Source organism: Dipodomys spectabilis, unplaced genomic scaffold, assembly GCF_019054845.1.
Source record: "Dipodomys spectabilis isolate Male_0828 unplaced genomic scaffold, ASM1905484v1 ptg000108l, whole genome shotgun sequence".
In the NCBI taxonomy this organism is placed as follows: domain Eukaryota; kingdom Metazoa; phylum Chordata; class Mammalia; order Rodentia; family Heteromyidae; genus Dipodomys; species Dipodomys spectabilis.
The window spans coordinates 18,179,523-18,303,815 of NW_024870785.1; the positions used below are offsets into that span (position 1 = coordinate 18,179,523).

At 46.8% G+C, this 124,293-nt stretch overlaps 1 protein-coding gene across 1 annotated transcript; it reads right to left on the bottom strand.

The window, feature by feature from the left end:
- Positions 1–768: 768 nt before the first annotated feature.
- Dapk2 (death associated protein kinase 2) lies at positions 769–110,973 on the bottom strand. Its single transcript, XM_042687998.1, has 12 exons — positions 110,954–110,973; positions 106,317–106,413; positions 56,216–56,437; positions 42,712–42,850; positions 24,097–24,226; positions 21,244–21,292; positions 20,749–20,775; positions 18,697–18,849; positions 17,974–18,019; positions 4,822–4,911; positions 4,639–4,722; positions 769–1,440 (listed from the first exon to the last, which is right to left on the bottom strand). The coding sequence occupies exons 2-12, from the start codon at positions 106,406–106,408 to the stop codon at positions 1,360–1,362; spliced, it is 1,113 nt and encodes a 370-aa protein (XP_042543932.1). The 5' UTR covers positions 106,409–106,413; positions 110,954–110,973; the 3' UTR covers positions 769–1,359.
- Positions 110,974–124,293: the final 13,320 nt, after the last annotated feature.

Consider the following 124,293-nt stretch of genomic DNA (forward strand, 5'->3'; position numbering starts at 1 on the left):
CTTGCAAGCACACTGGCTAATGCTCTGGGGCAGGAACCCATCAGACCTTTTCAAAGAACTGTATTTTAACCAGGGATGGTTTTCATTCCTGGCAAAGCTCCATTTGGCCTCAAAGCACACGGTGGCCTTTCTTCACCTCCCTGTGTCAGCTGGCCATCATATCCTTCGTCAGAGCCAACAAAACACTTCTGGTTCCCCTGAGCTAGCCACACCCACATTCACACCTTGACGCCAGCTGCTAGCTCCTAGCAGAGACAGCACAAGGACTGGAGCCATGTCTGGGAGTGGCATGGATGCCTAGCTTCTGGCTCTCAAAGGCATCTGCCAAGGATGTGCATCCTCCAGGCCCCGTGTAGGCCCTTAGCCTGGCTCTGTGCTTCCCAAGAGATTCTGGGAAATGCAGCAGGTAGCACCTAGCACCAGAGAGCTGGGTTAAAGGGACTCAGCCAAAAGTGCTTTATAGAACCTGGGTAAGAAGATGAGGGGAGAAAACAAAACAAAACAAAACAAGACAAAAACAGGCGCTGGTGGCTTAGGTCTATAATCCTAGCTACTCAAGAGGTTGAGATCTGAGGATCTATTGTTCCAAGCCAGCACAAGCAGGAATGCCTATGGAGATATCTCCAATTAACTACAAAAAACAGCCAGAAGTGGAGCTGTGGCTCAAGTGGTAGAGCACAAGCAAAAAAGCTCAAGGACAGTACCCAGACCCTGAGTTCAAGCCCCAGGACCAGAAAAAAAAAAAAAAAAAGAAGAAGCCACCAAGCATTAGATAAACAAAGAAGTTTAATAAAAATGAGCAAAATCAGAACACAGTGGGATCGCACTGGACTTCATTAGCAGGTCTGATGTGGACGTCTAGATTCCATGTGGCTTTCTGGGAGGACATAGGATTGGTCCCTTATGCTCCAAGATTCTCTTCAGCCGGTCCTCCTGTTCCCGTGGGGGGCAGCTTCTGTCTTCTGGATGTTGATCGTTGACCAGGCTGCTTCTGAACTCCCTCATCCTGTAAGCTATGCTGCCCAAGTGTGGCCTTTGCCCCATAATGAAGATGATGTCCCTTACATCAAGTCCATGCCCCTCCCCCAGGTCCTGGGGTTGGCAGATAGACCAAAGCCAGTTTAGATGGAGGACTGAGAGGTTTGGGAATGCTGGCAGGTCTCCAGGCTCCCTGCAAAGTCTTCTGAATTCCGTGGGCCCCTCTCCCTCTCTCTTCCTCTCTCCCCCCCCCTCTCTCTTACAAAGTGCTCAGGAATGCAGAACTCCTGAATGCTAATGATGAGCATGGTCCACGAGCTTGGACAGAAAGGAGCTCCACTGGGCCTGGACCTCCCTGGCAGCCACTGTGGGCTGAGCCATTTAGGATGTACTGCTCCTCCTCCGCGGGTGGAGAGCTTTCCTCCTGGCGATGTCCTCCTCCGAGTCACTCTCGCAATTTCTCTGGTGGGGGCAGAATAAAAGAGCCCCCAGGGGCAGGGTATCATAGGATGCCAGGAATGGGGCTGTGCTGGACAGGGGTGTCTAAGCTAGGGAGATGATGTAGAAGCAAAGTCTATTACTCCATGCAGAGACCAGAGGCAGGAAAGGGGCAGGAGGGGAAGCTTGAAATGAGGCCAAACCAACTGCGTGGAGGCTGGAGGCAGGAAGCTGGCATTCAAAGGCATGGGGAAAGGCCAAATTATAGTAATGAAAATCACATCTGGTACTGTTTGTGGCTGCCACATAGTCATGGCCACCAGGATTGGAAGGTTGAGGGATCCTGGCTTTCCTGAGCTCAGCCTATAGAGAAGACACTGAATAGCCATAGGTTTCTCCCTCCAAGATCTGTCAGCTACCACAGCACCAGCTCTACCTTGACTTGCTTATATTGTATTGTCAGCTGAAGCTACACTGCTTTTCCAAGGAAATGATTTATGAGCTCCATTTTCATGAATGAGGAAGAAAGTATAAGTATAATCTATTGTTAGTCAATTTCAGTGTTCTCTAAACAAAAGGTTTTCTCTATCTCTTTTTTTCTTCTTTTCTCTTAAGGACAGTCCTTTTGGGAATCTGTAACTTAGGTCCCTTTGAGATCTAATCCTTTTCCATTTCTAGGGCGAGCCACTGAGATAATGGTATTGAGCCAGTAGAAAGAAGTCTATCCATGTGTGTTTGTGTGTGTGTGTATGTGTGTGTGTGTACATGTATATACTGGGGCTTGAACTCAGGGGCTGGTCATTGTCCTTGAGCTTTTGTACTCAAGGGAAGTATTCTACCCTTGAGCCACAGCTCTACTTCTTGCCTTTTGTTGGTTCACTGGAGATGAGAGGTACACAGACCTTCCTGCCCAGGCTGGTTTTGAACCACGATCCTCAGATCTCAGCTTCCTGAGTAGCTAGGATTATAGGCATAAACCACCAGCATCTGGCAGAGGTTAATCTTTAGATGTTGGCATAAGGTCAAAGTTAAGAAAGAAATTAACTTTCTTTTTAATTGCTCTCTGTTCTCCTGCTCCCCAGATTGCATCTGATCAAAGCAGTGGAACTAGAGGCTCAGCCTGGAAGGCAGGCCTGTTGGCAGTCTGTCCTGCACACAACAGGTGAACTTGGGTCAGCTGGAAATGCAAGGTCAAGATCAACATAAGCCAAATACATCCTGGACCAAGCTTGGCCATACCAATAAAAATAACTCAAGCTCTGCTGAATAGCAACCTTTTTAGCATGAGTCAGAGCAGAACAATAAAAAGTAAGCTGAGTAAAGTCAGTCTGTGATGCAAAAGGATTCTCAGAGGGAGAACAGTTTAGTCTTCTTTAGAAAAGATGAGAATAGCAGCCAGAAAAGGAACTCAGCTCAGCCAAAGCCCCACAGGTCCTGGCAGGAACAGGAAATACACAAGAGCTCAGGCTGAAGAAAAAGGACTCAAGGAAATGTGGAGAGCACAAGGCTGTGTACGTGTGTGTGTGTGTGTGTGTGTGTGTGTGTGTGGCAGAACTGGGCCTTGAATTCAGGGTCTTAAGCTTTCACTTGACTTTTTCTGCTCAAGGTTGGCATTCTCTCACTTGAGCCATACCTCTACCCTGGTTTTTTGTTGTTTTGGGTTTGTTTGTTTGTTTGTTTTTGCTAGTTAATTGGAGATAAAGAATCTCTCAGATTTTTCTTCCTGGGCTGACTTTGAATGAACTGTGATCCTCATATGTTAGCCTCTTGAGTGGATTATGGGCATCAGCCACGGTGCCTGGATATTTATTGTTTTTTTTTTTTTTTTGGGTCCAGTCATGGGGCCTGAACTCTGGGCCTGGGCGCTGTCCCTCGGCTCTTTTAGCTCAAGGCTAGCACTCTACCACTTGAGCCACAGCGCCACTTCCGGCTTTTTTCTTTTTGCTAATGTGGTGCTGGGGAATCGAACCCAGGGCCTCATGCATGCAAGGCAAGCACTCTACCACTGAGCCACCTCCCCAGCCCCTATTTATTGTTTTTGACACAGAGTCTTGTTATCAGGCTGGCGTACTGCTTCAACCTCTCAACCTCTGGGATTACAGGCATCCACCATCCATCTACAGGAGGATTTTAAACAATTACTAATATGTATTGAGCATGTATAAGGCAGGCTTTAAGAACAGATGATCATTTATCCCATGACCATCTAATGAGGCAGGAACTATTATTAACTCCATTTAACAAATGGTGACATTTTAGCACAGGGATGTTAAGTACTTTCCTTAAGGTCACACAGCTGATAGATAGCAGATCTAAATTCTGATAGTCTGGCTCTAGAGGTATTACCAGACTCTCACTTGAAACTATGACAGTATAAAGGTGTTTTCTAAATATTATTGTTAATCATGGTGATCCAAAGCAAAACAAATGGAAACATTGCAAAGAGAAGCTAAAGCTCCCACCCTAAAAGCAAACTGTGGATAATCAGGGATAAATTTTGGGCAAGGTGCTGGTGGATCACACCTATAATCTAGCTACTTAAGAAGCTGAGATCTGGATGGTCAAGGTTTGAAGCCAGTCCAGGTAGAAAAGTTGTGGAGATGCCAGCTCCAATTCACCAGTAAAAAGCTGGACTGCAATCAATGCTCAAATGGTAGAGAGAAAGCGGTGGGCAAGAAAGCCACTGAGTGAGCGGTAAGGCTCTGAGTTCCAAGTCCCAGCACTAGAAAAAAAATTAGGATGGTCTATGGCATTCATTCCTCAGAGCCCCCACAGACCCTGCAGGGCTGCAAGTCTTCAGAAGATTCCAGATCTTCCAAAAGCTCCTATTATTCCACGGCAGTACCCTCCCACTCTAACACCACTGAGAGGACCCTCAAACACACACACACACACACACACACACACACACACTTTGGAACACCCAATTCCTAAGTTGCTGCCCGAGTTGTAACCAAGAAAAGGGCTTTTGGTTGGGCGCTGGTGGCTCACACCTGTAATCCTAGCTCCTCGAGAGGCTGAGATCTGAGGATCACAGTTCAAAGCCAGCCCAGGCAGGAAAGTCCATGAGACTCTAATCCCCAATTAACCAGAAAAAAAAAAAAAGCTGGAAGTGGAGCTGTGGCTCAAGTAGCAGAGTGCTAACCTTCAGCACAAAAGCTGAGGGACAACAGCTAGGCTCTGAGTTCAAGCCCCAGGACCAGCACATCTGCACTTACTCACCAGGTCCGCAGCTGGCCTCAGGTGCACCTTCTTCATCAGGGAGCGTGTCAGATGGTTGCACAAGGAGACAATGCTAAAGGAGAGCTGAGGGGGAGGAACAAAGGATCCATAGGTAGAAGGCCCAGGAGCCCCACCTGCACCCATCCCCATCCCCACCCTCCCCTTCCCCAGATCCTGACCCACCTTCCACCTCCTGCGGACATATTGCTTCTTAAAATTCTCCAGGTTGACCACAGACTCCCTTCGCACCATGGCTTGCTGAGTGTCCACCGGCTGAGAAAGAAAGCACAGAATGGCAATGTCATTCACTGGACTTCAGATGGCAGCCAACCCACCTTCCTGCAGGACCACAGCCTGCCCCTGGCCCCTTCCCAATGGGGAAGGAAGTACAGTGGAAATCACAGTGAGAGCACCCGTATGGATGGCTCAGCTGCCATTGGAGATGCCCTGAGCTTTTATTATCACTGGCCAGGCTGGAGGCCCCGCCTCTCCTGAAGACAGAGGCATGAATTAGCATCACCTTGGGAAGAGGGTCATGGGACAGCATGACCCCGCCCAGTACACTGGGCTGACTCTCTCGGCTTGGCTCAGCAGAACGGATGTCTTGCTGGAAGTTGGTAATGTTCATTTACAAAATAAATAGAAGGAAATAGGGTCCTTGATGGGGGTCAGATAGAGACAGCTATATCTACTATACATGTAGTAGCCTTTCATGGCCTGGCAGTCCTAACCTGGCTTCTCTGAGCCTCAGTTTTCCCATTTGTAATAATTTCATTGCCATTGAGTTACTGAGGGTTAAATGAATGAGGATAATCTAATGGCAACTAAGCTGTTACCATTCCTGTCTTCTTTGTTTCCTCTTAAATGTCCTCTTGTTGTAAAACATGGTTATCCGAAACCAAGAGATAAGATTTGGGGAGTTCTATGGACCCCCCTGAAATGCTTTGCAGATTTTACTATGTGAACGTGTTACATGAATGGTCACACGCAGCATTGTCTCTATGACTAAAAAGTAGAATCAATCTAAGTGTATGTGATGATGGGGTCCAACAACCTTTGGTTTGCCCATACAACAGAAACAAGTGTCTTGTTGATGGATGCTGCTGTATAGAGTTACCTTGAAATCATTAAGTGGAAGAAGCCAGACATAAATGGCCCATATGATGTAACTCCATTTATACAAAATGCCCAGCCCAGGCAAAACTATAGATGGAAGTGGGTTTAAGTTTCTGGGGACTGAAAATAGGAGCATGTATGTGTACAGACATACATTTCTTCTAAGCAATCACTAGCTTCCAGTTTGGTGTTGGTACTTGAGCTTGAACTCAGAGCCTTACACTCTTGTTTGGCTTTTCCACTCAAGGCTGGAAATCTACCACCGCACACACCCCCAGTTCTGGCTTTTTACTGGTTACTTGGAGATAAGAGTCACAGGGGCTTTCCTGCCCTGGGTGGCTTTGAACTGTGATCCTCAGGCCTCAGTTTCCTGAGTAGCTAGGATTATAGTCATGAGACACTGTGCCCAGCTACCATTTATTTTTAAAGGACCCCTCTCAAGAACATGAAGGCCCAGGAGGATCCACTGGGTCCTGTGTGGCTTGATTTCCCTCTGCTCCTATTCTAAAACCACCATTCAGCATCGGTGAGCGCTTTGCTACGTGGGGCGTGTAGCTCTGCTCCTGCTGGTTTTTGTCATGGTACCAGGTACCCAGAGGATGCCAGTGTGTACTGCTAGCTCACCCCACTCTGGACCTGGCATCCACTTGAGATCCATTCCAGAACTGTTCCATCCCCCTGGAAGGTCTCAGTGTTTCAAAGCCCAATTCAAGTGGGACTTCCTGCAACAACTTACAAGAAATGTCTCTATCCCTGACATGGAATATAACCCAGGAATATTATTTATAAAAAAACAAGCCAGGCAGCAGTGGCTCAGGCCTGTAAGCCTAGCCACTCAGAAGGCTGAAATCTGAGGATCACAGTTCAAAGCCAGCTTAGGAAGGAAAGCCTGTGAGACCCTTTATCTCCAGATAACCACCCTCCAAAAAAACAAACCCTAAAGGAGCTGTGGCTCAGATGGTAGAACAAAATAAAATAAAAATAAAAGGCTCAGGGACTCAGGGACAGTGCCCAGCCCCGGGACCAGCATGCACACACATGCACACATGCGTGCGCGTACACACACACACACACACACACACACACAAGTAGAGGATTGGTATACCCCTGACCTGCCCATGGCACCTCCATGCTCATTTGCTATGCGCAGCACCTGTCTCTGCCAGCTTGGCAGTGAAGGCCTCTCACTGCAAGGCAGCAACTTGAAGCCACAAGGTCTTCCTTCCTGTCTCTGTTAATGCCCCAGGCTCCTCCTCTTCCCTCCCCTTGGACTAACAACTCTGGATGCTGGATAACTGCATGGTTGCTTTAGCAGTTTCTTCAGCTGCTGAAAGAGACAGACTGGAAGAAAACCTCAAGACCTAGGATGTGTTCTGTCTCACCAATGAGAGGCGGAAATCACTTGATCAGCCCAGTCACCACATACCGTGAAAGTGTGTCATGATGATCTCACCCCCCACAGCCCTGCCTGGAACTCAGCAGGAGAGCTCTAGGTGTGTGAGAGAATAGGAACAAAGTGAAGGCAATCTTCAAGTACTGGAGATAAGAGAAAGCCATAGGCTGTTCATCCTTGCAAACTGGAAACACAGGGCTGGGGATGTGGCTTAGTGGTAGAGTGCTTGCCTAGCATGCATGAAGCCCTGGGTTTGATTTCTCAGTACCAAACTGGAAACACAGAGGTTTGGGCCAAGGGTGCAGGAGAGAACAGAGGAAAAGGTAGCAGACAAGGAAAAGAGAAGAGAAACATATCCACCTCTCCTGACCCCTTCTGCAACTATTTATCACCCCTCTACATACTACATGTGCAAGCCCAGCCCTAAGGTAGGGTCCTCTTGGAAGGGAGGCTTTTCTGTTCCCATGGTTCCCCCAAGTCTCTCCATATACCCCCAATGAGCTCCAACAGACCCCCCAACCCCAGGTGATATGTCAGGTGGGGCTGTTCCCACAACCATTCACTCAAAGTGACACAATTACTTCTACAGCCCTGTCTATGTGCTGCACGCAACAGCCTGATCCCCAGGAGAAGGCCACTTGAGCACTGAATCTGTCAGCTGGGCCTTTGCTAATCAAAGGCCTCCTTAGATGCTAAGAGGCTCACCAAAGGCGGATACTCTGCTCAGCCTACCAAGTCAGATGGAAATGCTGCAGGGAAATCTGTTCCTGAAGCAAAAGAAGGGGTAGAAGGAGCTATACCTGACACCCATCACCTCCTGTATGCACATGGGAGGCTGTCTCTAGCCTTGTTGGTCCATGCATGCTGTCAGGGAGCTTAGGGAATTCTTTGGCTGGAGTCAGGTTATGTTTATGATGAGGTAAATGCCTCTGATACAGTGCAGTGCACAAGACAGGTCATCATCAACATCCCCAGAGCAAGGAGAGGAAGTAACAGCCGCCACCAAGGCCTGAGAAAAGAGCCCTGGCTTTCCAGAAGACTTTTTCTCTAAATACCAGACTTCCTGTAGAAACTGCAGACAGATGGCAGCTTTTCAGATCTCCATCTGTTCTGTAGCACCATGATTCTCCTCAGAAAGCCTGGAACACCCACTTTTCTTTCTGCCTGGAGCTGTCACTCTGCATTGCTCCCTCTCCTCTCCCTAAGCCAAGTCTCTCACCTGGCGGTAACTTGCATGGCTCCCTTTGCTGGCTGGGCCTGGCTCTGCTGCCCAGAGTACCTGTTTTTCTAGGAAGAGGCACAGGAATCTTGTGGGCTTCTGAGCCTCCGCCTCCTGCTAACAGGTGAGAAGATTCAGAAAGGCCAACGGGCTGAGGGCTGCCCTTGGACAAGGTAGAAATGGCTTTTTTCTGTGCCTGGCCTGGTTTTACTCTCCTGTTAAGATTCTGGCATGAATACATGGATGTGATCTTCACTTTTCGGAGCCATTTCTTGTCTCTGGGGAACAGTTTCCAAAGCTCTCCTTCCTGTATGGTTTCAAGGGACTTGAAAGACAACAACCAAATACCAGGCGATGTGTTCACCTGATGTGAACAAGCCAAGGGTCTGTAACAGGGCACCCTTGGGAGATGTGGGGATGTGAGTATGGAAAGGTTGTTCAGATGACATGGAAGAGGGGGAGATGGAAATCAATGCTAATTTTGTCAGGGATGAGATAACAAAGTCCTAAGTGGGTATGGTGGTGGCATATTCCTGTAATATCAGCAACTCAGGAGGCCAGAGAATCCATGAGATTAAAGATAGCCAGGACTACATCAAGTGAGACTATGTCATTGTGTCATTTTCTGTGCTTTGATGCAAGTTTTGAACATTGTTTTCTTTTCTTTTTTTTCTGGCTGGTTGTGAGGCTTGAACTCTGAGCCTGGGCACTGTCCCTCAGCTTTTCAGCTCAAGGCTAGCGCTCGAGCCTCAGTGCCACTTCCAGCTTTTTTTTTTCTGCCTATGTGGTGCTGAGGAATCAAACCCAGGGCCTCATGCACTTGAGGCAAGTGCTCTACCCCTGAGCCACCTTCCCAGCCCTGAACATTGTTTTCTATAATCAAGTTAAAAACAGTAACTTTTTTTTTTTTCTGGTCCTAGGGCTTGAACTCGGGGCCTGGGCTCTGTCCCTGGGCTTCTCTGTGCTCAAGGCTAGTGCTCTACCACTTGAGCCACAGCACCACTTCTAGCTTTTTCTGTTTATGTGGTACTGAGGAGTCAAACTCAGGCCTTCATGAATGCTAGGCGAGCACTCTACCACTGAGCCACATTCCCAGCCTGATCAAAACAGTAACTTTTTTTTTTTTTTGGTCAGTCATGGGGCCCAAATTCTGGGTCTGGGTGCTGTTCCTCAGCTCTTCAGCTCAAGGCTAGCACTATACCACTTCAGCCACAGCGCCACTTCTGGCTTTTTCTGCTTATCTGGTGCTGAGGAATCGAACCCAGGGCATGCAAGGCAAGCACTCTATCACTGAGCTATCTTCCCATCTCAGAAACAATAACTTTTTGAAAGGCTAGGTGCCAATGGTCAAGCCTGTGAGCTACTCAGGAGGCTGAGATTTGAGGATCACAGTTCCAAGCCCAGCCTGAGCAGGAAAAACCTGTTAGATTCTTATCTCTAATTAATCACCAAAAAAAGGCTGGGATTCAAGCTGTGGCTCAAGTGGTAGATCACCAGTCCTGAGCAAAAAAGCTAAAGGACAGTACCCAGGCCCTGAGTTCAAGCCCCAGTACCAACACACACACACACATACACACACACACACACACACACACACACTTTTAAATTTCTATAATCCTTTTCTTGTTACTCTCTATACAAGAGTATGAGTTTCTGACTCAATCTGGGTTCACTGCCATTCAAAATTCTTTTCAGTATCCTTCACAAAGATACAGCTGGGGCTTGGGGTTGTTGATGATGGAAAGAGCATATCAAGATTGCCTCAGGAGAGGTTGGAGGCATGATGCAGGTGGTAGAGCACCAGCCAAGGAAAGCATCAGCTAATGAGTTCTAGTCTTGGTCTCAGACCAAAAAAAAAAAAAAAAGATCGCCTCAGCTTCCTTGCCTGGCCCTAATCAGAATTCATCTCGCCTGCTGTTTTTAAAATCTAATTTACATATTAGATATCTGTATTTTATCACTCACAGCCTTTTCCACCACCCAAATTACGCAGGAGCCCATCTGCCTCAGATACCCAACCAGTCTTTTATTCAGGAGTTTTCTTGTCCTTATCTATCATTCCCCCCCCTTACCCACCCAGGAGTCAGCACACAATTAGTGTTTGTTCAGTCCTTCTGGGCTACTTGTACATGCCCACTGCTGGTTTTCCTTTCCAAGGCAAAGAATCTTCTCTGTGGGCCAAGAATTTCACAAAGGAGAAAAAGCATTTAGTGCCAGACATTTACAGAAGGTCCACAGTAGTGTGTGTGTGTGTGTGTGTGTGTGTGTGTGTGTGTGTGTGTGTGTGTGTGTGTGTGTGTGATAGTTGGGCCACCTCCAGTACTGACTGCTGTGGGATCAGTGAGAGGGAGAAGGAAATTACCATTGTTATTGTCATCAGTAGGGGATGAGGCTCATGCAGAAGGTTCTGGCTTCTCCTACCATGATTACTTGGTTTCATTCTCCTCCATTGCCAGCTTCTAGCATTTGCAAAATCATTCTCAACCAAACCATTACCACCCTTCCTGACAAACACAACTGTGAGGCTCTGCTTCTAACGGCCTACTTCCCAGATTCCTTGAGAATCTGCATACACAGCCCCTGCCTTCCCATTGGCCAGGATGGGGCTTGAACTCAGCATGGAAACTGACCTTTCATTCACAGTGTGGTGAATTAAACATTCTCCATGGTGGCAGAAGGAGCTATCCACAGAATGCCACCAACTGCCCCCTACTCCCTTGTGCAAAGCTCCTCCCTCCACCCCCAGGTCCCAATGAAACACTCCCCTGCCCACATTCCCATTGGCCATGGCAGTCCTATCCTGGACATGGTTGTCAAAATGGCATCCCTGACCATGTGGGAGGACAGAGGACACAGGTCTCACAGCTGTGCCTCACAGGCCTTCTTGGGCTTCCTTTGATGCTAAAGGAGAATGGAATTTTGACGGACAGGTGACCGGGAAAGGTCAGTCATGGTCTTCTCTGAGTTGTCTGCAAGAGTTGGAGGCATTCACTCCATTCCCTCTTGTCTTTGGATGCTCTTTATATGGAAACAGGTCTATTTAGAAAGCATCAGAAGGAGCTACGGTTTACCAGAGACTCACCATGAACACAGAGAGGACCATAAACACTGTTCTGAAGAAAGCTACTTAGAGCCGGGCACCTGTGGCTCACGCCTGTAATCCCAGCTATTCAGGAGGCTGAGCTCTGAGGATCACAGTTCAGAGCCAAGGCAGGAAAGTCCATGAGACTCTTATCTCTAAGTAACCACCAGAAAACTAGAAGTGGCACTGTGGTTCAAGTGGTAGAGTGCTAGCCTTGAGCTGAAGAGTGCAGGGACAGCGCCCAAGCCCAGAGTTCAAGCCCTATGACCAAACAGAGAGAGAGAGAGAGAGAGAGAGAGAGAGAGAGAGAGAGAGAGAGAGAGAGAGCTACTTAGGCCTAAGAGCCCAGCAGGTGGTAACTCCAGCCAAGCCTTGTTCTCTCTGACAGCTAGAAAATGAGGGTAGTTCATACTGGAGGATCACCTCACAGCTGATTCTACAAATCCAAGTTATGTCTCTTTTTCCTAATTCAAATCATCATCGCCATTTTACTTTCATTGCATTTATTTTGACCTTCACAGGAAAGATTACCCTGCACTACTCTCCACTGGTGACCTTCCTCTCCTTAAGAAACCTGGCTTTGAAGGTCAAGGCCTGTCATAGCCAAAGGGACTTTTGATATTTGCAGTCTATGCGTATGTATGTCCATTTGCAGGTCCTGGGACTTGAACTCAGAGCCTGTCCCTGAGATCAAGGGTGATGCTCTATCACTTAAGCCACAGCTCCTCTTCTGGTTTTTTTGTTTTTTGTTTTTGGTGGTTAATTGGAAATAAGAGTCTCACAGACTTTCTTGACCAGTCTGGCTTTGAACCACAACCATGAGATCTTAACCTCCTGAGTAGCTAGGATTAAAGGCATGAGTTGTATTTGAAAATATCTGATACCAAACAAGTCTATGATAAGACTTCTGAAAGATTGTTGAGGTCATCTATACCAATTTCCTGAGATGGGACACAAGAAATGGGACTTTGTCATCTTTCAGATCTCAGAAGTCAGGAGGTGTCATGGATCAATGGTGTTGAGTGCTATGAGGTTAAGTGTAGACAGGTCCTGAGAGAGGACTGCCCTGGTTTGGCCAGCCAGGTGGAGCCAACCAGGCTCCAGCTGTGAGCATGACAGTCTTTTCTTCATAGTTCTCAGTTAGCACACTGTGCAAACTCAGAGAGCAAAGCTGGCTGCCTTAGACTATGTTTCTTGGCTCTCCCTTTCTGCATGGTGACTTTGGTTCTCATTTCTCCTCTGCGACGGTTTCAGCCCTATGAAGGTGTATTTGCAGGTGTCTTCTTATAGGCTGTTCTTGCTAGGCTTTTTTCTTTCTGAATAGTACATATAATAATGATGTATCTTTTTTTTTTTGGTGGTAGTGGTACTGAGGTTTGAACTCAGGACCTTGTACTTGCCGAAAAGGTGTCTTACCACTTGAGCCACATCTCCAGTGATGTATTCAATACTCATTGTTTCTTATATTTGATGGCAAAAGTTCCTATTACAAATAGATGATATTTGAAACGATGCACTTTGCTAACATGAGAAAAGATAGGAAACCAAGAAAAGATTTCATGAGATCAAGATCTTACGTGTTAGCCTAACACTCTTCCTGTCTGTGCTGTTCATTGGGCATTCCCTTCCAGGAACGCTAGTTCAAGACCCACTAGTGACTTCCTACAACTCTGGGGAGAAAGGCAGTGTTCCTTCACATAGTCAAAACCCAGCTGGTCCTACCATATCTACATACTCCTGTTCTCTTCTCTCTGGCTTTCCTTCTGTCTTCTTATTACCAGCCTTCTGGTGAATGCCTTATTGAGAGCACTTCTCTCCCAAGTTTGATAGCTGATATGCAGCCCCTGCCCTATGGTCTGCTTCTCTTTGGTAGCATGTGATCTACCTGTAGGTTCTGTCTACTTGTGATTATTAATTAATTAATTTTTTATTTTGCTGGTCCTGGGGCTTGAACTCAGGGCCTGAGCGCTATCTCTGGGCTTTTCCCCCCACCCCCTCAAAGCTGGCATTCTATTACTTCAGCCACAGTCTCCACTTCCAGCTTTTGATGATTCATTGGAGATAAGAGAGTCACATGGACTTTCCTGCCCAAGCTGGCTTTGAACCATGATCTTCAGATCTCAGCTTCCTGAGTAGCTAGGATGATAGGTGTGAGCCACCGGTGTCCAGCTTGATTAATGTTGGAATCCTTCACTTCATATGACAGAAGGGCTCTACTTTGACTACTAATGATATGATCTGGAGGGGGAAAAAAAAATCACATTTTCCCTCTGTTTCCTCATTTCTAAACTGGGCATCACATCTAATACAATTATCTGGCAGGGCTGTTTTGTGAGGCCATGAAGAGCCTTTGAAACTATACTATACTCAGCCCAGGCTTCCAGCATGATTCTGGGCCTTTACCTGTGCAGTGCCTCTAGGGTTATATCAATTGACTTGTCCTCTGGGGAAGGAAGTTGAGATCATGCCATTTGCAGCAAAGGATGCTCAAAGCTTTGGGTCCTGAAGGGACCACTGGGCCATGGACTTCCCAATCTTTATATCCACCCTGTTCAAAAACTCATGTAATTTCTCAGGCCTTCAGGGTCTGGTATACAAGAAAGGAATCTCCCTGTTGAGAGCCTTTTGGTGTTCACTTTTAACACAATGTTGGCGTTCTGAGCTAAAAGTTGGGGGAAACGGGGGGGGGGGGGGGGGAAGGGGGAGATGCTTCCCCTTCCCTTTTACTTTGCAGCTTGAGCTTCAGACCTAAACAGGCCTGGGAAGGAACAATGATGGAACCTTCTAGGGCATAAGTCCTGGGACAATCACCTATATGTCACCCAAATCTGGCAAAATACATAGCATTAACTCCCTGACTTCTGAGATTTGAACTTTATTAGTAAGGTGAACTCACCTTAGTTTACAGTTAACCTCTCCACTTCCTCCCTTATACCTCATCTCAGAGCTGAGCACTCTGAGTTTCCATTTTATCTCTATCAACTATCTATGAGTGATCCTAAGTCAACTGCCCCTCTGAGTCACTGGTGAGAGGGAAAGGAAGAATACCTTCACCCATCTTCCTATGCAGAGTTGATCTCTGAGGCTCACCTGAAGTCCCAGGCATGAGGGCAAAAGGGAAAAGTCAATTCAAATAAAAGATAATACGTTATGCATTTTAAATCTCTGCATCTGGCTGGGCGCAGGTGGCTCACACCTATAATCCTAGCTCCTCAGGAGGCTGGGATCTAAGGATCATGGTTCAAAGCCCACCTGGGCAAGAAAGTCCATGAGATTCTTATCTCTAATCAACTACTAAAAAAGAAAAAGGAAGAGAAAAGAAACGCCAAAAATGGCGGTGTGGCTCAAGTGGTAAATTACTAGCCTCGAGCAAAATAGCTCAAGAACAGAGCCCACACTTCAGTTCAAGTCTTATTTGGCATGTACGTGCATGCGTGCGCGTGCATACACACACACACACACACACACACACACACATCTGTATCTGTCAGAGGAAAGTACCCTGCTGAGTTATCCTTATTATTATCCTGAGTTAACTTCATGCTTGCCCACAATCTGCGATCATAAGGGATGTAGGCAGGATGTGAGAGATGAACTAATCCATCATCACTAACCAATTATCAAGCAGTGCCCCAACGCCAGCCAACTTTCTCATGGAGAAGGTACCTCTGAAGGGGCTTTCACTTTTTTAATTGTTTCGACAGCTCAACTTGCCTGCCAGCTCTCTTGCAGAAAACCAGACTAAAATGAATAATCAGCTGAGTGTCAATGGTTCTTACCTACTGTCATCTTAACTATGCAGGAGGCCAAAATCTGAGGATCACAGTTCAAAGTCAGCCCAGGCAGAAATTTTGTGACACTCTTATTTCCAAGGAACCAACTAGAAGCCAGAATTGGAGGCATGGTTCAAATGCTACAGTGAAAAGCCAAGCAAGAGCGTCTAGGCCCTGAGTTTAAGCCCCATCACAAGGAACAAAACAAAACAACACCAAAAATAAACCTAACACCTCAGTGAGTGTGAATTTTCTGGAGGGGGCTGGTGCTATGCTACAGACACACATACACCCTGCAGGGTAATTGTCACTGGGTGCTTGCTCTGGCTGGACAGAAGACACAAGCTTCTGTACATCATCCTAGATGCACCACCGCTGGATCCCAGCATTCAGAGCTTCAAGCTAGCTAGGACTTCCTCAGTGCGTGATCTGTGGAGCAGCTCAGATAGGGATTCGCTGGCATCCGGACAGAACACGGAGCCCCGGCCATCTGTGTCCCCACTCTCCGGCTGGAAGCCTCCCACCAGTTCCTGCATCCATTGGAGGTCTGCTGACACCTCCCGCCTCAGAGCTTCAAACTGGGCCTGCAGATGGTCCAGCTTCCTAGCCACGCCTCCCAGGCTGGATCCTGCCACTTGGATGTCTTCTCGAAGGAGTCTCTTCAAGGACTTCACCTTCCGGAACTCGTACCTGAGCTGGGACAGGTCATGCCGGGCCTTCTCATTCTCTTCTCGGTACCAAGCCTCCTTCTCATTGTAGATGGAGACCAGGACCTCCACATCATCCTGGAGAGTGTCATGAGCCTCTGCCAGGTCACGACATCCCTGATCCACCCGAGCCACATCCTCTACCACGTGGGCAAAACGCTCAAAGTTGACATAGGAGTTGTTGTGGGGCATGCTTGAGTGGCATTTGAGGGTATACTCTCTCAGGCGTTTGGTCTTCAGCTGGGTGGGCTGTGTCTTCCGCTGTTCAGGAGCTCTGACCTCTCCTTTGGACTGGCAAGGTGTTCAGACAGAAGAACCAGAATATTAATGTGGGGGAGGTTCCAAAGGGCAGGCCAAGCTGCAGGCAGAAGGCACGTGCATGGCCTCTTGGCAGTCACGGCATGTATCAGGCAGTGGGGAGAGCCAGGGTGGGGCTGACACCCCCCACAGACCATCAGAAAGGTCAAGGAGTGTGGGGGTGCTGCCTGCATACTCACGCCAGAGCAGAGGGGTCCAACCCATTAGAGGGAGTCTTCCCAGATGCACAGCACTTAAGGGGCTTCATGCAGACAAGCAGGCTGCAGCAGGATTTTACACACACATCCACGCAAGGGCTGGAGCACATCAGGCCACAGCTGGCAGAGGGAGGCTGATGGGTGTCTCTCTTTCAGCGTTCCTTGGGCCTTGGAAACACTCAGCATGCTCATCAGGAAGGAGCCCAAGAGACTCCCTAGTGCTGGGATCTGAGTTCACCCCCCATCTAGAGAATCCTTGGCCTTTCCTTCTCTTCCAAGAGGAAGTGAATTTGACCTCCTCTCAGATTCTTCCAACCCTTCTTGTTTCCCATTACCCATAGGCCTCTGCCCTCTTTATTATCTGCATGGGATCATCTTCACTAGCCTTCTCATTGAACCATCAACTGCATCAGAAGTCTGGGGAGTGCTCAGACAACCCTAGTCTCAGAGTGTCAGCCTTCCAAGGTGATCTTTACTATACCAGATGGTGAGACCCTCTGAAAAACAGCAGCTGGAGCCTTGATTAAAAAGAAAGCAAGAGGCCAGGAGCTGCTGGCTCACACCTGTAATCCTAGCTGAGATCTGAGGATTGCAGTTCAAAACCAGCCCGGGCAAGAATGTCCATGAGACTCTTATCTCCAATTAACCACCGGAAGTGGTGCTGTGGCTCAAGTGGTAGACTACTAGCCTTGAGCTGAAGAGCTTAGGGACAGCGCCCAGGCCCAGAGTTCAAGCCCCACGACCAGAAAAAAAAAGAAGAAAAAGAAAAAAAGAAGCAAGGCAGAGATTCACTTTGTTGTCTCCACCATCCTAAGTGGGAACAGAATTGCCTCTCTCTGTCTCAAGGCCCAGTTCCTCAGTCCTTGTGGTGCCTGGAGAAAGCTATGTGATGGATTTGAATGTCATCTTCTATTCAGGATGCCAAAAGTCAGAAAGAAGGAGCTACATCAAGATTTGTTCATTACCACCCAAGCGTCCTGCTTTTTGCTTTGAGAAATGATGGTGACATGCCCCAAGGTCAAAGAACATTTTATAAGATGGTCTCAAAGGGAAAAAGTTCAACTGAGATTGTGTGTATGTGTGTGTGTGTGTGTGTGTGTGTGTGTGTGTGAATCCTGGGGTTTGAACTCAAGGCTTGGGTGCATTGTGCTTAAGGCTAGTACTCTTACCACCTGAGCCACAACTCCACTTCCACTTTGGTAGAAATAAGAGTCTCACATACTTTTGCCAAGGCTGGCTTTGACCCACAATTCTCAGATCTCAGCCTCCTGGATAGCAAAGATTACAAGGCATGAGCCTGAGAGTTATGAGGGTTTCATTTCATAAGCAAGGTGAACACATAAAATATAAACTTAAGGTAGCAGAACCCTATTTAAACAAGCTCAATCCTCTTGGGGGTCCCAGACTAGCTGTCATCTGTGCCCAAGAGCCAAGCAACACTCTTCCCATGGGTCCTCTGCATTTAGCTACCATGGCCAGTCTTGGTGACAGAACAGTCCTGATCACTGGAAATCACCACTGTGCCCTTACCGTGATCCAGGGGTGTCTTAGAGCCTCTTGGATGGTGAGCCGTTTCCTGCAACAAAGATTAGAAAGTGGTGACCATCCACGTGGGCAGGCCCTGGGAACAGCATTCTGAATCTGGAATTCGTTAACTAAGCCATCCAAACGGCATGGTGGGGGAAACCAAGATAGCCATGAAGCAGTTTGAATTTCCCACACTCCTGGAAGATCCTCAATAGAGAGATCTTCCCATCTAACCTTCACCTTCAGTTCCAAAGCCAAAAGGCCTAGCAGCAACTCTCATGGAGTGTTGTAAAATGCACGATTCTTTCAGAACCTCCCAAAAGCCAGTTCTCCATGGCTAAGCCCATACTCTCTGTCTTCCCTGTGCCCTTCACTGCTCTGTATGCAGGCAGAATCTGAACCATGTGAGGCTCTATCTGAGGTCCAGGTGCCTTTGGATCAGACTGCAGAAGCCCTGAGAACTATGGGTTGGCTTCCAAACACACATGCGCAGCAAGGAGGCGCAGACACACACAGATATATAATCTTGTTCTTTCAGCAGAGGGCAGAAAGACTTGAGCAAACAAGATGAAGGGCAGCCACAGCATCTGTCCGGTGTGAGAGTTCAGTGGCACAGGTATCAGCTGTGGGCCAGCGAGGTCAGCCTGACACAGTTCTGAGATGGGCAGAAGAGAATCAGTACCTGAGAAACTACTGATTTTTTTTTTTTCTCCTCTGTCTTCTTACCGGGTCTCTTTCACCAGAAGCTTCCGAATGAAGTCCTTGGCCAGCTCGCTAGTCTGGCTGAAGAATTCCTCATCAAAGTCGTAACTCACTGCTGTGATATTTGCCAGTGTTTCCTGCTTCGTGTCTCCCAGGAAAGGGGAGGCTCCACTTAGGCTGAGTACAACAGAGAAACAGCCACATGACTGTGGGAAACTGGATGGCAATGGGAGCAATAGACTCCCAGGAACCCTGTCCTGTACTGCGCATGGCAGTGTGGGAGGTGCCTGGCAGCCCAGCTTGCCCTCTCTGGGCAGCCAACCCTCAGACTTTGCAATGCAGTGCAGTTCAACACACCTTACATAGCTCCTGCTAAGGACCCAATGGAGAGAGACTTTGGCTTTTGAGTGCTTCAGAAGTTGAAGTGGCTCATGCCTTTAATCCTAGCTACTCAGGAGGGCTGAGAAGCCAAGGGTGTATAAGAAAAGCCTAAGTTTATGCCTTAGTACAGGCATTCCCCCCCCCGCAAAAAAAAGCTCTACCAAGTAGTCAGGGTTTGAACCCCCTTGCTACATACAGCTCAGGGGAGGAGAGCTCACCATATTGTTATACCAGCCCAGCCCATGTGCTGATTTATGGGGGTCTTTAGAAAATGATCCCTGTGGAACACTGGTGGCTATGGGCCCACATTAACCCTAGCATGCCATAAAAATACCATTTCCTAACCAGGCACATAATCCTAACTATTCAGGAGGCTGAAATCTGTGGACCGTGGTTCAAAGCCAGCCTAGGGAAAAAGTCGTTGAGACTCTTATCTCTAGATGACCACCAAGAAGCTGGAAATAGAACTGTGGCTCAAGTGGTAGAGGGTAACCTTAGGCAAAAGAAGCTCAGGGACAGGGCTGGAAAGGTGGCTCAGTGGTAGAATGCTTGCCTTGCACGCATGAGGCCCTGGGTTCGATTCCTCAGCACCACATAAGCAGAAAAAGCCCGAAGTGGTGCTGTGGCTCAAGTGGTAGAGTGCTAGCCTTGAGCTGAAGAGCAGAGGGACAGTGCCAGCCCAGAGTTCAGGCCAATGACCCACCAAAAAAAAAAAAAAGAAAGAAAAAGGAGCAGCAGCAGCAGCTCAGGGACATCCCCCAGTCCCTGAGTTCAAACCCGAGGAATGGCACACACACAAAAATAGTGTCTCCCACGTTTGCATGTTTTCTGTGAGGGGAAGGGCTGGAAGGCAGGTTGAATCCCCTCTACCTGCCAGGGACACCACAGCACAGGCCTAGGAGTATGTGCACACAGTACTTATCCACCCACTTCCTGCAGCAGGACATTTGGGACTCTTATTTTTCTGATTTAAGAAACAGGCCTAAAGGTAAATCTCCCATCAAAGGCCACCAGGCCAGAAAGTAAGAGCATGGGGTCTCCAGCTCCAGGTGAGGCCTGGTGAGCAAATAAGGCAGGAGATCTCTGCTTCAAGCAACTAGATACCCAGGACAGGAAAGAAAGAAACGGGGACTTGGGGAAAGGATGAGGGATAGGGAGGGAAAAAAAGAAGGAGCAGGGAGGAGCAGGCAAAGGCTGCTTCATGATTGTTCCAAAAGAGTGTATGTGTGTGTCTCTATCTCTCTTTCTCTGTCTTTCTGTGTCTCTGTCTATCTCTATCTGTGTCTGTCTGTCTGTTTCCCAACCACGGCTACTGGTCTACCACTGAGCCACACCTCCAGTCTTATCCTAAGGCTCCTGACTCCCGTGGCATTCCCACAGTGAACTGGAAGAGTCTGGACAGGGAGCCCTGGCATTCTCGGCAGAAATGCAGAGACACGACACGGGCTAAAGCAGGAGGGCAGATATACCTCTGGATCCCTGCTCGACTTCAGCCCCAGGGTAAAGTGAATGAAGGGTGAAAGGAATGGAGCTCAGAGCACTCAGCCTCAGGTTTGCTGGGTAGGTTTAATATACCTAGCTTATGATGGGTTCTCTGTAAATGTCAATCTATCTCTCTGCCTACCCTCTCCCATCCCCACCTGTCCCCATCCCGGTCTAAGCTGGATTGGAGCCCCAAGGATCCGAGATACTCACAGGATGTAGGTAATGACCCCAATGCTCCTGCAAACAAAGAAGAATTGAGTCAGGACTGCAGTCTTCCTCTTTCTCCAGGCACCGCCCCTCCACCATGCCATCCCCAGCCCACAATCTTCTCCATCCTACTCTTCAGAAGTGGTATAAGTCTATATACTGAATCTATGGACCCCATACTGGTAAGCGCTGGTATTCCAGCATGTCCCTTATCACCTCTGAGCCTCTTTTCCATAATCGAGGCTAATAAGAACCACCTTCATACGACTGCTGTCAGGATTGTAGAAAACCCAGGCACTCAGCCAACTATAAAGCAGCCATGCCATTTCCGTGCACAGAACTGATCTCTGCAGTGTTCCCAGACTGATGCAGCACCCACACAACTAGAGCAGCGGAAGCTCTAAAAGGTGAGCGTGGAGAAAGGGAATCTCACGGTCAAGGAGATGTCACACCTGGAGCAGGATCTAAGGGCTTCCACCCAGGGAAGGATCCCCTTACCACATGTCTGCCTCCAGTCCCAAGGGCTCGTAGTTCACGATCTCTGGAGCTGAAAAGAAGTCACATTCAGGAGTGGAGAAGAGGTAGAAAAACAGGAGGAGATGTTTAGAATGGACCTCTAGGGAATGCGGCACCACCAAATGTCTCCATCCTAAATCTCCAGTAAGGAAACCCAAGCAGCAGATGGAGGCAACCGAGATCTGTGAATTTTAAGGAAAGACGTTGCTACAGCCCAAGCTGGGTAGGGTACGGCCCACCCGTAATCCCAGCACTTGGAAGGTATTAGCGGGAAGGCTGCCAGTTTGAGATTAGCCTGATCTAGTTAGGGAAAGGAGAGAAGGGGAGGGAAAGGGCATGGGGGAAGAAGTTGTCATGGTTGAAATGTTTTGTTTCTGCAAGTGTTTCACATGTTGAACCCTAATCTCAAGTGCACTAGAATAAAGACGTAAAGGATTCAGGAGGTGACCAGGGCAGGAAAATAGACCCTGTAGGATTGGGACCAGTTCCCTATGTTATTCCTTGTGCCCCACGAGGCCATAGGTAGAAGGTGAGACACTGGTCTGCCTCTGCCTTGGGCTGCCAAGCCCCTAGAACTGTGAGTAACACGGTGTGTTGTTTATAAACTATCCTGTCTAAGGTATTTTGTTATGGCAACCTACACACACTCAGACATGCACTACCTGTTAACTTGGTTGAAGCCTATGGCCAACTTTCTAGTGAGGAGGAGGGGAATGTGTGGTACACAGAATCACCTGAATTGAAAGAGAAAGAAGAATAAGAAAGAAACAAAGGATAAGAAGGAAAAATGGAGCTCTAGTGACAAGAACTGTCCTTTTTTCTTTAATTCTTGCTGTTTCTTTGTACCATCCTGGGGCTTGAACTCAGGCCCTAAGTACTGTCCCTGAGCTTCCTTTACTCTTGTCTAAGTGCTCTATCATGTGAGTAACAGCTCCATGTCTGGCCTTTTGGTATTCTTTTGGAGGTAAGAGTTTCACAGACTTTCCTGCCCAGGTTGGCCTTGAACCATGATCCTCAGATCTCAGCTTCCTGAGTTGTTAGGATTACAGGGGTGAGGCCTCCAGCACTTAGCTTGACAAGATCAGTTTTGGAAATGTCCCATGGATACCAGCAGGCCAGTGCCGGAGGGAAATGAAAAAGCAAAGGAATAGCCTCTTCCTCTGAGTTTGGTCTGATTGAAGTACCTCCCTCCTGAGGGGCAGATTTCCTTCTTGGGATGGCTGTCATGAGATGATGACCTTGACAGGCAGCTAGAAGAAAGCTAGTGATAGGAGAGTGGGTCAGAGTCATCAGACTTGGAGTCACCGAGGCCCAGGTAGAAATAAGAGCTGAGCCAATTACATGGTAACCAGAAGAGTGCTCTGCCAAGGACAGAAGAGGAGCAGATGAAGCGTAGAGCACCAGAGAGCGAGGTGTGGTAAGCATGAAGAGTGTCCAGAGGAAGAAAACAGAAATCAAATTGTCCATGACCTCTCAAAGGGTTGGCAGGGAAATGAGTACAATGAGGAAGAACTCAGACTTCACGTGTCAACGGAAAGATTCCAGAGCAGGCTATGTGTAGTAGCTCATACCTGTAAACCCCCGCATTTGGGAGGGAGGAATACAAGGAGGATCGCAAGTTTTGAGGCCTACTCTACAAGGAGTTCTGAGCTACCCGAGAGACTGAGATTGGGAGGAAATTTAGTTCAAGGCTAGCCCAAGCAGAAAAGTTTGCAAGACTCTACTGGGGAAAAAAAAAAGAAAACAACAAATAAGCAAACAAAACAGCTAGGAACTCATTTGTTTCCTCTTTTAGGGATATTTCTTTGTGTTCCCCAACTTTTCTGGCCCAAGCCTTATAAGAGAGCATCAAGGGTTCAGGATAGGTGGGATTTGGACAAAAGGGGAGGGGCATAGAAGGAAGAGAGTGGCCAGGGCACTCTGGAGCTGGGCATTTCCAGGAATGAATACAGGTGGGCACCCAGGGGAGGTAGGTGGTAGACTGGGCATCTGGCAGATGATTGCTTTTTTCCTTTGCTAGAAACCAAAAGCTACTCCAGAGAAGGCTGAGTCTGTGGGAGGCTGAGGTGATTTTTTTTTTTTTTTTTTTTTGCCAGTCCTGGGGCTTGAACTCAGGGCCTGGGTACTGTCCCTGAGCTTCTTTTGTTCAAGGCTAGCAACTTGAGCCACAGCGCCACTTCCGGCTTTTTCTGTGCATATGGTACTGAGGAAATGAACCCAGGGCTTCATGCATGCTAGGGGAGCACTCTACCACTAGGCCACATTCCCAGCCAAGGCTGAGGGTGATTTTTAAATCCACATAATAAACTCATCTAAAGAGTCAGAAGTGGGTAAAGTCAGTTCTGGAAGTCTGAACTCTACAAAGCTTTCCAGCCCCGCCTTGTCCCATTGGACACTCAGACCCAATCCTGCTCGGACATTCCATTAGCAGATACTTTCTTCCTTCTTACCCATTAGGTACCATCTCTCATCATGAGTCCTGAGACCACAGCCCTAGGAGGCTTGTTTCTGGGATTTCTTTTTGTTCCCAATTTTTTTTTAGGTGTGTGTGAGGCTAATCCTGGGGCTTGAACTCAGGGCCTGGCATTGTCCCTGAACTTCTTTTACTCATTCTTCCACTTGAGCCACAGCTCCTACTTCCAGCTTTTTGTGGTTAGCTGGATATAAGAGTCTCATAAACTTTCCTGCCTGGGCTGGCTTCCAACCACGGTCCTCAGATCTCAGCCTCTTGAGTAGCTAAGATTCCAGATAGCTGTGAGCCACCAGAACCTGGCTGTTCTCAACTCTTTGGATGTCAGCTTCCCAGCTGAGAAAGTAACAGGCCTAAAAACTCACCAACAAATTCCGGCGTCCCAAAAATGTTCTTAAATTCAACTCCATCTTCTATTTCGTGAGCCAGGCCAAAGTCAATCAGCTTGATGTGTGGAATGGGAATATTCTTGTCTAACAACATAATATTTTCTGGCTGGAGAAGAAAACCAACAACAAAACAAAACAAAAAATAAAACAGGAAGGAAGAAAAGAAAAGGTGGTAATTAAAGCCCTGGCTTGTGTTTTTGCTTTGGGTTAGGGTGGAATTTGGTCTTCTATTTTTAGGAGACTGAAACAGCATAACTCCCTTGTTTTCGTATTTTCTCCTATGAACTCCAAACGAGGCAGAACACAAAAGCCAGGGCTTGGCTGATGCTGGCAGCAAACCTGGAGAATTTAGCCTTAGTTTCCTTTCTTTCTTTTTTTTTTTTTGTCAGTCATGGGGCTTGAACTCTGGGCCTGGGCGCTGTCCCTCAGCTCTTCAGCTCAAGGCGAGCGCTCTACCACTTGAGCCACAGCACCACTTCCGGTTTTCTAGTGATTTATTGGAGATATGAGTCTCACAGTCTTTCCTGCCCGGGCTGGCTTTGAACCGCGATCCTCAGATCTCAGCTTCCTGAGTAGTTAGGATTACAGGCATGAGCCACCGACGCCCAGCTACTTAGTTTCCTTCCTGTCCCTGAATGGCAGATGCCTTTAATGTAGTCATTAAAGATATGTCCTCATCTTTGAATGGGAACAGCAGCGAGATACTGGCAACATTGCCTATAAATAAAGTTTCAGCCGTGTGTGTGTGTGTGTGTGTGTGTGTGTGTGTGTGTGTGTGTGTGTGTGTGTGTGTGTGTATGGGGTGGACACCACAGATTAGCCCTGGTTCACCCTTGACTTGTGGGCCTTGGCAGTCCTGACCAAGTCTCTCCCTGGGCCAGCAACTTCTTGTTGTTGAAATTCCCTCCTCTAACCTAACATACAGTTTGTACTTCTCTGTGTGTTTAACTAACTTTGGCCCTCAGCAGGCCACAGGAAAATAAGATACTTGATTTGCAGGAACAATACCAGCTATTCTGACTCTTTTCTGCCTTGTAAAGAGCTGCCAGGCATGACACAGTGATGTTGGGGGGCAGGGAGGAGGGACAGGGGCAGGGAACAGTTCTACGTGGACCCTCACACATCCCTGCCTCTGAGTGAGGATGGATCAAAGTAGACAACATCCATCAACTGAGGAATGGACAGACAAGAATGTGATATGCCCACACCACATCCTAGTATTGATCTAGGAATACTATGCAACCAGAAAGAAAAAGAATGAAATCAAAGAATAGGACGAAAAGGAAAAAAATGGTATAGATGAGCCTTGAAATCAGTAAATGAAAGCAGCCAGACTCACAGGCTATGTATGCTTCTGTTTATAGGAAATGTCCAGAACAAGTCAGTCTAGAAACAGAAAGCAGATCAGTTACAGAATAGAGCTTGGGAATGGGGTTGACTGCTAATGGAGCCATGTTTTCTTTGAGGATTAATAAAGACATTCTAAAATGATGCTATAAATAACCATGGTATTACACGGTAGTAAATTATAGATACTCAGTAGGTGGAGTCTATGGTATGTGTGTGAGATATATCACAATAAAACTGGTAAGTTAGCCGAGTGTTGGTGGTCTGAGTAGTCAGGAGGCTGAGATCTGAGGATTCTGGTTCCAAGTCAGCTGGGGCACACACACACAAAGTCTGTGAGACTCTTCTCTCCATTAACCACCAAAAAGTTGGAAGTGGAGCTGTGGCTTACATGGTAGAGCAATAGCCTTGAGCACAAAATCTCAGGGACAGGGCCCAGGCCCTGAGTTCAAGCCCCAGTACCAGCATAGGAAACAAAGGGGGGTAAAACTCCTGTCAAGTAAATAAATACATGTTTCAGAAGATTGGACATCTTTGTCCTTAAAGCATTGAGGGATTTCCTACCGTGGCCTGTGCTTACGTTGTTCACTCTACCTGGGGGCCTCTGAGTACATGAAATCCTGGTTGGGCCTCCAAGTCTAGTTCAGCCAGCCATGACCTTGAAGATTTTCCTCTCAGTCCTGGGCCTCTCTGTACTTCATGCCTGTGGAGATCTTTCTCTTAGCCCTGCTCTTCCAGGTCCAGCAGCCCTATGTTGTCTTTGCCAGCTTCCCCTAGCCAAGCTGTCCGCAGGCTGGATAAAATTGAAGACTTGGATCTCTCATGGTGGCCACTGAGCCTGGCCCTCACTCTTAGTTGAACCCATATTGAATCCCAACTGGAACCTCCCACCCTTAGGTTTCCCCTAGAGCCCTGAGGACTCTGTGACCTTCTGTCACAGCAGCTGGAAAGTTTCACTCAAGGGAATTGGCTGAGGCCCTCCCCTGCATTTTTTCCCCACTATTATTTTTAAATAAAGGACGCATTTCCTTTTGCATTTTTAAAGCTTGTTTATTCTTCTTCCTCTCTAGGGATTATTCTCAGCATTATTTTTGTGAATGCGTCAAAAGCAGAATGGGTTAAGTCTTTGTAGAAAGGAGAGCAAAGACAGGAGAGGACAGAAGACAGGATCCAGGCAAGTGGCCCAACTCCAACACCCGGGGCCCAATTCCAATGGCCTAGGCCTAACCTGTCCATAGTTGCTAGGGATCCAGGTGCCTGATCACCCCCTGCAAGGAGCTGTCTGTCTCTCCTCCCCACCCTCTCCTGGGCAGGCAGGTTCTCAGTCCTTCCATCCGTACCCGTAGGGCACTTTCTTAGGAACTTCCCTAAGAAAGAGGCCCTGAGACCTCTCTCCTGACCACCATCAGCACACAGCACTAACTGAATGGAATGGGGGTGGGTACCACAGAACCTCATGATCGACCAGAAAAGCAAGGATGAGGTGGAAGAGAAGAAGAATTGAGTTGGAAATATCTTTAATAGTCCCACCTTGAAAGGAGAGATGGCTCCATGCCTCAGATTCTCTCATTTCTGGAGCCAACAGTCCAGGCTGGAAAACACTTCTCTACTGGCTTTTACAAACCTCAGAGTGGTTGGGAATGTGGCTTAGTGGTTGAGTGCTCACCTAGCATGCATGAAGCCCTGAGTTCGATTCCTTAGTACCACATACACAGAAAAAGCCAGAAGTGGTTCTGTGGCGCAAGTGGTAGAGTTGCTAGCCTTGAGCAAAAAGAAGCTCAGGGACAGTGCCCAGGCTCTGAGTTCAAGCCCCAGGACTGGCCAAAAAAAAAAAAAAAAAAGAACCTCAAAGTGTTAGTAGTTCATTCCTATAATCCTAGATGCTCAAGAGGCTAAGCTCCTGAAGTTTGCAGTTCAAGGCTAGTAAAGGCAGAAAAGGCTGTGAGACTGGATCCCCAAATACAGAGCAAAAAGCTGGGCTGGGAGAGTGTCTCAAGTAGTAGAGAGCCAACAGAGCAAGCATGCCAAGTGGGTGTGAAAGGCCGGAAGCTCAGTCCCCATATCTTGCTCTGAGGTACAAGATTGTGTTTTATCACCTGAATCTCATCTGATTTTTTTGTTTGTTTGTTTGTTGCCAGCCCTGGGGCTTGAACTCTGGGCCTGGGTGCTGTCCGTGAGCTGCTTTTGCTCAAGACTAGCTCCCTACCACTTGAGCCACAGAGCCACTTCCAGTTTTTTCTGAGTAGTTTATTGGAGATAAGAGTCTCACCGACATTGCTGCCCCGGCAGGCTTTGAACCACGATCCTCAGATCTCAGCCTCCTAAGGAGCTAGGATTACAGGTGTGAGCCACCAGTGCCCGGCTGTCCCATCTGCATTGAGTCCTATTCTAAGACTGAGTGACTTGAAGCTCTTTCACTACCCTGCCCCCTCCTCAAACCTGGCTAATCTTTCTTTATATTTCAGCTTAGACAGTACTTTGTCTAGAAGGCCTTTTCTGGGACCTCCTGTCCCTGTCCACCATGTCTGCACTTCCCTGGTGCAATACTTCCCACACAGTTGATCCGCTGCCTCCCTTCAAAACTTCCTCAGGGTTTTGTTCTTGGCATCTTCCCAAAGCCTGGACCTGAACCAAGCAGGCTTCAGGTGCTACACAGGTGTTTCCCAGGAGAACACCAGGGCCATCATTATGCTCTTGATAAATGCAGGACTAAGCATGAACCAAGCACATAGTATACTTGATGCCTCATTCCACACTCTTTTAACTATCCAGCCACGGTAGATGTGTTACCATTCCTCTTTTGAAAAATAAAGATTAACACCAGCTAGTGAATATGAGGATTTCCATATTTACCTGTCAGACCTCAAAGCTTGAAGGTCCCATCATTCTACCCTCAGAGAAATGGAATGCCACCTGAACTGGCCCATCCTGGGCAGCCTGTGCCACCGACCCCAGGGTACCTTTTCTTCTGGGGATAGATTCATCAAGATGAGTGACTCCCCCACCCCAAGCTGTCTCCCCCACCTGGCCATCAGAATCCCAGCATCATCTCCAGAGCTAGATGTCCTCGTTGCAAATGAGACGAGAGGTCTTGGCAAAAGAGGACCCACACTGGATCTCCATGAAGGCTCCCCCAGGTCTTTCAGTCTGAGAGGACAGCAGAAATGCTTTGCTGAGTGGTTGTGCGCGCGCACATGCGCAGTATAGAATGGGGCTTGAACTCAGGGTCTTGTGTTCTTACCTGGCTTCTTTACTCAAGGCTGGCACTCAACCACTAAGCTACACCTCCACTTCTGGCTTTTCACTGGTTAAGAGTCTCACTGGCTGGCTTCAAACTCTGATTCTTAGATCTCAGCCTCCTGAGCAGCTAGGATTACAGGTATGAGCCACCAGCACCTGACTACTTCTTCATGTTTCAACAATACTTCCCTGACCATGGTGCTATAACCAGCCCAGCAGCTACAAGACTTATTTGCTAGCAGTCCTGAGCTATCTCTGATCTGTGATGCCACCTTCATAGGTGGAAGCAGGCTTTTCTATGAGGAAATTCAAGTTGTTTTTTTTTTTTTAAAGTTCCTGGGATCACCTATGTTGCTTTTGTGCCGCATGTTCCATTAATATTTTTGGAAATGTACTGAAAGATTTCCAGCCTGCAGGCTCCCTTTCTGATCCTATGGAGACTCTTGGCTACTACCACTAGGGGCACCAGAGAGCACTCCTCCCATAGGTCAGCAAGGAATTGGGCATAGGCTCCAGGGCCAGCACAGCAGCAGTGACCCAGGACTCTGCTTCCTAATCCCTCAAAAGAGTCCAAGGCTATGATTGGACAGCACTATCCAAGGCTATGTCCTCTTAAGCAGGCCATTTCCTTTCTCTGGGCCTCAGCCCTTGACTCATAAACTAGACACTGGATGTCATCCAAAGCCCCTTCAAGCTCGAAGCTCAGCAGCTTCAAGGTGTGCAAACTCCTGGTTTGTACAGGATGTGAAAGGCTCATGTCTCCTGGCCCCTAGGTCAGAAGGGAAGAAGGCGGCAGTGATCAGAGCTGCTGGATCCAAGCCAGAATGCCTTCTGGGATAGCCATGCTTCCTGGCTCCCGCCATTCTCCTTCAGCCTTATTTACTTCCATCAGATACTTCACCCACACACTTGACATCATCTCCAAAGCATGCCTGGGGGAAGTGATCACATTCCTATAGGTGCTGCCATGCCTGGCCCAGGGCCTGTCAAACTGCCATCAAGCTGTCACCAAGAGGTGGAACTGTTCTCACCTGTCAAAACAAACTCAGCCAGCTCAGCCCACTGGGCAGGCACCCTGAGAGAAGCCAACGTGCCCCTTCATGTGCTGGTGGATGTGGCAGAGGTGACTGCTGGGGTGCTCACTTGAAGCTGGTCCTCCAAGAGGAGGACCTCATGTCCTATGGGTTCAGCATGGCCATGGCCATGCTGGGGTTGTGAGCAGGATGAAGGCTTCTTTAAAAGGTTATGTATACAAGTTGTCATGTCAAAAAACGAACTTTACAACTTGGGGGGGGGGAAGGACTGGGTAGGGAGGCGGGGGGAGGCTGGGAAGGGATGGGAAGGGGAAACAAAGGAGGAGGCTACAAGGCTTAATAAGAAATGCACTCATTATCTTGCCCATGGACTTGTAACCCCTCTGTACAGTATTTTCACAATAAAAAAAATAAAAATTAAATTAAAAAAGGTTACGTAATAGAGTACAAAGTCACAGGGCTGTGGAATCGGCCAAGCTGGGCTGGATTCACATCCCAGCTCTGCCACTAACAACGTGAAACCTGTGTAGAGACACTGTGTCCCTTGGAACCTTGGTTTTTTTTTTTTGTTTTTTTGTTTTGGTCCGGTCGTGGGGCCTGAACTTTGGGCCTGGGCGCTGTCCCTCAGCTCTTCAGCTCAAGGCTAGCACCTTGCCACTTGAACCACAGCGTCACTTCCGGCTTTTTTCTTTTTGCTTATGTGGTGCTGAGGAATCGAACCCAGGGCCTCAGGCATGCAAGGCAAGCGCTCTACCACTGAGCCACCTTCCCAGCCCGGAACTTTGGTTTCTTATCTGTAAAATGAGGATGGCACCTAGCAAGAAACAGCATTGCTCTGAGGACTCTAAGATGGTCAGTATAAGGAGAGAACAGCATTCAGAGAGATGGTGAGGAAGAAGGGCTACGCTGGTTCTTTCTTTCTTCCTTCCTTTCTTTCTTTTTTGTAGCTTGTTGGAGATAAGATTCTCATGGACTTTCCTGCTCCAACTGTCCTTTTTTTGGGGGGGGGGTGGTCATGGGGCTCGAAATCTAGGCCTGGGCACTGTCCCAGAGCTCTTCAGCTCAAGGCTAGTGCTCTACCACTTGAGCCACAGCACCACTTTTGGTTTTCTGTTGGTTAATTGGTGGTAAGAGTCTCATGGACATTCTTGCCCAGGCTGGCTTTGAACCCCGATCCTCAGATCTCAGCTTCCTGAATAGCTAGGATTACAGGTGTGAGCCACTGGCACCCAGCTCAAGCTGTCTTTTAAACCATGATCCTCAGATCTCAGCCTCCTGAGTAGGTTTATTCCTTGCTGGGATGCAGTCCTAGTCACCAGGCCTTGGATAGCTCAGATTGATTCCCCTTCCAAATTCTCTGCCCTCAGCTGATAGAATATGACTTCCTCTGTTTTGCTCACCACCCACTCTCTCATTTTCTTCTCTCCCAGAAGCTCTTGCATCCAACCTCAATGTTGTGGCCACAAGGAAACAGAGACCATTTAGTTACTTCATGTTGCAGAGGAACCCCGAGAAGTCAAGACACTTCCAAGGATTCCAGGTGCCAGTGGCTCACACTTGTAATCCTAGCTACTCAGAAAGCTGAGGTCTGGGCTGGGAAGGTGGCTCAGTGGTAGAGCGCTTGCCTTGCATGCTCGAGGCCCTGGGTTCGATTCCTCAGCACCACATATGCAAAAAGAAAAAAGCCGGAAGTGGTGCCGTGGCTCAAGTGGTAGAGCACTAGCCTTGAGCTGAAGAGCTGAGGGACAGCGCCCAGGCCCAGAGTTCAGGCCCCACGACCGGACCCCAAAAAAAAATTAAAAAAAAAGAAAGCTGAGGTCTGAGCATCATGGTTTGAAGTCAGCAATCCGTGAGTCTCTTATCTCTAATTAGCCACCAAAAATAATAACAACAATAATAAAAAAAAAATCCCCAAAACACAAGTGGAGCTGTGGCTCAAGTGATAGAGTGCTAGCCCTGAGCAACAAAGCTAAGGAACGGCACACGGGCCCTGACTTCAAGTCTGACACACAAAAGAAGTAAATGAATGAAAGCTTCCAAGGTCACCAGCCAAAGAGCAGAGCAACAAGACTGCTGAGTCCCTGTGAGTGTCTGGCTGGGTGAAGCCAGGTGAAGACCTGAGGCCTAGCCAGTGCTATCCATGGGGACACGGAGGCTACCTGAAAACCTTCACTGGCAACACAAGCCTGACGACGATGGATTATTCAGCAGTGCTGGGCAACCTGAGAAAGCATGGCCAGACCCCTTGTGGGCAGGCTTCCAGGGTGCCTGTGGGTTCTTTCCTCTTAGTACACTGGAGATAAGACCACAGGCAGCCCCTTCCCATAAGCCTCCAGAGTGACCTCTGCTCAATGTCTACCTCTGCCACTATTCAAGGACTCTGTCCCCTCCCAGCCTCTGGCCAGCTTACCCCCAAGCTGCATGCTTGCTACACTCTCCGCCTTCCCCACTCTAACTTCCATTTACTCTGCCAGTATCCCCCTCCTGATCAGCCCCTTTTCTCAGCACCAACACCCACATAGGAACATGTCTTTTCTACCTATGTCCTGTTGCCGTTGTTTGAAAGTCCCAGGAGGAAAGACCAAGACTTTGTCTCTCACTCCCCATCTCCAGCTTCTAACAGTGGCTGGCATTAAGGTAGGGGCTAGTTATTGCTTACTAGATGAATGAATGAATGAATGAACCAATGTAATCAGTTATCATCTTTCCCACATCCTACTTTTAAAAGAATCAATATAGATCATGGCTTAGAGCGTAGGCCTTGCAATCAGGATTCAGGTTCCAACTCTGTCATTAGCAGTAGCCGGATACTGGGGAAGTTGACGTCTCACCTAGAAATTAGGAATAATAATAATGTCCACCTCTAGAGAGTTTCTAGAAGGACTAAACAATAGAAGCGTCTGGGTACCAGTGTCCTCGCTTATAATCTTAGTTACTCAGGAGGCTGAGATGTGAGGATTCAGGTTGAGCCTCATCCATGAGACTCTTATCTCCAAATGTCTGGCAAACAATATGGAACTGGAGGCTTGATTCAAGTGGTAGAGAGCTAGCCTTCAGCTGAAGAGCTGAGGGACAGCGCCCAGGCCCAGAGTTCAGGCCCCACGACGGGCCCCTCCCCCCCCCCCAAAAAGAAAAGAAAAGTGAGGGGAGGGGTAGGTAGGGGATCGATGGGTAACAATGTTGAAAGGGGCGACACTGATTAAGAGGCACTGTGTTCATAAACTGCTTTGTTGAATGGCAACCCCAGGGTGCCCTTAGGGTCGGCCTGCCCGCTGGCCGAGTGGCCATTTCACGCTGGCTCTGATATCTTAGTGGTTTGCTGCTTCAGCATCAGGCTCTTCCCAGAAAACCCACAGCTGTAGCTCAGGGAAGGGGCTGAACTCAATTGCACTGGGATTTGTCAAACCACAGCCTCTGGGTCACTCCACTATGTTCTCCATTGCTGGGGGAGGGGACACTGTGCACCTCAAATCTCCTGCCCCCTCCCACCCATGGGAGCAGGCTCATAACTTTATGAAACTATTTTCTAAAGCTAAGTGTTGGTGACTCATACCTGTAAGCCTGCCCTGGCAGAAAAGTCCTTGTGAGACTCTTATCTCTAATTAACCACTCAAAAACCAGGAATGGAGCTGTGGCTCAAAGTGGTAGCGTGCTAGCCTTGAGCAGAAAAGCTCAGGGACAGCACCCAAGCCCAGAGTTCAAGATCCAGGACTAGTTAAAAAAACAAAAGCTAACAGCACAAGACAGATCTTGGATTAACTGTGTAAGTAACATGATCTAAGGAAGCACAAGATCTGGTGAAATAATATCTGATGACAATCAGCTTTTCTTGAGAGTTTCCTCTCTGGCTAAGTTCAAGCCTAAGCCCTGTCATTTGATACCTGTGTGATCTTGGGCAAGTTACTTAACTTCTCTGATTCTCAATTGCTTTGGATATAAAAAAAGTGACCAAGTGTTCCACTTCAATAAAGATCAAATAAGAAAACAAGTACCACATACATTTAAAGTGTTATCACTGACTCAATTATTCTACTAGTTAAAATGCCATTTTTAAAAATACAAATCCTCATTTCAGTTCAAAAGCACATACTAAGCCGGGGACTAGTGGTCCATGTCTGAAATCCTAACTATTCAAGAGGCTGAGAAATGGAGAATCAAGGTTCAGACTCAGCCAGGAAAGACAAGTCCTTTAGTTTCTTATGTCCAATTAACCAGTAAAGGTGTGGTTCAAACAGCAACAAGCAGACCATGCAGACTGACCAAAGCCAAGGCCCAGAGAACAAGCCCCTGTACCACCAATAAATAACTAAATAAATAATAGGATGCCAATGGCTCATATCTGTAATCCTAAATACTCAGGAGGCGGAGATCTGAAAATCGAGGTTCAAAGCCAGTCCGGGCAGGAAAGCTTATGAGGGTCTTATCTCCAATTAAACACTAAAAAGCCAGACGTGGAGCTGTGGATCAAGTGGTAGAGAGCTAGCCTTGAGCAAAAAAAAAAAAAACTCAGGGACAGAGCCCAGCCCTGACTTCAAGCCCCAAGACTGGTATGAAAATAATTAATTAAAATAAAAATAAAAAATTAAGTGCTACAATTACCACTGTTATAGAAGTTTGACCAGGGCTGGGAAGGTGGCTCAGTGGTAGAGCGCTTGCCTTGCATGCATGAGGCCCTGGGTTCAATTCCTCAGCACCACATAAGCAGAAAAAGCCAGAAGTAGTGCTGTGGCTCAAGTAGTAGAGTGCTAGCCTTGAGCTGAAGAGCTCAGGTTAGGCCCCACGACTGACAAAAAAAAAAAAAAGAAAGAAAGAAAAGAAAAGACCACAAACTGCCCCCACAACCCCCTCCTCCCCCCCCAAAAGTTTGACCAGTTGTCCAATTATACCACAAACAAGATCAGCTCCAAGGAAGATTCTAGACATAGAAGATCTGGGACTTTCTGAAGCACCTTGTTCAGGAATTCACCCTCTTACTATAAGAGGCAACTTAAAAGCTGCTTTTGCTGGACCCTGTGAATTAACTAAAAGCCCCCCAACTTTGTATCTGTTCCCTTAACTATTCTCTACTGCAATCAAATTTACAACCATCATAGGCTCCAAGAAAAAGAATATTCACTGATAAATATCATGTGTGAAAGGCAAATTACCTCTCAAAAGGGCAATGCCTTCTTCTTACCATCTTAAAGAAAAGAGCCAAAAACTCGGGAGACCATCTTGTTCCTGTTCTGGTCCAGCAATAAAGTGATAACAGGTTTTCCAGAACTCTTCCAAAGACAAAGACTAAGCTAATTAATGGTCAACCAGGCCATGCCTGGAATTTGACACTACTTTAACTCTGATACCTCTCTCACTCCCTGCCCTCAATTCTTCCTAGTTAACAGAAGCCAATCATATCTGTACCTCAGTAGATGGCTAAAGCTGTACTAAGTGCTCTTTCCATGGCTACCATATACTCAATCTCCTTTCTCTGCTCTTCAACATGTCTCTTTAATTGGCATATTGGACTAAGTGGCCTGGACTAACCTGGAACTCCTGGACCCTGGATGTGAGGATCTAAAAACCCAGTTTCATCACCACTTCTTATAGAAGTTAAAAGCCTTCATTTCTGGGTTCCTGGTTTGCATTTGAGTTGATCCATTCTCACAATTTGGCTTTTTGTTTTGTTTTGGGTTGGTTTTTTTTTTTGGGGGGGGGGGGTTGTTTGCTCTTGTTTTCAATCCTGAGAACTACTTCAGTGATGGAAGGGGAGAGGAGAAGGACACACCCATGATTGGAGGAGAAACCAAAGAAGCAGAATCCCACGCACCAACATTCTCCACAAGGCCTTCATTTGTGCTGGCATCATGCAGCATTGTGGGGTTTCCTGGAATGTACTGACCACATTCCTGGCTGCTCTGTCCTGAAGAAGGCATGTCTGATGCACTGTGGTACTGACAGGCAACAAGCCCTCATCCCTTCCATCTGTGTAACAACAACAACAACCGGGCACCGGTGGCTCATACCTGTAATCCCAGCTACTTAGGAGGCTGAGACCTGAGAATCACAGTTCAAAATCAGGCCGAACAAAAGTCCATGAAACTCTTATCTCCAGTTCACCACCAAAAAGTCAAAAGTAGGGGATGTGGCTTAAGGGGCAGAGGACTCGCCTTGAGTGAAAAAAGCCAAGCAAGAGGGTTAGGCCCTGAGTTCAAGCTCAGTACTGGAACACACCCGCGTGTACACACGCACACACACACACACACACTCACCCTCCATACACACACACAAAGATCATATCCCTTTCCTCTGAGGCAAATCTCCACTCTACTGTGGCAGAGAGTTCATCCCTTGGAAGTATGTGTTCACTGGTGGGAATCCTCACCAAGTCTCACTGTGTCCTTAACCCATGGGCAGGGGGCCTCAGGAAGGCAGAGACCACAACCCACTGATGTTTGCCATTCTGCTCCTGGATTATAGTAGGTCCTCAATCAATGTTCACATGAGTGAAGGAAATTCTACTTCTTTTGCACTTTCTAGGTGAAACACGAATAAGTCTCCGCATCCATGAGAACATGTGGTCTTCATTCATTAAGGCATTCATTCATTCACTCATTCATTCACACAGTGATCAACCACAGCAGTGAGAGATTCCTCATTCTGAAGGCTCTCAACAGGTTTGTGGCAAAGGCAACCGAAGCGGGGAAGGAGATTTGTTTTTGGTTAGGCTGTTGAGAGGAGGCAGGCAAGTCAAGGGCTTCTGCTGGGCCTTATCCCCTGAGCAGGAAGAGCATGGGGAAGACAAGGGAAGAGTAGAAGTCTGAATGGGAGGAAGAGAGAGGCAAAACATTTCCTGGAGATCTTGTATCTTATCGCCCTGAGCTTGTGTTTTTCAGAGAAGAAGGCTGGACATAGCCAGAAACAGGGCCAAGGCAGCTCACAAAAGGCCTGGGTACTATGCTGAGAAGAGCTTGTGTATCCTCTGGGTAGCAAGGGCACATCACAGACATGGGGGCAAGAGCATGGAATTACCTGTCTTTGTCAAGATTGTTTATCTTACATTATTAATCTATCCCTTCGTATGTTCTATGCAATAATGTTGAAGACAAGGTAAAAGCAGCAAAAAGCTGGTCACTATTGTATGGCTGAACCTAGAAGGAGTTTATTAAAGCAGCCAGAGATGTGGTCGTTTATCTTGAAGACAAACCAGATAGCTAACCCTCTCCAGCCACCTGCTCCTTCAAGCAGGAAAAGAGGCTCAGAGACTGGGTTATACAAAAGGTGATTAAAAACTTCCATTGAGCCGGGTGCCTGGTTCATGCCTGTAAGCCTAGATACTCAGGAGGCTGGGATGTGAGGATTGTGGTTCAAAGCCAGCCCAGGCAGCAAAGTCTGTGAGACTCTTATCTCCAATAAACCACCAGAAAACCAGAAGTGGTGCTGTGATTCAAGTGGTAGAGTGCTCTCCATGAGTTGAAGAGCTGAGGGACAGCTCCCAGGCTCAGAGTTCAAGCCCCACAACCGACAAAACAAAAAACAAACAAACAAAAAAAAACCACAAAAAACTTCCATTGGCTGAGCACCAGTGGTTCAGTAATCTTAGTTACTCAGGAGGCTGTAACCAGAGGATGAAGGAGGATTAAAACCTACTGGGATAGAAAAAAATCCATGAAACTCCATCTCTAAAATAACCAGTTAAAAAAAGCAGGGCTGGAGCCATGGTTCAAGTGGTAGAGCATCCACCCACCAAGCAAGCAAAAGGAAGTAAGGGTGAGACTCTGAGTTCAAAACCAGTTTTTGCTGAGAAAGATTAACTCTCCCTACCCTCTTTTTGGTTTTTTTTTTTTTTTTGGTCCAGTCGTGGGGCCTGAACTCTGGGCCTGGGCACTGTCCCTCAGCTCTTCAGCTCAAGGCTAGTGCTCTACCACTTGAGCCACAGCGCCACTTCCGGCTTTTTTCTTTTTGCTTATGTGGTGCTGAGGAATCGAACCCAGGGTCTTGAGCATGCAAGGCAAGTGCTCTACCACTGAGCCACCTTCCCAGCCCTACCCTCTTTTTGTTTTTGAGACCAGGACTTGAACTTAGTATCTGACGCTTTCATTCATTGACTGGTACTCTACCAACCAGAGCCAAACCTCCGACTTGATTCCTTATTTGGGCCCTTGAATTAACTAAAAGCAAGGAGAAGAGCTTGGTATCCCTGTCTTCATTTTGTATCTTTGGACTAAGCTGTTCTCTTGGTAATTATTTTGTAACCACCTTGGAATCCAAAAATGAAAAAAACAAACAAACAAACCAACAACCCTGACATCACTAATCAATAATATCTTTATGACAAAGGATCGAAACTACCCCTAATAAACAACAGAGCCTCCTCAGGCCAGGCTACCCACCAGGCAAGATGACCTACTTATCATGAGCAGGGATAATAGCAGTAATACCTCCTCCAGAACTCTTCCCAAAACAAGAGCTGAAATAATGACTAACCAGGCCATCTCTAGACCAGGACTGCTGAATAATTATGCATACCTTTCTCTCTCTGCCAGGAGTTATCTCTAAAACCTAAAGCTCAGTCAGGCCCCAGTGGCTCATGCCTGTCATCCTAGCGACTGAAGAAGCTGAGATCTGAGGCTTGTGATTCCAAACCAGCCTGGACAAGAAAGTCCATGAGACTCTTTTTTCCAACTAACTAGCAAAAAGGCCAAGCTGGGCACCGGTGGCTCACACCTGTAGCTCTGAGGATCACAGTTCAAAGCCATCCCAAGCAAGAAAGTCCATGAGACTCTTACCTTCAATAAACCACTAGAAAACCGGAAGTGGTGCTGTGGCTCAAGTGGTAGAGTGCTAATCTTGAGCTGAAGAGCGGAGGGACAGCACCCAGGCCCAGGGTTCAAGCCCCACAAGCAACATTTAAAAAAAAAAGGGGGGGGGAAGCCACAAGTAGAGCTGTGGCTTAAGTGGTAGAGTACTAGCCTTGAACAACAAAGCTCACAGACAGTGCCCAGACCTTGAGTTCAAGACCCAGGACTGGCTCAAAACAAAATCTAACAAGCAGACAAAAAGCAAAGCCAAAAACCTAAAGCTCTTATCTATAGCCCAAAGAAGGATGAAGAGCAACCGAAGTGCTATCTTCCTGTGGTATATCCAGACCAAGAACTAAATCTCCCTTCTCTGTCTCTTTAGTCAATGTATTAAGGGGTACGTAGCCAGACCTGACATGTGGAAATCCTGGAGTCTGAGTGCCAGGTATAACACTCTGGTTTCAATTACGGGTAGGGCATGGGGTAAACATTGTGGCTGTGTCTTGGAGCAACCCAGAGAGCCTGACTTACTTGGTGAGGAGTAACAGAATATTAGTAAGAGGGCAAAGCAGAGGCTCCTCAGGGAAAAGGAAGATGGTGAAGAAAAATGTGGGTTTTCCACAATGGGAAACAAACCTGGAACCAAGAAGCCTCCTCTAAGCTATAAGCTGGTGTTTCTCATCACCCCCAGCTTGTGGAAAATTCCAGTCAGGAGGCATCCAACACACACCTGGGCCAGCTATTCATCCATTCTTGAAGTTGCCCTGGTGGACCTGGGCCAAGGGACCCTCAGGAGGAAAATGAGGAGACAGAATTGTACTCTTAGCCAGGAACTGATCACTCACATCTGTGATCTTAGCTATTCAGGAGTCTATGATCTGAGAATCTCAGTTCAAAGCTACCTAGGGCATACAAACCAGTGAGACAGAGAGAGAGAGAAAGAGAGAGAGAGAGAGAGAGAACCCCTTATGTCCAATTAGCTACCAAAAAAAAAAAGCCAAAAGTGGAGTTGTGGCTCAAGTGATAGTTATCTGCTCCACTCTAACTAGGTTTGTTTTCCTAGGCCCATCAGAGCCCAAAACACTGTAACAAGAGTTGTGTTTTCTTCTCCTCTCTTCCTGGAAGGGAAACCACAACTTCACAGTTTCTATTCTGGAATCATTGCCTTCTGTTTCTCTCTCAGAACTCCTCTAGGTAAGTGCTGGTATTTGCATCCAGGATGAAAACCAGAGGTTTAAATGTATGCTGGTCCATGCAGAGCAAGGCAAAAATCCAACCTGGCTGACTCCAAGCCAGCAGCAGCCAGAGACTCAAACCTTGCTGCAAACATGCCACTTCTTGACCTCTTCCTGTACCAGCCATTAAGAAAAGCATAGGTCCGGCAGCTCACACCTGTAATGCTAGTTACTCAGGAGACTGTGATCTGAGGATCCTGGTGATGGAAAATGACAAAAACTCAAAACAGTCACCTTTTCCCTGACAGACATAAAACTGCCCTTGCTGGGGCTGGCAAGATGGCTCAGTGGTAGAGTGCTTACCTCCTCATGCATGAGGCCCTGGGTTCGATTCCTCAGTACCACATAAGCAGAAAAGCTGGAAGTGGCGCTTTGGCTCAAGTGGTAGAGCGCTAGCCTTGAGCTGAAGAGCTGAGGGACAGTGCCCAGGCCCAGAGTTCAGACCCCACAATGGACAGGAAAAAAAGGAAAACTGCCCTTACTGCAGACCTCACTGAACCTAAATCATCTCCCACCCTCCTTCCCTCTCCCCAAACAAAAACTTTCCTAACACGTGGTTTCAGCCCAAATGGGACAAGAAAAATCCATAAAATGCTTATCTCCAATTAACCAGCCAAAAGCTAGATGTAGAAGTATGGCTCAAGAGGTAGAGCACCAGCCATGAGTGAAAAAGACAAGGAACAGTGCCTAGGCCCTGAGTTTAAGTCCCAGGACAGACAGACAGACAGACAGACAGACACACACACACACACACACACACACACACACACACCCCAAAAAGAAAAAAAAAAAGAAGAAGAAGAACAAGATGAGAAGACAAAGGAGCCTGTCTGGAGGCAGATTCGAAAGGCAACAGACCTAGAAGCAAACAACGGGTTAAATGTCATGGCTTTATCCATTACCTTCCTCTGTGACCCCAGAGAGGATTTCTGCAAGATGTCCTCTGTGGGAGGAGTGCAAAACACCATAGCAACCAGCACTGAGAGAGGACTCTGCTAAGGACACTCAGCAGGTCACCTGCAAGTAGGAGCTGGGATTCGTGTGTTTCACGAACAGGCCAACACTGGTACAGCCTTGGTGAGACTGTAGGCATGCTATACCTCTCCTGGCCAGTTTCCCCAGCCAGGCCTTGGTGTCATCTTGTAACTCTGTCTCTTCTCTCACCCCCTGATCATTCCTCAGGTCAAACCCCGTAATAGATCTTAAATCTGTCACTCCCTCTCTGGTCTCTCTCTCCTGGATTATAATATCCGTATCCTAGCCCACAGCTGCAGGGTTGTCTCCATTCTATCCATCTTCCAGATCAGAAGGATCATTCTGGAAGACACACTTGCTCACCTGGCCCCATTATCTCTCAGGGTAAAGTGTAGCCTCCTTACCTTAGTTTCTCCTTCTTTTATCTGCCTCCTGCCCTCCCAGCCTCTTCCCCAGCCACTCAGGACACACGCCCTTTGCCTGCTCTTCCCTGAATGTACCCTGCTGGCCTGTCTTCCTAGAAGGTCCTTTCTCTGTGCTAACACCTGCCAGTTCTTTTGAAAAACTCAAGTGCCATCTCTTCCAGGAAACCTTCTCTGATACCCCAGTCTAACTTGCATGGCCTCTCCTTTGGGCTCCTGAGCCCCACTTTACTTTCTTCTATTGTAACACCTAAAGCTCTTGATCTTCATTTTCTCTTGCCTGTACTAAGTTCCCAGACAGATAATCAAGCAGCAATGACCAAGCACCCAGCACTGCGTTTGAAAGATTCCAGGGATTTGCGCATAGAAGAAAGAATGGGTGTCTTTCTGTACACAGAGGCCTAATCATGACTTTGCAGACCTCCATGAATTAGGTATTTGCAAATCTGTGTGCCTAAGCTTGTTTACTAAAGGAGCTGATCCTTCTGCTTTGACCATGGAGTCCTATGTGGTCACAGTGAACTTTCTCTACCCTGAACACCCATTACCACAAATGATTGGTGGGTCCTGGAAGCAGTTTTACAGCCCCAGTGTAGGGCAGGGTAAGAGAGGGCAGCCAGAGGTCCTTGGGCTCCAAGACCTCCAGCTGCTGGTGGAAGGATGCTGGAGTTTGTGTGACGGCAGAGTCTAGATGGTCCACCACCCCCTACAATCCTCTAAACCCTGATAGTTCTTCCCTTGGTTGTTGAAAAGCTCAGTCTTGTGAAATGGGTTTGGTTTCAAGTCTCTGGTCACTGGTCTACTTATTTAAAAAGTATGCCCCTGGGGCTGGGAAGGTGGCTCAGTGGTAGAGCACTTGCCTTGCATGCCTGAGGCCCTGGGTTCAATTCCTCAGCACCACATAAGCAAAAAAGAAAAAACCAGAAGTGACACTGTGGCTTGAGTGGTAGAGCGCTAGCCTTGAGCTGAAGAGCTGAGGGACAGCGCCCAGGCCCAGAGTTCAAGCCCCATGACCGGACCCAAAAAAAAAAAAAAAAAAAAGTATGCCCCTGCCAGGCACTGGCAGTTTGCACTTGTAATTCCTAGCTACTGAGGAGGCTGAGATTTGAGGACTGTAATTCAAAGCCAGCTCAGGCAGGAAAATCCATGAGACTTTTATCACCAATCATCAGCAAAAAGCCAGAAGTGGACTTATGGCTAAAGTGGTAGAGCACACTAGCCTTGAGCAAAAAAAAAGCTCAAGAACAGTACCCAAGCCCTGAGTTCAAGCCCAGGGACGGCTACCAAAAAACAAGCAAACAAAAATGCCCTAGTTGTTTGCATAGCTGATCTAGAAGGTTCATGCAGTCAGCCCCCATGTGCAGAAGACCGGGGCTTGGGGGGGGTGGGGGGTTGGAATTGAGGAGGAGGGCACTTGCTCTGTGTTATTTCTTCCAGAACGTTCAAGATTTTCAAGGTAAGCTGAGGGAAGAGAACCAGTTGAGCTCTGGGCCCCTCTAGCAATGACACTGGAAGGCATTAGGTCCCTTCTTCCAAAACTCTGTTTCTTTTTCCCCCTCACCTTCAGATCAAAGTGAGCAATTTTCTTTGTGTGGAGGTAGTTCACCCCATCCAGGATCTGCTTAATGAAGCTGGTAGCCTCCTCCTCACTCAGCGATTCCTTCTGGGCCAGGAAATCAAACAGCTCTCCTCCAGAGACTCTGTAAGACACAGGTGGACAGAGCCAGGCCCAGTCAGCACAGCAAGTCAGGAGGCCAGGGTGATGGGCGTGGCCACTGTGCTTGGCCACGCCCCCTTCCCCAGGGCTCCACAGCAGAGGGCCCCTTGGCTCTGTCTAGGGCTTTACCAACTGATAGTCAGGGGCTGCTTTTGCTTCTGTTGTGGTGTTCTTGCTTTTGGTTCTCAAAGACAGAAATCACCTGCAGGGTTCACATTATAGGCTCAGATCCCCAGTGACCCTGGACGTTACCCTCTCTCTGTACAGAGTAGGCTGTCCCCAGAGTCACTCCATTTTGGGAACAAATACTCAGGTGGAGTGACTCGGCATCTTGTTTGTATAAAGAACAACTATGAGCAGCCTGGCACCACCCTATGGCACAGACTGATTTATTTGTGTTAATAAAAAAAATTACCACCAAGCTGGGCACTGGCAGCTCACGCTTTTCATCCAGGAGAATGAGATCTAAGGATCATGGTTCAAAGCCACCCAGGGCAGGAAAACTAAAAGCTCAGGGACAGTGCCCAGGCCCTGAGTTCAAGCCAGGACCCCTCCTTCACACACACACATACACACACACACACACACACACACACACACACACCTGTGTGCTTATCAGATCTACCAGGCCAACAAATGATGCAGACTCAACTCAAGAGGCAGAAAGACTGCAGCGTAGGACCTCAGTCCACCAGTATCATGGACCCCTCTGGTATATGAATTGTGGCTTTTGCCCAGGAGATTGACAGATGACACAGTTCTGACTGTCCTGAATTCAGCTCAGAGCAATTTCCTCTGCTATGGCCTGCCTACTTCAACAGCCTACACCTTTCACAGCTTGGAGAGCAGCCCTTACTCAATGCCTGACCCCAGCATGACTCTTTGCATTTGCATTGACCCTTTATCATTGGCTCTTGGTGCTGTGCTTTTAAAACTTAAGAGTCTCTATCTTTTCTCCAGTCCTTCATAATATAGGTATAGTGTCAAGTGTGACTTAAGATTTGAATGTTACCAGTTAAGACTGGAGTAGAATTAAAAAAAACAAAACAAAAAAAAAACTGGTGATTGCTGTGATCCTAGCTATTTGGGAAGTTGAGATCTGAGGATCACAAGTTTGAAGCCAGCCCAGGTAGGAAAGGTCCAAGAGATTCTTAGCTCCTATTAACTACAACAGCAACAACAAAACCAAACAGAATTTGAACTGTTCCTTAAAGTGGTAGAGTAGGGACAGCACCCAGGCTGTGAGTTCAGGCCCCAGGTCTGGCACACACAAAAAATAATAACTTGCAATTGCTGTGCTTACAATTCCAAGTGAAACCAGAAGTACTTGATGAAGCAAAAGCTGAAGAAATTGCTGTCGTTTGTGAATTTATTGCTATTCATTCAATAAATTCTGACATTGCAGTAAGATACAAACATGTGTATGTGTATGACAGAGATTACTTATAACATCTCTCTATAACTGATATGGTAGAGAATGAAAAGAAACACTGGTGGGTAAAGCTAGAGTCAATGTTTGTATCCTCTGAAATTCATATTTTAAAATCCTAACTTCCAAACTGGTGGTCTAAGGAGGAGAGGCCTTGGGAAAGCAATTAGGTCCTGAGAGTGAAGCTCTCATGAATGAGATTAACGTCCCGATAAAACAGACCCCCTTGGGCTGGGAAGGTGGCTCTGTGGTAGAGCGCTTGCCTTGCATGCCTGAGGCGTTGGATTTGATTCCTAAGCAAAAACAAAAAAGCTGGAAGTGGCACTGTGGCTCAAGTGGTACAGCGCTAGCCTTGAGCTGAAGAGCTGAGGGACAGCGCCCAGGCCCAGAGTTCAGGCCCTACGACTGGACCTCCCCACCCAAAAAAAAAAGAGACCCTCCTTGCCCAGGTAGCTCATGCCTATAAGCCTAGCTACTCAGGAGACTGAGATTTGAGGATCTTGATTCAACGCCAGCTCAGGTAAGAAAGGGAAGTAAAGTAAATAAGTCTTCTATTTCCAATTAACAAAAAGCTGAAAGTGGAACTGTGGCTTCAGTGGTAGTGAAGGAGTTGCCTCTCCCCTTTGGCCAGATCATTCTGTGTATCTAAAGAATATGAAGAATTGACCCCCATCCTATTGTCCCAGGCCCATATAGATGCCAGGCAAAATCCTAGGTATGTGTGAACTTGTTTGAAGTGCTCGCAGGGCAATCTACCTAAGCCTAGCTGTAAGCATCCTAGTGTAGGCCCAACTGAAAAGCCCCCACTTCCCTTCCCCTACTGGCTTTTTCATTAACCTCTGCCTCCTTGCTCAGACCTCAGATAAAAACCCAGCTCCTGTCCCAACTCTCTGGCATAACCTCCAAACCCGTGGGAAGGTCCTCAATAAACAGTCCTAGCCTGTTGATGATGCAGTCCGGCCTATTCCTTGTCTGTCCTACCTTCCTCTTCCCAACAGTAGAGTACTAGCTTGGAGCACAAAGCTCAGAGTTCAAGCCCCAGGACCGAAACAAAAAAAATAAAACAAAAAATGAAGAAAAAAAAAAAGTGAGACACCTGTACCTTGTTAATTTCCATCAGAAGATAGTTATCTGTGAGGAAACCAGCCCTCACTAGACACTATGCTTCCAGAAGTATGAGAAACTAGTTACTGATTTTTGAGTTTTGGGTTTTTTTTTTTTCCCCCAGTCCTGGGGCTTGAACTCTGGGCCTGGTCACTGACTCTGAGCTCCTTTTGCTCATGGCTAGCACTCTACCACTTGAGCCACAGCACCACTTCTAGCTTTTTTTCGTTTTGTAATTAATAAGCTTTTTTTTTTTATTGTGAAAATATGGTACAGAGAGGTTACAATCACATGAGGAAGGTAATAAGTACATTTCTTATCAAGCATTGTTGCCTCCTCCTTTGTTTCCCCTTCCCATTCCTGCCCTCCCATCTTCCCCTCTTCTCCCATTTTTTTCTGTGATTAATTAGTGTCTCCAGACTTTCTTGCCTGGGTTGGCTTAGAACAGCAATCCTTAGATCTCAGCCTCCTGAGTAGCAAGGCTTACAGGCATGAGCCACCGGCACCTGGCAGTTTCTGTTTTTATAAGCCACACAATATGTGGTACTTTGTTATAGCGCAGTCTGAATGGACTAATTTTTCCTAAGTGGGGAGCTACTATAAGAAACATCTAAAAACATGGAAGTGTTTGTGGAACTGAGTACCAGGGCTACAAGGGTTGGGGGGTGCATGCCAAAAAAAGAAAAGTGCATGGAGAGTTCTACTGAGGGCTCAGGAGTTGAGGTAGAGATTTCCCACATTCTGAAAAGATACCTAAGTGACCCTGAACACAACATGGATGGTGAAGCCATTTGAATGATGTTTCAGGAGGAAATGAAGAGCATGGTGTGGGGGTGGGGGGGGTGGGGGGGGTGTTTGCCAATCAAGGCTAACACTCTACCACTTAAGCCACAGTGCCACTTCCAGCTTTTTCTATGTGTGTGGTACTGAGGAATCGAACCAGGTCTTCATGCAATGCTAGGCAAGCACTGTACATTCCCAGTCTGAGAGGAATGTTTAAAAAAGATGGAACTGTTTGTCAAAAAGGAAAAGAAACTAAAAGTTTGAAAACCAGACAGACAGAGACAGAGACAGAGAGACACCTGTTCCCGAGAGGTGTGACCAAGGATGAGTGGCTAGGGGAATCTCCAGAGAACCCAGGTGGCTTTCACCAAGACAATGGGGGAGATTAGTCAACCCAGTAAACAAAAGCCAGAAACTAGTGTCCAAGACAATGAGACAATGGCCTGAAGTCATTTCAGAGAATATAGAGGAAAAGGATGCAGGCATTCCCATCACCCATCCACCAAGCCTGGATCTGGGGGGTCAGAACGAGATCAAAGGAAGGAATCCATTACCTACTGCTGCCTCACCTTGGAGCCTCTGCCCAAAAAGTCTATTGTCACCACCCCTCAGCCATACAAGCTGTGGCTCCCAGAGATGCCTGGTGTGCCAAGCAAATCTTCTGAGGGGGGGGGGATCATTGCCTCCTGATCTCTCTCTCTCTCTCTCTCTCTCTCTCTACTTTCTCTACAATCTTGTCCTCTAAGGCTGATGTGACAGGAACAAGAATCCATAGAGTAAGTACTCTACCACTGAGTCAAACCCCCTGTCCTTTTGTTGTCGTTGTTGGTCATGGGGCTTGAACTCAGGGCTTGGGTGCTGTCCCTGAACTCTTTCTGCTCAAGGCTAGCACTCTACCACTTGAGCCACCGTACCACTTCCAGTTTTCTGGTGGTTCACTGGAGATGAGAGTCTCGTGGACTTTCCTGCCTGGGCTGGCTGGCTGAGTTCTCAGGTCTCAGCCTCCTGAGTAGCTAGGATTACAGGTGCGAGCCACCAGCACTCAGCTAGTCCTGCTTTTTTGATGAGTACTTTGGAGCTAGGGTCTCACTTCTTGCCTGGGTGTGCACTTGGACTGCTGGGCCCCAAGATCTGCCATGCCTCCCACTCAACTTGAGCTGGTATGGCCTGAAAAGGTTGCTGGGTTGGGGGCGAGACTGGCATGTTGGACAGTGACTCTGCTGTTTTCTTAAGGTCCCATGCATGAGGTCATCCAGTGCCCCGCCCCTACCGTGACCTGGGGCAGGTGCTGCCGGGGTTCCGTAGTCTCTCAGTAGGGAATGAGCAATCCTGTTATCACAAACACTTAGCCTTCATCTCTGGGGTAGAACACGTGCCAGTTTTTCTTGTGAAAGAAGGAGGGAAAGACCAATCTTCTCTCCCTTTCAGAGGGTGGGTGGCAGGGGAGGGATCGTGACACAACATTGGGGTATGTGATGAGGCCTTTGATAAGTCTTTAAAGTAAATACCACCTACTGCAGCAATGCAGGCATCTAGAGAAAGAACAGCATTGTTGGTGTTGTCCCAATAGAAATTAATGTGAATGTGAATGCCCCAATTCCTTGATTTTTTTTGGGGGGGGGAGTCTGGTCGTGGGGCCTGAACTCTGGGCCTGGGCGCTGTCCCTCAACTCTTCAGCTCAAGGCTAGCACTCTCCCACTTGAGCCACAGCACTACTTCCAGCTTTTTCCTTTTTGCTTATGTGGTGCTGAGGAATCGAACCCAGGGTCTCATGCATGCAAGGCAAGCGCTCTACCACTGAGCCACCTTCCCAGCCCCGATTCCTTGATTTTTATAGTAAGCTATATTAGATAAGTTTTTTTAAAAAGTGAGTTGACTTTAATAGTTTTTTTCTTCATTTTTTTATTTTTTGTCAGTCGTGGGGCTTGAACTCTGGGTGAAGCACTTCCCTGAGCTCTTCAGCATGAGGGCAACATTCTACCACTTGAGCCACAGTGCCACTTCTGGGTTTTTGGTGGTTTATTGGAGATAAGAGTCTCAAAGACTTTCCTGCCTGGGCTGGCTTTGAACTGAGATCCTCAGATCTCAGCCCCCTGCAAGATTATAGGCATAAGCCACCTGTGCCCAGCTTTAATAGTATTTAATCAAACCCCTATATATAAAATATTATTATTTTTACATGTAATCAGTGTCAAAATTATTCACATGAAAGCTGAATGTTGGTAGCTCATGCTGATAAAAATCCTAGCTACTCAGGAAGCTAAGATTGGGAGAATTACAGTTTGAGACTTAGCCTGGGCGAACAAAAGGCTGTAAGACTCCATCATCAATTAAACAACAAAAAGCCAAACTGGAGTCATGCTCAAGTGGTAGCTCACTAGCTGAGCAAGTAAGTCAAGTAAGACTACAAGGCCCTGAGTTTGAGCCACAGTTATCAGAGCAAGCAAAACATTTTAGTGAATTCAAAAAGCCAAAGGAAAGAAATAAAAACATTAAAATATCAGCACACCATAGAATATTCTGTATTGTGCAGACAGTAAAACCTTAGCGTTCACAAGAGACCTATCTCTAGAGCTCTTTTCAAATGTTCAAAACCACAGAGCACACCTCTAAAGTACATGGAACCAGTCTTGCTCTTCTTGACTTTTATAATCCCAGCTCCACTGGAGGGTTTAGAGGTATGATCTGGACAGAAGACCTGGTGGGACATGGTCTTTATCTCCTTGTGAGGAAGAAGACTGTGACCCTTATAACTTCCTCCAGACATTCAGAAAGGTGGGAGGCTTGCGAGCTAGGCTGAGGTTCAAGCAGCAGGGTACCTAGGTTCAGGGGACAGTCACAAAAATGTTCAGATGTGTCTTTTCAAACAACCTGATGTCTTGTATATAGATTTATCTGATTTGGGGAAGGGAAAGGGAATAACAAAACGGTGAGACAAAAGACAAAGTGTGAACCGATGCAACAGCGATACTCACAAGAAATGAACTTGGAAATGTTGGAAATGAACTTTACAACTTGGGGAGGGGGGGGTGAGAGGGAGGGAATGTGGGAGAAAAATGAAGGAGGCGGTAACAATGTTCGACAAGAAATGTCCTCATTACCTATGTATGGAACTGAAACCCCTCTGTACATCACCTTGACAAAAATAAATAAATTCATAAAAAGTAATTTAAAAAGTAGTTTCACAAAAAAACAATCTGAGTCAAGAATAGAGCTCAGCTGGGCACCAGTGGCTTATGCCTGTAATCCCAACTATTCAGAGGCTGATGTTTGAGGATGTCAGTTCGAAGCCAGACAGGGCAAAAAAATCCTCATGAGACCCTTATCTCCAAGTAACCACTCAAAAACTAAAAGTGGTGTTGTGGCTCAAGTGGTTGAGCGCTAGCCTTGAGCATAAAGAGGCTCAGCACCCAAGCCCTGAGTTCAAGCTCCACAACCAACCAAAACAAAAAGAATAGAGCTCAGTGCTTATCAAATGTAAAGCCCTAGGTTTGATCTCCAGAAACACACAAAGAGAAGTGGGGGGGAAGTGGGGAGATGGAGGGGCTGAGGGTCTCTATGTCACCCAGGTAGAGTGCAGTGGCTATTACTGATGTGATCCCAGCCCTCCAAAAGGCATAGCTCAGCACAGCCTCGATCTTCTAGGCTCAAGCCATCTTCTTGCCTTGGCCTCTAGAACGTGTGTGCCCCTGTGTGCCTGACAACATTATTTCTACCCAGAGCTTCTCAGTGTTAAGATCTCTGCTCTGGGAAATCATCTCTGTCTCCTTCAAAAGTTCTTTCTTCTATCCCCAATCTCTTTAGCATTTTTCTTTTTTTTGTGCCAGTCCTGGGGCTTGAACTCAGGGCCTAGGCCATTGTCCTTGAGCATTTGTGTTCTACCACTTGAACCATAGCTCCATTTCCAATTTGTTGATGGTTAATTGGAGATAAAGAGTCTTTCAGGCTTTCTTTCCTGCCTGAGCTGACCTCAAATCTTGATCTTTAGATCTCAGCCTCCTGAGTAGCTAGGATTGCAGACTTAAGCCACCAGAGCCTGGCTCTTTAGTTTTAATATGAAAAGCAAAACCTGACACCTGGCCTCTATTCTTCTTGCTAATGTCTGCCTGCCTGCTGAAATGCTTTCCAGAACTTGTTCAGTGATGTGTGCACCAACAACCTGTGTGGGCAGAGATGAGGAGATGTTGGCAAAGCTGCTACCTAGGGATCTGGACTTAGTTCTGAGTCTAGAAGCAACACCAATGCTCTGAAGCATTCTGCCAGGCCATTCTCTGGTATACAACCATGGGATGTCACTTTCTCCAGGCTTAAAATAAAGGAGGCCCATGTGGGGAGGGGGGAGGGTGGGCAGGGCAACCATAGAAGGGCTGCTTCAGGAAACCAGCCCGACCCTTGCTGGCTCATAGCAAGTTCCACCTATGACACAGGTTCATCTACTGAGATTTTGAATGTGTTCTTTGTGCCATACAGAAGTCCATTTATATCCTTTCTAACCATGATGCTTATGACCACAGGAAGCTGCTCTGCTTTGAAGATCAGAAATGGGCTCAGGACAGCTGAAAGGAAGCTGAATCAGGCTGGGCATGTCCAGCGAGGACTGGCTCCATTAACAAAAAGCAGGAAGTGGCTCACGACTATGATCCTAGCTACTCAAGAGGCTGAGATCTGAGGATTGAGGTTCAAAGCCAGCCTGGGCAGTAAAGTCCATGAGATTCTTATCTCCAATGAAACCCCAGAAAACCGGAAGTGGTGCTATGGATCAAGTGGTAGAGTGCTAGCCTTGAGCAAAAAAAAAAAAAAAAAAGAGCTTTAGCCCCACAACTGACAAAAAAAAAAAAAAAGGAAAAGGAAAAGCTGTACCAGTCAATTATATCCAAGAAGGGTAGTGGACACCCTAACATGCATTCTTTTTTGGGGGGTTTGGGAGGGTGCTTATCCTGGGGCTTGAATTCAAGGCCTGGGCACTATCCCTGAGTTTCATGCTCAAGGCTAGCACTCTACCATTTAAGCTAGAGCTCCACTTCCAGCTTTTCTGGTGGTTGTCTGGCTTAATGTGCATCTTTAACTTCTGGACAAATCTAATCCAGTTTGCACACAGTAAGGAGTAGAGAGGCCAAAGACTCCTTATTGGCCTCCCAGGATCCACCAAGTCCAAGCATGAAAGCTGTCACACTCCTCTCCTGGGAGGTCCTCCATCTCTGCCCCGGGCCACACATGGTTTAGGCCCAGTTTGAGCAAATGTGGATCTTCTCATAAATCCTTAGCACCCCAAAGATAAGCATCTGGAGACAACTTTGAAGCAGGAGGAATGAGAAACTGCACAGACAGAACCCAACAAAGCACAGCGGCCTAAGCCAGTCACGGAAACACCTGTGCGCTAACTGACTTTATGGTGCACCTGAGCCTAGAAAGAAAGAGCACAGAATGACTGGTTAATCATGAGACCTACCAGGAGAAACAGGGACATCTCAGCAAGATCCTGTGTCCTCCCACCCCACCCCCCCACCCCCCCACCCCCCCGGCCGCCACAGGTTCTACAACCAGGGAGAAGCAGGCTATTTCCCGGGTAATTTAAAGAAATGCCAACTAAAATAGAGAGCATAGTCCAAGGCCTACCTGGACTAAGTTAGAACAAGACCCTATCTGAAAACAAAAGGGCAAAAAAGGGAAATGTGGCTTCGTGGTAGAATGCTTGCCTAGCATGCATGAAGCTCTGAGTTTGATTCCTCAGTACCACATAAACGGAAAAAGCCAAAAGTGGCACTGTGGCTCAAGAGGTAGAGCATTAGCCTTGAGCAAAAGCTCAGGGACAGTGCCCAGGCCTTGAGTTCAAGTCCCAGGACTGGAAAAAAAGAGCAAGAAGGGCTGTGGGCATGGTTCAAGTGGTAGACTGCTTGCCTAGCAAGCATCAGCCCTAAGTAACTATGAAGATGAAAATATAATGAAACATGTTTTTAAACCAATGATCCAGGCTGGCAAGTCTGTAGATGAACAGGAAGACTTATGTGTGGTCTATAAGCCAGATGCCAGTGGCTCAAACCTATCATCTTAGCTACTCAGAAGGCTGAGATCTGAGGATCAAAGTTTAAAAGCAGCCCAGGCAAGATAGTCTGTGAGATTCTTATCTCCAATTAAGCAGCTAATATCAGAATTGGAGATGTGGCTCAAGTGGATGGAGCACAAACCTTGAAAAACAAAGAAACAGCACCCAAGGCCTTGTGTTCAAGCCCCAGGACCAGCAACAAACAAACAAAAAAGTCTGTGATTGTCAGCCTTTTACCTCATCCAACCACTCCTGGGAAGCTAACTGAAACAATCAATTCAAATAAAAGGAGAAAATAAAATCCCCTAATGAGGGCTGGGAAGGTGGCTCAGTGGTAGAGCGCTTGCCTTGCATGCCTGAGGCCCTGGGTTCGATTCCTCAGCACCACATAAGCAAAAAGAAAAAAGCTGGAAGTGGCACTGTGGCTCAAGTGGTAGAGCGCTAGCCTTGAGCTGAAGAGCTGAGGGACAGTGCCCAGGCCCAGAGTTCAGGCCCCACGACCGGACCCAAAAAATAAAAAAATTTTTAAAAATCCCCAAATGAAACAATAAGACTACTGGTATGTAATTCAATGAAACATGATACAATGATTCAAAAGAAAAAACAGGCCGGGTGCTGGTGGCTCACGCCTGTAATCCTAGCTGTAATCTCAGGAGGCTGAGATCTGAGGATCGCAGTTCAAAGCCAGCCCGGGCAGGAAAGACTGCGAGACTCCTATGTCCAATAAACCACCAGAAAACCAGAAGTGGCGCTGTAGCTCAAGTGTAGAGTGCTCACCTTGAGTTGAGCTGAAGAGCTGAGGGACAGCGCCCAGGCCCAGAGTTCAAGCCCCATGACCGACAAGAAAGAAAGAAAGAAAGAAAAAACAGATGCCGGGCATAGTGGCTCATACCTGTAGCCTGTAATCTTAGCTATGCAGAAGTCTGAGATCTGAGGCTCGAAGTTCAAAGCCAGCCTGGGCAGGAAATAAACCACCAGAAAACTGAAAGTGGTACTGTGGTTCAAGAAGTAGAATGCTAGCCTTGAGCTGAAGAGCTGAGTCACAGCGCCCAGGCCCAAAGTTCAAGCCCACAACTAATACACACACACACACACACACACACACACACACACACACACACACACACGAAAGGAAAAGAAAAAGAAAAAACACGTTATTCATAGATTTTTGTTAGTGAGGGGGGATGTAGACCAGGAAACTACAGAGAGCACTGATTGTATACAAACAGATAAAGATTGAGAACAGGGCTGGGAAGGTGGCTCAGTGGTAGAGCGCTTGCCTTGCATGTCTGAGGCCCTGGGTTCGATTCCTCAGCACCACATAGCAAAAAGAAAAAAGCCGGAAGTGGTGCTCTGGCTCAAGTGGTAGAGCACTAGCCTTGAGCTGAAGAGCTGAGGGACAGCGCCCAGGCCCAGAGTTCAGGCCCCACGACCAGACCCCATCCCCCCCCCCAAAAAAAAAAGATTGAGAACAGCCACAGAAGACAGAAACAGATGTGTTTTTGGTTGCAGGATTATAAATTCAGTTTATTTACAGTTCCTGTAAAAAATTTTGGCGGTTTTGTTTGATAAATAGCCTTTTAAAGAAAGTGTGCCATGGGGCTGGGAAGGTGGCTCAGGTGGTAGAGCGCTAGCCTTGAGCTGAAGAGCTGAGGGATAGAGGCCAGGCCCAGAGTTCAGGCCCCATGACCGGACCCCAAAAAAAAAGGAAGTGTGCCAGGCACTGGTGGCTTACACCTGCAATCTTAGCTACTTATAAGGCTAAGGTGAATGTAAAGAAAAGTCCATGAGAAGCCGGGCACTGGTGGCTCATGCCTATAATCCTAGCTACTCAGGAGGCTGAGATCTGAGGATCATGGTTCAAAGCCAGCCCGGGCAGGAAAGACCATGAGACTCCTATCTCCAATAAGAAAACCGGAAGTGGCGCTGTAGCTCAAGTGATAGAGCGCTAGCCTTGAGCTGAAGAGCTGAGGGATAGCGCCCAGGCCCAGAGTTCAAGCCCTACGACCGACAAAAAAAAAAAAAAGAAAAGAAAAGAAAAGTCCATGAGACTCTATCTCCAATCAATTAGCAAAATGCTGGACTAGAGGCATGATTCACGTGGGAGAGCACCAGCATGAGCAGGAAAATCAACTGGGCTGGGCATCTGTGGCTCATTTCTGTAATCCTAGCTACTCGGAGGCTATAATTTGAGGATTGAGGTTTGAAGCCAGCCCAGGTAGGAAAGTTCCTGAGAGTCTTATTTCCTACTAATCACACACACACAAAAAGCTGGAAGTGGAGCTGTGGCTCAAGTGGTAGAGGCTAGCCTTGATCAAAATGAAGTCAGGGATAGCCCCAGGAGTGTAACAAACAACAACAACAAGAAAGTTAAGGCAATGTGGAAATCCCTGAGTTCAAGGAAAGAGGGAAGAAAGGGGGGAAGGAAGGAGGGAGGGAAGGAAGGGAGAGGGAAGGAGCCAAGGAAGGAGGGTGAGAGGGAGGGAGGGAGGGAAGGAAGGAAGGAAGGAAGGAAGAAAGGAAGGAAGGAAGGAAGGAAGGAAGGAAGGAAGGAAGGAAGGAAGGAAGGAAGGAAGGAAGGAAGGAAGGAAGGAAGGAGTGAAACCCGGACTTCCAGCAAGTTGGACTTGTCACTTTCTGTTGGGAATCAGGATGCCTGGTGCATGCCACATGGACTGTACACATATCTGACCCTCCCTGGAGGACCTGATCAGGTTTCTGTGCAAGTTTCGGCTGGCATAGGCATCAACTATGTAATATAAAGGGAGATCCATGAAGAAAAGCCAGGTGCTGGTACACGGGAAAGTATGGGAGAGTTCTATGCATTTAAACTGGAACGGCTGATGTAAGAATAAATGCCACACTGTGCAAATGCCCATCTCCTACTTAAGTCTCTATCTTGTTGGCATCATGATAGTTCTCAAATCAGAGTGATCTCAAGTGTTAGAGGTGGTGCAGTTGATCTCTAGGCAGGGTTAAGAGGCTGGCTACCTGGTTTCAGGTGAGATCTGAAACAGAGAGGAGTAGCACTTGCCCAAGGTCTCAAAGTCAAGGATGCTGGGATAAATAGCACCACGCCCTTGCTGTCAGATGCATATTTTCATTTCAACAAGGCTCAGGACAGTCTTACCATGCCTGGTAACAGTCTTCCTGCCTGGCTGGATCAAGCCACTGTGCTTTGTGCCATAGCCTAACTTAAACCCAACTCTCTACAGGGCCTTCAAGTGCCCAGCCTGTGGGGACATCCCAAGAGGCCATCAGGGTAGCCAACCAACCAACCCCTAGAGTCTTAGTTATCACCTCTACAAATTCCACTAGCCACTTCAAAGTCCTCCCCAGCTAGGCCTGCATAAGGCTTTCCTGCCTCCTGCTCAGAGCAGGAAGACTGCAGTCCTGGCTTCTCAGGATCTTAAAAGTGGCCTGATTTCTCAGTGTTCTGGCCTATAAAATGGGGATAATCAGATTCAAGTTCCAAGGACTGAGTAAGGTAAGAAAAGTGTTGAGCACAGGGAATACACAATAACATCTCTGAGCTTGTAAATGTTTTCCTCATTACAGGCTCTTGCCTATCTAATCAGGAGGCTGGGGGCTGAGAATTCACACTTCAAAGCCAGCCTGGGGCCTACAAAGTCCAAGAGACTTTTATCTCCAGTGTACCAGCAAAAATCTGGAAATGGAAGCGTGGTTCAAGTAGTATAGCACCAGCCTTGATAAACAAAGCCAAGTGAGAGCATAAGGTCCGGGGTTCAAGTCCCAGTACCGGCATACACACACACACACACACACACACACACACACACACACACATTTTTTTTCTTCAAGTGCCAAACACAGTACACATACTATGGTATGCGCATGCGTACCTACTATTGATCTTCCTCTGGGAAAGCCTAGAGCAGGATTTCACAGACCCCAGAGGGTGATCCTTCTAGGTCTCCATGACAGCACCCCCCTCCAATGCCCTGCCCCCTCTCCCCTCCCCCACTCACAGCTCCAGGATGAGCACCACGTCGGTGCGATTCTCATAGACGTCATGCAGCGTGATGATGTTGGGGTGCAGCACCTGCCTCAGGATGCTCACCTCCCTCTCAATCTCCTCTCGGCACACGCCCCGCCGGCTGGCCCGGCTCTGTCGCTTCTTGATGAATTTGGCGGCATACTCCAGCCCCGTGCTCTTCTCCTGGCACTTCTTCACAATGGCAAACTGGCCACTGTAGAGACAGAGATGGCGCAATTAGGATGTCCCTGTGGTCACTGCCGGCTACCAGGACCGGAAGTCATAGGACAGACAGGACAGATACTGGGCGCCCCTTCTGTTCATAGGAGTCTTTTACTTTTCCTTACAAAGGGATGTTAAATAAGGTTATGCCCACTATTAAGAAGTGAACACTGGTTGGGCGCTGCAGCTCACGCCTGTAATCCTAGCTACATAGGAGGTTGAGATCTGAGCATCCTGGTTGGAAGCCAGCCCAGTCACAGAAGTCCATGGAGACTCCTATCTCTAATTAACAACCAAAAAGCCAGCAAGGTCAAGCTGTGGCTCAAGTGATAAAACACTAGCCCAGCTAGGCACTGGTGGCTCATGCCTGTAATCCTAGCTACTCAGGAGGCTGAGATCTGAGGATCGCAGTTCAAAGCCAGCCTGGGCAGGTAGGTCTGAGACTCTTATCTCCAATACACCACTCAGAAAACCGGAAGTGGTGCTATGGCTCAACTGGGAGAGCGCTAGCCCTGAGCTGAAGAATTGAGGGACAGCTCTCAGGCCTAGAGATAAAGAGTCTCGTGGACTTTCCTGCCTAGGCTGGCTTTGAACCACTCAGATCTCAGCCTCCTGAGTAGCTAGGATTACAGATGTGAGCCCCTGGCACCTGGCTATAGTTCATTTTAATGGTTTAATTACAGGCCACCAGATTCATGACAAATTACACTTGATGAGATATGGTGAAGATCTTCCCCCATCTCAGAAAATAGCACTGCATCTAGACCTGTCTATTATTAGAATAATCCTTAGAGCAAAGATCATCCAAATAACCTGCATGATTTAAAAAAAAAAAAAAAAGCCCTAAAAATCAAAACAAAGTCAAGTGAATCAAGCAAGGAAGAGATACACCAACACTTAAATAGCATTCGATGACCCACACTTTAGAGATGCTGCCAAACATAAATCCATTTATCTCTCCATCCACCATTCTCCATTCACTCAGCATTGTCTGAGTATCTGTCCTGTGATTGGACGGCATGGATATCAGGTACAGAGGGAGAGCTGAGGAGGAAGAAGTCCCTAGAGGCTCTGCCTAAGCAAGGAAGGCTTTGGAAAGCCAAACTAACGATTACATGTAACCACCACCTAAAGTTTTAGCTCTTTGGGTCCTACAGATTGGCTCTGAGTTGCGGTCCACGCCCTGGAGAGTGACGCAGGTGGCCTGAAGCCAGAGTGAACACATTCAGCGCCATCTCTAACACAGATGGTCACTTAGAGAGTCACTTCGGGCCTCAGGGACATCGGGTCCTTGACTCTGTGCCAGGAAACACTTTTTTTTTTCTGGTCCAAAGCAGCTGTGAGTCTTAGTGTAGGTGTAGCACACTCTTCTCCTGACATCTTAAGAGGCCTGCTGACAGAAGCCAGCATTCCACAGTTCCTTTCTCCTGAAGCCCTGAATTTCTATTTGAACCACATAGAAGAAGCAAAGCTTAAGGTGTGTGTGTGTCTGTGTGTGTGTGTGTGTGTGTGTGTGTGTGTGTGTGTGTGTGAGAGAGAGAGAGAGTCTTGCACAAGTTAAGCAAGCACTTGACCACTCAGCTACACTCCCAGCCCTTAGGTTTTTGAGACAGGGTCTTGCTAGGTCATCTAGACTGATCTCAAATTCACAATCCTCCCGTCTCAAGCTTTAGGATTTGAAGTTGTGTGGCTCAAGCTTAGAGCATGCAGGTGGAGATGCAGGGTGGAGTTTGGGACCCAACTCCACCCCTCCCGCACACACTTTTCAACTCCCCCCTGGCTGCTTTGACTGTATTAAGACCTGCAAAGAGATAAAAGCAATTTTGTATAGCAGACCTAAACATTTCAGGTTGCCTTGACCCAGCATCCTCTTTGTCTTCTGAGGACAACAACAGCATTTTTTTTTCCTGTGTCACATGCCTAAAAAATTCCTCAAACTCTCAAAAAGAAAAAAAAAAAGAAAGCAAATGAGTGTTTGCTTTTCCCTCCTGAATTTTCTCTTTATGAGACAAGAGGTAAGTGGGAGCAGACCCAATCCTCCTCCTTCTAGAGGATCCTTGGAGAGTGGAAAGAGAGCAGATAAGACAGACCAAACACCAGACAACACCACTTGAAACTCTAGCTGGGCGCTGGTGACTCACACCTGTCATCCTAGCTACTCAGGAGGCTGAGATCTGAGAATTGTGGCTCAAAGCCAGCCCAGACAGGCAAGTCCGTGAGACTCTTATCTCCAATGAACCACTAGAGAACCAGAAGTGGAGCTATGGCTCAAAGTGGTAGAGTTCAAGGAGCGGGCCCAGGCCCAGAGTTCAAGCCCAGTGATCGGGGCAGGGGGAGGAAGGGCACCTATCTGCTTTCTCCTCTCCTAGAACTTTTAGGGAGTTGCAAAGAGTATGTTCTACGAGGCCTCTGCCCTAGGCTTTGGGGTTTAGCCAGTAAGAGCAAGCTTTAAGGTTAGACAGGCTGGTTTGGAGAATTTACGTTATCATAAGTTATTATATGTTATCACTTAACTAGGTTAAGTGGCTACCTGCTTTAAGCTGTAAACTGGCCATGATTTCCAGCAAACAACTGTGAAGACTAGAAATATTTGTAGGGGAAGGAAGGCTGAGCATGAGGTACTCAGATGTAAGATATAGCCAAGGGACCTGTATAATTTTTTTTAAAGTGTCCCGTCCTCTAGTTCCTCTATGCAACCAGATGTGAGAAAGTCTGTGTTTGGGGCAATTAGCTAACTCTTTTAACTCCTAGAGCAGTGGTCCTCAACTAGTGCTTATTAGAATCCTTCCAGGAGACTGAAAACTTAACTGGAGTCTGGGTCTCAGGCCCAGAGGTTTGGATCTCCTAGCTCTGGGCTGCAGCTGGCAAGGGAGATATTTAAAAGCTTCTGTGAGCCTGGTGCTAGTGGCTCACACCTGTCATCCTAGCTACTCAGGAAGCTGAGATCTGAAGAACACAATTCCAAGCCAGTCCAGGCAGGAAAATCTGTGAGACCCTGAGCTCCAATTAACCAATAAAAAGCCAGAAGTGGAGTAGGACTATCATTTCCTTTCTTAGCTTGTTTTCCCCCTTCTTTCCTTCTTTCTTTCCTTTTCTTTACTCTTCCTTTCTTTCTTTCCTTCCTTCTTTCTTTTCTTTCTCTCTTTCCTTTTTTTTTTGGGGGGGGGGTCCCGTTGTGGGGCCTGAACTCTGGGCCTGGGCCGCAGCTCTTCAGCTCAAGGCTAGCGCTCTACCACAGCACCACTTCCAGCTTTTTTCTTTTTGCTTATGTGGTGCTGAGGAATCGAACCCAGGGCCTCATGCATGCAAGGCAAGCGCTCTACCACTGAGCCACCTTCCCAGCCCTCTTTCTTTCTTTCTTTCTTTTTTTCTTTCTTTCTTTCTTTCTTTCCCCTCTCTCTCTCTCTCTCTCTCTCTCTCTCTCTCTCTCTCTCTCTCTCTCTCTCTGCTAGTCCTGAGGCTTGAACTCAGAGCCTAAGTTCTGTCCCTGAGCTTTGCTTTCCTCAAGGCTAGCGCTCTACCACTTGAACCACACCTGAGACAGAACCACACTCCTGTCTTTTTGGTAGTTAGAGGTAAGAGTCTCTTGGGCTTTTCTGCCTGGGCTGGCTTCAACCATGATCTTCAGAGCTCAGTCTCCTGAGTAGGGAAGATGACAGGCATGAACCACCATCGCCAGGCCTTAGCTATTAGTATCCATGAAGTGGAAAGTCAGGAGTTCATCAAGGTATACAAGGGTGGCAGGGCTGCACAGAGGTTAACTATCAAATAAGAAACTCCAAACACAGAGGATGTGGAGACTAGGTTCCTCCTCCTGCTACCTCCTCCCACCCCCACCCCAACAAGGGGCCGCTGTACTTCCTTTTCCCAACCAGCAGAACAAAGAGCCACAATTCCTCTGGAATTACCCTGCAAGTGTTCAGGGCCAAAAGGCCAAAATAAAGCTTAGAAACCGCCACGGTACCACCCCATGCACAGCCTATCAGGTGCAATTACCACCCCATGCACAGCCTATCAGGTGCAATTACCACCCCATGCACAGCCTATCAGGTGCAATTACCACCCCATGCACAGCCTATCAGGTGCAATTACCACCCCATGCACAGCCTATCAGGTGCAATTACCACCCCATGCACAGCCTATCAGGTGCAATTACCACCCCATGCACAGCCTATCAGATGCAATTAACCCTTCAGTCCATATGTCTCAAACATAAGAACAGCTCAAATCTGCAGGCCACAGGAAGCCCAGGGGACCCATACCCATTCCAGGGACTGTGTCTTGGAGACCTTTCATTCCTCCACCTGGCCAGGCTCCACTGTTTAGCTGATTTTATCCTTTAGCTCTCAAGCCCTTTGTAATTTGCCCATCCTCTAGCTCTAATTACTCTCATAATACATAACAAGATCATAAACAAGATCTTTTCCCCCTGGGCTGGGGATGTAGCTCAGTGAATCCTTGCCTGGCATTTGGAAGGTTTGGTTTTGTTTGTGCCAGTAGTAGGGCTTGAACTCAGGGCCTGGGCTTTTTCACTTCAAAGGGAGTGCTCTACCACTTGAGCCACAGCTCCACTTCTGGCTCCAGAATCCATTGGGATTCTGGAACCTGATTCCACCTCAATGAACCTAATCCTCAGATTTCCAGCTTAGACAAATCGGGCTGGGTGAGAGGAAACTATGCATGGAGCTGAAGACAAGGGTGCCTTTGGGATCCTGGGAAATAGAAAATACTTCAAGACACTGTTACCCAAGATCAAAGCAAGCAGGACAGCAGACAGCCCGAGAAGCCAAAATAGAGTGGAACAAAACAAAACAAAACAACTGTTTATCAGGAGTCAGAATAGGAAGCAGGTCAGGATTCCAGGCCTGAGAGATGAGGGGAAGGATCAATGTTTTTGTTTGTGTGAGGGTCCTGGGGCTTGAACGCAGTGCCTGGGTGCCGTCCCTGAGCTCTTGTGCTCAAGGCTAGCACTCTACAGCTTTGAGCCACATCACCATTTCTGATTTTCTAGTGGTGAACTGGAGATAAGAGTCTCACAGACTTTCCTGCCTGGCCTGGCTTTAAACTGCAATCCTCAGGTGTTGGCCTCTTGAGTAGCTAGGATTACAGACGTGAGCCGGTGGTACTGGATTGGTACCTAGTTTTTGTGCTCAAGGCTGTATCGCTTGGGCTACAGCTCCACTTCTGGAGTTTGAGAAGTTTGTTGGAGGTTCAAGCCTGCCCAGGCTGGCTTAAAACCTCGATCTCAGATCTCTCGGCCTTCTGAGTAGCTAGTATTACAGGCATGAACCACCAGACTCTCCAAGGAGGAAAGTTTTACCCAAACCCAGATGGGCCATACATGGGGAGCTAGGCAGGCAAGACAAAGAGAGAACACTAGAAGCAGCTGGCAGCAGGTAGAGGGTCTGTGGCAATCATCCACAAACAGAAGATTTCCAGGGCTGTTCCAATGGTCTCCTCCCAGCTCTGAACCAACCCAATGCATACTAAGCCCATTTCTCCTCTCTGTTGGTTGCTATTGTCTTTCTAGGATCCCTTACCATGGCGTTTATATTTATATGAAGTGTAGTCTTCTCTCACTTGTCCAAAATGGAAATAGACTAAAAATTGTGCTTCTTGGGGGGAAAGAGGTGGAGGGAAGACACTCTGAGCCTTCCCATTCACCAAACTTCCATCTCTGCATAAGAAAGTTTTTTGGGACCCCCGCCCCCAAGCTCCAGAGAGCTCAGTTGAAGTACTGTTTAACAGCAAGAAAACATATTCAATCATTCCTAAGAAGTTTCAAGCTTTAAATGAAACTAGAAGAGAAATAAAACCCACAGATGCTGTGCAAAATTATTACCTAGTCTGCAGGGTATTGGTGGCACAAGTTGTAATCCTAGCTACTCAGGAAACTGAGATCTGAGGATTGTGGCTCAAAGCCAGCCCTGGCAGGAAAGTCCATCAGATTCTTATTTCCAAGGAACCACCAGAAAACGGGAAGTGATGCTATGGCTCAAAGTGGTAGAGCACTAGCCTTAAAGTAGTAGAGTACTAGCCTTAAAGTGGTAGAGCACTAGCACTAGCTCAGGGACCAGCACCCAGGCTCTGAGTTCAAGCCACACAACTGATAAAAATAGTAAAATAATTTTCTTTCTTTCTTTCTTTCTTTCTTTCTTTCTTTCTTTCTTTCTTTCTTTCTTTCTTTCTTTCTTTCTTTCTTTCTTTCTTTCTGTCAGTCATGGGGCTTGAACTCTGGGCCTGGGCACTGTCTCTCAGCTCTTCAGCTCAAGGCAAGTGCTCTACCACTTGAGCCAGTGCTCCACTTCCGGTTTTCTCAGTGGGTTATTGGAGATAAGAGTCTCACAGATTTTCCTGCCCAGGCTGGCTTTGAACCACGATCCTCAGATCTCAGCCTCCTGAGCAGCTAGGATGACAGGTGTGAGCCACTGGCACCCAGTTCCCATGTTTCTTGTTGGCTGTCTCCAGGACTTAGTGTCCTGATAATTTTGTATTGCCTACAAATGAGGTCATAAATATCCAAATGGCTGTTGGGAATCAAAAGATCCTTTGCTCTTCAAGAATCAAGCCACACTCAGGGTCAATAGTAAAGAAAAGCTAGGTGTAATGGCTTACAGCTGTAGTCCCACAGAGATTGGAAGGATCATGGTTTGAGAGACTAACCCTGGCAAAAAGTTAGGGATTTCCCCTGCCCCCCATCTCAATCAATAAGCCAGGAGGGGTAGTTGATACCTGTGGACCCAGCTACAGAGGAGGCATGAGTAGGAGGATTGTGGTCTGAGGCTGCCTCAGACTCTAGCTAAAAAAAAAAATTAAGCAAAAAACAAAAACAAGACTGGGGGCATGAGCCATGTGGTAGAATGCCTGCCTAATAAACATGAAGCCCTGAGTCCAACCTCCCAGTACCATCCAAATGAAACCAGTGACATATTAGTGTAGAATAAGGAACAGGAACCAGAAATCTCCAGAGAGCTGAAGCCTGACCTAGGGATCGCGCCAGGCCGCAAGTCACAGGTGGCTGCTCTTTGCTTGGTCTGTGGCAGCTGCCTTTACAAACTAGCTCACTGGATCCTCGGGTCCTGAACACTAACTTCCTTCCTCTGTTCTTTATCTTTCTGTCAGGAACGAATTCCTAAAGCACTAACAGGAAGGAATTATTGAGCAGAGCCAAGTCGGGTGAGGGATGATTACCTTTCAGAATCGATTTTGTTTTTCTAAGTGTAAGCACATTTTGAAGCTATTGGCAAATGAACATGAGCTCACAAGTCCAAGACCTCAAATCAAACAGGCTTAACTGGGCATGGTGCTGCATGCCTGTAAACCTAGCTACTTGGGAAGTGGAGGCAGGAGGAAAACAGTTTGAGGCCAGCCTGGACATAAAGTGAGCAACACCTATCTCAGGGGGCTGGTTGCCTGTAATCCTAGCTACTCAGGAGGCTGAGATCTGAGGATGGCAGTTCAAAGCCAGCTGGGGTAGGAAAGTCCATGAGACTCTTATCTCCATCCAATAAACCACCAGAAAACTGGAAATGATGCTATGGCTCAAGTGGTAAGAGCTCTAGCCTTGAGCTGAAGAGCTGAGGGACAGCGCCCAGGCCCAGAGTTCAAGCCTTACAACCAACAACAACAACAAAAAAGTCAGGCACGGTGGGATTATGCCCATAATCCCAGCTATTCAAGAAGTAGGTAGGATAGTGGTCCAAGGCTAATGCAAGAAAAAGCAAGAGACCCTATCTGAGAAAAAAAAAAAAAAAAAAAAACTAAACTAAAAACAAAAGGACTAGGCACATGGCTGAAGTGGTAAAGCTGAATCCGTAAGGTGTGGCTCAAGTGTTAGAGCACCAGCTGTGAGCAAGAAAGTCAAGTGAGAGCCAAGTATCACCAAACAAACAAAACAGAACAGGTTGAGTTTCAGTTAGATTTGGCTATGTAGAGCAAAGTTCTCACTGAAAATACAGTTCAGGATTCACTCATATTTCTTTTAGTCTGGAGTCTTGATTGAGACATTGACATAACATGGGTTACTATGGCAGCATTGGGCTTGGAAGGTACTATCCACATCCACCCACCACCATCCATCTATTGATTTACTCATCTGTCCCTCATCTATTGAACATTGTCCTAAGAGCTCTAAACATCTTGAAGGATGCATAGACTATGGCCGAGAGCAGACAAACACCAATGGGAGATGAGGACAGGGTGGATGTGAAATGTACGTTTGGACCAGAAGGGAGTGACGCACAAGGACTCATCCTACAGAGCACTACTTACCACCTCTCCCCCTCACTTCCTCCTCGTTGTCCAGGCCCATGCTGAGAAGCTGAATTTCCCCCTTTCCTCTCTTTCTGGTACTCAAGTGGTCAATTGGGCTGTTGACTTGGGCACCCTGGTACCAGATAGTCTGAATAATTTAAGAATGTCAACAGCACAGGTCAGCCTGCTGAAAGGATCAGCCAGCCCAAGGCCTGAACAAAGCTCAGAAGACTAGACTATAAAGAATCTAACCTTAAACACGAGCTCAGGTTGCAGAGCAAGAAAAGGACTGTAGCTGGGTACTCACTGGTGGCTCATACCTATAACCCTAGCTACTCAGTAGACTGAGATCTGGGGATCAAGTTTTGAAGCCAGCCTGTATAGGAAAGTCCCTGAAACTCTTATCTTCAATAAACCACAAAAAGTCAAAAGTGGAGCTGTGGCTCAAGTAGTAGAGTACTAGCTGTAAGCACAAAAGCTCAGTATCAGTGTCCAAGTCCTAAGTTCAAGACCAGGACCAGCACCAAAAAAGGACTACAGAGAAAAGATAGGAAATCCAGGATAGCTCTCTTAGTACTGTGGGGACACAGGATCAAGGTGGTTTGGAGGTTCTTCAAAAAACTAAACATAGATCTCCCCTATGACCCAGCCAGCCATACCACTCCTGAGCATCCACCCAGAACATCACAAGCCAGGGTACCATAAAGACACTTGCGCATCCGTGTTCATTGCTGCACTATTCACAATAGCCCAGTTATAGAAGCAGCACTCATACCCTACAATAAATGAGGGGATCACAAAAAATGTGGTACATATACACAATAGAATTTTATACAGCCATTAGAAAGACTAATATTATGTCACTTGCAGGAAAATGGATGGACCTAGAACAAATCATATTCAGTGAGGTAAGCCAAGCTCATATAGACAAAGAATGTTTGCCCTCATATATGTAGAAGCTAGATATAAAATAGAACTGGACAGGAGAACTTACACAGGACTTGAGACATTTACACACAGTCAGACTAAAGGAGGATATCCTTAGGGGAAGAACCCAAAGGTATAACTTCTCTGAACACATTTAAAATATCATTTATTGAAACAAATTCCAGGAAATAGAAGCATTGCTTTTTTTGCTGGTGTTGGTAGTGGTATTTTTGTTTGGTTTTGTTTGTATTTGAGGGGGGGGGCAAAAGGGGGCACAGAAAGCGAGGGAAGAAGGGTGAACAAAAGCAATCGTGCTATTCAGCATTCACTATGTGGAAAATAAACTATGTAACTTGTAGGTAGGGACTGGAGGGGGAACTGTGGAAAAGCAAAGGAAGGGGTGACATTGTCCAAAAAAGAATTGTACTCATTATCTGACTTACCCCTCTGCATAATATCTTAATAATAACAATAATAATTAAAGAATACCTCCCTACAACCTGCTACCTTTCCCCTCTGGTGCAGGGCTCTTCTGTCTCCAGCCTAGGAGCTTTCTGCCTCGCCCTGGACCACATCTTCCTGGGATCCATCCCATAGTTCATGCATCAGAGCACTCCAAAGGGTTAACCTGACCTCCTCCCAACGTAATATGTTCATATTTTCTTTGTGCTGTATTACAGCTTGAACTTAATTAAGGCTTCATCCTCTTACATGGCTTTTTTTATTTTTATTTTTTACTTTTTGGTGCCCATGGGGCTTGAACTCAGGGCCTGGGTGCTGTCCCTGAGCTCTTTTGCTCAAGGCTAGCGCTCTACCACTTTGAGCCACAGTGCCATTTCCAGTTTTCTGGTGGTTAATTAGAGATAAAAGTCTCATGGACTTTCCTGCTTGGACTGACTTTGAACCTTGATCCTCTGATCTTAGCCTCCTGAGTGGCTAGTATTACAAGCTACCAGCACCTGGCTTCTCACTTGACTTTCTTGTTCAAGATTGGTGCTTTACCACTTGAGCCACAACTCTAGTCCTGGCTTTTTACTGCTTAATTGCAGATAAAACTTTCTTGAATTTGTCTGCCAGGCTGGCTTTGAACTTTAATCCTCTGATGTTGGCTTCTTGAGGCCTGAGCTGCCAGCACCTGGTTCTGAAGGATTCATTTTGTTTTGTTGAGATAGGGTCTATGCATTCCAGGCTGGACTCAAACTCTTGATCATCTTATCTCTATATCCTGAGTTTTTGGGTTTTTTTTTTTGTCCGTTGTGGGGCTTGAACTCTGGGCCTGGGTGCTGTCCCTCAGCGCTTCAGCTCAAGGCAAGCACTCTACCACTTCAGCCATAGCCCCACTTCCAGTTTTCTAGTAGTTTATTGGAGATAAGAGTCTCATGGAGTTTCCTGCCTGGGCTGGCTTTGAACCGTGATCCTCAGATCTCAGCCTCCTGAGTAGCCAGGATTACAGGCGTGAGCCACCAGCGCCCGGCCCTGAGTACTTATGTATTTATAAATACCTTCATGTAAGTTTCTACACACATCCTTGATTATCTCTTTCTTTTTTCCCCCTCTTTCTTTTTGTATCTGGGGATTTAATTCAAGGCTTTACCTTTGCTAAACAAGCAGTCTACCACTTAAGCCACACCCTTGGTCCTTTTGATTTTAGTTTGTTTTTCAGAAAGTGTCTCAAACTAACTTTGCCAAAGATGGATTAGCTTCAAACTGAAATCTTCCCATTTCTATTTCCCAAGAAGCTGTGATTACAGGCAGGCATAAATCACTAGGCCCAGCTCCAAAAGGCAGACTCATTGGTGAAAGATATCTACATTTTTAAAGTTTCCTATGTTTAACAAATGATCCTTCAGAAAGATTGTTCTGCTAACACTCCCAACAGCCTTCAATATCTGGATTCTGTGTTTTGATCTTTCATCTTTCTTTACTTAGTGCCAATGTAGGAGCTTGAACTCAGGGCTAGGCACTGTTCCTGAGCTTTTCTGCTCAAGACTAATGTTCTATCACTTTTACCACAGCTCCACTTCCTGCCTTTTTTGGTAGGAATTGGAGATAAGAGTCTCATGGGGGCTGGGAAGGTGGCTCAGTGGTAGAGTGCTTGCCTTGCATGCCTGAGGCCCTGGGTTCGATTCCTCAGCACCACATAAGCAAAAAGAAAAAAGCCGGAAGTGGCGCTGTGGCGCAAGTGGTAGAGCGCTAGCCTTGAGCTGAAGAGCTGAGGGACAGCGCCCAGGCCCAGAGTTCAGGCCCCACGACCGGACCCAAAAAAAAAAAAGTCTCATGGACCTTTCCTGCCCAGGCTGGCTTTGAACTGCAATCCTCAGATCTCAGCCTCCTAAGTAGCTAGGATTACAGGCATGAGCCACCGGTGCCCAGCTCTGGCTTTTATTTTAGTCTTTTTTTTTTTTTTTTTTTTGGGGGGGGGGGGTCTGTTCATGGGGCCTGAACTCTGGGCCTGGGCGCTATCCCTCAGCTCTTCAGCTCAAGGCTAGCGCTCTACCACTTGAGCCACAGCGCCACTTCCGGCTTTTTTTTTCTTTTTGCTTATGTGGTGCTGAGGAATCGAACCTAGGGCCTCTGGCATGCAAGGCATGCGCTCTACTACTGAGCCACCTTCCCAGCCCCTATTTTAGTCTTTTTTTAATCAAACTTGGCTATATGTTTCTCCTTGTACATTGCCTCAAAGCCTGAGCATCTATGAACAGGTGTATAAGTGGGTCTGTACTTCTATTATGGCTCAGGAAAAGTGATAGGAAAAGCTGGTGAGCCACAGAACTCACCGCCAGGCCCATTACACCTGTGGCTAAGAGAGGTTCTAAAGTGTTAAAGCCAATGAAAGGCAAAGCCATTCAAACAATCATTTGCAGGCAGCGGATGGCCAAGTAGACAAAGTACACAGCAGAAGCCTTTCCCACAGGAATGAAATCACCTCATTTCTCTCCACCTAGGCTGGCAGGCAGCCCATCTCCTCCTCCTTACCCTCAAAAGGGTTTAACTATAGATCCACACCCAGTCTTCCAATGCCCCCAGCCTGGAGGGCAGGGAAGGGGTACAAGGTACAAGCTAAATCCTCTTAGAAGTTTGTTCCCCTCCCCTCCAGCCCTGACTTCCAGCAGCAGCCAGAGCCTCTGCCAGGTGTGTACCTCAGTGGACAGCCATGTTCACTCTTCTGTCATCACCAACTCCAATTAGCAGTTCTCCAGTGCCTGTGGGCCGCCACTCCTGCCAGTTCCTCTAAGTCTGCTCCAAGTGACTATCGGCTTTGGCATTGCCTGATGACTTTCCTCCAAGCCACTGGTAGGATGTAGGAAAGGCGTGCAGAGCCAGTGCTGGTGGCTCACACCTGTAATCCTAGATACATAGAAGGCTGAGATCTGAGAAGACTGGGTTTTAAAGCCCAGTCAGGAAAGTCCTTAAAACTCTTATCTCCAATTAACTACACCCAACCACCCCCCCCACACACACACACCAAAAAAAGAGGTAGAAGTAGAGCTGTGGCTCAAGTAATAGAGCACTAACCTTGAACAAAAGCTCAGGATCAGTGCCCAGGTCCTGAGTTCCAGTCCTAGAACTGGCACCAAAAAAAATTTAAAAAGCAAGAAAAGAAAAGGTGGGCAACATATCCATTATGACTACCTAAGCCACTATCTAGAATGGATGCCAGCCTCTAAAATGGCTTCTTTCCACCCACAAGCCTCCTCTTCCAGGTGTCTCCAGGTGGCATTATCCTGCCCCCTTGGCTACCCATTGGCTTTTTTTTTTTTTTTAAATCAGTTGTGGGTCTTGAACTCTGGGCCTGGGCGCTGTCCCTCAGCTCTTCAGCTCAAGGCTAGCGCTCTACCACTTGAGCTACAGCACCACTTCCGGTTTTCTGGTGATTTATTGGAGATAAGAGTCTCACGGACTTTCCTGCCCTGGCTGGCTTTGAACCGCGATCCTCAGATCTCAGCCTCCTGATTAGCTAGGATTACAGGCCACTGGGGCCTGGTACTCATTGGCATTCCTAGGGTGCAGAGGGTCAGATCTGGGAAGGACCCAGGATAACTCCAGCACCCTTCTACTTAGCTGATGGTGGGGTAGTAAGCACTTCGTGAGCTGGGATGCAGATTCAACGCACTGATTTGTCAGGAACCAGGCCCAAAGTGAACATTGACAACCATGATTTTATTTGTAGGCCTTCTAGGCTTCCGTTTTCTCACCTGTGATATGAGAATAAATATACCGAGCTTGTAGGATAGAGAAGTATAGATAGAGAAATAGGATGGAGAACATTTTAGAAATACAATAACACAACAGGCCTGGGGGAGCTTGGTGAGTGGTCTCTGAAGGATATAAAGTGATCTGGGGGAATGGATCAGCTCACAAATATCACAGCTTGAGGACAGGAGGGTGCTCTTTCCTGCCTCTCAACATCCCAGGCAAATCACCTCCGCCCTCCAACCAACAGGCTCATTGAGCAGTCCCTGGCTAGACTGCCACATTCCTGTCTTATCTTGAGAGCTGGCAGGGCCAGCTGCCCTAAGGGGCAGAGGGAAAAGCCAGGTTGTGTCTCAACACGTCAGGAGCCAGGACAGCCAAGGGACAGGATGTCTCTTTTGGGCTACCTGCCACCACTTTGTCTCCTTCTTAGCAGAGCCTCTTGCCAGAGAGGCTAGCCCTGACCCTCAAGGTACCTCACAGGCAAACAGGACTCTCACATGGGTTCTTGAGTTTCCGTTGGGCGGACCCACTCCTGAGCCCACCCCAGAGGCATTGCCGGGAAGGCCAAGCCTAGAGTAACCAAGATGTGACATCCTAGCCATCCATGGCAGCTTCCTGAAGAGTCCCAGCCCTGGGATGCTAAGTTCCGTAAGGTCCATGTGATTGCTTCGCTCCCTGTTGAGTTTCAGTGTCTATCACTAAACATTAGCTGCACAAAGGAGCCTTGGATGGAGACATAGGGAACTTAAGCCATTGTTCCTCATCCATGGAGGAATCACCCAGTGTTGGAAACTGTCCCCCACCTTGCAAAGCATCCTTTTGCTAAACTCAATATCCAAGGTCCTGACTCTCCTGAACTCTGCTGTGTGAAATTCCTTCCAAGCCCCAGGGCCCCTAGCCAGGGACCAGGTACATAGCAGGCCCAAGGCATGGCCTGGGAGGCTCTGCCAGACACCCACACAGTATTCTTCCAGCTCCTTCTGTTCCAGGAGGAATTTTCCATGGATTCCAGAGGCCGGCAAGCATAAAGAACTTTGGTCAGAATCCCCTTTCCTCTGCATCTCAGGAATCCCCTAAGTAAGATAGGGCTGGATATCAGGTGGAACTGCAGGCTACAAGTCAGACCCCAGCCTTATCAGATGCAGTAGACGCTGGAAGGATAGTTCTGCCTGCTCCCCCCCTAGCTGCAACAGCCAACTTCCCATGGAGCTGCAGGGCCAATCAGAGGACAAGAGAGACTCAGTCCCCGCCCCTCTCCCAAATAAGGAAATTGGCAATGGCAGAGCAGAGGCCAGTTCACAGGTAGGCCACTGAGACCTTAAGTCTCCTCGCTCCATCCCTGCATTGTCTGTACCAATGAGGAGGTTCCCAACTTGCTCTAGTAACAGAAATTTTATTTCTTTTGTTTCTTATTTATTTCTTTTCTATTATTTCTATTTATTTGTTTGTTTACTTACTTATTATGTGCCAATACTAGGGCATACTGGGGCTTGAACTCAGGGCCTGGGTGCTATTCCTTAGCTTTTTTGCTCAAGACTAGCACCTACCATTTAAGCTATAGCTCTATTTCTGGCTTTTTGGTGGTTAATTGGGAAGAAAAGTCTCACGAACTTTCCTGTCCAAGCAGTGCAGGAAAATGGTGATCCTCAAATCTCAGCCTCCCAAGTAGCTAGGATTACATGCATGAGCCACCAGTGCCCAGCCTTTTCTATTTATTTTAGTTAAGTGAAAAATGAAATTGTACAGAAGGCCTTACAATAGAAGCAAGAGTACCTGCCTCATTTTCTGGTGGGTAATTGGAGATAAAGAGTCTCATGGACTTTCCTGCCCAGGCTGGCTTTGAACCATGATCCTCAGATCTCAGCCTCCTGAGTAGCTAGGCATGAGCCACTGATGCTCAAATTATTTTTTTTTAAATAAAGATCACATACAAGGGCTGGAGGCATGGTTCAAAGGGTAGAACACCAGCTGAGGGCGTGAGCACCAGGCCCTCAATTCAAACCCTGATACTGCCCTTCCCTCAAGAAGATGAAAAAAAAAAAAAAAAAAGGCCAAGTAAGTGCCAGTGGCTCACATTTGTAATTCTAGCTACTCAGAAAGCTGAGATCTGAGGATCATGATTCAAAGTTAGCCCAGGAAGAAAAGTATATGAGACTCTATTTCCAATTAACCAGCAAAAATGTTGGACTGAGGCATGGTTCAAGTGGTAGGTGAGGTGTGGCTCAAGTGGGAGGTACAGTACCAGTGGTGAGCAAAAATGCCAAGCAAGAGTTTGAGGCCTTGAGGTGAAGCCCCAGTACTAACACACAAACACACACACACACACACACACACACACACACACACACACACACACACACACACACACACACACACACACACACACACCAGCCCCTAAATCTGCACCAGAAGACTCACTGCAGTTTTGTTGTTGTTGTTGTTGTCAGTTGTGGGGCTTGAACTCTGGGCCTGGGCGCTGTCCCTCAGCTCTTCAGCTCAAGGCTAACGCTCTACCACTTGAGCCATAGCACCACTTCTGGTTTTCTGGTGGTTTACTGGAGATAAGAGTCTCATAGCCTTTTCTGCCCAGGCGGGCTTTGAACCATGATTCTCAGATCTCAGCCTCTTGATTAGCTAAGATTACAGGCGTGAGCCACCCGTGCCCAGCACTGCAGTTTTTCTTTTTTGGAGAAGGATCTTGCTATGCAGTGTATGCTGTCCTCAAACTCTCAATCTTGGGCCTCTACCTCCTGGGTGTTGGGATTACAGGTGTGTGTGACCTTACTTGGCTATAGTAACCAGTGTGAAAAACACAGCTCTACAGAGAGTTTTCCTGTAGGAGCCTGTGCTGGAAGTGGAAGGAACCCCTTCCCTGAACCTCAGGCATGGTGTACCCACACTCGGCAGACCTGAGTTTTGTCCTCACAGCTACCCTGCCCCACTTCCTGGGTATCACCACCTACAGAAAGGAAGCCTCTGGAAAGTTCTGAGGGGGTTCCTAGGTGCAGGCTGTGACTAAGGAGTGGGGAGACGAAGGAAAGGATTCGAATGTATTACAAATCATAAAAGTGCAAATAGTGAAGAGTTACTTGGCTTAGGCATCATGCATACCTTAGTATGAACTAATAATGGCGTTAAGTCACTCTTTGAGCAACTGCAGAATTCAGGTGTGCTAAGGGACAAGGGAAATTTGGATGTTGGTGGGGAGAAGGGACTATGTTAAGGAAGAGAGGAAGGAGGAACTCAGGGAGAAAAGGATGGGCTCTGCAGTGAGGGTCTTTGGGTGCTAGAGGGCAGCATATGGGTGTTCAGAGCCTGGCAAGCTGGGCACAGGTAAGAATAAAAAGTGTGGAGCCAAAGGTTCCTACCTGTAATGTCAGCTATCTTTCTCATATTATTAGCTTTCAGTGACCCAAGCCTAGATCCAGAAATTTAATGAGTCCTTCATTTAAAAAGAAATAAGAGAAGAGAAGAGAAGAGCATTAGTGACTTATACCTGTTATCCTAGCTACTCAGGAGGCCATGATCTGAGGATTGTGGTTCTAAGCCAGCCCAGTCAAGAAAGTCTCTGAGACTCTACCCTCCAACTAACTACCAAAAGCCAGAAATGGTGCTGTGGCTCAACATGATAGAGACTTGAGTACAAAGACTCAGAGACAATGTCCAAGCCCTGAGTTCAAGCCCCAGGCCTGGCCCAAAAAAAGAAAAAAAATCACTGTCATCATCGATGACTGGAGTCATGCACGTATCTTTGGCCAGGATGGGACAGCATAAGATGCTACTGCCTCATTTGAAAGGGGAAGTTGGGAGCTCTGCTACAGAATCCGCAGGCTAACTGGGTGGAGTCTCCCCCATAGCTTTCATCATAGGGTAAGGCAGTGGGCGTTTCTCACACACACAGATAAGTGCACTGAGCATGTGCAGAATTGCCTAGTAAGGCACTCAAGGATCCTATAACTCTCCTAAAGCCACACCTTCCCTTTCAGCAGCCACAAGTCATTCTTGGACCTCATATTTCTTGGCTTCAGTGTCCAAAGCAGGACATCTCTTTGTTTGAAATGTTAACTCCTCCTATACTCCCATAGCTCCTTGTAGATGAGGTTTTTCAAAAGCTTCTCTAATCTTCTTAGCACCTGAATTAGGAAGGCAGCTAGCCCAGATCCCTCACCTTCCAAACAGGAAAACTGGACCAAAGGGTCTGGCTGTCCTACCAGCTCAGTTGCTCTGACCCCAGACTTTCACCGAAGGGTACAAGATGGTGTTTTTGATGAAATTAAAACATACTTCTGAGCTATGCATCCATAGCTCATGCCTGTAATCCTAGCTAATCATGAGGCTGAGATCTGAAGGTCATAGTTCAAAGCCAGCCTGGGTAGGAAAGTCTATGAGACTCTTACCTAAAATGAGAAAAGGAAAAAAAATCCAGAAGAGGAGCTGTGGTTTAAGCGGTAGAGCACTAGCTTTGAGGGGGAAAAGGAAAAGCTCTGGGCAGCACCGAGGCCCTGAGTTCAAGCCCCAAAACTGGCACCAAAAAAGAAAAGGGGAAAAAAACTCAGAACTCATACTTCTGAGTAAGTCCAATAGCCATCCCAGAGCCATTTTCTGTCATGTGGTCTCAGCGTATCCAGAAGGTTCTCCTCAAGAGGGGTATTCCACTAGCACATGGCAAATCATACCACCGAGACTTTTTTCAGGTTCTATGAATATATGAGGTCAAATGTTTTGATCAGGGATTAGTAAACACAGTTATCAGAAACAAGAGTAGGAAAACTGGGAGCTAGCAAGGGAAGGGGTAACATTATCCAAAAAGAAATGTACTCTTGCCAGTCGCTGGTGGCTCACGCCTGTAATCTTAGCTACTCAGGAGGCTGAGATCTGAGGATCATGGTTCAAAGCCAGCCGGGGCAGGAAAGACTGTGAGACTCCTATCTCCAATAAACTACCAGAAAACCAGAAGTAGTGCTGTAGCTCAAGTGGTAGAGCGCTAGCCTTGAGCTGAAGAGCTGAGGGTCAGCGCCCAGGCCCAGAGTTCAAGCCCCAGGACCGACCAAAAAAAAAAAAAAAAAAAAGTGTACTCTTTACCTGACTTATGTAACTGAACCCCTCTGTGCATCATCTTTATAATCATTAAAAATATTTAATTAAAAAAAGAGCCAGGAATGAGGGCTCATGCCTGTAATCCTAACTACTCGGGAAGCTCAGATCTGAAGATCATGGTTCAAAGCCAGGCTAGGCAGGAAAGTCCGTGAGACTCTTATTTTTAATAAACCACCAGAAAACTGGAAGTGGCGCTGTGGCTCCAGTGGTGGAGTGCTAGCCTTGAGCTGAAGAGCTGAGGGACAGCGCCCAGGCCCAGAGTTCATAACCCATGACCAACAACAAAAGGAGGAGGAGGAGGAGGAGAGGAGGAACAATAGCAGAAACTTATCTCCCCTGAACCTAAATCCTAGATGCCAGGCAGAAATCCTATGTGTAGTTCAAGAAAAATGTGCAGATGCCAGAGAAGATGGTGGGAAAGGGAGGCCTTGAAACAATCCAGAAGGTGGGAGGTGTCCTCTCAAGATGAAAATGGGCATGTACCAATCTGTCCAGAGCTTCTCATGCTTGAGGCCAAGCACGAACACTGGAAGACAGAGGGCCAAGGTGGGGGGGGGGGGGGGAACTAAGAACTAAACAGTCCTACTCACGAAGGAGAGGAAGTGATTATCAGGACAGCTCCAACCCACAGCAAACTCTTACAACGTTAGCAAAACCAGCCTGTTGGCATGGCTCTCCCTGGGGTAGCTCCTGGTCCCTACACCCCCTGCAAAGTCTTCAGGGCCTCCAGAATGACCAACCTATAGCAGAAGCATGCTCTGTTCTATGCATTATATGTCAGCCCTTGGTAACTCTTACAAAGCAGTCCAAAATAGATCATGTGTAGGGGCTGGGAATGAGGCTTAGTGGTAGAGGGCTTGTCTAGCATGCATGAAGCCCAGGGTTTGATTCCTCAGTCCCACATAAACAGAAAAAGCTGGAAGTGGCACCTGTGGATCAAGTGGTAGAGTGCTAGCCTTGAGTAAAAGAGTACCCAGGCCCTGAGTTCAAGCCCTAGGACTGGCAAAAAAAAAAAAAAAAGATCGTGTGTTTAAAAACTTGGTCCCCAGGAAGTGGTGCTGTAGCTCAAGTGGTAGAGCGCTTGCCTTGAGCTGAAGAGCTGAGGGACAGCGCCCAGGCCCAGAGTTCAAGCCCCACGACTGACAAAATAAATAAATAAAAACTTGGTCCCCAAATGATAAATCCATTCATTAAGAGATAATTGGATCATGAGGATCCAATGGAATTGGATCTGACCTAATCAATAGATTAATCCTCAGGGCCTGAGAGCTGAGGATTTGTCCTTGAGCTTCTATGTTCAAGGTTTAGTGCCCTACCACTTGAGCCACAGCTCCACTTCCAGCATTTTGCTGTTTAATTGAAGAGTCTCACAAACTTACCTGCCCAGGCTAACTTTGGTCTTCCATCCTCAGATCTCAGCCTCCTGAGTAACTAGGATTACTTGTGTGAACTACCAGCAACCAACTGGCGATTCATAATTTAATGTCATTATTGGAAGATGGTAGAAACTTTTTGGAGGTAGGGGTTTAGTGAGAAGATGTGCCTTTGGAGTTGTATCCTGTTCTGGTCCCCTTCCTCTCTCTCTTTCTTCCTGATTCTTGGTTGCCATGAGGAAAGAAGCCCCCTTGACCTCTCACTCCTAACACCAAGATGGTCTGCCTGAGCCAGTGGCTAAGGCCTATAATCTTAGCTACTCAGGAGACTAAGATCTGAGGATCACAGTTCAAAGCCAGCCCGGTTGTATATACATAGCTTTTGACCTACTCTGCTTGTCCTAGACATGTACTAGTCACTGCAAACAAGGGAAACCATGGACCTATGTTTTTTTGGGCCTGGCTTACTTCACTTAATATGATTTTTTTCCAAGTCTTTCCATTTCCTAACAAAAGAGCCAATGTCATTTTTTCTGATGTAGGCATAGAATTCCATTGTGTGTCTATATATATACCACATTTCCTTATCCATTCATCTCCTGAGGGTCATCTGGGTTGGTTTCATATCTTAGCCATGGTAAATAATGCTGCAATAAACATGGTTGTGCTGGTAGCTTTGGTATGACCTTGTTTGTGATCCTTTGGGTAACTGCTCAAAAGTGGGATTGCTGGGTCATAAGGGAGCTCTATGTGGTGTCTTTTGAGGAACCTCCATACTGCTTTCCAAAGTGGTTGAACAAGTTTACACTCCCACCAACAATGCAGTAGGGTTCCCTTTTGACCACATCCCCTCCAGAATCTGTTGTTATTAGATTTCTTGATAATAGCTGTTCTATCTGGGGTGAGGTGGAATCTCAGCATTGTCTTGATTGGCATTTCTTTTATGGCTAGAGAGGTTGAACATTTCTTCATGTGTCTACTGGCCATTATTATTTCCTCTTCAGAGAAGTCTCTCTTTAAGTTTTTAGCCAATTTGTTAATAGGGCAGTTGTTTCTTTGAGGATTTGTTGTTGGGGGATTTAGCTTTTTGAGTCCTAAGTATATTTTAGATATGAGACCCTTATCCGTTATATGGCTAGTGAAGATCTTCTCCAAGTCCGTGGGCTTTCTGTTGATCTTGCTAGCTATGGCCTTTGCCTTGCAGAAGCACTGCAGTTTCATGCAGTCCTATTTGTCCAAGCTTTCTTTGATATGTTGTACTTCTGGGTAGGTCAAAGGCTATGTGCATACGACTATATGAGATAATATTAAGCAAAATGTACCCCAAGACAGGGACACAAGAGGTTTGTTGGGTTCTTTTTCTCTCTTTCTTGCTAATGTTTTTAATGTACTTATAATATACTATGTGATTCTTTTGTTTCTATTGTATATTCTTCCCCCATGTGTATGATCACTGGATCTGATGCTGGTTGCTCTGCATCTTGTATATATATATATTTGTAATTTGGTGAGGGGAAGGGATATTGTGGAACGCTGAAATGGGGAAGCAGGCTGACCCATTATGACAACAAGATGTACTGGACACTATATTGAAAATGAACCTTACAATGTCGGGGTGGAGGGGAGGAGTTGGGGAGGTGGGGAAGGGAAGTGATGGTAGGGGGAAAATAAAGGAGGAGGTAACAATGCTTGTTATGAAATGTACTCATTACCCTACTCATGTAACTGTAACCCCTCTGTACAACATTTTTAATGATAAAAATTAATAATAATAATTTTTAAAAAGCCAGCCTGGGCAAGAAACTCCATGAGACTCTTATCTCCAATAAACCACTAGAGCTGTGGCTCAAGTGGTAGAGCGCTTGCCTTGAGCTGAAGAACGCAGGGACAGCACCCAAACCCAGAGTTTAAGCCCCACAACTGACAAAAAAAAAAAAAGAGAGAGATGGTCTGCCTGGCCTCAGACCCAAAGTAATGGGTCCATCTGAAACTATGAACCAAAATAAAATTTTCAACTTTAAAGTTATTTCTCTGGGGGCTGGGAAGGTGGCTCAGTGGTAGAGCGCTTGCCTTGCATGCCTGAGGCCCAGAGTTCGATTCCTCAGCACCACATAAGCAAAAAAGAAAAAAGCCGGAAGTGACGCTTGGCTCAGGTGGTAGGGTGCTAGCCTTAAGCTGAAGAGCTCAGGGACAGCGCCCAGGCCCAGAGTTCAGGCCCCACAACTGGACCCCCCCAAAAAAATTTAAAAAAAAAATTTAAAATTATTTCTCTGGGGCATCTGTCATAGCAACAAACAGCAGACACAACAATCCCTGGCTAAGAATGAATCCACAACCTCATCACGTTCATTAAGACCCTCCCAAGAGATGCCACACATCTCTGTCACATAGTCAACAGCATAGCAGAACCAAACAAGGAAAACTAAGATAGCCCGGTGTTCAAGAAGACCATGCACTACTGCAGAAATCAGGGACATTTACCCTCACCTTTGCTTTACCGATGGGAAACTGAGGCCCAATGAAGGAAGAAGAATGTCGTGCCCAGGCCGCCCAGTCCCCCAGGAAGTGGCAGTTCTAGGATCAGATAAGTCTCTTGTCAGGCAGCCCAGGTGTCTTTCCTCTCTGCCTAACCTCATGTTTCAGGCAGCTCAGACTCAGTCTCCAGGGGAAGGGCTGACAAGTGGGAGGAGGATAAGGTCAAATACAAATTACATCAATCTAGCAGGGAGCCAAGAAGGAAATAGAGAGTATTCCTCCCTCCCACCCACAGGTAGCCTGACTCCAGGAAACCAGTGAATTCAGAGAGGCCCAAAGCTGCAGGGAGGGGATGGCAAAAAGGCAGGGTGCTGATTCTCACTTCAGGCTTGTCAATGGAACAGTTTCTCACTTCCCTCCTAATGACTGAAGAGTGTAGGATCCCCTTGGTCTGTTTGCAAGACGCCACTCAATCTGCCCTCACTCCCTGGATCATGGTAATTTGGGCTTCTGCCCCTATGATGTCCACCTCCTCCTGATACTAGCCAGAGCTGCAGCTGAAAGTATCCTTGTCTTCTGAAATACCAAGACCCCCCAAGACTCTCCCAGACTCAGGGAGAGTTTCAAGAAGCAGGCAGAGGTGACCTCTTCAGGACAAGGTGCCACTCTGCATACAGATCCCTGCAAGTCACTAGGCCAGCTCTACGATGCAGTTCTTAACTGCTACATAATTTCTGTGGCAGAAATTAGTAGTGTAATTAAACACTACAAAAATAAAATAAAATAAAAGCCCGAGGCCAGGGGCCAGTGGCTCACTCCTGTAACCCTAGCTACTCAAGAGGCTAGGATCTGAGGATCCCAGTTCAAAGCCAGGAGAGTTCCTGAGACTCTTATCTCCAATTAACCACAAAAAAAAGCCAGAAGTAGAGCTGTGGTTCAAGAAGTAGAGAGCTAGCCTTGAACACGAAAGCTCAGGGACAGCATCCTGACCCTGAGTTCAAGCCTCAAACCAAAGGAGATATTTGCAAATTTATCTGCATTGTTTTGAGACAGGGTTACAATATGCAACCTGAGCTGGCCTCAAATTTATAATCCTCCCACCTCAGCCTCACGAGTGTTGGGATTTCAGGCTAAATTACCATACCTCAAAAAGGTGGTACATTTTTTTATTTGTAAATAGACTTGCATAGGAAAAAAAATAAACCATACAATACAGATGTAAACGTTATGTGAAGATGATAAATAGCTGAATCAAACTTTTCATTTTAAAATGTCCTATGTTGTTTTGACAGTGATGACAGAAGAAACAAAGGAACTCCCTTTCCCCCTCCTTCCCCCTTCCCCTTCCACAAGCAGAGCAGTGAACTGTAATTATCCAATCAAAGGGGAACTGGAAGAGAAGCTACTGGGCTGAGGGTCCACCCAAGGCTTTACAGTGAGTAGATAGAGGAGAAAAGGGTAAGACCCCCTTGGAGTTCTTAAACCTCCTCTTTGTCAAAAGGAGACACAAAAAAAGGCAGCCAGCATTTATACAACCACCCCTCATCTATCCACCAACATCATGCAGCCAGTCTCCGTGTGTGTGTGTGTGTGTGTGTGTGTGTGTGTGTGTGTGTGTGTGTGTGTGTGTGTGTGTGTGTGTGAGTACTAGGGCTTGAACTCAGGGCTTTTTAGCTCAAGTCTGATGCTCCACCACTTAAGCCATAGCCTCACTTCCAGCCTTTCTGTAATTAATTGGAGATGAGAGTCTCATGGACTTTCCTTTCTGGGCTTGACTTTGAACTGTGATCTTTAGATCTCAGCCTCTTTGAGTATCTATAATTACAGTATCTATGATGAGGCTTGAACTCAGGACCTGGGCGCTGTCTCTGAACTCTTTTGCTTGGGGCTAGTGCTCTACCACTTGGAGCCATAGCTCCACTTCTGGTTTGCTGGTAGTTAATTGGTGATGAGAGTCTCACATACATTCCTCCCTCCGCTGGCTCTGGCTTTGAACCATGATCCTCAGATCTCAGCCTCCTGAGTAGCTAGGATTACTGGCATGAGCCACAAATGCCTGGCAAGTTTTCTCTCTCTCTCTTTTTTTTTTTAATGTACAACTTTCCCCCTCACTTGACTTGAACCATGATGACCGATCTCGGGTCCTTAGGCAGTTTTTCTAGTGCTAGAGGCTCAGTAGGTCTATAGCACGGTAGATCTGCAGCATAGTAGTTTCTCAAGGGAACTGAGTGATGCTCTCTCTTATCTCCTGCAACTCCCTTGAGTTTTCATTCACCAATGCCCTTGGCACAACCTCCCGTCCTTCCCCCACCCCCACAACCCCGGGTCCATGGTTCTAAAGCACTGATGTCATCCCATTTTTGCTCAAGGCTGCTCTCCCCTTCCCATCAAGCCTTTTGTCACCTGCCCCCATTGTCCCTGCCCAATTGTTCCCTGGCTTCCCAGCAGGCATGGCCTGGCACACTCATCCTCCCCCTCCCTCACCCCCGGAGTATTTTTGCTAGCTCTGTTTGCCCATGCCAGGAGTCCTTCTGCCAACCTAGTCCTCCTTCCGCTGAAGTTCAAGTTCCAACGTCTCCTGGGAATCTTCCTGACCAGGCCACGCCTCCCCCACCCTGGGATCCTCACCTATCAATGTGTCAGCTCCCAGGCTGAGTATGCCTAATTAACTTTCCGTGCCCTTTTTCTTTCCCATATTTGGCGCCCACTTCCAAGCTAGATAATCTGCTTACTGGCAAGAATATGTGTCATCCTTCATTGGTGACCACCACGCCCAGTGTGAGACTGGTACATGTTGGAGCTCAAGTCTTCAGGGTGGTTAGGACTGAAAAAAAAATCTGAGCTGGGCACTGCTGGGTCAGGCCTGTCATCCCAACTGCACAGGAGGCTGAGATCTGAGGATTGTAGTTCAAAGCCAGACAGGGCAGGAAAAAAAGTATCTATGAGTCTTTTTATATGTGTGTGTATCAGTCATGTGGCTTGAACACAGAACCTATATGCTGTCCCTGAGCTCTTCTACTCAAAGCTAGCACTCTACCACATAAGAGGACATCTTATCTCCACTTAACTACCAGAAAACCAAAAGTGGCACTGTGGCTCAAAGTGGTAGAGTGCTAGCCTCGAGTAGAAGTGTTCAGGGAAGGTGCTCAGGCTGGAGTTCAAGCCTCAGGAATACCACCAAAAAAAAAAAAATAAGAATCTGGGTTTATTTTCTTGTCTGCCTCTGTACCATTCAGTGGTTCTTGGATGGTACAGAAGCACCATTCAGGACATGAATAGGAGGGTTTGTAAGAGGGGCTTCGAGTTTTAAACCTGCCACTGAAACTTTAAATGTGTTCTCTCTGATGTTAGATGGAATAAACCAGCTGCTCTCAAAGTATGAGCCCTACCCTAAACCTACTGAATCAGAAAGTCTGGGGATGGTTCCAATGTCCAGTAAACTTTGAGAACCACTGATGTAAGCATACCTCTGAAGACTGCCTGTGGGTGTACTTTTAACTCACATCTTTCTGTTTATATCTATTCCAAATACTTCAAATAAAATAGTACTAATAATAGTTATTGACTGCCTGGTACTGTCTGCCAATTTCCCCAATAACAGCTTTCTGGAGCAAGAGGTTACACAGATGATAAATCTTTGTTGGCCCTTTCTTTGTGATGACGTGGTCTCTCACTCTTTTTGTTGTGGTGGTAGTTTTTAGATTGTTTTGTTGAGAAAGGGTCTCACTATATAGTTTAAGCTGGCCTCCAACTCACAATCCTCCTGCCTCAGCCTCTCAGATGCAGGATTATAGGTATGAACCACCAGGTTCAGCTCAAGTCTCAGTTCTGAAACAATGCTTTTCAAAATCATTTCCTAACTCAAAAACAAAACAAAATAATTACTCTGGCAAACGCCCCAACTGCCTGTCTTCTCAAAACATTTTGAGAGAGTCAGAACTGGAATTGTTCTGAACTCCTGTAGTACCGAATTTCAGAAACCCTGGGTCACGCTCCTGGCATTCCCATGAAAAGCAGATGTGTATCTCATGGTTCTTTGGCACCCATCCAAGCTCTGCAGACTGCTGGGTATATGTGCACACACATGTGCTTATACATATATGAACACAGAGCAGCATCCCAGCTTACCCATAAATGGTTCACGTTTGTCCTGACCTCATCAGAAAAAGGATTCAAACCAAGTGTGCCAGTACATGCTGGAATCCTACAATCAGAAAGCTGAAGCAGAAGTATTTCAAGTTCTAAGTTAGCTTGAGTATAGTAAGAGCACAGCTCAATATGAGAGGGGGAGAGAGAGACAGACAGACAGACAGACAGACAGATAGAAAGAGAGAGAGACAGAGAGAGAAAGGAAGCTAAGAGAAAAAGAAAAGATAAAGAAGATAGGAAAAGGGAAGGAAGAAGGAAGGAAGGAAGGAAGGAAGGAAGGAAGGAAGGAAGGAAGGAAGGAAGGAAGGAAGGAAGGAAGGAAGGAAGGAAGGAAAAAGAGACCAAGAAAGCAAGAAAGGAAAAAAAGAAAAGAGGAAAGAAGACAGAGACGACAAGACAGGAAGGAAGGAAGGAAGGAAGGAAGGAAGGAAGGAAGGAGGGAAGGAAGGAAGGAAGGAAGGAAGGAAGGAAAAAGAGACCAAGAAAGCAAGAAAGGAAAAAAAGAAAAGAGGAAAGAAGACAGAGACGACAAGACAGGAAGGAAGGAAGGAAGGAAGGAAGGAAGGAAGGAAGGAAGGAAGGAAGGAAGGAAGGAAGGAAGGGAGGGAGGGAGGGAGGGAGGGAGGGAGGGAGGGAGGGAGGGAGGGAGGGAGGGAAAGAAATGAGTTTAACGAGAAGCCTAGGGCCCTGAGAGGGCACCTGGCATTTCCCTGCAATGTGGAAGTGGCCAGTTTCATTTTGTGAGCTCTTGATCTTGGGGACAATGAAGAAAGACAGACCTACAGCTACTGTGCAGCGTTGCCCACAGCCATCACCAGATCTCTATGGCACTGGATCACCACAGCAGGTGCACAGATCAAGCCAGAGATGAAGGGTTCTCAGGATAAATGAGGCAGACTGCAGTGGAGAAACACAAAGGACTGGCTCTAACTGTGGCTTTGTAGTCCCAGCTCTGTGACCCTGAGTGGCAAGGCTCCATCCCTGCCTGCCAGGTTTCCCTTCCCTAAAAGTTTCCTAGAAGAAAAAGTGACCCCCCCCCTCCCCAATCCTTTCCACACATACACTCAAATATGTTTAGGAGAAAAGCAATGCTTTCTGCCGCCTGCTAACATTTGTCATGTTAGTGCTGTGAACCATGAAATGCTTGGTATCGATGCTGCCCCGTGGTGGCAGCTGCCAGTCAACCTGGGGCTACAGAAAGCTCAAAATGGGGCTAGTAGGGATGGAGAACTAATTAGCAATTGTATTTACTCGAATCACTCTACCTTTACATAGCTATCCATTCAGGGCACTGGGGGTTCATGCCTGTACACCTAGCTACTCGGGAGGCTGAGATCCGAGGGTGACCTTTCAAACCGGCTGGGGCAGGAAAGTCTGGGAGACTCTTGATCTCTTTATTAATCCCAAAAGCCAGAAGTAGAGCTATGGCTGAGATAGTAGAGCATCAGTCTTGAGCAGAAAAGGCTAAGGGACAGCATCCAAGTCCTGAGTTCAAGCCTCAGTATGAGTGCACACATGCACACAAACACACACACACATACACACACACACACACATAGATATACAATTTATTGAGGCAAGGAGTAGGGGAAGAACTTTAGCCTGGAAAAATCCTGAGATTAACATCTAGCTCAACCCCTCCATTGCCAGACAAGGAAGTGAGGCCCAGTAAGAATGCATTTTTTTTTTTTTTATCTAAAAGGACCACAAACTCAGGAACAAGGCTGTTATTAAGTGACCAGAGCTAGAGATTTCCCAGAGATGAGTAGGAAGGCAAGCTGGATTTGAGAACTCCTCAATTCTGGAAAAATACGGCTGGCTACACAGCACATAAACGCTACAGAAAACAAGGGCCTCATCCCTTATAGGAGTGAGCAATCACCAGCCCACCATAGCACTGGAAATCTTTTGGTATATGACAGGAAAAATAAGGAAAAATTAAAAAAAAATGGCTCCTCATTTTCCTGAGGCTGTCTGCCTGTATTGATAATTTTTTTTTTGTAAGGCCTGTAATGATGTTATAAATACACAAATGGCTTTTGGCAGGAATAAAGTTTCCCCATCCCAAATAAATAAGTCATGACGCCATTGTAAGTGGATTAAAATCTTCTGCCCCAGGACTAATTAGTTGTTTCACTTAGCAAATGGGAGAGGCCTCAACCTTTTTGAGGTGTGGCAGACAGCTTTGCCAGAAAGAAACACCTTCTAGCTAGGGTGCTAGGGCCAAAAATCTCTGTGCCTGAGTCCTCCCGGAGATTGACTTATATTAGTCAGGTGCTCATTTACTTAGTTCCAACTAAGTCTCCAAGATGACCTTAATGCAATCCAGAGAGCTTGACCTGCAGAAGATGGGGCTGTGATAAACATTGCTTTATAGAGAAACGTTGGGCCCCACAGTTGTTTTACTTATTCGTGTATTTATGTATATATTATTTATTAATTTAGTTAGTGCCAGTCCTGGAGCTTGAACTCAGGGCCTGGGCACTATCTCTGAGCTTTTTCCACTCAAGACTGGTACTCTATCACTTGAACCACAGTTCTACTTCCAGCTTTTCGGTGGTTAATTGGATATAAAAGTCTCACAGATTTTCCTGCTCATGTCTGGCTTTGAACTATGATCCTCAGATCTCAGCCTCCTGAGTAGCTAGGATTACAGACATGAGCCGCTGGCACCCAGCCCTGCAGTTGTTTTAGGACTGTTACTAGTAGAGGCAACAATATGGGGACTGGGCTTGGGGAACATATATCTGAGACCCTACGTTGTCTAGAGGAGGAGCACTCATGATGGTCCAGGTCATGTCATGTATCATACATGAAGGTCCAGAGACCGAGAACTATTAGGATAATCCCACAATGTTTAACCTCAGAGGGGTCTGCAATAGTATCAAATAGTCAAACCCATGTGGTTTACCAGAGGAAGATAGATAAATAAATAAATAAACCTCAGGAAAATGGCGACTTGTTCAAAGTCACCTGCCAATTTAGGAATAGAGATGAGACCAGAAACTTCCCTAAGCCAGGGAGCATCGAGGGAGCGCCAATGGTACTCACCAGAGATCATGTGCAAAATGCCATGGGGAACTTAGATCCCTTTGGAGAAACAATGTAAGAATTAAGGAGAAGGTAAATCACCAGGTTCACGGTCCACACCATCAAGAGAAAGAATACTAAGGAGGGCTCCTAGGCAGGAAAGACCAGGGAGATGTGGACAGAAGAGAATTGACTGCTGCTGGGTAGCAAATAAGGGTAAGGCAGCAGGAAAAGGTACTCTGTGGCCAGGGATCTGCGCCAGCTGCAATCTGGCAAGGGAACAAACAGCCTAGCTGGCCCATGGGGCCCTGCCAGGCCAAGGCCACCCTGTCGCCTGCCTGTGCCATGCAGACCTTTAGGTCAGCCAGTTCCACGTGGGAATTACCACTCTGAAGTTAAAAGCAACAAATCCTAGGGTTCTATGAGCTCTATTTTTCCTTCTTTTTGGGGTTAGTGCTGAGCCTAAGCACTGTCCTTTGAACTTTTTCCTCTCAAGAGTGGCACTCTAGGGTTGGGAAGGTGGCTCAGTGGTAGAGTGCTTGCCTTGCATGCCTGAGGCCCTGGGTTCGATTCCTCAGCACCACATAAGCAGAAGTAGCGCTGTGGCTCAAGTGGTAGAGTGCTAGCTTTGAGCTGAAGAGGTGAGGGACAGCGCCCAGGCCCAGAGTTCAAGCCGGAAGACCAGCACAAAATAAGTAAATAAGTAATTTTTTTAAAAATGAACTAGGGGTAGATAGGTACAGTGGGCAAAACAGTAGCTCTGGGGCTGGGAAGGTGGCTCAGTGGTAAAGTGCTTGCCTTGCATGCATGAGGCCCTGGGTTCGATTCCTCAGCACCACATAGCAGAAAAAGCTGGAAGTGGCATTGTGGCTCAAGTGGTAGAGAACTAGCCTTGAGCTGAAGAGCTGAGGGACAATGCCCAGGCCCAGAGTTCAGGCCCCACAACTGGCAAAAAAAAAAAAAAAGAAAGAAAACAGTAGCTCCATATTCTACCACCAGAACCTATAAAGGGAATTTTATTTGGAAAGAATCTTTGTAGATATAAAGATCCAGAGATCAGATCCTCCTAGATTATCCAGGTGGTTCTAAATCCAATGACAGGTATCTTTAAAAGAGTGAGGCAAAGAGTGATCAGAATGGGCAAGACAGTAGAACTCGCCAACACAAAAGGGAAATGAAGTAGGGAAGAGAGAGAGATAAGTAGTATGACCCTAAACCAAGAACACCAGAGATTAACCAGCAGGCACTGGTAGTCAAGAAAAACATGTAACTGATTCTCCCTCAGGGCCTCCAGGAGGAATCAACCCTGGCAACACCTTGATTTTGTCTTGCAGACCTCTACAACCGTGAGAAAGTAGATTTCTGTTATTTTAAGCCACATAGCTTGCGGTCATTTGTTATGGTAGCCTCAGGAAGCTAATGGGGCAGGAAGAGAGTACAGGAAGCAGACTGGGCTGGGGTGAAGAAAGCATCCAAGTGACAAGACAAGGCAGCCTCTTCCTTGCAGGACTCACAGACCCAGGAAGACTTGAGGCCCACTGGAGGTAAGAGCCAAGACAGGATCCATATACAGCTTCCCACAGTTTCTTTGTGTGTGTGTGTGTGTGTGCCAGTCCTGAGGCTTGAACTCAGGGCTTGGGTGCTATCCCTAGTCTCTTTTTGCTCAAGGCTAGCACTCTACCATTTTGAACCACAGTGCCACTTCTGGTTTTCTGGTGGTTAACTGGAGATAAAAGTCTTACGGACTTTCCTGCCCAGGATGCCTTTGAACCACGGCCCTCAGATCTCAGCCTCCTGAGTAGCTGGGATTATAGGCATGAGCCACTGGCACCTGAACTCCCCACAGGTTCTTTGCCCAGAGTGGAGGTTCTGCCTGATTGCCTGCCCACCCACCCACCTGCCCAGGGTTCTTCCAAACCCGACTCGCTTTATCTTTGAGCTTCCAGAAAGGAACCAGCACCTTTTCCATCAATTTTCTCAGAATCCACAATCACAGAGAATGCACTTCAGAGAGTGTTTTGCCTTTGGAGTCCAAAAGGCCAGGATTTGATCTGGACACACTTGTAATCCTTGCACTCAGGAGGCTGAGAGCTGATGACAGGTTTGAAGCCAGCCCATGCAGAAAAGTCTACGAGATTATTTCTAATGACCCACCAAAAAGCTGGAAATGGAGCTGTGATTCAAATGGTAGAGTGCTAGCCTTGAGTAAAAAAAGTCCCAGCCAGGCACCGATGGCTCACGCCTGTCATCCTAGCTACTCAGGAGGCTGAGATCTGAGGATCTCGGTTCAAAGCCAGCCCAGGCAGGAAAGTCCATGAGACTCTTATCTCCAATAAACCACTAAAGAAAACTGGAAGTGGCTTGGTGGCTCAAGTGGTAGAGCACTCGCCTTGAGCTGAAGAGCACAGGGACAGCGCCCAAGCCCAGAGTTCAAGCCCCACAAACGACCAAAAAAAAAAAAAAATGTCCCAAGTTAGAGCTCCAGTACTAGGACACACACACACACACACACACACACACACACACACACACACACAGAGATCTGAATCCCAATGTGACTTGGGATGTGAGTAGTGGCCTGGCTGAGACTCAGTTTTCTCAACTGGAAAGCAAAGATTACCTACCACTGCTATTTCATAGGGTGAGCGTGACAGACACAGCATACATGTCAAATGCAGCTACACATAAACGGGGACAAGTATCATCATTATTGCTGACATCTTAACAGCATTCTAGAACAGTGGCCCCAGCTCTCCTTGTTGGGGTGAATGCATACCCTCCTCCAGGAGCAGGGCTCACATTATGTTTCCTCTCCTTATTACCTTCAGGTACAGTGATGAGCTGTTACCTGAGCAGTAGGCGCCTCCAGTAGGCTCCCAGTACATATTTGTTTTGTGAATAATGAATATATCCTTGGGCTGGGAAGGTGGCTCAGTGGTAGAGTGCTTGCCTTGCATGCATGAGGCCCTGGGTTCGATTCCTCAGCACCACATAAGCAAAAAGAAAAAAGCCGGAAGTGGCGCTGTGGCTCAAGTGGTAAAGCGCTAGCCTTGAGCTGAAGAGCTGAGGGACAGCACCCAGGCCCAGAGTTCAGGCCCCACGACTGGACCCCCCCCCCCAAAAAAAAAAAAAAAAAAGAATATCCTTTTCCTGCTCTGTAAAATAGAGCTGAGTACAGTGTCTCCCTATTCTGCGGACAGGTGTACTGACTAGCCATGGAAGACACTGGAAGAGGCAAATCACCAACCAAGCCCCAAACTTCACCCATAGGTGTCATGCATGCTGAGCCATTTAGAATATTCATGATGAGATCTGGAGGGGATTGCACACACCTGTGCCCAAAGAGCCTATATTCCATTCCAGGACCTGGGCAGGCCCATGCCTTAAATGAGGTGCAAACCTCCTTGCCATTTCTGGTCTACACTAAACAATCCTGGCTCAAATTCTGATGCTGTGTAACAGGGTTACTTAACCACTCTGGGCCTCCAGGTTAATTAAGCCAGATGCTAGTGGCTCCTGCCTATAATCCTAGCTACTCAGAAGGCAGAGATCTAGAGAGTGGTGGTTTGGAAACAGCTGAGGTAGAAAATTCTTCAAGATTCCCATCACTCCAGCAAAAAAAGCATGGCTTTTTGAAATACCAACTAAGCAAACAAGTCAAGCAAGAATGAGGATAAGAATTAAAACTTGCCGGTACTAGTGGCTCACACCTGTAATCCTAGCTATTTGGGAGGCTGAGCTCTGAGAACTGTGGTTCCAAGCCAGCCTGAGCAGAAAAGTCCCCAAGAGATTCTTATCTCCAATTAACCACTCAAAAACCAGAAGTGGTACCGTGACTCAAGTGGTAGAGCCTTGAACACAGAGAAGCTCAGAGATGGCACTCAGGCCCTGAGTTCAAGTCCCACAACCAATGAAGACGGAGGAGGTGGAAGAGGAGGAGGAGGGGGCAGGAGGAGCAGAGGGAGGAGGAGCAGGAGAAGGAGGAGCAGGAGGAGGCCGCGGCTAGGTACCAGTGGCTCACACCTATAATCCTAGCCACTCAGAAGGCTAAGATCTGAAGATCCCAGTTCAAAACCAGCCTGGGCAGAAAAGTCCATGACACTCTTTTCTACTAAAAAGCCAAAAGTAGGCCTGGAATATAGCTCAGTGGCAAACTGCTTGCTTAGCAACTGCAATGTCCTAGGTTCAATCCCTAAGAAAAAGAAAAGGTTAGTGGTAGAGCCCTAACCTTAAGCAAAAAGCTCAGGGACAGAGTCCAGGCCCTGAGTTCAAGCCCCAGGGCTGACCCCAAAAGAAATGAACAAATAAATTTTAAAATGAGGGTCAATTACTCCTGCCGATCTAGAAATGCTGCCTCAAGAGTCAAGCGAGAATATGAATATGCCTGTCAGCTGCAAAATTCTATACACATAAATACAGGTGAGTATTACCATAATGGCCACTAGGTGAAAACCACTCACCCAAGTTTAAGCCAGAGTTGGGGAGCACAAATGCTGCTATTTCCATCTTTGTGACTTCAAGACCTTCATCGAGTTATAAGCTCCTACATAGCCCCAGGAAACCACAAATACTCTAGCCACAACTCTAAAATATTATAACCACAAGATAAGCATTTTCACAATGGGTGTCGCTGGGCTTCAAGAAACTCAATTACTTAGGCCAAAAAAAGAGTTGTTTAAAACCACTGCATACCACAATCCAGTCTCGCTCCAAAACACATATTGTTTCTCCTAAGAAAAGAAGTTGGAAACTAACTTGAAGTGATGAAACCCAGCTCTGAGGTTGTATTCTCGGAAAGGCAGGGCCTTCCCAAAGTGATGAGACAGACAAAAGTATTCTTAAGTTATAGTTTTCATGTAGATATAGTTCCAGAAGTGAGGAACGCTCCAGGCCAGTCCTGAGGGTTATAAGAACAGGGCCGGTGATCCCAGAGAGCCACTTACTGCCTAAAACTCAGAAATTTGCTTGACTGCCAGGCACCAGTGGCTTAGCTATATCCTAGCTACTCAGAGAGCTGAGATCTGGAGGATCAAGGGTCAAAGCCAGCCTTGGCAGAGAAGTCTGGTGAGGGTCCATCTCCAAAAATTACTAGCAAAACACAAGACTGGCTTATGCCTGTAATCCTAGCTACTCAGGAAGCTGAGAACTGAGGATCGCAGTTCAAAGCCAGCCTGGGCAGGAAAATCCATGGTTATCTCCAATAAACTACTCAGAAAAAGCCAGAAGTGGCACTGTGGCTCAAGTGGTACAATCCTAGCTTTGAGTGAAAAAGCTAACAGTCAGCATCCAGACCCTGAGCTCAAATCCCAGAACTGGCGCGCGCACACACACACACACACACACACACACACACACACACACACACACACACACACACACACACACACACACACACACACACACACACACAGAGAAAGTTTCAACCTAACACCCCACACTCTAGCTTCCTGTTCCCTGACAAATAGCTTCTCCATCCCTCTCTATAAGCAGTCAGCAACTTGAAGGATCTTCCCAGACTGACCAGGAAGAATCTCAAAGAAAACTCAAAGAAATGATTCTCCTGGCCCCAAAGGCCAGGCCTCTAGCCCATTGGGACTGTCCTACCAGAGAATAGACAAATCCAGTCCTGGGGCCTGGCTCCTACCAGCAGCCATGAATTCCCCTTGGGGCAACCTCTTCCTCTGAACAACTCCCACTCTAGAGCTGAAGACTCTGGTTTGGCAAGTGGCTCAGGCTCCCTGTAGAAGTGTCTGTTCCTTAGGGCAAAACCCTGCACTGCCTGAGAGGCCTGGACGAAGCGAATGCTTTGAAGACAGGTTTGGGGGTCCTGGGCCTGCTGCTGTTTGGCTATGGAATTTGGAGAAGTGATGGCCTGGTCTCTTCTCCAAAAGGTAGCTAAATGCCACCTCAGAGCTTTAAAAGGTCCGTAATAAATAACACATAGAAGGCTCCAGGCATACAGCTGGTACTTAATCAGTGGTAATTATTATTTTAATGCTACTCTCACCCCCAATCCTTGCCCAATACTCCAAATTTTGAGGCCTAATCCTTCCTTCACACTGACTCCTCCCACATCCTGCTACCAGGCAACTGCTTCCTGTGCTGGTCCCACCCCTGTTTATCCCTGGGCCCAGCTACAGGCTTCGCTGCTTGCGGAGGGCAGAGCTGCTGACCTGGAAGTACTCAATGCAATGCTGCGTCTGTTTACACAGGAAAAAAAAAATTCTGAAATCTCATATGATAGCAATTTTCATCACATTCTGCTTTTATGATTACAGATCCTTAAGTAAACATGCTGAGATAAGGTTCACGCAGATCTAACGTCTCTTACATGGACTTTTCTTTCCCTATTATTATTTTGTGTGTGTATGCCAGGCTTGAACTCAAGGCTTAGGCATTGTCCCTTAGCCCTTTTCCTCCAGGCTGGAATCTGAGCTACAGCTCTACTTCCAGCTTTTTAGTAGTTAATTGGAGCCTCACAGTTTTTCCTGACTGGGTTGGCTTTGAACCTCAATCCTCAGATTTCAGCCTCTTGAGAAGTATGGATTACAGGCATGAAGCATCAATGCTCAGCTGACTTTTCTTTTCATGAGCTGTAGTACCTCAGTGTACAACCAGCAAAAGAGACAGCTCAGATGTCTTTTAGACGCATCAAGGAAAATTGTTTTATTTCTAGTACATTGTCCTTTTCAGAATATCATTATACATTATCATTGTTGAAAGTATAGAAAACAAACTATTCTGAAGAAACGAATTATCCGTCTCAACAGAATCTTTTGGAATATTCCTTTCTCCCCCCACATGTTTACATTTTGTCTTGTTTTTTTCTATATAACATCCATTGAAAAAACTAACAAATGGTAAGCCAGGTGTTGGTGACTCAGACCTATAATCCTAGCTACTAAGGAGGTTGAAATTTGAGGATCTGGGTTAGAAACCGGGCCTTATTCCCAATTATCTAGTAAAAAGTCACAAATGGAGGTATGGCTCAAGTAGTAGGGCACCTGCTTTGAGCAGAAAAAGCTAAGCAAGAGTATGAAGCCTCAGTTCAAGCCCCAATACCATCACACACACACACACACCCCAAAAATCTAACAGTAAATATATTAGCATTCCACTTTGAAAAAGAAAAAAATTAAAACAGAGCCATGTGCACAGAAGCTTTCCTCATTCTAGTTCCATTCTCCCCAGTCCAAAACAATACTCAGTAGAAAAAACAACACGAAACCACACACACACACACACACACACACACACACACACACAGCCTTCACATTGCATAACTACATCTTGTTTTATCAGGGGTTGGTGAACTTCCACCCTCTGAAGAGTTAACGTCGTCACCTCTCCTTTCTACTTTCATGCCACAGAGTCAATATTTACTCGCCATGTTGCTAAAACAGGCACTGCTCACAGACGTGGTGCCAAGTGGCCTTGTCTAATCTCAGCAGCGGCGGCAGTCTTGGTGGCACCCGTCGGCTTTACTGTGCCACAGTACCAGGTGAATGATTTGGCCCTAACTCAGCAGCTGTCTGTCATCCAACTTTAAGCCATTTCCTTCTCTGTGCAGATGTCCGTCCCATCATCTTTAAGCCTTCATAAACACTCAGTTTGCCCTGTACTTAGTCTTGGTGGTGAACTGGTCTCAGAGGTGGGCCTGGGTCCCTGCCTGAGATCAGATGACAGGGGAAGAGCAGCTTTGCCTCAAAGGAGGATGGGAATTCTCCCAAGGGAGCCTGGGAAAGGCTGGGTCAAAGAACAGAACTTCCTGTTGTCTTGGAATGGAATTCTCCTTCTTCTTATGTGCCCAGAAAAGATGGAGATCCCAGAAGGCCGGAAGACATAGAAAGACTTAGATTCTACTTGTGGTGTTTCAACAGCCCTGTGACAGAAGAAGCGCTAAGAAGTGCTCAGGTGTGTGCTGGTGGCTCACACCTGTAATCCCTACCTACTCAGAAGACTGAGATCTGAGAATCATGGTTCGAAGCCAGCCTAAGCAGGCAAAGCCAAGAGACTCTTATCTCCAATTAGCCACCAAAAGGCTGGAAGTGGAGCTGCAGCTCAAGTGGTAGAGGGCTAGCCTTGAGCTCAAGGATAGTGCCTAGGCCCTGAGTTCAAGCCCCAGAACTGACATAAAAAAAATAAAATAAAATGAAGTGAGGCTTCTCAGAACCCTGAGTCCCCAGAGACCCAAAATGGATGGAGAGAGGGAAGACAGGGAGGGACAAATGGGCCTTTCTACCTACCCATGCTCCCCAACATGGCACCCACACTAGCTTTGTTTCTACTCAATGCCAGTGGTGCTTCCTTAATAGCTCTCCTTTCCTTGGGTGGTGGGTGTGAGGGAGTAGACACTTGTTCTGCCAAAAAATAATGTAGCTGAGACATGGAAGATCAAGAACCAACATCTAAAAAGTCCGTACATAACAAAGGAGAAAACAAACTTTCTATGAAACTTTTACTTCTGACCATTGATAGAGAGTAATAATTACTTGTGGGTTTTTGTGATATAAATGGTCCCAATGAAAAGAATGGGAATTTGGAAAGAGGAGTAGACAACAATGTCTATTTTGCCTGCTTGGGGTTCTCAGTTAATGGAGTGGCTCTGTTCTTAGCTCCAGGGCTAGGTCTCTCTCTCACACACAAACTTACAACACACACACACACACACACACACACACACACACACACACACAATGGGCCAGATTTTGTCTATAGGGCTGTAGTTCTTTTGTCTCTGCACTAGACAGTGTAGGAGCCCTTGAAGAATAAAGGTCTTGAATTGAAAGTCTGTCCAAGGCTATTTTGGGGTTGGGGCAATTAGAAAAGATAAGGAAAATCAGGTGCAGGTGACTCATACCTGTAATCTTAGCTACTCAAGAGGCGGAGGATGTAAGGATTATGGCTCACAGCCAGGCTGGGCGGGAAAATCTATGAGACTCTTTGGTTCAATGAACCAGCAGAAAGCTGGAAACAGAGCTATGGCTCATTTGCCAGTCTTCAGCAAAAAAAAAAAAAAAAGCCAAGCAAGAGCCCAATGCCCTGAGTTCAAGTCCCAGGATTGCCAAAAGGAGGAGGAGGAGAAGATCTCTTAACTGGAGCTCTGGGAGTCCTGAGGACCTTGTAGATCTCCTCTCCTTTCTTCCTCCTCCTCCTCCTCCTTCTTCTTCTCCTCCTCCTCCTCTTGCTCCTCCTTCTTCTTCTTCACAGGGCTTGAACTTGGGACCTGGGCACTGTCCCTGACCTCTTTTGCTCAAGGCTAGAGCGCTACCATTTCTGGTTTTCCAGTGATTAACTGGAGATAAGAGCCTTACAGACTTTCATGTCTGAGGTGACTTTGAATCATGATCCTCAGATCTCAGCCTCCTGGGTAGCTAAGACTACAGGTGTGAGCCACCAGCACCTGGCTTCTCCTCTACTCCTTTTGGGCAAGGTAGGCAACACCTTCCATCTTTAGGGAAGAGCTCTCTGCCTGAAGCCATGTCTGGCCTAGGTTAACAGAATCTGAGTTTTCCTTTTTTTCTTTTTTTTGTCAATCATGGGGCTTGAACTCTGGGCCTGAGTGCTGTCCCTCAGCTGTTCAGCTTAAGGTTAGTGCTCTACCACTTAAGCCACAGTGCCACTTCCTGAGTTTTGCTTTCTCTATGTTGGGTTGTGAGTGGAAATTCAAAGTATCCATGTAAATATAATATCAACACCATGAAAAAAAAAAAAAAACATGAAGAAACAGAAATGAAATGAAGGGGAAAACACAGAATACTTTAACTGCTTTCAATTCCTGACTGAAAATCGTCACCTATCTTGACAAAACTCTTTAAACTACCAAAACCCCACAGAAAACAATGACAGAGAGTGGGTAAAGCCATGAGAGGCACAGTGCACTGGTTTCGAATTTCCAGTTTCAAGCAGTAAAGCCAATCGGTCAGAACCTTTGCCCTGGTATGCCACTCTGGGAATACACCCAACAGAAATAAGGCAAAGAGAGGAAACTGAACAGATGTGTACACAGAAACACACTTATTTTTAGCAGGGAGAAACAATGGAAGAACGCAAAGTAAACTGGGAATGCATGTATAAGTAGAATATTATGAAGTGAACAGAAGTCGATGGTTTGTATTTATTTTTAAGACACTAATATTCTCCAAAACTATCAAGCATATTGGCACACACCTGTAATCTCAGCATTAAGAAAGGATTATGGGGCTGGGAATGTGGTTTAGTGGTAGAATACTTGCCTAGCATGCATGAAGCCCTGGGTTCCATTCCTCAGGACCACAAAAAAGTTGGAAGTGGTGCTGTGGCTCAGTGGTAGAGTGCTAATCTGGAGCAAAAGAAGCTCAGGGACAGTGCCCAGGCCCTGAGTTCAAGCCCAGGAATGGCAAAAAGAGAAAGACAGAAGGAAGGAAGGAAAGATGGAAGGGAGGAAGGAAGGAAGGAAGAAACAGAAAGAAAGAAATGAAAGGAAGGAAGGAAGGATTATGAAAAAAAAAGGCAATGGTTGGAAGTATGGTTTAAGGGGTAAAGCTCCTGCCTAGCAAGCACAAAGCCCTGAGTTCAAACCCAGTACCAAGCCAGATGCCAGTGGTTCATGCCTATAATCCTAGCTACTCAAGAGGCTGAGATCTGAGGATCGTGGTTCAAAGCCAGCCTGGGCAGAAAAATTCCTGAGACTTTTATCTCCAACGAATTCCCAGAAAACTCGTAGTAGAGTTGTGACCCAAAGTGGTAGAGTACTTGCCTTGAGCAAAAGAGCTTAGAGACAGTACAAAGGCCCTGAGTTCAAGCCCTGTGACTAACAACAACAACAACAAAAATTAGCTTGTTAGCTTGAGGTCACCCTTGGCTGCAGAGTAACACTCTGCCTCAAAAACAAGAACAAAAACAAAACTAAAGGGGCTGGGAAGGTGGCTCAGTGGTAGAGCGCATGTCTTGCATGCCAGAGGCCCTGGGTTCGATTCCTCAGCACCACATAAGCAAAAAGAAAAAAGCCAGAAGTGGCGCTGTGGCTCAAGTGGTAGAGCGCTAGCCTTGAGCTGTAGAGCTGAGGGACAGTGCCCAAGCCCAGAGTTCAGGCCCCATGACCGGACCCAAAAAAAAAAAAAAAAAAAAACTAAAATCTACCTGGAAGGCAGAGATTGGAAGACTAAAGTTCAAGGCCACTGCAGGCAAAAGTTAGTGAGAACTTGTCTCAAAAACAAGCTGAGCTTGGTGATGTATGCCTGCAAGCCCATCTTCTTAGGTGGTGGAGATAAGAAGTTCTTGGTCCAAGGCCAGCCTGGGCAAAAGACCCTATCTGAAGAGCCAACTTAAAGCAAAAGGCTAGGGTTCAAGTAATACAGGACTGGCTTAACAAGCAGAAACCTTGAGTTTAAACTCCAGCCCCAAATCAAAAACAAAACCCTATGATCGTGGTACCACATAGGATCCTGTACCGAATCTTGTACTGCAGAGAGAAAGACTTATGTGGAACTCTAATGGGGAAACCGATGAAATTGGAAAGTGGTTGCTTAAATTAAGATATTAGCCTGGTATTGGTGGTTCACGCCTGTAATCCTAGCCACTCAGGAGGCTGAGAGCTGAGGATCATGCTATAATGCCAGCTCAGGCAAGAAGGTCTATGAGACTCTTATCTCTAATTAACCACCTAAAAACCAGAATTGGAGTTGTGGCTCAAAGTGGTAGAGTTCTAACCTTGAGCAAAACAGCTCTGGGACAGCATCCACGCCCAGAATTCAAGCCCCACATTCAACAAGAACAAAATTAAAATATCATGTTAATATTAAAATATCTTGACTTGTGATGAACAGGAATGTCTGTGTCTTCAGGAGATATGTAATGAAGTATTATGGGATGCAAACATATTATACCTGCAACTTATTCCCAATGGGTAGGAACAATAAATGATAGATCAAGCAGGGCGCTGGTGGCTCACGCCTGTAATCCTAGCTACTCAGGAGGCTGAGATCTGAGGATCGCAGTTCAAAGCCAGCCCGGGCAGGAGAGACCATGAGACTTCTATCTCCAATAAACCACCAGAAAACCGGAAGTGGTGCTGTAGCTCAAGTGGTAGAGCGCTCACCTTGAGCTGAAGAACTGAGGGACAGCACCCAGGCCCAGAGTTCAAGCCCTACGACCGACAATAAATAAATAAATAAATGATAGATCACCGAGAAGTAAGTAGATAATGGATGGATGGTTAGATAGATAGATAGACAGATACATAGCCTGATTCAGAAAAAAAGGAAGGAAAGCAAAAAGAAAAGGAAATGAACAGAAGAGAGAAACACAAAAGAGGAAAAATGTTAGCAATTGGGATATCTGGTCAAAGTACTTTTCTATTACATTTGCGATGATTTCAAAACAAATTTCTAAGTACATGTTATGGACATGGATATATCCATATCATATGGATATATGAGAAAAGTAAAAAAATAAAACCAGCACGGGCTGGGGATATAACCATATGGCAGAGCACTTGCTTAGCATGCACAAGGTCCAGGGTTCAATCCCCAGAACCACAAAAAACAGTGAAAAAAAAAAAAAAACAACTCCAAGCAACTCCATCTCCAACAGAAAAAAAAAAAAAAAGTATAATGTAAACTAGGCTGTGAGCCCCAACCCTCAGGGCCAGCGATTTACATGTGTGCTGAGCTCCCTTCTGACTGAAGCCTGTGTAATATAGCCACTCTGTCGGAGTGGCTTTGTGCTTTGTTCTCCTAACAATGGGTGACAAAGGTACCTCCCTCCCTGCCTCATCCTCAGCTTCTGTCATCCGGGTCCCTCAGCAGTCTGTCCCCCTGACAGCTCTAACCCTTCAACCTCCTCTGTGCTCTCCCCAGGGCTCTGCTCCTCAGTCCTAGCACCTGCTACACAGCAACTAGATCAGACTAGACAGAGGAACTGTTCGGAGTGAAGGCTTCCTCCTTTGAGCTGGTACGTTCTGGGGATCCCTCCACAAGCATGAGATCCAGACCATGTGTCTATTTCCTTTGCTTTAGTGTGTGTGTGTGGGTACATGCACGCATATGCGCACACATGTGCGCATGCACACACACACGTGCAATGCTGAGGGTTGACCTCAGAGCCTGGGCACTGTCCTTTAGCATTTGTCACTCAAGGCTAGCACTCTACCACCCAAGCCACGGCTTCACTTCTAGCTTTGTTGGTGCTTAATTGAAGACAAGAGTCCCGTGGATATGTCCTGCACCAGCTGGCTTTGAACTGGAATCCTCAGATCTCAGTTCCCTGAGTAGCTAGGATTACAGACATGAGCCACTGGCACCTAACTCTGGTGCCCTTTTGCGTTAGTCTGGCTCACAAAGCCCTCCATCATTCAGGAAGACCATCCTTTGTTTTCTTCTATAGGTCAAGGGCATGGAAGGTCTGCTAGGCCTGCTGTGGTGTTAATAGGACCAAAATGGATGGAAGTACCTTTACCTTGCTCCTCAAAGTTGAGGGGCTGCTGCTGGCTCCCCTCACCCACCTCCCCTTTTTCTGGCCACTCCCCACAGTAAACTGGGCCACACTTACATGACCAAAAGGCCCACAGTGGCTCACAACTGCCATCCTAACTACTCATGGAGCTGAGATCTGAGGATCATTGTTCAAAGCCAGCCTGGTCAGAAAAGTCATTAGACTCTTATTTCCAATTAACCACCAAAGAGCCAGAAGTGGAGCTGTGGCTCAAATGGTAGAATGCCAGTCTTGAGCAAAAAAGCTCAGGGACAGTGCACAGTTCCTGAGTTTAAGTCCCAGTACTAGCAAAAATAAAATTTAAGAAAGAAATGACTGTAGAATGGAATCTCACCAATAGAATTGTGTGGCCTGGTGTGGCCTTGCTCTGGGTGTATGTAGAGAGCAGCTATATCTGATTGGCCTTTCCTCTCCCTGACAGATAAAACTCTGTAGCCTAGACACCAGAATTTGAACCATATCAACCCTCATCACCCTGAGTCCCAGCCTCTACCAGGATTGGTGATAGCTGAAGGATCTAAAAGATGGATTTTAGTATATTTTGTGTTATTTGGCTTCTCTGGGCCTTGTTTCCTCATCTGTCAAATGGGAATGAGATCAGGCTCGTGTTGTTCCGGAAGGATGGGTAGGACACAGTTCAGACTGTCAGAGGACAGGAGATTGCTAACACATTTCCAGCAGCAGGAAATGCCAGCACTCACGAGACTGAGAACCTCAAAAAGCCCAGAATGAGGTAAAGGATAAAGCTCCATCCTGAGAAGTTTCTGGCTTTTATTTTTTTAAACTGTCTCTGAGATACGCTGGGTCCCACAGAATGGAATTTCCTGCCTGGCTTCTTGGCTATAACACAACTTTTTTTCTTGGGGTTCAAAGCTAGCCTAGGCAGACTAATCCATGAGACTCTGTCTCCAATTAACAAAAAGCTGGAAGTGGAGCTGCAGCTCAAGTGGTAGAATGCTACTCCTGAGCAAAAAAAAAAAAAAGCTAAGGGATAGCACCCAGGCCCTGAGTTCAAGCCCCACACCAGGACCAACAAAAATGAAAATACTCTTGAAAATAGGCACAATAACATTCAGGGCTCAATACCTTTACACATAACCAAACTGACTAAGGGAGGGTATACTTAGAGGAAGAATCGAGAAACGTAATTCCTCTGAACAACGAATGTACTGCCCATCAAAATGAATACCAGGAAGTGGAGACATGGTTTTGGAGGGTGGGCAAAGCGGAGAGCTTTTAAAAGGAGGGAGGAAGGGAAAGCAAATGCAGTCGTTACGTTCCATGTATATTACACAAAAAATGAACTATGTAACTTGAGGGTAGGGACAGGATGGGGATGGGCGGGGGGGGGGGGGGGGGGGGGGAGGGGAGGAGGGAGAAAATGGGTGAAAACTATGTACGGGGTGACATTGACCAAGAATCATTGTACCTATTACCTGACTTATGAAATTGTAACCCCTTTGTACAACTACTTAATAATAATAATATTAATAAAAACAAAACAATAGCTGTTGAGCTAATGCTGCTGGTCCTGTGTGTGTGTGTGTGTGTGTGTGTGTGTGTGTGCTGGTACTCAGAGCCAAGGTGCTTAGTGTTTTTTTCCTCAAGGCTAATACTCTACCACACGAGCCACAGCTCCACTTCTGTGCTAGTCTTTTTTTTTTTTTTTTTTGTAAGTCATGGGGCTTGAACTCTGGGCGTGGGCACTGTCCCTCAGCTCTTCAACTCAAGGCAAGAGCTCTACCATTTAAGCCACAGCGCCACTCCCAGTTCTGGTGGTTCATTGGAGATAAGAGTCTCATGGACTTTCCTGCCTTTGCTGGCTTTGAACCTAGATCCTCACATCTCAGCCTCCTGAGTTGCTAGGATTACAGGCGTGAGCCACCAGTGCCTGGCTTGTGCTAGTCTTTAAATTGGCTTAAGCTATCTTCATTCCTTAGCAGCTGAGGTCTCCTTGTGTTTGCCCAAGCTAATCCCAAATTCTTGGGTTCAAGAGATTTTCTTGCTTTGATGACCTCTCAGAGTAGCTGAGCCTATAGGCATTCTCCACCATACCCAATGTTAAGTAAGTTTTTATCTGTTTTTTTAAACCAGCTCAGTACAGTTGAGATGTTTTGTGTTTGAATTCTACTTGCTCTGCATCCTTGCACAAATTACCTCCTCTCTCTGATCCTTACTTTTCTCATCAACAAAATAGGGGAGACAGTGATTCAAATGTTTGTTTCACAGTAACATTTTATGGCCTTGTGTTAATATACTTTATATTTTATGTAGATTTTAATACTATATAGTATATTTATAAGCTATTTAGTATATTTATAGTATATATGTTATAGTATATAGTATAGTTATATACTATATAGTATATTTTAATACTATATATTTTATGACTTTATATTAATATAAGTAAGGGAAATCAAAATAGAGGAAAATAATTGATGAATAGGAAACAAGAAATCACTGATCATAGGGCTGGGAAGGTGGCTCAGTGGTAGAGCGCTTGCCTTGCATGCATGAGGCCCTGGGTTCAATTCCTCAGCACCACATAAGCAGAAAAAAAAAGCTGGAAGTGGCGCTGTAGCTCAAGTGGTAGAGCGCTAGCCTTGAGCTGAAGAGCTGACGGACAGCACCCAGGCCCAGAGTTCTGGCCCCACGACCAACCAAAAAAAAAAAAATACAAATAAAGAAATCACTGATCGTTATATGCTAGTTATCTTAAATTGCTTCACATACTCAGGTGTATACTCAACTATCTGAAGCTCACTGACTGTCACTTGGACCTGGTGCTAGCACTGTGCTCCTGGGAATTGTCACTCCTTCACAAATACTACCCCTGCTACCTTGCACTCTGCTATGCTACCTCCAGAGTCAAACAGAAGAGGCTAGTCTATATTCTCTTCCGTTCCCTAGGGACACTCAAGTGAATGGAAAATGAATCTGTGTTTTGTAGATCTTTATAGGGTGGTGGTTGAGTCCCAAATTAGAAGTCAGATCACCAGCTCTTGCTGTGACTGCGGACAAGCCACAGGCCTGAGTCAATAGGTAAAATAAGCCACTGAACTGGGTTTCTCTCTATGAGCCCTGCTCCAATATTCCCCTGATCTACCCTCTTGCGAGATGCTCAAACTTGTCCCCCATCACCCTCCAAGTAGTCCCCACAAAAACACACAACCTCCAGCATCCCAAGAAGGTAGAACTCAAAAGTGAGCATAGCCAAATAGGGGCTCACCACTAAGAACCAGGGGCCAGAAGAGTCCCCTTCACCAGTTAAGTTCATAAACTACATCTCCCATGATCCTCTCTTGGAGCATCCTGTCCTTCACCCTAAATCCTTCCCCCGGCCTTTCACACACCTGAGGATGATTCATCCGCTCTGCTCATGTGTTTAGTGATTTTCTCCACCACTAGATCACAGACTTCAAGTGAAGAGAAGTATCTGTTTACCATTGCCCTAGGCTGTACCTGGCACATAGTAGGTCCTGAGTATGCTGAATGAAGACAAGGAAGAGAAAACACAGGATTGTCACTTCCAGAAATTGAGTGGCTGGGGGTAGCATAGGTGGAAGGAACGAAGGAAGGCAATTAATTGTTGAGTAGTTGCCTGAAAACAGCTCTAATTCCAGCCTGTTTCTATGTCCATGACAAGACTTTTCCACAGTTTGAATCTCAGTCTCCCCAACTCTCAAAAGATGGATCTGGAAGAGAGGACCTCCAATGGTATTTCAGCTCACCTTACAAATCTTAGCATAGCCAAATATAACTAGCATATCCAAAGCCCCCAGGCCTCAGACAGTGTGTGTGTGTGTGTGTGTGTGTGTGTGTGTGTGTGTGTGTGTGTGTGTGTGTGTGTGTGTGTGTGTGTGTGTGTGTGTCATGCCCCTGTACTGGGGCTTGAACTCATGGTCTAGATGATATCCCCTTAGTTCATGTCCTTAATTTACAGAGTAGAGGAGGTATGGATTCTCCCATGAAACTGCCTCTCTTTCCTTCTCCAGAGCTTCTGCTCCAGCCAACCTCTCAGTTTGCCAGTCCCAGCTCCAAACCCAAGCCCAGCCCAGCTCTGCTCCTGTATCATGCATGCAGCTGTCTCTGCTGCCCGGCTAGAGCTCAGACAGAGACGTCTGTGTCTTGCTTGTCTTGGTGCACATGGCACCAAGCACAGATCCTACACCCAGGACGTGGCAAGGCAGAGCCACCAAGGTACCACTGACAGGGTCTGCCAAGATCTGCTACAGAGGATGCCACTTCCCAGGGGCAGGGGCAGCAGAGTTTGTGGTGGAGAAGCTGGGTTACCATTCAAAGGCTGATGGAGGTGCAGCACCCTTAGCCTTTGGCTCTCAGCTCCAGCACACTCCCAAGTCATCAGTGACAACCAGTCTCAATAGAAGACAAAGGGAGCCAGTGCCAATGGCTCACACCTGTAATCCTAGCTATTCAGGAGGCTGAGATCTGAGGATGATGGTTCAAAGTCAGCCGGAGCAGGAAAGTCCGTGAGACTCTTATCTCCAATAAACCACCAGAAAACTTTAAGTGGCGCTGTGGCTCAAGTGGTAGAGTGCTCTCCTTGAGCTGAAGAGCTGAGGGACAGCGCCCAGGCCCAGAGTTCAAGCCCCATGACCAACAACAACAACAACAAAAAGACTGAAGTATCCTCTCTGAGACCTGCAGTTACTAGCTCCCCTAGCCATCTAACCAGCAGGCTAAGAATACCAGCCATTCACTGGTCGTCATATACCGGTAATGCTAGCTACTCAGGAAGCTGAGATCTGAGGATCACAGCTCAAGGCCAGCCTGAGCACAAAAGTCTATCAGACTCTTGTCTCCAATGAACCACCAAAAAGCCGGAAGTGGAGCAGTGGCACAAATGATAAAGCACTAGCCTTGAGGAAAAAAAAAAAAGCTCAAGGACAGTGCCCTGAGTTCAAGCCTAAGAAAGAAGAGGAAGGAGAAGGAGGAGGAGGTGGCAAGGAGAAGAAAGGAAGGAGAAAAAAAGAGGAGCAGGAAGAGGAGTGGAAGAGGAGGAGGAGGGGGAGGCAGAGAAGGAGTAAGAAGAAGATGATGGCAACACCCCTGAATCTGACACCCCTACCATGTTCTATTCTCTCTTCAAATAAAGAAAAAACAAAGCATTAACTTCCAACCCAAGAGTTCTAGAAAAGGAGAACGCCCCCTCTGTTCGCGTACTAGATACAAAGGACACCTCCAAAACTGCCTGGTTTCACACTTCTGGATGCTTGGACAGGTAAGGCTGAGTGCTTTTGAGCACATTTCAGTAGACAAGTGCTGTACTCACAAGCAAGAGCAGGACAGGGGGCAAATGGACTAGTGTGCGCCTGCAACTGGACTGGCCAGAACCTTGCCTTTGTCACTTGCTGCCTTAGCACCACAGAGCAACTTGCTGAAACTCAGAACCCGTTTTCTTGTCTGGAAAGAAAAGTAAAGGTAATTCCGATTTCCTACATTGTGAATCAGTCATTGAGATGAACGTGTAACCACTTTAAAAATGCCATGAATATGAGTTGTTGTTAGAAATGGAAGGCCAGAAAGGAACTTTGGAAACACCCTAATTTATTTCCTACAAAAAAAAGTAACTTCTTCCAAGCTAGGTGCCAGTGGTGCACATCTGTAATCCTTAGCTACTCAGGAGGCTGAGATCTGATTATCACAATTTGAAGTCAGCCCAGGCAGAAAAGTCAGGGAGTCTCTTTTTTTTGGTCAGTCATGGGGCTTTAAATTCAGGCTTGGACACTGTCCCTGAGCCTCTTTGTGCTCAAGTCTAGTGCCCTACCACTTTGAGCCACAGCACCACTTCCAGTTTTCTGGTTATTAACTGGAGATAAGAGTCTCACAGACTTTCCTGCCCAGGACCACGATCCTCGCATCTCAGCCTCCTGAATAGCTAGGATTACAAGCATGAGCCACTGGCACCTGGCCAGGGAGAATTTTATCTCCTATGAATCATTAAAAAGCTGGAAACTGTGGTGTAGCTCAAGAGATAGAGTACTAGCCTTGAGCAAAATAGCTAAGGGACAGTGCCCAGGCCTTGAGTTCAAACCCAGTACCAACACACACACACACACACACACACACACACACACACACGTAATACTAGATTTCAGAATTTAGCTTAGTTTTGCTTTGTGGGGTAAAGAAACTTGACAAAGTACCAAGAAACTCAGATCCTAGGAAACTTCACGACTAGGTTCCCATGGCTGTTACTCAATGCAAATCCATTTTCAGAAAGATGACTTCATCTCCCAAGGAGAATCCCAGGAAGGGACTCTAAGAAGAAAACCAACAGGTCAGGTCTCTGTACAGAGCCGAGAGAGGGCTTGGTGAAGAAAAAAAAGTAAGATAAAAAATAAGACCAAGCATTGGTGGCTCATACCTATAATCCTAACTACTCAGGAGGCTCTGATCTGAGGATCAAAGTTCAAAGCCAGCCCTGGGTCATAAGTCTGTGAGACTCTTATCTCCAATGAACCAACAGCACACTGGAAGTGGTGCTGTGGCTCAAAGTGGTAGAGTACTAGCTTGAGCTGAAGAGCTCAGGGACAGTACCCAGGCCCCAAGTTCAAGTCCCACAGCCGAAAGAAGGAGGAGGAGGAGGAGGAGAAGGAAGAGGAGGAGGAGGAAAAAGAAAGAAGAAGAATGCAGCTGGCAATAAAAACAAACACAGACTTCAGTAATTCTAACCCTTCTGTTGGTCCATCTCTCATTCCAGAGAGATGGTAATTTGCAGAGTCACAAGTGTGAATAAACCATGAGCTTGTTTTTTAAAGCGTCCCACTAAACTTATTAAGACAAGCCCATGCTTTACAACACCGATTGACCAATGGAAGTCCAACTGGTCCCCATCTCCCATCCCCTCATCTCTTCATTCTTTGCCATTCTCACCTCCCCAGCTCCTCTCCGATTTCGTAAAAGTCTTCCACTCTCTGCTGTTTGAACGGCTCCATGTTTGGGCTCCTCATTGAGGCCTGGACCATACAACCTTAAAATGGAAGGGGAAAAAAATACTTGAGGTGAGAGCAGCCATGCAACTAGTACCAGCCCAAGAGTTTGAGACTGGTATAGCATATTGCCCACCAGGGAGCAAAGAATTGAACAGTAATCCGTAGCCCTGGTCTTTACAAGACTCTGCTCAAGCTTTGCTGCACTTGTAGCTGAGCTCTTTTTTTTTTTTTGGGTCTGGTCGTGGGGCCTGAACTCTGGGCCTGGGCGCTGTCCCTCAGCTCTTCAGCTCAAGGCTAGCACTCTACCACTTGAGCCACAGCGCCACTTCTGGCTTTTTTCTTTTTGCTTATGTGGTGCTGAGGAATCGAACCCAGGGCCTCATGCACGCAAGGCAAGCGCTCTACCACTGAGCCACCTTCCCAGCCCCTATAGCTGAGTTCTTGAGTCATCCTCATTCTAATTTGTTCAGGAGACAGAAATTGAGTCCTTTTTATGTCTTCAGATCTGTCTGCTGAGGTCTCAAGAAACAGAGCCTTGGTGAACTTTAACTATCTGTTCAATTAATTCCAGATCTCGTAAGCAGCAGCTATGTCATCGCAATGGAAAACACAAGTGCCGGATGCTGGTGGCTCACACCTGTCATCCTAGCTACTCAGGAGTCTGAGACCTGAGGATCACTGTTCAAAGCCAGCCTAGGAAGACAAATATGTAAAACTCTTATCTCCAATCAACCACCACCAAAAAAAAAAAAAAGCCAGAAGTAGAGTTTTGGTTCAGTCTTGAGCCCTGAGTTCAAACCCCAGTAGCAAGCAGTACCCTAGTTTTGAAGTCAAAGTTCCAAGTTCAAGTCCAAGTTTGCTTGCATCAATTCAAGTAAGCTGTTAGTGACTTGACTTGCTCATCTGTGAAAGGGGACTAAGGCTAGGGGGGGAAATCAATACCTAATCATGAAATTGTTTTGGAAAAGATGAAAAGGCCATGGAAGGCAAGGGATTACCATGACCTCAGCTCCTGTAGGGGTGTGTCACCGTATGCAGAGTTTCAACAGATTAGTAATTGTTCTCAATCATTACCCCAAGGGGAACATGGGCGGAGAGGGTATGACCAATTTCAACAGACACCAGGAGTCCAGAGCCTCAGGTGCTGCTTCCAGCTTTGCCCACAACTAGCTGGGTGACCTCATTGCTGCTCAACGCTGCCTTGGTTTCCTCATCTAGCAATCAGAGCTAACTCTTGTCTGCCCAGAATGGAACCCAGGACAGTTCTGAGCACAAAGAACCTTCATTCTTTTACCACAGGAGACTCGGATCCCCTCAATTAATCCTAGGGCAGCTACAAGCCACCCTGGACAGCACCCCAGGGAAAGACTCAAGGGTACAGGTCTGCCAATCACAAAGACAAAACCAAGCTGCCAATGCCAATATCTCCCAAAAGTCATTAATTGGCAAATTCTCTAGAGCTCATTTGGGCCAGCATAGACAGCTTTTTCTCTGCCTGCCAATCAAATGCCAACTGTACCCAGGTGCCGTGAACCTCCAAAAAACTGTTTCCACCAAGCTGGATGAAGGGGCAAGTACAATATCAAGTGGCTAGAGCTGGTGTAACTCTCAGCATGTACACATCTCTCTCCTCCATCATTGCCTTCTGCAAACCAGAGCTCCATTAACCAAGGCTACCTCTTCCCTCCCTTCCCAGAAGACTCTTGGGCAGAACTGGCCTGGCTTCCAGGTCTCCCTTGAGGTCATCTGTCTATTGGCATCCGAGATCCATCATGCATGCATCTTCCTCCCTGCTTGGGCTCTATTCTGTGTACGTGTGTGTGTGCATGCGTGCATGTGCACACGTGTGTGCTAGTCCTAGGACTTGAACTCAGGACCTGGGCACTGTACTTTAATTTTTGTTTTTTGTTTTTTTTCTCAAGTACTCAACCACTTAAGCCACAGCTCCACTTCTGGCTTTTGCTAGTTAACTGGAGATAAGAGTCTCACAGACTTTCCTGACTGGGCTGGTTTTAAACCACAATCCCCAGATCTCAGCCTCCTGAGTAGATAGGATTACAGACATGAACCACAGGTGCCCAGCCTGGAAATGTTTCTTAATATGGGTATATAATATAGGACTCCTGCCTACAGCTCAAATACCAGGAGTACACACAAAGAGACCGCACAATGTAGGGGCTTTCAGACTCTGCTTCAGAAGCCAATAGGATAAGAGGAAGTGGGGGAAAGCTCCAATCCATCCATGCTATGGGCTGGGTTTTTGGGTAACGAACATTTGAAACCAGCACTCTCTGCTCTAACCCACTTATTGGACAAAAGGAGGAAACTGAGGTCCAGATAGGGGAAGGTTCTGGCCTTAGTCACCCTCTGTGCCAAGGCCATCCTGAAGGTAGTCACAGGTCACTCTGCAAAATTAACTCTTTGAGCTCCTCCCAGCTCAGTGCATGGGAGAGAAATGAGGACCACAGAGGAAAGCAGGCAGTGGTTTAGGACAGACAGACAGACACACACACACACACACACACACACACCATGAGGAAGTATCACACACAGGCTGCTTAAACTAACATGCGAAAAACAAAACAACACCTCCATCTTTGTGGTAAAGATCCAGCCCTCTGGGTGACCCACATGTTCACCCCCATATCTAACAAACAGGAAGGCATCGAGTGTCACCTCAGGTCTCATTCCTGCCAGTAGAAAACTGGCTGCAGGACAGTAGATATCTATCCAAAACACACACCCCTGCCCCCCTGCCCAAGCCTCCCAAGAAACACTGGATTGTCAGTGGGACCATTTTAAGTGCTAAAAATGCATCCAGGGCTCTGAGCCCAGTAGCTCATGACTATAATCTGAGCTACGCAGAAGGCTGAGATCTGAGTGAGGACTGAAGTTCAAAGCCAGTCTAGGGAGGATTCATTTTTTCAGTGGGCTGTGGGGCTTTAACTCAGCCTGAGCGCTGTCCCTGAGCTCTTCAGCTCAACACTAGAACTCTACTACTTGAATTACAGAGCCACTTCTGGTTTTCTGGTGGTTAGTTGGAGATAAGAGTCTCACAGGGCTGGGAGGGTGGCCTCATTGGGAGAGTGCTTGCCTCACATGCATGAGGCCCGGGGTTCGATTCCTCAGCACCACATAAACAGAAAATGCCAGAAGTAGTGCTGTGGCTCAAGTGCCTTGAACTGAAGAGCTGAGGCACCCAGGCCCAGAGTTCAAGCCCCATGACTGACCAAAAAAAAAAAAAAAAAATGTCTCACAGACTTTCTTGCCTGGGCTGGTTTTGAACCATGATCCTCAGCCTCCTGAGTAGCTAGGGTTATAGGCATGAGCCATGGGTATTCAGCCAGGGAGGATTCTTATCTCCAATTAACTACCAAAAAGCTGAAAGTGGAGCTGTGGCTCAAGTAGTGGAGTGTGCCCAGGCCCTGAGTTCAAGCCCCAATACCAACACACACACACACACACACACACACACACACACAAATCTGGGGAAAGGAGTGGTTGGAAAATCTAGCTTTAACTAAAACAGCTAAAATGCCATCTCCCCCCCCCTCCTCTCTGTCAACAGGACTCCCCTAGAAACATCTATACAGCTGTAACTGGGCAGGCAGAGCAGCAGCCCCTAGGGGGCTCCCCTGGGTTTCAGAGTACAGGCACTGGGAGGGGGGGGTCCCCTCCACCAGCCTGAGGCAGCTACCACCCTAATGCACTCTTTCTCCGCATACCCCTAATATCACTGCCTACTCATCTCCGCTTTGCGGAGTTAGGGTGAGGGTTAGCTGGATCTTTGCAAGCTATGAGAATGCACAATGCCCAGCCCAGGGACCAGGTCAACTGTCGGCAGTGCCCTTACACAAAGCCCTTCACCCCAGCTTGCCACAGACTAGCCAGCTGCCCCCAGAGCACCCGAATTCCGCCCCAATGGAGACCCCTTAAGTGGAGATCTACCCACCCATCCCTTAGTCCTCTAAGAGGCTTAACTGGGCCACTGCACGTGTACCCCAAACCCCTGGTGGGGGACGGGGTAGGGCGGAGATCAAGAGGTGTGAGTAGCCAGGTGGCTCAAGCCTGTAATCCTACCTACTTAGGAGGCTGAGATCTGAGGCTTGAGGGTTCAAAGCCAGCCTGGGCAAGAAGGTCTGTGAGACTCTTACCTCCAATTAACCAGCAAAAAAAAAAAGCCAAACGTGGAGGTGTGGTTCAAATGGTAGAGTGCCAGCCTTGAGCAAAGGAAGAAGCTGAGGCAGCATCCAAGCCCGGAGTCTCACACACACACACACACACACACACACACACACACACACACAGTTGTGAGAGGCAGGGACAGTGAGGCATGGTCTCTGTCCCCTGCCCACTGGCTCCAGGCCTCTGGTCCCCATCTCCTCCCTGCTCACCAGGCCTCTCTGCCCAGCCGAGCCCAGGCTAGCCACCCTCTCCCCATCGAAGGTTGCTGCAGAGCTGGGCCTCCCCAGACTACAGCAGGCTGGGGGCCCCCTAAAGCCCCGCCATAAACTCCTCTGCCCCCCCCCCCCCGTCCCGCCCCGTCGAGCCCCGCAGAGAGCTGCGCTTGTTACTCACGGCGGGCGGGCGGCGCGGGACACCGAGGAGGGGGTGCGGGGGGGGGGGGGGTAAACCGGGGCGCGGTGGGCACTGGAGTGCGGCCGGGGTGGGGTGGGGGGGTGCCACCCGGGTGCTGGGCGCTCGCTCCGCCGCTGCCTCCGCTTCCTGCGCTGCTTCGGGTCGGACCAGCCCGGCCGCCGCCGGGGAGCCGAGGGGGGCGGAGCGGCCGGGTCCCGTCCCAGGCCCGGGTTGGAGGCGAGTCCGGCCCGCCCGGCTTGGGGTTCTGGGGCGCCCCCTGCTGGAAACCCCCTGCGGATGGCTCACAGGGTGGGGTGGTGGAGTAGGGGGAGGTGGATGGGGTCTGACAGAGGCCGGGCACCCCCAGGGCTCCAGGCTTCCCTTGGTCAGATTATCTCTACACCCCCCACACACACCCCCCCCCCCCACCAACCTCATGGATGGGTCTGGAAAGTTCCCCAGGGCAGGGACTGCAGTGGACACACACCTGCCATACCCCAGAAAGGCCAGGCCTCATCTGTCCTGGCACCGTTGTAGTGAGCACTGTCCCCCAAATCATCATCAAATCTTCCCAGGCTCCAAGGTTCACTCCTGTAATCCTAGCTACTCAAGAAGGCTGAGATCTGAGGATCGCGGTTCAAAGCCAGCCCCGGGCAGCAAGGCCATGAGATTCTTAATGCCAAATGAACCAACTAAAAGGCAGAAATGGACCTGCGGTTCAATTAGCTCAACCTCCCTTTTTCTGGGGAGCGGGGAGGGCGGGGGAGGACCACGGCTTGAACTCGGGACCTGGATGGTGTCCTTTAGCTTTTTACACTCAAGGCTGGTGCTCTGCCACTTGGGCCACACCTCCACTTTCAGCTCTTTGGTGGTTCATTGGAAGCAATCATCTCATTGGGGTTTCCTGCCAGGGCTGGCTTTGAACCTCAATCCTCAGATCTCAGCCTCCTAAGTAACTAGGATTACAACAGTGAGCCACCAGCTTTGAGGCTTCCTTTCTTCCTTCTGCCAAAAGATCCCAGAGGGATGAAAAGGAATAGTAGTGCGGGACAAATGGGGAGAAGGAAGTGGAAATAGAATTAAGGCCAAGTTTAGTGGACATGCTTCAAGACAAGAATATTTCACTTAGGGGCTGGGAAGGTGGCTCAGTGGTAGAGCGCTTGCCTTGCATGCATGAGGCCCTGGGTTCGATTCCTCACTCAGCACCACATAAGCAAAAAGAGCAAAGCCGGAAGTGGCGCTGTGGCTCAAAGTGGTGGAGCACTAGCCTTGAGCTAAAGAGCTGAGGGACAGCGCCCAGGCCCAGAGTTCAGGCCTCCCCCCCCCCAAAAAAAAAGAATATTTCACTTAGGGGAAGGAAATAGAAAGACTACTTGCTAGGGCGTTCATCCCTAAATCTCAGAGAGGAGAGTTAACAATCTGGCTCATCCCTGTTGATATCAGCAACCCAATTATTTATAAACAAGCCATCCCAGCCTTGATCGTTCAAAACACAATTTTCATGACCCCATCCTGTGATTCATTTCTGCTTCACACTGTCCCGGTCTTCAACAAGAAAGGCTTATGGGCTGGCACTGGCTTAGATGGCTGAGAGGAGGAATTATCTTGAGATAGCATATTCAAAACTGGGCTGAGCATCTACAAGCTGCTTCTCCATAGCATTCTACCACTTTTAGCTACAGCTCCACTTCCAGTTTTCTGGTGGTTAATTGGAGACAAGAGTCTTATGAACGTTCCTGCCTGGAGCTGGCTTTGAATCATGACCCTCAAATCTCAACCTCCTGAGTAGCTAGGATTACGGGTTATAGGCATGAGTCCTGGGACTAGAACTGGAGTCCTGGGACTAGAACTCAAGGCCTGGACACTGACCCTGGGCTTTTTTTGCTTGAGGCTAGAGTTCTATCACTTTGAGCCATAGCTCCATTTCCAGCATTTTGGAGATTAGAACCTCATGGACTTTCCTGCCCAGGGTTGGCTTTGAACTGCTGTCCTCAGATCTCACCCTCTTCAATAACTAGGGTTACTGGCAGTGTGAGTCATAGGTGCCCATCTCAAGGGGTTATTTTTCAGATGAGAAAATTGAGGCTCAGAGAATGCACAAGGTCTTACCTCCCATGGAAACTTCCTGGATGTACTCCAAGAGTTAAATGCCTCTCTCCTCTGAACCCTACCACTTCTGATTTGATCCTTTCTTTTTTTAAAATTTTTTTTGGGGGGAGGTCTAGTCATGGGGATCTGAACTCTGGGCCTGGGTGCTGTCCCTCAGCTCCTCAGCTCAAGCTAGCACTCTACCACTTGAGCCACAGTGCCACTTACGGCTTTTTTCTGCTTATGTGGTACTATGGAATCGAACCCAGGGCCTCATGCATGAGAGGCAAGCACTCTACCACTGAGCCAACTTCCCAGCCCCTGATCCTTTCTTATCATTCCCTTTCCACTAATTTAGTTATGATTAGTGTCCACTCTTGTTTTGTTTTGTTTTGTTTTGTTTTTGTACTGGTACTGGGACTTGAACTCAGGGCCTTGGTGCTGTCCCTGCACTTTTTCTTTTTTTTTCTCTTCTTTTCTTTTTTGATCAAGGCTGGCACTACTTGAACAACGCTCCACTTCCAGCTTTTTAGTGGTTAAATTTGCAATAAGAGTACCACAGACTTTTCCACCTGGGCTGGCCTTGAATCTCAATCCTCAGATCTCAGCTTCCTAAGTAACTAAGAATTTTAGGAGTGCGCCATCAGCACGCAGCAGCATCTACTTTTCTTATCTTCAAATTCCACACAATGTCCATTCTGAACTCATAGAATACCTGGTATCTCTAGCCCAATAAAAAGTTGTAAACTAGGGCTGGGAAGGTGGCTCAGTGGTAGAGCGCTTGCCTTGCATGCCTGAGGCCCTGGGTTCCATTCCCCAGCACCACATAAGCAAAAAGAAAAAAGCTGGAAGTGGCGCTGTGGCTCAAGTGGTAGAGTGCTAGCCTTGAGCTGAAGAGCTGAGGGACAGTGCCCAGGCCCAGAGTTCAGGCCCCACGACTGGACCCAAAAAAAAAAAAAAAAAAGTTGTAAACTAAACTGGGTGTCAGTGGCTCAATCTGAGGATCACGGCTCAAAGCCAGCCTGGGCTTTGAGACCCTTATCTCCCAATTAACCACCAGAAAACCAGAAGTGGCACTGTGGCTCAAGTGGCAGAGCACTAGCCTTGAGCTGAAGAGCTGAGGGACAGCGCCCAGACCTAGAGTTCACAACCAGTACACACACACACACACACACACACAAGAAGGGATCATAAAAGAAGGGATCATCTCTTGTTTTCTATTGTCTGGTCCTAATACTCAAGGGGATTGAGATTGAAAGATGACTCGATCCTAGGAATTCAAAACCAGTCTGGTCGACACAGCAAGAGCATATCATTTAAAAAATAGACTTCAGGAGGGTACCTGTAATCCTAGCTACTTAGGAAGCTGAGATCTAAAGATCATGGTTTGAAGCCAGCCTGGGAGAAGTCCATGAGACTCTTATCTCCAATTAACCAGCAAAACGTTCAAAGTGGAGGTATGGTAGAGTGCTAGCCTTGAGTGAAAGAAGCTGAAGGAAACAAGGCTACTGGTGAAGAAGTAATTGGCAGGCAGTGGCAGTGGGGATATGCTAAAAGCACATTTTAGTCCTAGGACTTGAACTCAGGGCCTGGGCTCTGTCCCAGAGCATTTTTGGATTTTGGGGTTTTTTTTGTTGTTTTTTTTCTCCTCAAGGATAGTGCTCTACCACTTGAGCCACAGATCCACTTCAGGCTTTTTGGTGGTTCATTAGAGATAAGAATCTCATGGACTTCCTTGCTTGGACTAGCTTTGAATCAAGAGCCTCAGATCGCAGTCTCTTGAGTAGCTAGGATTACAGGTGTGAGCCACCAGCTCCCAGCTTAAGCTATTTTTGTCATTCCTTAAATGTCTGCCACTGAGCGCCGGTGGCTCACATCTGTAATCCTAACTACTCAGGAAGCTGAGATCTGAGGATTATGGTTCAAAGCCAGCCTGGGAAGCTCAAGAGCTCAAGGACAGCACTCAGGGCCAGAGTTCAAGCCCTATGACTGACCATATATATATATATATATTTTATATATATATATATATATATTATATATATATATATATATTTTATATATATATATTTTATATATATATATATATATATATATATATATATATATATATATATATAAAATCTGTCATGAACTCTCCTGGGGGAGAAGTTAGATCTTGTTTACCTTTGCACCACTCCACTCAGACTTGGCCCTGAGTAGCTTTTTTTCTTTTTCTTTTCTTTTTTTTTTTTCGATCGTGTGGCTTATACTCTGGGCTTGAGCGCTGTCCCTCAGCTCTTCAGGTGACTTGAGCAACAGCGCACTTCTGGTTTTCTGATGGTTTATTGGAGATAAGAGTCTCACGGACTTCCCTGCCTGGGCTGGCTTTGAACCGCGATCCTCAGATCTCAGCCTCCTGAGTAGCTAGGATTACAGGTGTGAGCCACCAGCTCCCGGCTCTTGAGTAGTTTCTTGGTGTCAGATAAAAGTCAGGCTTCTGACAGGGGGCTGCTTGCAGATCACCAGGTACCGGATTGCAGAACAGCGGATCGCCAGGAACAGAGAAACCTACCAGCCGGGAGTCTCCAGGAGGATCCCACCCCACCCATCACTCTCCACCGGAGCGGAGAGGCTCCATCCCGCCAAAGCCGCCCGGCACCAGCAGCGCCACAAAGGGACCTGTCCGCAGAACACCCGCCCAATCGCGATCGCAACGACCCGGCGGGGGGCCGCCCAACCCAGCCCGCAACCACCCCAACTGAACTCGGACTGCAACAACAACTGACGGACTGCAACAACAACTGACGACCTACAGGGTGAGTACCCATCAGGGGACAGGGAATCCATCAAGGGAGACCAGAGCTGGAGGGAATCCCCAGACCCTGACCTAGACTCCCTACCCCAACACCCGGACCACAGGACCCACTAAAACTGGGAACTGTTCGAGAGCCCCACCAGCCGGTGGAGCACACTCTGCTGGCCAGGCCAGAGCAAGAGCGCCCCGGGAAGGGAGCTTAAATGCTCAAGCCAGGAACAGTGCCCCTGGGTCAAGACTACCAACAGTAGAAGAAATTTGAACTGTGTCCTCCAGGCTGCATAACCAAGGTGGTATACACATTAGCACAGGCCTAACGAGCGCGCTCCAGGCTGGGGCCGGAACCAGGCCAGGGGACCGGCGCCTGAACAAAGCAAAAAGGGTCAGAAGTGGGGCTGTGGCTCAAATGGTAGGGTGCCAGCCCTGAGCTGAAGAGCTGAGGGACAGCACCCAAACCTAGAGTTCAAGCCCACAACCAGCCCAAAACAAACAAACAAAAACACATCAGGAGCCCATAGCAGACTCCAGTATTTGGGAGAGTGCATCCAGAGCATCTGATCTTCCCAAGAGCACCCGCAGGAGCAAACACAAGCAGTCTAGGCTGCTCAACCCTTCCAAAGGCGGGAATTGCTACAGCAGAGAGCTGAGAATCCTAAGTGAATAGCAGCTGGAAATAGGCTCCCAACAGAATCCAGATCAGACACAGACTCTCTCTACCAATAGAGAATCAGCAACCAAGCAAAGACAGACACACCAAAACAAGATTGAAGAGCAGTCTCCTGAACCCCCATGCGAAAATCACAGAGAAAAATCACAAGGTTTACCACTACCCAGGACAGCAAGCTCACCTCAAAAGCCAGCAGCCACGCAGGGGAGAGCCCCAGTGGGAGCAAAGCAGGAATGGAAGACAAAAACTACATCCAAGGGTTGCTGGAGGCAATGACTCAAGAAATAAAGCGAGAAATGGATCAGAAATTGAAAGAGCACAAGGATGAACTATCAAAAGATATACAGGATATCAAACAAAAATTGGATGCAAAAATAGAAGCTGCACAAACCTCAGTAAGAAGTGAGATAAACGCCAAATTAGAGGTAATGCATACTGATATCACCTCATTGAGAGGTGAGATCAGTACTCTGAGAACCAACATTGAATCCATAAAGGGATCCATTTCCACCATGCAAACCACAATAGAAGCCACAGTCAACAGAGTGAATGAAATGGAAGGTAGAGTGTCAGATACAGAAGACAGAATACACCAACTGGACCAAAAAGTGACAGATATGGAAAAATCACTCAAATTAAACCAAAGGGAAATTCAAGAGCAAGCAGATAATGCTAAAAAATTTAACCTTCGCATAATCGGAGTGGACGAAGGTGAGGAATTCCAGAGCAAGGGAATGCAACACCTATTTAACAAGATAGTCAATGAAAATTTTCCCCACCTCAAAAACGACCATCTTAACTACATCACAAAAGCTTATCGAACACCCAACAAGCAAGATCCCAGGAGAAACACTTCTAGGCACATAATAGTAACAATGATGGATCTGAATAATAAGGAAACAATCCTGCATGCAGCAAAAATGAAGAAGGAGCTATACTACAACGGGAAAAAAATTAGAATCACTGCAGATCTCTCCACACAAACAATGAATGCAAGAAAAGCCTGGGAAAGCACCATACGAGACCTGAGAGCCAATAACTGCCAACCCAGACTGATATACCCGGCAAAGCTAGCATTCACATTCGATGGAGAACTGAAAACTTTTAATAGCAAAGAAAAACTAAATGAATACATAAACATTAAGCCAGCATTACAAAGAATTCTAAGAGGGGGGACACAACCTGAAGAAAGCAACCAGGAACTGGGACCTGCCCCAAACAGGCATTACTCAAAGTCTAACTGAGCAAGCACAGGAGGAAAGGAAAGAAGAAAAACTTAGGAAAACGGAATGGCAGGGACAACAATGCATCTCTCTATACTTTCTCTTAATATAAATGGGCTGAATTCGCCAATTAAAAGAAAACGAACTGAGGACTGGATCAGAAAACAAGACCCATCCATCTGTTGCCTTCAGGAGACCCACCTCTCAGCCAAACATACAAACAAACTCAGAGTGAAGGGGTGGAAAAGGATCTACCAATCAAATTCCCCCAATAAGAAAGCAGGTGTAGCTATCCTGATATCTGACAAAATAAACTTTTCATTAAAATCAGTACAGAAAGACAAGGACGGACATTACATATTAATAAAGGGAACAATCCAAGAGGAGGATATAACCATCATCAACTTATATGCCCCAAATATCGGTGCACCCAGATATGTTAAACAAATGCTCTCAAACTTACAGAATAAAATAGATCCCAATACGATAATACTAGGAGACTTTAACACGCCACTCTCACCAAAGGACAGGTCTACCAACCAGAGGATTGGCAAAGAAGCTACCGAATTAAGTGAGGCCATACTTCAAGCGGAATTAACTGACATCTACCGAGTATTTCACCCTAAAACAACACAGTACACATTCTTCTCAGCAGCTCATGGAACTTTCTCCAAAATAGACCATATCATAGTTCATTCAAGGAACTTAAGCAAATACAAAGGGATCGACATAATCCCCTGTATCCTATCTGACCACAGTGGAATCAAGCTAGCTCTCAATAACAAAGCATACCGCAGAAATTTCTCTAATACATGGAAATTGAACAGCACACTCCTTAACAAGGCCTGGGTAACAGAAGAGATCAGAGAAGAAATAAAGCATTTCCTAGAACTCAATGAAAATGAAAACACCTCACAAAGAAACTTGTGGGACACAGCAAAAGCAGTCCTGAGGGGCAAATTTATTGCCCTCAGTGCCCACATCAAGAGAATGGAGACAGACCAAGTAAATAATCTCATGTTGCAACTAAAACAGCTAGAAAAACAAGAAAAAATGGGACCTAAAGCTACTAGACGAAGCCAGATAACCAAATTGAGAGCAGAGATTAACCAATTAGAAAATCAGAAAACCATAACCAAAATAAACCAAACAAAAAGCTGGTTCTTTGAAAAAATAAACAAAATTGATGGCCCGTTGGCAAGATTAATTAAAAAAAGAAGAGAGGAAACCCATATTAATAGGATTAGGGATGCCACGGGAAACATCACAACACGTACCCAAGATATCCAAACAATTCTAACAGACTACTTTCAAAAGCTATACTCTCTAAAGGAAGAAAATCTGGCGGAAATGGATGCATTTTTAGAGAAATACAAGTTACCCAAACTGAGCAAAGAAGAAGTTAACCAATTAAATAAGCCAATATCCTATAATGAGATACAGGAAGCTATCAAAAGTCTTCCAACAAAAAAAAGCCCAGGACCAGATGGATTCACAGCAGAATTCTATAAGACCTTTAAAGAAGAACTAATACCCATACTCCTCAAGCTCTTCAGAGAAACAGAGAAGGAGGGAGCTATCCCAAACTCATTCTATGAAGCCAATATCACACTCATCCCCAAACCAGGCAAAGACCCAACCAAAAAGGAGAATTACAGGCCAATCTCCTTGATGAACACAGATGCAAAGATCCTTAACAAGATTCTAGCTAACAGAATCCAGAAACACATAAAAAAAATAATACACTATGATCAGGTAGGCTTCATCCCAGAGACACAGGGATGGTTTAACATACGTAAGTCAATAAATGTAATCCAGCATATCAACAGAGCCAAGGTCAAGAATCACATGATTATCGCCACAGATGCAGAAAAGGCCTTTGATAAAATTCAACATTCATTCATGCTAAAAGCTCTGGAGAAAATAGGAATAGAAGGAACATTTCTAAAAACAATAAAAGCCATTTATGACAGACCAATAGCCAATATTATACTTAATGGGGAAAAGCTACAACCAATCCTCCTAAAAACAGGAACAAGGCAAGGATGTCCACTGTCTCCACTCCTCTTCAACATAGTCCTAGAACCCTTAGCCAGGGCAATAAGGCAAGAAAAAGACATTAAAGGGATCCGCATAGGGAAAGAAGAAGTGAAACTATCCCTTTTTGCAGACGACATGATACTATACCTCCACGATCCCAAAAACTCCATCCCCAAACTTTTAGAAATCATAAGTCACTTCGGCAAAATAGCAGGATACAAAATAAACCCACAAAAATCAGTTGCCTTCCTATACACTGATAACGCACAGGAAGAGAGGGAAATAAAGGGAGCAACCCCATTCACAATAACCTCCCAAAAAATAAAATATTTAGGAATTAACCTAACCAAAGATGTAAAAGAACTATTTAATGAGAACTATAAAAAGTTAAAGAAAGAAATTGCAGAAGACACTAGGAAATGGAAAGACCTCCCATGCTCCTGGATAGGCCGACTTAATATAGTAAAGATGGTGATACTTCCAAAATTAATATACAAATTCAATGCAATTCCTATTAAAATCCCAATGACGTACATCACTGAAATACAGAAAACAGTCCAAAAATTTATATGGAACAACAAAAGACCTAGAATAGCCAAAACAATTCTAGGGGATAAAGACAATATGGGAGGGCTATCCATGCCGAACTTCAAACTCTACTACAGAGCTATAATCACAAAGACAGCATGGTACTGGCACAAAAACAGACCCGAAGACCAATGGAACAGAATAGAAGATCCAGATATAAATCCACAGGCCTACAGCCAGCTGATATTCGACAAAGGAGCCAAAGACATACAATGGAAGAAACACAGCCTCTTCAACCGCTGGTGCTGGGAAAACTGGGCAGCCACATGCAGAAAACTAAAAGTGGACCCCAGCCTATCACCATGCACCAACATCAACTCAAAATGGATTAAAGACCTTAACATTAAACCTGAATCTCTGAAACTACTGCAGGACAGAGTAGGAGAGACACTTGAACTAATAGGCACAGGAAGGAACTTCCTGAACAGAGTCCCAGGGTCACAACAAGTTGGAGAGAGACTCGACAAATGGGACTACCTTAAAATAAAAAGCTTCTGCACAGCTAAATCTATCGCAACTAAGCTAGAAAGACAACCAACTAATTGGGAAAAAATATTTACCAGCAATATATCAGACAAGGGGTTAACATCCTGTATATACAGGGAACTCAAGAAACTAATCCCTCCCAAACCTAACAAACCAATTACTAAATGGGCAAGGGAACTAAAGAGGGACTTCTCAAATGAAGAAATAAAAATGGCAAAGAAACACATGAGGAAATGTTCATCATCCCTGGTGGTGAAGGAAATGCAAATAAAGACAACCCTGAGATACCACCTTACCCCAGTCAGAATGTCCCACATCCACAAATCAGCCAACGACAAATGCTGGAGGGGATGTGGAGAAAGAGGAACCCTATTACACTGCTGGTGGGAATGTACACTTATACAACCACTTTGGAAAGCAGTCTGGAGGGTCCTTAGAAAGCTAAAGATTGACCTCCCTTACGACCCAGTCATACCACTTCTAGGCATCTACCCTGAACAACAGGAACCAATATACAAGGACACGTGCACCTCCATGTTTATTGCAGCACTGTTCGCAATAGCTAGGATATGGAAACAACCTAGGTGCCCCACCACAGATGAATGGATCCAAAAATTGTGGTATCTATACACAATGGAATATTATGCAGCCATTAGAAATGACAAAATAATGGCATTTGCAGGGAAATGGATGGAGCTAGAAGGAATCATGTTGAGCGAGGTAAGCCAAGAACGAAGAGACAAACGGTACATGGTCTCCCTCATAAGTGGATGCTAAATCCAAAAGGTTAGTGATACGACAAAACTAACAGGACTTAAGAAACAAAGAACTCCCGCTCATCTGGTTGAACCACTACTAAATATCCTCATGCTGCTGATCACAAATATGGTATATAACATGTGAACACTGTTATATATTACAGACTGTGGTAGACAATTTGCTCCAGGGAAGTTAGAATGAACTTGTGACTTTGAAATTATGTAATCATTTAATCACAATCAAAAAAAAAAAAAAAAAAGAACCTCGGGGAAGGGAGGGAGGGAGGGGATGGTAGGGGGAAAACAATGGAGGGGGTAACAATGTTCAAGAGGAAGTGTACTCATAACCTCACTCATGTAACTGTGACCCTCTGTATAGTAGCTTTACAATAAAAAAATAAAATAAAAAAAAAAAAAAAAAAAAAAAAAAAAAAAGTCAGGCTTCTGGACTAGGGACCCAGTGCTGATGCTTTTCTTAGGAACTAATCTGGTCAGGTGATTCCTCTTGGGGAGAAAGCAGAGGTGAAGCCTCCTCCCAAAGGTGACCTGGTGGCCTCACTTCTCAGCCCAGCCCACTGTGTTCTCCACACCCAAGTAGACAGGGTGTGAAGCAGGCCTGCAACCTTCCTGCTTGTCCAGTAGGAGACCCAGTAGCTTCCACAACCAGAGCCTTGCTGGGCTCAGCACAACCTTGACCCTGCCACCAGAATGGGGGTAGGGTGGGGAAGGGAAGGATGGAAAAAAGGAAGGGCGGCTCAGAGGATGGGGATTTCTAGGCTATGAATACACCCTTATTCACTCAATAGCACCTTTGGGAGCCAAGTAGTCCAGGAGAAGTTGAGGCCCAATGTCACAAAAGGGTCAGGTATCTTTCTTGGGGAGGGGCCTGGAGAGAAAAGAGAGGTTTGAGTTAAGCTTGAAAGTATAGTAAGGCAATGCTGGTGGCTCACATCTGTTAGCTACTCAGGAGGCTGAGAACTAAGGATCTCAGTTCAAAGCCAGGAAAGTCCCAGGCGGTTAGAAAATAAGCTACTCAGAAAAAGCCCTAAGTGGCCCTGTGGCTCAAGTGGTAGAGTGCTAGTTTTGAGCAAAAGAAGCTCAGGAACAGTGCCCAGAATCTGAGTTCAAGCTGGAGGAGGAAGAGGAGGAGGAGGAAGAGGACGTAGAGGAGAAGGGGGGAGGAGGAGGGAGAGGAGGCGTGCATGCTCAAGGCTAGCACTCTACCACTGGAGCCACAGCTCCACTTCTGGCTTTTTGGTGGATAATTGGAGATACGAGACTTACTGACTTTCCTGCCTAGGCTGACTTTGAACCTTAATCCTCAGATCTCAGCCTCTTGAGTAGTTAGGATTAGTTATGTGCCACTAGCACCTGGCTGATACTCTACTTAAAAATGTTTTTATTCTGTATATATTCAGTGTATAGCCCAGGATAGTCTTGAACTCACAATCCTCTTGCCTCAGCCTCCCAAGTGGCAGGATTCCAGGCATGTAATCCACACTGCTGTGGCTACTAATATTGCTAGTATATTCTTGGAAACACCACCCCACTCCCAGCCAGTTTTCTGTGGCTTCTAGTCTTTAGAAATCAAAAACCAGGGTGATGGGAAGGTGGCTCAGTGGTAGAGCGCTTGCCTTGCATGCATGAGGCCCTGGGTTCAATTCCTCAGCACCACATAAGCAAAAAGAAAAAAGCCAGAAGTGGTGCTGTGGCTCAAGTGGTAGAGCGCTACCAGAGAAGCTCAGGGACAGTGCCCAGGCCCTGAGTCCAAGCCCAGGATTGGCAAAAAAAACAAAAACAAAAACAGAAGGAACCTTAGAGATCATACCTTCATTTTATAGAAAGAGGAGGAGTCTTAGAGAGAGGAAGCAACTGACCTAAGTTCACACTCTTCTGGGGAGGAGCCTGAGGGGTCCACTCTGCTGTAAGAGGTTTGCACCAGGACAATGAATGCAAAGCTGCAGTTCTCAAGAGCCATGCTTTGCTGCCATCTAATGTTTGTCTTAAATCATTGCACCCTGTAGGGAGGAAAAACTAGTTGCTACCAAGAAATTTATTGGCAAGGGAGTTTCTCCTGGGTTCCCAATCCTAATAAAGCGTTTGCTAGCCAGTGTATGCTCCCACCTGTAATCCTAGCACTTGGGAGGTGGAGGCAAGAGGAGCATGAGTTCGAGGTCAGCCTGGGTTTACGTAGTGAGTTCCTGCCAATCAGATAGAAGTGGCCCTGTGGCTCAAGTGATAGAGTGCTAGCCTTGAGCTGAAGAGCTGAGGGACAGCGCCCAAGCCCAGAGTTCAAGCTCCATGACCAACAAAAATTTAAAAAAAAATTTTTTTTAATCAACAGATAGATAGTTGGGTGCAATAGTTTGAAATTCTAGCTACTCAGCAGATAGTATAGGGAGTGTCATGGTTCAAGATCAATCTGGGCAAAAATTTGCAAGACCTCATCTTAACCAATATAAGTTTAAATAGGATAGCAGTCCATCCTGAGTACAAACTTTTTTTTTTTTTAATGGGGCTGGGAAGGTGGCTCAGTGGTAGAGCGCTTGCCTTGCATACATGGGGCCCTGGGTTCGATTCCTCAACACCACATAGGCAGAAAAAAAGCTGAAGTGGCACTGTGGCTCAAGTGGTAGAGTGCTAGTCTTGAGCCAAAGAAGCTCAAGGCCAGTGCCCAGGCCCTGATTGGGCCC

Bases quoted from the DNA above. Each gene is read 5' to 3' on its own strand.
- Dapk2 (XM_042687998.1), bottom strand. From the start codon at position 106,408: ATGGTCCAGGCCTCAATGAGGAGCCCAAACATGGAGCCGTTCAAACAG. The intron at 24,227-42,711 runs GTGAGGGGGAAA...TTTCTTCTCCAG, and splicing joins TTGCTCACTTTGATCTGAAG to CCAGAAAATATTATGTTGTT. The intron at 4,723-4,821 runs GTGGGTCAGGAT...CCTCCCCCTCAG, and splicing joins ATGTCCGCAGGAGGTGGAAG to CTCTCCTTTAGCATTGTCTC.